The 136,510-nt window shown below is 36.2% G+C and overlaps 4 protein-coding genes across 6 annotated transcripts; 3 read left to right on the top strand and 1 right to left on the bottom strand.

The window, feature by feature from the left end:
• Positions 1 to 14,946: 14,946 nt before the first annotated feature.
• LOC125242560 (transcription factor SPT20 homolog) lies at positions 14,947 to 57,924 on the top strand. The gene is made up of 2 exons (XM_048151326.1): positions 14,947 to 15,069; positions 55,006 to 57,924. The coding sequence occupies exons 1-2, from the start codon at positions 15,061 to 15,063 to the stop codon at positions 56,737 to 56,739; spliced, it is 1,743 nt and encodes a 580-aa protein (XP_048007283.1). The 5' UTR covers positions 14,947 to 15,060; the 3' UTR covers positions 56,740 to 57,924.
• Positions 57,925 to 61,227: 3,303 nt separating this feature from the next.
• On the top strand, positions 61,228 to 64,182 carry LOC125242563 (coiled-coil domain-containing protein 12). Its single transcript, XM_048151331.1, has 3 exons — positions 61,228 to 61,545; positions 61,807 to 61,927; positions 62,607 to 64,182. Exons 1-3 carry the CDS (start codon positions 61,397 to 61,399, stop codon positions 62,814 to 62,816), a joined length of 480 nt encoding a protein of 159 aa, XP_048007288.1. The 5' UTR covers positions 61,228 to 61,396; the 3' UTR covers positions 62,817 to 64,182.
• Positions 64,183 to 65,526: 1,344 nt separating this feature from the next.
• Positions 65,527 to 135,462, bottom strand: LOC125242562 (putative carbonic anhydrase 3). Its single transcript, XM_048151330.1, has 7 exons — positions 135,293 to 135,462; positions 80,760 to 80,807; positions 79,026 to 79,190; positions 73,597 to 73,735; positions 70,893 to 70,998; positions 66,745 to 66,972; positions 65,527 to 65,922 (listed from the first exon to the last, which is right to left on the bottom strand). Exons 1-7 carry the CDS (start codon positions 135,336 to 135,338, stop codon positions 65,668 to 65,670), a joined length of 987 nt encoding a protein of 328 aa, XP_048007287.1. The 5' UTR covers positions 135,339 to 135,462; the 3' UTR covers positions 65,527 to 65,667.
• On the top strand, positions 118,346 to 123,234 carry LOC125242561. Of its 3 annotated transcripts, none has more exons than XM_048151327.1 (2): positions 118,346 to 118,593; positions 122,198 to 123,234. In XM_048151327.1, exons 1-2 carry the CDS (start codon positions 118,522 to 118,524, stop codon positions 123,206 to 123,208), a joined length of 1,083 nt encoding a protein of 360 aa, XP_048007284.1. In that variant the 5' UTR covers positions 118,346 to 118,521; the 3' UTR covers positions 123,209 to 123,234. The 3 variants fall into 3 exon arrangements, with proteins under 3 accessions (XP_048007284.1, XP_048007286.1, XP_048007285.1); XM_048151329.1 differs by lacking the exon at positions 118,346 to 118,593 and adding an exon at positions 120,149 to 120,406; XM_048151328.1 differs by lacking the exon at positions 118,346 to 118,593 and adding an exon at positions 120,149 to 120,416.
• Positions 135,463 to 136,510: the final 1,048 nt, after the last annotated feature.

Raw genomic sequence — 136,510 nt, 5'->3', positions numbered from 1 at the left:
CCTACAGTGTAAATTCAGTGTTCAATTCCGGACGAGAAATAAAGTTCGTAGACTTCGTTAAGAGGTGATGTTAACAAAACTTTTTTGATGATGAGTACGAACTTATCATACGAATGTGAACGTAAGTGATATAAACTGGCTCGATTTAAACACAGTGAAATAAGGGATAAAAGGATGGTATGCAGCAGGGGGTTGTTGGTGTCGTGATGTCGCTGGACGCAGATGCTGGCACAGCCAGTATATTCCGGCATTGCCAGCACAGGATGGATTGCTCATGGCCTTATCTCAGGTCCTGGGCAGGCGAGTAGCGAGGGCAATACAACGTTAATGTGGAAAAGTGTGTAATAAAAGTAAAATAGTGAACAATTTGTGTCTTATATGTAAAGGACATCGAATTATGTCTAATATTTTGTGTTTGTTTTAAGTACTAAGGTTTTGTTAGGTAAGTGATATAATCAAGAATAGTTACAAAAAATGTACGAATTAGGCAACGGATTCAGATTTTTTTTTTAAGTGACCCCTATAAAATTCCGTTTTATAACGAAATTAATGTAATGTGTGTGTTAAAAAAAAAAACTTTTTCAATTTGTTGATTTGATATACAAGAACAATTATAGAGACATACTTTCATTCTTTATGCATTTATGGCGCATGACGGCGGCGCGTGTACTCCTTTTATGGATCGGTAGGCGCCGTCTGTTATTTCAGCTCACATTACATAGTTGTCAGGTCATAGATTGGTTAAAGTATATTAGTAATACAATTAAATGTTAAAGTAATCGATAGGTACATTTCAGATTTAAACATATTGAAGTAGGTCAAAATAATAAAGTTACTTAAAATAAATAAGTTAATGTTATTTTTACGTGTTTTTTACGAATGAGCAATTTGTTTTTGTATCGGACTAGACTTTTTTTTTACACGGTTCTGACAAAATATAAAAAAAAAAATATATGAATAAATATTGAGCTTATTGACATGACTTGACAACACTTTTATATAACAGCGAGATATTGTAAAGGTCGGAATTTTTTGTGAGAAGTACAGGTAAGTGCTAAAGAGTTAACGTTGGTTTTAAATGAATGATTTTGAAAGGTTTGTAAAGTGAAATAATGATTCGTTTGGTCTTAAAATGGAATGGAAAACAAAAACATTTAAGTTTTTCTAAGGACCCTGGCCTGATCAACTAGGAGTTGCGGAAAATCTTATATGTTGATGTTTTCGCGGTGTGTAATTGCGTGATTGGGGTTTGAACGTTTTGATTTTGTAAGAATGAAATGTGAAAGAAATTGCGTAAAATAAAATATACCTATCGCAACAACAATGACCCGAGAGGCGGTGTTGTGCGACTAGGTTAACAAGGGTACGCCAGGGTACAAGGCAGGCTAGGAATCCTTGGAGATCTGATCATGATTCGGTCGAGTACCAATCGTGAAGACTCCTTGGACACATGGAAGGTTATTATGTAAGGAAGTGTTAAAAGAACTGCCTGTATGAGAAATATATTGTATGTGTGCGCGCTTAAAAAAATATCCTTGTACCCTGAGCAAATAAATATGTTGTTATTGATAGGTCGGCCGACCACGAATGCAAGCGTTGCGTACCCTTGACCCTTGATTTAAGTGAAGCATTGAAGATGCCACTTTATGACGATATTTAATGTTGAATAAAATTAATATAATACATGTACTCTTAACTATAGACGCGTCATACTAAAATACAAATGTAAAACAATGAATACAAGTTACAAATAAACTTAAATAATATCAAATGTAATAAATGGTACCAAGGACAAAAACATGTATTGTAATACATACTTGACATGCGACTCGTAGTGTATTGACGAATGCACTACGGCATTTAAAAATGTGATTATTACTAATTAGAGAGTATTATACATTTAGTTATGTAGTAAATAAATTTGTCTTATCGTGTTAACTTGTAAGTTGCAATTGTTTGTTTTTCTAATTACGGTTGTGTAAATTACATATATTATTTTTACGAATAGCTATAAAAAAAAATCCGTTGTTTCAACTTTATAACTGTAGCTATATTATTATTGTTTTGTTTTATTTCGTCAAAAAAAAAAAACACAGTGCTTTATAAAATCGAAAAAAATCTATAAACTGGATCTGAATTTAAATGCAATTTTTTTTTTCTCTGAAAAAAAAAACGGGTTTTTCTTTTTGTGTTGGTATATTTTTGGTTAATATTAAACAGATTCTTTATATTATAGACTATTTTACTATACTTTGTTAAACACCATTTTTATATCGTAGTTATCTTTGGATCCAATTATACTCTTATAACAAATGTATCAAAGTATAATTATTTTACAAAAAAAAAAAAATGATTAACTTTTGAAAACTTATTTTAATCATTTTTTTTTTCATCAAGAAGGGAGGTGTAGTGTGTGTACTACACCTCACCCACACACGTGTATTCGTCTACTATATAAGCTGTCACTTAGGTTATTTGAGAGAATATAACTCTATACTCCGAGATAGTTGTTTGATTCAACGTCCCACATCACTATAAATAAATATATAGTAAGGTCGGCCGGCCAGGTAAGTAAATGCGTTGTGTACCCTTGCCATAAAAAAAGAGAAGCACGCTTTAGATGCACAAGTAAATACAGTGTTATTATTATGATAAAAATAAAGTTAAGACGTCTATGAATGAAAGTAAGACTTGCAAGTAAATAATGAGATAAATATGATGTTCACCCAAGGTACCCTAGATTGGGAGTTCATACTCGTACTGTACGAACTATCTATTTGGATTTGAATTGTATCGACGGATACTTATTTCACTGTGGATTTTTTTTTATTTACTTAGTGTAGTTTTAAGTTTTGTGTTAAGTCTTTGATGTTGTTTACATTTTGTATTCTGGTTATTTTTATACAAATATGTATAATTGTTTATTAAACGATTCGTCATCAAAGCAAGCATAGATAACTAAGTGTATAAGTTGTATAACCTTTATAAAAATACATGGGTACCCACCCATGGTAATAACTATTGTATGGTGCCCTTAGCGTATAATGGAAATTTGTGTTTATTTTAGACAAATTTTATAAGTAAAACTTATAATTTTCATTTACCTATTGTATAAGTATCTCTTTAAAATTATTTTTTTTTTTATTCGTCAAATATTCTTTCTTTGAACTTCAAAGTATTTTTACTGTATGCCTAATACCTATATGTGTAAAAAAAAAAAGATTTAATTTTGTATAAGATATACATTTCCTGAGAGCTTTTGCTTACAAAAGATACCTTTCCTTACTTTTTTTTAATTTGTGTAATTCTTTTTTTTGATATTTAAAAAAAATATTCCTCACAGTATAGGACAATATTTTTTTTTTTCTCTGAGGGGGAAGGTGTAGTGTGTGTACCACACCTTACCCACACATGTGCATAGCTTAGTATATATTGGCATGTACTTGTTATTTAAGACACATTAAACGTATACTCCATACGAAGTAGTTATCATTTACGCTCCACATCACAGTATTAAGAACGGTCGTACAAAGTTTTACTTTTTAAGAATTTTCTATGAGACCAGAAATGGTTACAGCCCGATTTCCGATGGGTCAATTTGTATAAGAATGCCCTAATATTAAGTACCTTTATTTTTTTTAATAATGTACTATCAGCTGCAAAAGTGCATGGCGAATTTATCAATGAATTTCTCCATGCACTTTTGCAGCTGATAGAACTTAGAAGAATTAGGTAGATAAATGCGTTGTATTATTTTTCGTATAAAAAAGCACCCGCCCTTTAACATAAATAGCCATAAATGCCACTTTTATCTCCGGTTTGTGGTAAACCTTGCGCTATGCTACAGTAACCGCACCGCGCATTCCAAGCACGCACAGAAGCTTTTCTGCTTGCGCAAGAGTTCAAGGGACACATTTTAAATATTTTACATAATTTACAATACACATTTTTTGTTGTACGTGAAATCATCCTCACAGATATCACTAGTACAGTTTAAAAATATCGTAGTAGATAACTACTCATTCAAATAAAATGTTTTGATACAAAATGAGTCATTTCATTACGAGTAAACACTTACAAAAATACGAGTAATATTGGTTACTCAGGTAGACTACTACTTTTGTCAGCTATGTGGCAAAATACGTCGCTCTCGCATAGGTCTCTTTAGTCATCAAAAGCGATGTCTCTCGGAGATTGCACCAGAAATCGTCTGAAATAGACGCTGAGGCCAGTAGTAGGTAGACTATCTAATTTAAGTAAGTACCCTATCTAATACCTACTTATAGCTAAAATTATTGATCACTCTTGACAAAAAACTTTCTTACGCTTCGCTTCGCTTGTTTCTTTAAAATACAAGTTGAACAAATTAAAACTGTGCCTACCTCCTCAAAAATAAGTTATTTATATGTAAAATTTCGATCATTATGTTTTGCTAAATACCTATTTAAGTAAGTAGTTTACCAACCTACCTACTTACGCACGGAATAAGTTGCGTATGAAAGTAGACGATGATTACCTTCGCTTAATTTGTATAATTACCATTCTCACTTATGCATTTACCGGCTTTTAATCTTAATTTATCTGTCCATCAGTGCATAGCGTTTTTTTACGAGTAAACCTAGTAAGAGACACATTCGATATAAATAAAGCATAATATCAGCCCGTTCCATCTTGTTTTTGCGTGTCACCCTTAAAATATTACCAACTGTTTCATATCAGAAACTATAAAAAATACACTGCCAAATTTATATAATCAAATTTATATATCAAAAAAAGTCATTGCCGTTCATGAGAATAGACCCAATTTATTTAGAAAACTTGCTCAATGTATGTCACATACTATCACAAAAAAGCCTGCTCCTAATGAGAAACCATATTTAAAAACAAAGAACTGTGAGAAAAGAAGCTTATGATTGCACAAAAATCTAACACAGTTATTCACACGTTATTAAATTAACTAATTTAGGCTTTTTAAATAAATGACTGAGAAATAATGAGCCTACACTTAAAGTATTTCTCGGGGATGTTGTAAGGTTCGTCGCTGCACAGTCAACGAATTTGATTCCTAAGCCACTATAGAACCTTTTCAAAGTAAACGTCAAAGTGACTTCTATGGCAATTAAAACACGGTGTCAATAAGACAGGGTTCTAGAGTGGTCTAGGACTGAAATTGATTGAACGTACGTACAATCGTGGTTCGTGAGGAAAACCGCTTGTACCTGCTTCGGGTAATTTAAATAATTGAAATTTATAGGCCGTCGCTGCCAGAAGCAAGCATCTTACCTTCCTAAACGTAAGTCTTTCAGTAATAACTCGATCATCTGTGGAAAATGGTGAAATCCTATTTTTGAAAAATTAACGTATGATGGAAATTGAGAATATATTTTACGATTCTATTTGTAGAATTATCCCAAGTAAGCAAGTGGCACTGTACGAAAAATACGAAACGAAAAGAATTCATAAATCGGCTCCCTAGTTCGAAAAATGCCTTAAAGAACCCCGCAGCAAACATAGGGAAAAAGTGGTTTCAGTCAAATCGCATGAAATTTTAGTATGATGTAGATTTAAGTCTCCTGATTATTTTTTATAAGGGTACAACTCCCTCAGACTTATACTTTCAGAAATAATCAAGTATATATTTTTCTATTTGCGCGACGTGTTTTTAGAAATCTATATATCTAAATGATACCCACTGACAGTTACTGACGTTATAAAGTCAAATTCAGATGATTGCCAGCCACCAGCTGTCAGTTATATTCGCCTGTTTATGCTCGTGTATTTTTTATGTAATTGGGGGCAAACGAGCAGACGTATCGCCCATATTATTGATTCGTCGTAATGGTGACACTATTACCGGATGAATTATAGCAGTTAGCCGTGGTGGATATGGTTAATTAAAATGTGCTTATAATTAAGTACGTAATTATCGAAAATAATAAATCATCTTTATAATGTAGCTGTCTGTCATATTGACTTTCATTTTATCAGTTATCTATGTTACGAACTCTATGCAAAACAGAGCAAAGAGGAGGAATTACGTAAAATAGGTAATTTACATATATTTTGTATAAAACAATTAAATTAATTATTTTCGAAAGTGAAAATTAAATTAATTATTTAGTGGTAGGTGTTTTTTATTTTGAACTGTGATTTATTTATTTTAATTGTACTGTTATTTTAATTGGACCATATGTTGTCTGCATTAAACGGATTTATTATTATTATTATAAGTCTGAGAGAGTTAATTGTGCCCTTATAAAAAAATAATCAGCAGACTTAATTCTACATCATACTAAAATTTCATGCGATTTGACTGAAACCACTTTTTCCCTATGTTTGCTGCGGGGTTCAAATTCTTCAAATCTCACAGAAACTATGGTGCTCATTACTGTCATTTATTTCAAGAGAACCGAGGTCATAGGGTCAACTTGGGTCGCGTTCTTGTACAAAATATTTGTTAGATGATATTATGCGAGTATGTTTACTTTATGCAATAATTGTGAAAGGCAGAAACTTGGTACTTCAGAATTAAGGTTTTTTTTTGTTTGTACAGGTACTTAGAACATAAATGAGTCAGTTGCTTCGAACCCAACTTATACATTATAAAGTACCTAATTGTAATTTTTACGATATACAAATACATACACTTACCTACGCTTATATTCTCAAAATAAAAGGGGTTGGTAGAGAGAGTACAGGAATATGTTCACTCAAGTTGTCACTTTCAGCATTTGAGGGGTTGAAAGAAAACAAAATTGTGATATTAATGTTACAAAGTCCAATTGGTATTGCCAGTAACTATCGATGGATGTCCTAATGCTCGAACATTTATCACCGAAGAGTAAAGTAAACAAAAGTGGTGTAAGAGAGATTAATTACGAGCTGTCATGTTTACTTTTTACACAATCATTAGCAGTCAGTAGTTGGATGGACTAACCACGCGCATACCTACGGGGGTACTTAAGACAATGCAAACAGATGTCAAGTGCACTTGGATCTGCTGAAGTAGCAGTAAACCCATATGATGATACTCCAGTCAATGAAAACCATTACGTGTGGTAGGTATTTCAACAACAATTCATTTAATTTAAAAAATCTACCTACCTATAATAATAAGGTGCTATAATATGGTGTTTGCATTCATTTAGCTCGCAATTTGTTTACTGGCAAAAGGTCCAAGAGACCTTAAATACACACAATCTTTTCTGATGACAAGTGCCGTTGAGTCCAGGATGAAGAGAGCTTACCTTACTTAAAAGATGTCTTCACCCTTGATTAAAGAGATCCAAGACATAGACTTTTTGGATGGCAAAAAAAATACATTTTAAAATATAGGTATTTTTGGTTAAATACGAAAATAAGTTTCAGCAAAATATTTTCTGTAGTCTTTTTTTTAATAGGTAGTAGTAAGTTCCGTCATAATCTGGTGTATTAGTTTTTTAATTAAACTTCCTTGGCCAGCCGTGCGCGTGGGCACCTCGCGGAGAAATTCGTAGAGCAAACAAAGATGTGCGTATGTAAATTACGCGGCGGAGAAAGCCTGCGTTGTGACGAAATGGCGACGAAGCCGTAAAACTGACTTTTTGCGGAGGTGCGGTTCTTAAATAATTTCTTAGGTCATGGGAATAGCGACATCCGTTGTCTGCTCAAATACTGTACCTAAATATTTTTTTTTTCAGAAATCTAAATAGTAATTTATGGTTGCCCCTAATTTATAAGTTTTTCCCAAAAATTTGGACAAGTATACAAGTTTTAGTAATGATTTTAATGTCAGGAAACAGCGCCCTGATTAAAAATGGCTGCATCTTCGTAATCTTTATCTATAAGCGACAGTTTTGATACATAAAACTTGCGTTTCTCAAAATGAATATGGAATCTGGAGATACCAAAAGAGCAAGCTTCTAATATCCTTCTATTTATTAGGTTTAATTGTTCCAAACTCATTGTAATGTTTAATACACATTTACAAGAAACTAAAAAATATGTATATAACGAAGTTTAAAAGTTGCAAACAGATTTATTTCGTCAAAAGCCCTTATCGCCCTTTATCTATGATTCTTTCGAGATATCTTTGAATTCAATAAGAGGCAGTTTAATCTAAAAGTACATTCAATATTGGTATATTTCGATTCGTTACTTGTCATTAGGTATTGTGTCACTGGGAAGGCGTATACGCATATAAGTACATTGCGTCTGACATTCAAATTTGCAACGGCTCATCTTTTGAATATTGCAAAATTACTCTTTCTTGTACCTATTTGTATTGTAATTGTTGAGATTAACAAACTTTCATTGAATGCTATTAGTTTCGTTATGTCACGTTTTTGAAAATATTTGGAAGCATTCATGCGGACAGACTTTTGATTACCTTTCCTTTAGAATTATAATAGCTATACCTACTATTTTAATTGGTATCTATATTGCGCCACAGTATAATAAAGAGTACTATCGTACAGTATGGCCACTCCCGCTCCCCGCTGAAAGTGCCGCCCACCCCCTCTCGGTTACCTCATAGTTACCGCCTGTCAAAAACACGAACAGTCGACCTGTCATATTTCACTCATACAGGCATAGTACGCGTTCACCTACACGAGCTAAGACTGTGTGCTAGGAATGGGCCTCTTTCAATATATTTGATCGCCAGTGTCCGAGGTGTGATTGCGCTAAGGTCGAAGAGTTCGAGAATGGTTTAACCTGCTGAATGCTATCATGATTTTACAATACCTTAATAGATTGCTATCTAGTGCCTATTCTATTGGATAACCCAGTGGTTTCTTACCTGTGGCCAGCGGCCTGTAATCGACCCGATGAAAAATAAAGCAGACCCACTGACTAACAAATTAGGCCTGCAGAAACGGATTGTTTTAAAAATTTGGGATCCTTGGTATATAGACAGTAAATATAATAAGTAATTTGTTTAGACATGTTTTTCTGGTAATTTACTTACTAATTTTATATTTCCCGTAGGCAATCCGCGAATCCTGAATTTTCATAAGTAAGACCCTAATGAGAGTAATGAGTGACGATTAATTGAAGTTGTACGGTACAACTTATTCTTAGAATAATTATTCATGTCAACAGGGTTCTCGATAGGGATCAGCTACTTAAAAAATGCAGCCCAAAATTAATGACAGCATCTGATTAACGGTCCGCCTGACCCTAGTTAACCTCCCAGTAGACTCCGTCTCCGTAACTGAGCACTTAAACCACGGTTAACATACTGTGCAGTAAATTAAACTCACAAACGTCGATCTGGTAGAAAAAAATAGTTTCCGGAACCGTAACAAAGTTTAAAACAGTTAGGGGGGAATGTTTTCATGTGGTGTTAAAACTTGGAAGTGTTGAATACCTGGGAAGGCCCAGATTTATAGGTACTATTTTTTTTTGCTATACTGTGATCAATTAATTACACGGTATTTTGAAGGACAGTAATTTTATGAAGTATTTATCCTTTCGTTTTTTCTACTTATTTTGCTTACTACCAATTTCACAGGTACCTATGAAAATAGTTTAAACTGGTGTTGAAAAAATACACAAACTTTCAAATTTTACAATGAATTCACAACAAGTGAATTGAAATAAGTCACTCTTATGGTAGTGAGTGCTGCTATCTTACTTTAGTTATTAGAAGTTAAATAACTGGTCGAGAGTGTTACACTGTGTTCTTATATCTGTGCGATAGTTATTAATGAACCCAAGGATACTAACGATAGTAAGTACCGATTAGATCAAAAGTGACCTTTTCGCGTAGTAAAGAAAGATGGAGAGATTTAAACGTAATTTATGTCGCATTAAAATTAATCACGAGTACTCATATCAGCATAGGTTGCTTCAATCAACATTTAAAAAAAATATACCTACTACGCCGGTGGCAAACAAGCATACGGTCCGCCTAGAGATGGGTAGGGGTGAGTAAATACTGAGTATTTACCCGTAATTTACTCAAAGCACCGAGTAAATACTCGTATTTACTCATTTGGGTGAGTATAAACTGTTACCTAAAAATAATTTAAAAAATGAGATTTAAGTACTTAGTCGTGTTTATTTTAACTGTGTGGACATGTTTAAATGAGATTTATATTATTAGAAGCTTATGGGAGTCTTAGTTTGTCGAAAAAAAGGTAATCTTTGTGAGAAAAAAATAGTGATAATGTTTAGTTAGCAGTTTTGTTTTAAGAAAGCAGGTATTTACAGTAAAAGTATGAGACTTCAATGAAATTGATGTTCTAGATAACGGCATGACGTTCGGAAGTGATTGTTAATGTGGCACTTACGACCTTTTATTAAGGGTTTTCTAAAGAAAACTCAAAAATGGCTCAGCTGGTGACGTTTAAAGTACTAGTTTTGTGTTTTGTATTATATGGCCAATAATTTGACGGTTTCTGGATATTTTTCCAACAACGAATTCGAAAGTTATAAAGGTATAAACATTATTTCGGCCTTAATTATCGTTTTATTCCAAAACTGTTCATATTATTAAAAAACTTTTTTAGAAACATTCAATTAATTTTTAAAGACCTATCAGATGATGTATAACACACTGGTAATTTCTGAATTTTATTTTTGTGAAAAATAGTTACATGTATGGAGAGCACGTCTTTAAAATAAAATTAATATAAATTTGATTACTTAACTTAGTAGCCGATAACAAAATACACCAATATTTCTAATTTGTATTTCCATTTCAGCACGCGAAATAGTTTATACCCATCAATTTGAGTAAAAACGAGTAAATACGGGTATTTTGAGTAAATACTCATAATACCCGTAATACTTTACTCATAATACTTTACTCATAATACTTTACTCGGTATTTACTCTTGAGTATTTACTCACTACCCATCTCTAGGTCCGCCTGATGGAAAGCGGTCACCGTAACCTATGGGCGCCTGCAACTCGAGGGGTGTCACCACAGGGTTGTCACTTGTACATTCCTTTTTGCTGTGTACTTATTTTTAAGAAAGGTTCGGGTTGCCAACGAGTCAAAGAACTAGACGGAACAAATCGTCACTTCGTCAGCTAACCGCACCCTCGTTGAGCTCTGGCAGCCTTACTCATCGGCATGAACACAACACTATGGATACATATAAAAAAAAGATTTATATTTTATTAAAAAATTCTGGCTTACTTAAAAATATAATTCCAAAAATACCCTCTGGAAATTAAGGGGTGAAAATATAAAACGTAATAGAGATATAGCAGTGACAAGTCAGCAGCCCACTGCCCACACATTTTTGCAGGATCATAAGACTAGCATAAGTTCACGAACTGTCATTTTTACGTAAAAAAAATCATAAAACACAATGGAAAAAGTTGAATGAAATCGTAAGCTAATAGTATTCGGGCGGGGTCAAAGCGCCGCGATGCAGGCGACTTTCTTTTCCAACGATGCCTAGGCGCGAGCTAAACCATCTAAGTCCAAGTAAACCATCTACGATTATGGCAACAACTACATAACCTACCAAAATAACTCGATAAGAGATATAAATATACATTTCCTAAATATATATATACAAAACGCTTAAACGCATTATATGTATATGTTGCAGGGAAATGGCCAAAACAGATATTTGATCAAATCTCTAAGGGATATGATCAAATCACGCAAGATGTCAAAATGACAAATCCATTTCATCATTTCTCTAGAAAATTTCAGTCATTTGACTAAATCCCTGACTCTGTTTAGTGAAATCACAAAATCGGCCAATAGACACGCCACGTTTTGTCATTTCACTAGATTTGTTTAAGGATATAATACATGTCTATCCCATCATGGAAACCATAGGGTATTCCGGACCTTTGGGAGGCGTGCGCGGAACTAAAGCCAACATGTAGAGGCCCTTTTGGCACTTTAATGAAATGTAAGGTGTACAAAAAGCAGATGCTGCCCTTGTACGTGTCATGGGACGAACGCAGAGGCAGCACCCGCCAGGGTGTAAGGACTATATAAGAGTTAATGGAATCTAAATCTAACAGAACACCCCAGGAGCACGTGGGTACGTGAGGTCGCTGTTCCCCAACAGCTCGCCACAAGTTGCCCCGCATTGACTGACTGCACTGGTAAAATTAGTGGGAGATTTCTTTACAGCACTCATTTTATCCTGCTACCTGATCCATAAAGACAATTGAAGTAATTGAATCCATTTAAAGAGTTTTTTTTCTATAAATACGAAAAAATATCATTTTTATCAGAATATAGTTAAAAGGGGTTTTTTCATCTACTTAGATGAAAAAACCCCTTTTAACCCTTAAATGCATGGTGATGTATATATGCATCATATATTTGATGGCCTGTGGCTCAATATGTAGCTATCCAAAATCACAATTATAGCTTAATTATTATTCAGTATTTATTATTATTTAATAAATAATTAAATAAATTAAATAATATTATGATTTACTATTTATTATTTAAAGATAAAGATGAAATGGCGGAAAAGTGCGAAAAAACAGAACGATGGCGATTTTTAGTATGTGATTTAGGCAGATTTTTTCGGAGTTAGTAATTAGTTTATGTTTAAACATTTTATCATGGGGGTTTCACAAATAGTGTACCTTTCTAATAGTAGTCAAACTTTACAAATAAAACTTACCAATAATTATATATTTATATAAATAAGTTTTGGCCTATTTAACTTCTAACACTGATTTAGTATTAAAATCGGAATTAAATATTTTTTTTATTATTTTTCCCAGAGTCAGAAAACCATTGTCTATCACATATATTAATATCTCGCTAAAAGGAAAATTCATGCATTTAAGGGTTAACTCCCTCTTTAACCCACTCCTTGACTAGGATAAAAGTAACACAACTTAGGTTAGGTCGCACAACCGTCTGTCAGCAATGCAAAGTCAGCATTAAAGCGTCCGCTAAATTTTATTGTATGGGAAGTGTTGTGTTACTGTGTTGATGAATTTTCTGGGAGTACTGCATTTCGTTTAAAACGCTCTAAGTAATATATACGTGTGATACCTAGATCTCCATCTAATTCTATTAACAGAGAAAACACTTGTCATTTTGGCTACAACACTTTCTGATGAGACTTATTCTACGAATTCACTGATGCTGGATACGATCTGTGGCTAAAAATTAATAAAACGTACACGGAAACATCTGACGAGAACAAACTGTTACAACTATTTAATACATTTCGTTTTGGCAAATCAGCTTTAGTCATACAAATTAGTGAAGCTTCGGTCCATTAATTTGCGCTCAAGGTTCCATGGGAACCGTCGCAATTCGTTACAAATGCGTTGCAAACATTACCGGTGTTCACGTAATATGATTATAATATCCGCGAAAAAAGCATAGATTCAAATTTCGACGTTCGCTCCACGTATGAAGGTTTGAACTTTGAAGTCTACCAATATGAAGCCAATATGGAATTAGGTATACTAGTAGGGGTCCGAAACCATATTGCTTATGACTTTGCAAAGTCGGTCATATGATTAAATCAACTTTCTATCTTCATATTAGGAATAGATACACAATACTTACAAAAATACTAGTAATTGCAATCTACCCTAAATACGACAGAACATGCAAATATTTTGTAATTAATAATAATTACAAAGGTATGACATCAACTTTTAGGAAAAGCGCTTTACTTCCTTGCTGGGCAAGATCATGGTTGCAATTCTCTGTTATAGAACACATTGTGATTCAGCGAGGAAATGCTGCCAGCATCTTGGGCACTGTGCCTCAGGGGCCCTCTTTAGACTTAGATTTTTAGTTTTCTTTTTTTTCTTCTCTGACTGGCGATACAAAGAAGAAACACCGCCAGCATCATGGGGTCCATGCCGCAGGCCGACCTATTGGAAGGGGTTTTCTCGTTATAACTGGGGTATTTTTGTAGGTAAGTTTTAGTTTGTTATTTAGTTTAATTTTATTCATAGGTTTAACTTTAGATTTCATATTATTGTTTAAGTTCTTACTAGTTTATATGATTTTGTGTTAAATAAATAAAGTTATTTTTTTTTAATTGCTTAGTTTATTGTATGGAATTGCATATTTATTGTATGGAATTTTTATTTAATATACTATAAAAAGCTAAAAATATTGCAACATATAAAAAACATTAAGAAATTAATTTCATCCCTTTGTCGTTTATTTTGAATTTGCATATAAGATAATAATGTAAAACTCTTTGCCTCCGCCATCAAGAATTATGTAAACCTTGCCTATCTATTACTCGTAATTACAAAGGAGATCACCACCACACCGCCACATTGTGATAAACTCAATTTAACAAGTTTTCCTCCATATTAACAGAATATCAGTTATCTGTAAAATATCACTTGGTTATAGTTCTGTTATGGGTGCTAACTCACGCCCCATAACAATTGGCACGTAGTTAAACTGACAGTAACGGGTGAAATCTTCGGCTAACATTGCATAAAGATAATCTTTGTACCGCTGATGCCGCCGTCACGAAATCGGTCAATATTATGCAGTCAAGTATTGAAGAATTTGTTTTGGTATTTAGGGTATCCCGCTAAGTTCATATCGTTGCTGAGATAAAAATATTTAAGTTAAATGTGTCGTATCTTTTAACGTGTACTATTTTTTTTTTATTGAAAACTTTGTAAGCTAAGCCAAGGAATAAAATGTGTGAGTATCAAACAGTGAATCATATATCATTTAGTTAATCAATAAATAATAACTAAGTACGAAGTTCTAAAGTATAACCATGTAAAATAAATCAAGAAGAATTTCGATATTTAAAGTCTACAGTTTAAGACAGCCGCACCGTGATATGCGTAAACATTTTATGGCCATACGCTTTTTTCCGGGTGGTCTCTCCCCCTGATATTTTCATACAGTGTTGAGCTTTCATAACACTATTATACCTATCATACACAGTAAATCACAGCTTATTGATGTCCGGATCACAGTTGACATATGATTCAACGTTTACACAACGTTGTTTTGGGCGGGCGCGCGCGGCAACTCCCGCGCAGTACAGGTTGACGCGCGGACGCGAGCACCAGTGAGCGTAGTACCGAGATTCTTGCGCATACGCATATATCGTAGTGTTTCCAGTGAAGTGACCCGACACCATGAGATTAGTGAGTATCAGTGTGTGTTATTTTGAAGAATAGGTATAAATAATTCATTGTGACATGTAAGATGGAGTCATGAAATTCGGGAAGCTTTTAAACTGAGTTACAATTATTGCGGAAGGATCGGGAAACTTTGGTGAAAATAGCATGGCTGCCGAAAATGCCATCAGTTGAAAGAATTATAACAGGGGTCAAATTTTGACTTAGTCTGTGTTTGTGTCACGAAACAGTTTCGGCTGTCAGCGGTCCTAAGCAACGCTACCGCAAAACGCATGCGGCTTGCGGCTGTGGTTTGCCGACCTTTTATGCGGCACATGCGATAAATATGTCACTTCATTATTTTTTGACATTAGATACTTAGTTTCAAAGTGGAACTGAATTTCATGATTTTTTTTAACTTTTTCAGGTAACCTTTTGGTTGTGTTAAAGTGATTTCAAGTTTTTATCGATAAAATTTAAAAGTAGGTACGCTTACTTAAACTTTTAAGTGAAGTTAGGGATGCTAGATGAATATATCAGTGGTTTGTAGATAATTTTTAGGGTTCCGTAGTCAACTAGGAACCCTTATAGTTTCGCCATGTCTGTCTGTCTGTCCGTCCGTCCGTTTGTCCGTCCGTCCGTCCGCGGATAATCTCAGTAACCGTAAGCACTGGAAAGCTGAAATTTGGTACCAATATGTATATCAATCACGCCAACAAAGTGCAAAAATAAAAAATGGAAAAAAATGTTTTATTAGGGTACCCCCCCTACATGTAAAGTGGGGGCTGATATTTTTTTTCATTCCAACCCCAAGGTGTGATATATTGTTGGATAGGTATTAAAAAATGAATAAGGGTTTACTAAGATCGTTTTTTGATAATATTAATATTTTCGGAAATAATTGCTCCTAAAGGAAAAAAAGTGCGTCCCCCTCCCCTCTAACTTTTGAACCATATGTTTAAAAAATATGAAAAAAATCACAAAAGTAGACCTTTATAAAGACTTTCTAGGAAAATTATTTCGAACTTGATAGGTTCAGTAGTTTTTGAGAAAAATACGAAAAACTACGGAACCCTACACTGAGCGTGGCCCGACACGCTCTTGGCCGGTTTTTTTGCATCACACTGTGTTTTTGTCACCTGTATGTCGTCTTGAAAAAAAATCTTGAAAAAGTTATAAATACTAAAATACTGCCAGTGACCTAAATTCGGCAATATGTATCTTATAGTTTATGAAAATAGTCTAAGTCAAGGACATAAATCGTTGTTAGTCCCTACTTCAATACTATAATTTCATCAATTAAGACGCCGATATCATTATCAATGTCCCATTTTCACTAAAATGGCTGAATGTGATAGCATCTACATTTTACATACCTACCCATTAGTTCAATTATTTGTCTATTAATCTACACTTCACTTTCCGGACCTTTCTTCCTGGACATTTAGTGTGCATGTTATTACCGTATAACGATGTTACGCTATACCAATTATAATTATATGAAGTATAACCACAACCATTGATCGCGATTCAGGATACGTCATTAGAACAGTGTTAAAACCGCTAAACCGTGTCAAGATTTATAACTTCATTGTGTAAGTTTTCATTTCGTGCTATTAATTTACTCTTCACTAAAAGCTACTGTCTATAATTATCTTTGGGCATTACGGCATAGTGTGATCGAGTTATAAATTTAATTGTAATAATTACAAAACGGTTAGATTAATCATTCCATGTTATCTTGTGAGAGGTTTAAGAATCAATCATCAATGTATGCTTTACATTCGATATTACACAAAAATAGAGCTTTGAGAGTTTGTTAAGCAATGTTTTTTGTACATTGTATAGCGGTCGAGGAAATCATTTATCAGTGATTGACGAAATACATTAAACTCAATATCTCACTTATCAAAACTAGGGTTGCAAAAAAACGGTTTTTTTTTCTGGCTTGAAAAAAAACATGAAAAAAAAACAGTTTTTTTTCTGGAGTATGTTTTTTTTCTAAAGTACGAAATCTCAAAATTTGAAAGTCGTTAATACTTTTATACGGTTTTTTAGACTTAATGTTAACTATTAAACGAATTTAATCAAATAACTTTAATTTCTGGTCTTATAAAAGTAACATTTACGAAATCTGTAGTTGGTAGTTATCACTTTTTACTGTTGGCAACACCACCGCCTCTCCACGCTACATGCAGCATCGGAGATTCCCCAATAAACGTTTGTATACTGAATGTTAATTGAATTAAAATTTGCGTTATTGTTATTGAAACATTTGAAACACGTTACAACTCACGAAAAACCGTTATTGTCGTATTATTTGTTCATCTGAAAAAAAACCATATTTAGAAAAAAAACCAAGGTGCTCGGTTTTTTTTCATGTTTTTTTTCACAATTCTGAAAAAAAACATTTGGTTTTTTTTCTATTTACAACCCTAATCAAAACCTTAATAAGGTTTCACGAAACATAATCCGTTCAAAACTATTCGAGTAACGAGTTCTCCCACGCATTTCTTTCCTTACCAATTCATAGTAATTGCTAAAGATTATCATTCTTACCTTTCTAGGGAATTGCCTATTGTAATTAACTTTTTAACCAGTCACTTGGAAGCTAATCCATAATAGACTGCCTCCCATAGACTGTGCATTCTTAAGAGTTACAAAAGACTCGCGGTGGCAATGGCATATCCATTATATCCAATCAAAATTAAAGTGCTAGGTAGTAAGTACTAGTAGCACATTCAACACAATTTCTATCAACTTCGGACATCCTCGCACAACGTACACTATATCGGCACTCCAATACAGTGAGCACATGCCGCATGCATCCTTCTTTCAAATTGAAATGTATATTTTAGATTTTACCCAACTATTAAGTTGTATGCTTAATCTTAGTTTCAATAGTATGTAATATGACTATTTTGTAATTTAATATGAAGCAATAAAATACGTGGGCTTAAATATTCGTCCAGCCTCAGTAATCCTCAATCTTTATGATAATTATAAATACTCGTAGATATGTAATAAATTAACGAGGACGGACATAAAATAATCAGTTAAGCTTTCGTGCAAAACTCATGCTGCATCTATTAATAGAGGTCTCTCTATGTAGGTTATTATATTTATGTAAGTATCTTCGTGTTAACATGGAGGAAGGATCTATGAACATTATCTTTACGACATCGTACGTTTATCGCTTAAGTATATAATTTAGCTATTACAACGATTATTTTATCTCAGTTATTTTATTACTCATCATTAAATTTAGTAACTAATATTTTTCATGTAAAAATATGTATTTGCAACAAAATAATGGTCAAGTCGGAGCTGACTTATTCATTACAATCCTTAAGCTTCATTACAATTGAACATTTTTGTATTCGTACATATTTATTCTAGTTTTTTTTTTTACCTAACAAGAAAAGAGTTCAAATGTATACCTACTTAAACTTGTGCATCCTGTCCTGTTTGACATTTTGGTATGTGTAAAAATCGTGAAAATTGAAATCAGTGTTTAGTTAAACTGTATTACTTATTAAAAAAACAATGTTATGTAGACTTTATTCAAGTGCAACGTTTTGCGCCCAATGAATAACGGTAAGCTAGCATCATACAAAATCACTTAGGGCCACTTGCACCACCCGCTTAACTCAAGGTTAGTGGGCTGTCAACTGTCAAATTCCATATAAAATGGTGGGTTTACCTCTGGTTAACCCTTCATTTTCGGTGGTGTAAGTGACCCTTAATCTTTATGTTATAATTAAATCAAATCAGTTGTTAAATTAAATCAGTTGTCAACTGTTACAAAATTAAATAAATAAATAAATAAATAAATATTATAGGACATTCTTACACAGATTGACTAAGGCTCACGGTAAGCTCAAGAAGGCTTGTGTTGTGGGTACTCAGACAACGATATTTATAATATATAAATACTTGTATACATAGAAAACATCCATGACTATCTGTGCTCATCACACAAATAAATGCCCTTACCGGGATTCGAACCCGGGACCGCGGCGTAGCAGGCAGGGTCACTACCGACTGCGCCAGACCGGTCGTCAACCCCGGTCGTTACCTAGTAATTATACGATAAAAATCACTACCTCAAATTTTCAAAAACTCGCATTACGTAATCGATCAAGGGTGGAATCCGTGTTAATGTGTTGTCTTCAGACACAATAAAATAATCAATGCACTTTCCCCCGGTGACGCAACCTGCGCTGCGCCTGCGCCGGTCTGCACGAGCCGAGATGCTTAAGGATTCCCCCAGAATACTGATGTTATGACTCCAAAGGCTTTAAAAACCGGCTTATAAATATTTACTTCCCTTTTTCACCTGACTGTGGTAATGCCAAAAATGATTTTCCTCTATTATGTATGCTGAGAGTGATGTTTGTTTGATTTCTATTTGTGAATAGATACTTAGACTACTTGTAGGTACTTAGCCTTATAGGAAAATGCAGAAGGGTCTGTGTCATATAACTTTGCACAAAATTGAAATAAAACAAAGTGAAGTAGTATCACGGTCAATGTCATATACAAAATTGAAGTTTAGAACTAGAAATCTGTCTCAGTAGTAGTAGATAGTTACTGTCATTAGGTAGCGAGTATGCGCCTAATGTTGGGCATATGTGTAAGTGTGTCTATATGTGGGTGTGTGTGTCTGTGTAAGTGTTTTGCTTTGCAAATCTACTACAAGAATTTCGATTTTCTTCAGAGTCAAGTGATTCAGCGCAGTATTTTTTTTTAACCTGAACGTGTATCGACAAAGAACACTTGTATTGCAAACTATGAAGTGCTTAATTATTATGTTACTCAAATTCGGATGACAACAGTAAAGTCAAGAACAGAAAACAACCAAATAAACTAGATTTATGAATAGAATCTGCAGCCGATAAAAGCTTATAACTCCATAAGTTCCGCGAGGCACGCCATCGCACGGGTCACGGGTTTACCTTATAAATATTACGAGTACGAGCTCCGGCGTGCCTCGCGGCGTAACATAAATCGATAAGATTGACTAGACCGCAAACTGTCGTTAATCTTGCAAGTGTATCGATATCGATTCTATTAATTTTTAGAAAAAAAAATGGCAAATAACTACCTAAATTAACCTTTTACAGAACATCCATAAACAAAAAAAAATAGTAGGTACTTAAGTAATGGATAAATTTTACTTCAAATGTAATGTAACGATACCTATATCATCAAGATTTTTACAGTCTGTTAAAATACTTGGTTTAAATGTACTTTGTCACAGATATTTGTTCCTGAGTCATGGATGTTTTCTATGTCTATAAGTATTTATATATTATATATATCGTTGTCTGAGTAACTACAACACAAGCCTTCATGAGCTTACCGTGGGACTCCGTCAATCTGTGTCAGAATGTCCTATAATATTTATTAATTTAATAATATCAATATACTTTCCGCATTGATCTTTTGTGAGAACAAGCAATATGTTTTCCAAATCAGCTTGAATACCAAATAAGTAGTTTATTTTAATCTTGTATTTCAGTTAGGCGTGGTTACATCTACTTATTTTTCAACACTTCTTGGTTAGGTACTTCTTACAATTTTAACATACTCCTAAAAACATACAAACAAACTCCTAAAAATTATGTAAAAAGCACACAGTGTCATCAAATTACGAAACTAATGCAAAACATGCGCAAGCAGGGACATATAGCACAGCATTATGTAATGTAACTCTCTATCTAATGATTACTCTGTGACCTATGATCTGAACTAGGCGTCCGAGTTGTTGAAAAACTACTTCTTGTTTCTATTCTCGTTGTACTGTTTTCCGTACATTTTCATTAGTTGGCGCCTGTTGGATAACAAGGAGAGAATAATATGTTATGATGGTATTGGTAAAGTTTAGATAACTTGTGATTACAGGGCTTTTATAGTGTGGATACTGGATATTAATTTGAGGCATATCTAAGTAATTTTTTTTTTTTGTTTAATTAGATTAATAACTCAAATCGAGATGGATAAGACGAGAAGGTTCGACTTTTAAATAAGATGTTTTCTGACTGCTGCGTGCTTACTGTGATAAAAAAAAATTAAAATGAAATATTTATTTTTCAAGTACGTAGGCATATTGCAATGCGCATATGAACGTCAAGTAAAGCCACGCTGCGCGGCGGTTTTAACCCTACGCCTTAGCCAGCCTCGATAATTATAATAAGAGAGAAATTTATAAGACAAAAAAAAAAGTCTTAACTTTGTTAGTTAAATTTAATAACCCACGCAATTTTCTCCGTCTCCGCCATAATCTTCCTTCGATATTTGAACATGTTTAATAGCCGTAAATACTGATATAACACGTTACCGGAACCAAAAAATTGTCATCATTCACAAAACGACCAACTTAAAAGTCACCAATTATCGTAAAAAATACAAACACTCGAACACCATAAACGTCGAGTGAAGGACGCCATGACATAATAAATTCGTCGATCCGAGTAAGTAGGATGAAAGTAAAAGCGAATCGCACGTCCATCAAGATGACACATTTTTTGTCTTTTATCTTGAGTTTGCCGATTGTATGAGCATTGCTCAATCGATACACCTGTGTACTTTAACCTATGATAGACAATAGCCAAATATAATAGACAGGATTTTACCTATTAGTTCTGTCTACACACATAAATATCTGATTAATGTTTGTACTTTGTAGGCAGAATTGCTACACTGCTAAAAGGTTGAAGGCTTGTGCTTTGTGCTATAAGCGATTGTGCTAGAGACGGCCCATGCAATTCAAACTTATACCAATATCTGTCAAAATTTGGCACAAAATACGATATGGAATGGATATGTCAGTGTCCGATTTAACGTCTTTTCTATCGGATCTAGAGTCAATTTGGGCGTTGTTTGAATCAAGCTGTTAGGTGCGTATTTGGGGATATTACAAACTATTGCCAGGCTTTCCAAACAACGTTTTGCACTAAATAATATGAGTCAGCTAATGCACTAGCGTTTTTTACATTAGGTATCCATCTAGATCCTAGACCAAAACAGATACCTAAAACGGGTGTCGTTAGGTAACCTAGCAAATGAGCCTTGACGCGAACTAATGCGCTTAATGTGTTCTCACACTAACAATAATAGATAAAATTCTTAACGTTCTTCTGTTCGGATTACATATCTGTTTTGTTTTGTTTCTGTTGCAAATGTGTTCACAAGTGCCTACGTACAAATACTTATATTTGCATCACATACAAACTGGGAAGATTATTAACCTAACACAGGTAATATTTGATTTAAAAAAGAGATATCTATTTTTACTGTAGGTACTGGTACACTAATATGAAACATGAATTAATCATTTTTACTAGCATAATATTTTTTCTCTATGATACCTACCAAAATCTTCAATATTTGTGCAAGTATTTATATATTAGCCCCTATTTTCCAATGAACCAAAAAATATTAGAGTATCAGTAACTGTAATCTCCTACTGGAGATGGATTTATATTGACATAATACGACTCCTAATGCACACATTAATGTCTTATCAATATCAACAAAATACAGATTTTTAAAATCTATATGCCACAACAAGAATATTATATACCATGGATATTGCGTGCCGAACATTACGTTGAAGCCAGAAAATTTGACCTTGAATTACGTCACGCCGGTCTTGCATCTCTTTCTTTAGGGTGTCCATGATTAAGCATACATTAGGGATATCCCGCGGAATTTGACGTATTACGTTTATACGACTGATTAATTTTGTAACTTATTAAATTCAAATCCGATCAATCGTTTTATCACGAAAGTGAACATCCATCCTCACAAACTCAAAAAGTAAGGTACATTAGGGCAATTCCGAAAGTCGTCTAATTAGGAAAGTCGCATAGAAATCACCATTATTTCCGTCATATCAAGATTCCCCTTTCGGAATTATCTGAACATTTCTGTCATTCGGAATTACTCTAATGCACCTTACTAATTTGTCAACCGCCAATAAGGTCCATTTCTATACCACTCTGCAGTTACTTTGCCTTACGCCACAAAATACGGTACAGTTTTTACCAGTGGTAAACTACTGGGATTTTTTTTTCAGAACCGTTCCAGAATAAGAGCGTGGTGAGTGTTGCAACACGAGGCTTAAAATATAACTTTTCTTTTACTGACACCTGTATTTATTAAAAAATGTTTCAGTCACTTTAAACTATCACAATAATATTTTGGTAGTAACTACTGGGAAAACTAATCCCAGTAGCTATCAACCCCCGGTGTGGTAATTAACAATGTGGGGAAAATCCCAGTAGTTAGGACAGGTAAAAACTTGGTGGTAACTAGTGGGAATAGCCACAAAAATATAAGGGAAGTATTTGTCAATGGGGAAATAATGAAATACTAGGACGTTTTAAAACAGTATCTTTATTTTTAAGCGCCGCCCCAAATCTCAAGGAAGGTGGTTCTCAATTCGTACGTATTTCAATTCTCTTCGCATGTATATATATGTATCTCAATTTAATGTTTATGCCACGATATCTCCGTCGTTACTGGACCGATTTTTAAAATTTCTTTCTGTGTCATAATCTTCAGGCTTAAAGTGCAAATCTGCAAATTGTCGAACGCTCTGAAACATTTCCTTTTATCGGTACAATCGACAGCCAACGCTGCCTCCTTCCTTCATCTTTTGGAACACTGAAAAGTTTAATATTATTCATGTTAATTGTAAAGACATAAACAATAAAGTTGGTATTATTATACTGTGATATGAACTATGAACATAGAAACCGTACCAAGTTGATAGATTTAGCTCCATTCAATAAGAGTAAATACCATGCAAGAAAAAAGATTGGTCACCCTAGTCGTAAAACCACACATAGCATTATTTTTCTTTAAAGGTCATATTTATCGTTCTAAACCTATTCGTGGGAATTTTGATATAATTTGAGACAATGAAAACAATATAATGATAAGAACTAACCAAGATTACAAGCAAAATAGCAGAAAATTTATTGCCAGCGAGGTTTATGAACATTTTGGTAAAATAAGTACTTACTTGTGAAATTTTACGTCGGATTTCGGTTTCCATTTACTTCCACAATGGTTCACTATGCAATACATAGCGCAGAACTTAAGTAAATCGTCGAAAAACGTTTATTTCGCAAAATAAATATCTGAATCGGTGAATGACTTTTGACAATTCTGACATATCGGGCATATTTTTTTATTATTAGTGTTCCCATAGTACGCAGGAGGTAAATACCGGAGAAATAAGGTTTTTGATTGAGTTTTTTTTCGTATAATACAAAGAAAAGTAAGTCAATTTGATTGAAGAATGTTTTATACGTTTTTTTTAGTAACTAATCTGGCAATACATCACAGTGTCGGAAAGAGATAGAACATAGGAGTAAAGGTGAATGAACCTGGCTTCAACTCATTGGTCGGCACGCAAAATCCATGGTATATAATATTCTTGTGCCACAACAACTGACAGCTCTGCACCTCATTGATTGATGGACACCTGTAGGTATCGGAACGTATGCGCACACGTTTTTATGTCATAATCACTGTACCTGTGAATGATGTGTCATAATTATCTTTCACTGCCTGGTATGAATGAATCGATTCATGATTCCGAAATATTATATTATAAAAAGAAAATTGCAATGAAAGTGCATTAAGTCAATACTATAATTGCAGCCGCTCTATCTAGCAATCCGAATAATATTAGTCCTTTTTTGTGTATTTTATTTTATTTTGAAACTTCATGGTTCCCCCACAGCCAGTGTTATAAATGTTATATAACATTAAGATTTAACATTATTAAATAAGGAGAAGCATATTATGTTATACCTTCGTTATGTAAAGAATGACATTTGCCATTTTTAAAAGCTTTTATTGAACTTGCCCTGTTACTTTGTTTGGGGTTTTTAGAAACGTGTCGATGAAAAGTACAGTCAGCGACAAAATGAATCAACCATTTCTACCTAACCAATTTCGAAAAAAGAGCTAATGAGCTAAGTTTGACCAACTTCCTGAATTCTAATTAAGCTGAAGCTTATTACTTATACATGTTATTAACTACCATCATTACTAACAACCTAAATACTGATACTTTGCAAATAAATAGAGTTATCTAAATTGGACGTTTGACACATAAATTTGCTTCACTTGGAATATTTTAAGTTGTATAAAAAGTAAACCAAATAGATTAACAGAATTGATTCTTTAATGTGGTATAGAAACTTAAGTAAAGTTCTAACAAATAAAAAAATCTTATAGAGGTAGAATAGGCTAGTTTCCTACTAGTCAAATCAGCTTCTTTTTATGACCTGTCAAAACGATTTACTAGTATGGAATTAGTATGAAATACTGAGGAGTGACGTCACGGTCAATTAATTTACTTTAAATCTTTCTTTTTGACTTATTAAATAGAAATTATGTTTAAAAATAACTACTGTCCATATTTTTCTTCCAATTATGTGGTGCTTTATTTCGTGCACTGCATAAAATATTTTAATTTAAGTATAGGAAACTAGCCTATATTTTATTTGCCAAAGATATTCATATCTCAGTATCATTTATGAGTGTCTCGCCGTGAGACAGGTGAAAGCCCACCATTTTCGGATAGTACTTTCCCACGATGCTAGACGAAGATTATGGGACATTTCTTTTGTTCGCCGCGTTTAGCGATAATCTGGACAGATGTTTTTAATGAAATGAAAATTATACGCTTTTTGGTTAATTGTTACCTTGTGTAAACTTATCTTATAGTATCTTTTAATGATGTAAGTAATGTTATCACACGCAATGACGTGTGAAAAGTACTGAAACAGTTGGATCAACCACAGTTAAGTAACACACACATTAACGTCACGCAAATGAAGTATATGGAAATTTACATACCTAAGTACTTACAAAATAAACGAACGCTAAATTCGGCAAACTACGGTTTGGTGCAACCGACCATTATTGCTATCAGACTTCGGTCTTTGACACTATTTTTCTAACATGTAAATAAATGCTGTAAGCAGTGTGAGACGCCTATGCTAAATAGACCAAACTTTTAGCTTTGACTCACAAACAATTGTTAAAATATTACTCACATAAACAATCATTAGATTATTTAAAAAATGTCTTCTCATTGTAAACCCTTATTTTTCTTGTCTTAACCCATTATGTCTTAATACAGCCCACTTGAGACCAATAAATTCGTGTTTTTTTTTAAATAAGGTAAGTATAGGTATGTATATAATATTGTCTTCGGTTACCGCGATAGTCACTCATGAAATGAAACTATGGAAACGGATTATATCGCGTATAATGAATTTACAATTCATCCCGACGTTTCGAACACTTTACAGCATTCGTGGTCATAATAAATTCATTATACGCGATATAATCCGTTTCCATAGTTTTATTTTATATGTATGCGCTTAGTAATTTTAGACTAGCTCACCTAAAACTAAAATCTCCGTCGTTGCTCAATACGGTTTGCTCATACACGCGTAGGTAGAATATCGAACTCTGAAATCTCATAATTAATATCCTTGTCATAATTCTTCAATGATTCAATATTACAAATTGCCGATACACACAACACGGAGCGTGTAACGAATTCCCCAAGCGACCTATCTCTTCACTTGTGTCCTACTCAAGTAAAAGGTTTCACGATGTCGCTTAACTTAAGATTTAAGTACGAAATTTGCTGGTGTCGTTATGAATGACGTGTTAAAACGACGATAATATGATACCTTTTTTTCGAGAACGTCACATTTGCCTGCAGCATTAGGCCAAAGATTTATAGAGGGCAAATAAGGTTATGCCTTACGCAAGCCCATCCATCTTGCCAGACAATGGGCAGAATACCGTAATGACAGCCACTCCAAACGATTATATTTTTCAATCAATTTGTACAACGTTGTGTTAAATACACAATGTTGTTCTCAATTTGGGTCGAAGTATGATTTACATTTAGATATATTTAACACACTATGGAAAGATCAATCACGAAAAAGTATTGAAAGGGTTTAAATGTTCTGTGCAAATATCAGAGATTTTGTAATACATAATAGAAAGGAAATATAATAAGATTCATGGCGTTGATTAGAGGGTGTCAAAAAATAAGCGTGGATTTAACTAATCATCTAAATAACCAAAAATCTAAAGGCATAGTCAGATAAAATAAGATAGTCGAAATAAATAAACGTGGACTATACATTTTATTTTTATTTTATTTATTTGGATATGAAACAAAATTTTAATCTAGACCTATAGTTTCAATTTTTATTTAACAAGTCTTTATCTTTATAAAATGTCAATCTCCTTTTATGTCGTAGACTAAAACTGGCACAGGCTTCTAAATAGAACATGCGAACATCGCATCCGTCTTTAATACATGTGCAAAACTAACAATACTTGGACAAGCATGATTAATGTAGAGCATTAGGTACCGCTCGTGATGGTATCTGCCATATGACAGAGACCAACGTGGACAGCTATTTCTTCATTGCCCGTAAGAGCGTTTTCACAATATCATTATACGATCCGATAACGGATATAGGAAGGATGTAAAAGGTAGATGTAAAAGTCGTTGGTCGTTGTAAAAGATGGCATCTTGAATATCGGTCCTACATCAGATATCGGTTAATATCGCAATTCGCTAGCTATCGATTAAGATATTTGCCTTTTGAAGTGTGCGTCATCAAAAATGCGTGAGAAAAAGAAAAGAGCGGCTTGTAACATCATTAGTAACGCCTACACATCGTTGTAGAGATCAATATTGTGATTACGAGTATCATTCTCTACCCACCCATTTAGTTTGTTTTGCGAAAACCTTTATAACCTATAGGGCAGAAGTATGTTATGATAAGTACATAATATATCTATACATAGAGAAAATCGAAAATCGAAATCGATTGTTTTTAGAAACTGTATTCGTAGATTACATTACATAGCTACACACGTAATTGTTAGCCGAGGCAGAACAGATTAACGAATATTTGATTGAAGCTTTACTTATTTACTGACCAAGCGTACCTACACTATTTTTCTGTTTGACGGAGCCGGGAAGCAGTAACTTCGTTTAGCGCACCAGCCTGAAATTTGATACTCTCCGGCTGGAGGACATAAAAATTAGTAAGGGAGTAAGGGAACATACCCCCCCTGGATGACCTAGCGTAGTATATGCCAAGATCTCCCCTCACCCTGTGGTTTTCACGTAGTATTTATAAATTCAGTTTTAAATCATTTTTTGCAAAAAGTTTGTAATGGCGCGTGATTGTAATCTTTTTTTCCGACCTTTAAACAATTATTTTCATCCCATAACCTTCGTCATCATCGCCAGCCTATATATACGTCCACTGCTGGCCAAGGCTTGGCCAATATTCCACAGGTTACGTGACAAGAAATTTCAGGGCGGAGTAGACGCCCGTTCCTGCCTTTCAACCTGCATTGATATCATAATGTTTGAATTCATAATGAGCCTCTGTCAGATTGATTAAGTGATGTGGCACAAGAATTAGTACTTGTATCTAAAGACAATAAGCAATTAACACATCACATCGTCTAACGATTGTACTTGTACACCTATTATTATGAATTAGACAATACTTCCTTAGACAAGCTTTCAAAATGTACAGCTATACAGGTTGATTGCATCAAATTAATATGTTGGATTGAATTAATTGAACATTGTTACAATATAACCATAATTAAACGTTGCTTACATTGGGTATTACATCGTTTATTGTATCATATTGCATGACAACAGATATGACCAACTTGTACTTGTAAGATCATTAATCATTTGTACGTCCTATTTATTTTTAAGCGTACAAATAAACACGCTACCATTAATGATTAACCAATCTTAGCCCTAAGCCATTGCTAACATTTGATCGTGCTAGAAAACCTCAGTAAATCCCCGAAAGTGAAATATAACCGGATTATTGACTGAAGCGACAGGTCTACTTACGTTTTAACTCACGAAATTTCCTTTGTGACCGCAGCGACAACGTAGGTCTACGTTTTAACTCGATTTGCTTTAGTATGTCCGGAGGACGCTCTCCTTTACAAGTCGCAATTCTCAACCAATCCTCATGAAATATTGTAACCAGATTCTACCAACCAACTACTTAACCAAAATGTTTTTATCGATTCAGAATCAGGAAATTTTGTAAAATGCAGAAATTGTCATAAATGTCTTAAGTGTTAATAGCGTGTATGGCGCTTGAGGCTACCGTAACTAAGTATTTTTCATTTTTCTATGCATGTCGCAAAGATCTGCAGCTCCCAGCCACTACCTATATTAATAACTAAATTGGCCTACTATCAATATCGGTAAAGGAAGTTTAGAAAAAGGTCTTGAATAAAAAATAAAAAGACACGTCAAAATTATTAAATTTACCTTTTTTCCCATGATCTTTTTGGAAACATAAGAACCGTGGGATGTATGGTTTCGTATACATTCTCAGAAACTTCTGTTTCCGTACAAAATCGAAGTATACTACTCGTACATATAATTACAGTAATAATTACTGGCCATATACAAAATGTGACCTATCTACATTAAAAAGTCATAGCAGATGACACGCGGAAGCAAGATCCGGGGTATTATATTAATAAAACATTATCTCCGGCCAATTCTCGTTACGTATGCTCATCCATAACACACTCGCGCATAAGCCTTAATGATCCACTCATTAAATATGATTACGCACAAATAAAGTTCATAAGGTGTCTGTATTGTGCTCGACGTCTTTCAATCACGAGTAATTAGGTCGCAAGGTACTTAAAAGATGAAACAGCGGATGAAACTAGAAGAATTTGTTAGTACAATGTCATAAACATTGTTTTTTTTTTTTTTTTATATAAACTGGCCAGTGATTGACCTTAGTCGCACCTGATGGAAAGTGACGACAAGGCCGAGGTTGTAGCTCACTGGTTCAGTAACAGCCTATTCACTCTTGACTTGAATTCACCCAGATTGTATTCGCCCGGGAATACAGATGAGGGGAGCATGTTCCATTCCTTAGCAGTTCGCATTAGGAAAGAAGAGGCAAACCTCTTCGTGCGAATGAAAGGTAGGTCGACAACGTAAGGGTGAAACCGCTCCCCGCGCCTGGTTGTCCGGTGATGGAACGGGGAAGGAGGAACCAGGTCATGCAGTTCCTGTGCACACTCTCCAGAATATATCCGGTAGAAGACGGACAAGGACGCAACTCGACGGCGATGCTCGAGGCTTTGTAATCCTGCCTTGCCTGCCGGAACGTCGCCAATGAGTCTTCGAGCTCGACGTTCTATTGAGTCCAAGGCTGCCAACTGGTACTAGACATATAGAAGAAGACTGAATTCAAATACAAGGAATGGTAATGTACTGTGAATGCATAATTAAGTGTCAATTGGTACTATTATAGTACTTTGTTATAAGGAGCAACGGGATCAATAGCGGTCGATAAAGAGTCTATTATAACCATGAAGATAAATATGTATTGTTGTATTCGGAGTTTCTTCTTTCTTTTATAAAATTATGCTACTTAACTAGGAATAATAGTACACTTGGTAGATGATATTTTATTTGAATTTGTTTTGTAATCAGGTGCTCCCATACAAAGCATTCTTTAGTACGAATGAAGTGAGCGCTCTAAAACTTATTTAGTTATATAAACATAAACATTAGATAGTTTTCGTGAGGCTCATGGAAATATTATAAAGAGTAAAATCATTCGGGCCCGAAGAGGTTGTACAAAATATATGCAGCCTGTATATGGCTGTGCCTTGCCAATAGGCAATAATATTGTGTCATATCATCTGCAATGACAAAGAACTTTGTCAGTCTCTATTACTTTTCCGTCTCAGTATTCAGAATGCAAGAGCATTGAGGCTAATCTAGGACAAGCAACAATGCCCGCTCAACTAGATCACCTGTCGCAAGCCATGGGATATCTGTCGCTTAAACTGACATTAGTTAATTACAATTCTGAGAATTAGGGCCCATTTACACGGTGCAAGAACTCGCATGCTAGTTTCAATACATTGCAGTTTTTGATTGCAGACAGTCCGCAATGTAACTAAAATGGCTTGAGAGTTCGCACGCCGTGTAAGTCAGCCTTTAAGCGCAATAGAATCTCACGCACGACAAAAATGCATTAAATAAAATGGTCGCCGCCGGCTGTGTAATTGTAACCACTAAACGCTAGTTTAAGTGAATTATGGTTTATTATTCACGCTTGTTTACAAATAAAATAACGTAAATATTTCATAATGTCAATCTTTTAAAGATTTTGACAGAAAAGTTATTCTAAAGATAGAACTACTGTTGTTTATTTGTTATTTTTGAATTAAAACTAATTATATGGTGTCATCAATCGTATATTTTGTGAATTTTTCAATGTCTTGATATTATTGTCTGACAATGCCGGCCCCGAAACGTTGGAGGCTAGTTTCAAGAAGTAATATTTATGTCTGTCCTTATATTATTAAATATTTGTGATTATTATTAATATAATATGTTTATTGGCACGAGGAAAACGCACCTATTAGATGCAAGGTGTTTCGTCATACGGTATAACTATAAACCACGCTTACTCTTCCTATAGCTTTCAAGCAATCATCATATTATTTTAAGTGGAGATGGAAATTGAAGAGTAGACCTACCGAGATCGGAGACCCCTTATTATAGACCACTAGAGCCTTGCTAGTTATAATTTTTAGGTCAAATGTCTATGGAATTTATAAAACAGATTTTCAATCTTTGTCTGTTACAGATATTAAGTTTACATAATATAATACGGTGTTATCGATATATTAGTGACCTGCAATATTTCGAAGAACATTCTTTGACGAGATGTTCCATAATCAACGCTTCTTTTATATAAAAACACGCAAAGTATTAGCCATTTCATTATGAGTCTAAAATCGGCTTCGGTTGTACTGCAGGTCGACAAAATAATCGGCTAGAAAATAATGCCATCTTTATGAACAAAATTTCACAAGATATTTGAATCTTTATAATACTTAAGTACTAAGATAATTAAGAGCTTGAACCGCTTTTTTGTTCTACACGCGTTGATGTCTAATTTACCAACGAACAGACACCAGTCATTATTTCCCCAAGTTTGCTGTGTATGTACCTATTGTACCTATTTATAAATTATGAAGGCATAATTATCACATTTATCACTATACAAACCATACTCTATACAAACATTATAGACAGGCTTTTAAGTAAAGCAACAACAATAGCTCGCATGGCTTGTCGATTTATCACGCCATCGCCACACAATTTGTCTTTTGTTTCAAAGATTATATCATCGCGAGGCTGGTTTACATGTGTTAATCGATTCGCAATCAAGGAAGATACTAATTATGAAATAATGAGAACTATTGTAGAAAAAACTGTAACAATGTTTGTAATGACTTTGTTATAAGGATATTTGAGTAAATCCTACACTGATTGAAGTCCGGTTTTTTAGATTAATGAGTGACATTTTCGATGTCTATATTATAAGTATTGTACTTATTCCTATCACTGTAAAGGCCACTACTGATTGTAAGTTTGCCCATTGGAAAAAGCCTAGCTGCCCGTTCTTCCGCTCTTTTTTGTTATACCTGGGGCCCGTTTCTCGAAAGGTACAAGCCTTGTATTACAAGTGCGCGAACTGTCAAATTATATGGGTTGTCATGGAAACACACTTGTAATACAAGTCTTGTACAAGACCTTTCGAGAAACGGGCCTCTGATCGGCCGTTGTCGTCCGGAAACTGATAGTTACGATTACGGCGCCTTTAGTTTTTTAGAGTGACAGCGCGCTGCAAACAGTATACATACCATAAACCGTATATAGAATATTTACATTTGACTGGTAGGTACATAATTCAACCATATTTAATATGTGGAATTAACAACAACACCTAAATAATAAGTAATTACACACGAGTATGGAGAAAAGCATGGTCTACGTCAACAAATCAACAAAATGACGATGTCCACACAAATCGTAGAGTTAATTCGCTTCCACTGCACGAGTCCCGACAATGGAAAGAAAAGTCAATTTGCGCAGATGGTACCTAGCCAACGTCACAAGCGCTTACGCTTCGTAAGCGTGTCGTAGCTATCCTATCACTCTTCAGCCGGCCTAGCCGAAATGACAATCGTTGACGTCAGACACCGATCTGCAGTCTGGGTATGTACCCCAAACACAAACGCTCACAATAATATCTGGCCCCGTAGCCGAATGGCATTTCTGCGAAACGAAACCCATCCAAACGCCGTAGAAATGTAGTCTGGCTCTGTCGCGCCAATACGCAAGAGCGATGGAGATAGATGCTACGAAAGAGATATCATCGTGTGCGTTTCGTGAGTGTTTGTGTATTCGGCTATTCACACTGTTTCGTAGCTATCTATCTCTATGGCTCTTATGTATTTCTGCGACAAAGCCAGACGCATTTCTGTGATCTGTCGGCGTCTGGCGTCAACAATTGCCATTCAGCTACGCCGGCTGGCTCAGTCCTGTCGCGCCAATACGGAAGAGCGATTAGAGGTAACTGTGTACCCTTGGCTACAGTGTACACATTTGGCTACGTACCCTCAATGGCACTTCAGGGTGGCTAGCCGAATGGCACAATCGCTCACGAAACGCTCACGAAACGAAGCGCTAGTAGATATCTATCTCTATCGCGCTTGCGTATTGGCGCGACAGAGCCAGCGGCGTATCGCTTTCGTTTGGCGTCGGAGAAATGCCATTCGGCTACGGGGCCAGAGCATTTCGAACACCACGTAGCGTCAACGATTGTCACTTTGGCTAGGCTACTCCGTGTTGTGATGACGTACTTTCTCCTACGTGAGTCTGACTGTGACAAGAGTACTTTTCTATATTAGAGTTTAACGCATTTATTATGGCCCCGAGCGTCGATAATGATACAAATCAACTGATATTACAAGTTAAGGCTCGTTCTGCTTTCGTATTGCCAGTATTACAAAAAAATTTTGGCAGTGATTTTGACACCCACGCCGAAGAAAATTTTATTTTAAATGTCAAACTTCAAAGAAGTTATGCAATTTTCTTAGGGTTAGCCCTTGTACAGGTATGGGAGGGCTTTTACACGCAAGCGCTATCAAACTCTGAATCTAAGTTTATTTCTACATAAACTACTGGGTACTAATACTACTAGGTAATACTTAAGCTTTATTTTAATTGAAATTTAACGTTTATGGTATCCCTTCACTGCTTAATATGGCATTAAGGTCAAATTACGAAATAAACTCTAGTCATGTAAAGTGTAGAATTGACAGAAAAAATTGACAAAATGTGTATATTCTCTGTCTTAAGACTATCTACATGTTATAATGGTGATTTATCAGTTTTCTCATTATACAACCAGCAAGAAAACGGCATTCAACACGGCATTCAAAACACGGAAACGAAATTCGAAGTCAGTATGCACGGCGCCTAACAATCGCATCGTATAGATACAGATCGTGACAGATTTTAGCGCTCACTAGGTGTATTGTACTGCGCTATTAGTAATTTAGATAATGTTTCTCACTCGGATTAGTATACTTATAAGCTGAAAAGGGTAATACATTCATTTTCTCTTTGATGATAGGTGAGAGAGTTTAATAACTAAAACATGTATTTTAAGCGCTTGTATTGTGTAAGCCTTATGTACAGCAAAGAGTAAAAAGATGTCCCGTAGCTTTTATGTCCGCGAATGAAGATATTGACATATTTTTGAGTAATTTGTGTCCGTCCATAGTTACCCATATTTAAAGAAAATTTAGAGTGAAAAATTATTTCGCAAATAATATAATTATTTGTAACTCGTTATATCACAAGTTACAGAAGATAATTAATTAATTCATTACAATAAAAAATTAGGCACACATAATACAAATACACACAAATCAGTCTTACCATCAATTTACCTCATAACACTGTCAAATTAAAATCTCCCAAATCCAAATCGCAAATTAGATATTTCATAGTTGTGGTTAGGTCTCGAATGCAAGAGAACCCTTAGGCACATAAATATGGATGCATTATTATTTCTTTAACGGCTGAGCTGTGGTTAGCCAGACAAACCAAAAAAGAAATATAGGACGCGACCAACATTGTTAGTAAGTATAATGCAAGATAAATGGTGACTAATTATGTCATGACCATTTATAACTGTTTCGAATTTAGCATCACCATAATGAGATCCCCTCGCGGCAAATAATAAATGTCGTAGGTCAATTTAAATTCCACAGTTTGATTAAAACTTAGTTGCATAATCTTCTTTATAAGTAGTCATCTCATACTATAATTCAGAATCAATATTTAAAAGCCAATGTGAACCCATTCAATAACAGTAGGAGCTTGGCTTGCTCGCTCGCACGAGGCTACATTCTAGAATCTACGAATACCACAGAACTAACGAATACCTTTTTTAACGTAATGCCGTTACGCATATCCCCATTGGCCCACAGAGGAGCCGGGGATTATGTGGGACTCCCATCTCCCGTGCCTTAGTAAGAACTACCCATCAAATCCATATCGGATAACTCGCATTTGTCGTGAGGGATCAGGTCAGGAGCATTCTACTTCTATTCATTGCACGATTACCTACGGTCTATTACGCGTATCAATACAATATCAATATAATTCTGATGAGTCCAATGCGCATCCAAGAATGAGGCCCCAGTCTCTGTTATTTAACCGAAGGAAAGTAGCCATCAATAATTCATAGTTCACACGAGCACACTGCACCGACGAATTAACAATATTTACATTAATATACAAATGCTGACCTCGACAGATCGAATGACCAGATATCAAAACTAATGGACGACTTTTTGGGTCGAATTATATGAATAGTGTATTAATCACGACGCAACATCTGTGTTTGCAAAATGTTCGCGGGCAGCAATAAAACGTCAGAATAATTAATCAAACTAACACTAATTTAACAGTTTTTCAAACTAATAATAAGGTATAAATACATAAACTCTCGCCAGTTTTCCCGAAAGGGGCAGGCAGAGCTCATGAAACTGCTCAAGTTTCTGTACCACTGTTAGCAATTTATGGGTTGAAAGAAAACGCAATAATGATATTGCAGTGACAGATTACCAGCCCATTGTTCACATCACAATTGAACCCATATCCCTCAGTCGACATCTACGACACCTACAGTAGGAAATGGTGTTGAAATTCATAACCCATCACAATTTTCACAATTTTTATTCCAATTATTGAACTTTAGTTTTGTCTGTGGATTTCAAATTACGGAATATAACTTTTGTTTTTATGTAAATAATCACTGGTGCATCAGTTGCACGTACACGTGGTGAATGCATTTTACCAGTAAGCATATCGGGACGGCGCATCGTGGGCAAATAAACTAAGGGAGAGCGGCAAGTGCCCTCACGAACTGTGAACCGAACAGAGCTACAGGGCGATTCCAGCTCTGATTCCGTGCTTTATTTGTAGCTGCTGGCATTTCGTTTATCTCGTGTATTTTTAGCTGTATTTGCTTGGATCGTATTTGAGGCACTGATCGCCTGGTTCGAAATTAAATAAAAGTCTCGTTTCTTCGTTTAGGATATCTTTCATTCTGCCTGGTTTATTAAAAATTTAAAGTCCAGCAAAGTTTTTAGAGGAACATATAGAATTAAACTATAACTAAAGAGTACTTAGTTCTTGGCATAACCTACTTATGCTTCATGTTTTTATTAAACCCGGTAATGGATGGTGTATTCCTAGGTGTAAAGACATCATATATTAGATATAAATACGATATATTGTAGATCGGTTGTGTATATGTATAGCTGTCTATATTGCTGCCGTTTTCCGTTATACCTGCAGACACATTATTGAGAAAGTAATTAATAGGAGGCGACCATCAATTATTTATGAGTCATAAGACAATACCGAATTTAATAGCTTTCATTTGTCACCGCGCAACCTTTGACTTTTAAACGATGACGAAGCCCATTGGCCACGGTGAAAATTCAAATACGTATTTTGGTAATTAGGCAATTTTAATCGACAGATTTTGATGAACTTTCACTAGTTTATTAAAGTTAACTTGTAAAGTGATGTATCTACCTTTGGTAATGGGTGACATGATTACAATATTTACATTTCCGTAGCTCTCTGAATAAATTCTACTTGTTAAACTAAAGCTAATCATAATTATGGAAACTTTTTTTAAAAGTCGGCCTGTCGTAAGTCCAAGTTTAGTATACAATACACATAAAGGCAAAATATGCCAATGAGATACCTAAATAATTTTCGCAATAATTTTAAATCTAGCGTGTTTTGGCTAAGTCAAAACGTAAAAATACGTATCACATATTATCCCGCGGCTTGTACTAAACATATTCTGTGCCGAGGCGTCAAAGCGAGAGGAGTAGCAAGGCAAGTAGAACACGGCACGTGCCCCTACTAAACACATGCTTGGGCGTTTGGTCTACGAAGATTATTGTTTAAATAATGGAGAAACTACCTAAACCACCCAAAACATATTATTACACCCAAATAGGTACCTATTACATGCTATTATTATGTTTTACGCACTAAATTTACACTTTCGGTTAAATGGGGTGTAACTTATGAAATGCTTGAGTTGTTTCGAAAGGGCTCAGTATGGAATCTTTTCACTTTTACTTACTTTGATACAGGCGACCGTTATACACTGAAATATTTCTCAAAAATCACTGTACATACATATTGATAAGCAAAAATCTGCAAGAACACCCTTCTAGTAATTTATGAGCTTGTCTTTAACTTATGCACATCCAGATGCGGCGGGGGCTCTATTTATATATACCGGGTGCCCGCGGTAATTAATGGACAACCTTTTAACCACCAAGAAGGCACCTTATACTGGTCCAGAAAATCGACATTAAAGTTTAGTAAAAGTCGCCTGGTTTTCGAGATTTTCACACTTTTTTAAAGTTTTAGGTAGTATTTAAATTTTAAAAAGTGTGAAAATCTTGAAAACCAGCGTGCGTAGCCGAATGGCATTTCTCCGACGCCAAACGAAAACGAAACGCCGCGCCAGTTAGTCCGGCTCTGTCGCGCCAATACGCACGAGCGATAGAGATAGATATCTACTAGCGTTTCGTTTCGTGAGCGTTAGTGCCATTCGGCTTGTAACTAAATCTCCGCTCACCTTACTTATTTACTTACTTACTTGACTAATCAACAGTATAGTTAACCCCCTTTAAATATACCCCTTAAATTTGGCCTTGTGATCGTCTAGCGTGAATAAGTAGAACCCTTCGATGTGAACCGCGATAACTTAGATCCTTTAATGAGTATCAGCTGTATTTTTGACTAATATTTAAAATTTTATTTATTTATATTTTAAAGAAGAATAAAGGTTATTGTAGCATAATAATATAGTGATATAGAAGAGTATTTTATCATATTTAGACCTAGAAAGTTATATGTGAGAAAATTAATGACGTAATGAAGAAAATTTTTAGAATAGAAGTTAGTGAGTGAAACATACATGAAATAAATATTAAAAAATATTTTAGAAAACATCGGCTACGCTCTATTTTCGATTCCGGTTTGGGGTGAGAACTTGCGATACCGTCTGGAATCCTTAGGCCCAATCAAACCACATTATCGGGCATCCTAAGCAAGTAAGCCTGAAGGGCTATCTATCTACAAACTAACCCCTTTTTTATTTCGTTTCTTTTCACTAGCTAAACCCCCCTTTTCCCCAATACTGCTAATAGACCATAACTTCTCGATCCTTCTAATGTATCATCAAGGCTCCGAGTAGTTGCTACCACTGAGAACGAAGTAAGTAAGTCTAGTAACTCCTTGAAGCTTTTGACTTGTCATCAGTGGACGGCGCTCGCATGCCACTGGGCCCTATAACAAACCTATGCTTTTTATTCCAAAGTATAGTTTGTTTCCCTAACCAACTTGATAGAATTTACCTTGAAAAACTAGTTAGCAACACTCACTGGCTCGATGCTACACGAAGAATCAGAAATTGCTACCACAATTATTAATTTCACTCAGATAAATTAAGTAATAAGAGGTTTTATAAATTACCAGTTTTATCACATATTTTAAGATAATAAACACCACATTTAAAATCCATTTAAACCATATAAGTAGTAGTAGTTAAATTATTTCTCCACAATACACGTTGACCAATTATAATTTAAGACCAATCATAAAAGAACTCTACATTCATAGAAATAGTGTGTGACTTTACCCTAGTCCTATCGTTTTCCCTACTCTAACATATCTGAAACACAGACCCTCACTTACCATAGATCTTGTGTTCAGAATATGTACAAGTGTATCCCTACTAGAACTGTACAGTTCAGCCAGCGAAGCTGAGATAGGCAACCTATAGGCTTGAGTTCTGATTCCCCCCTCTGCTCTTGCCCGCGGGCTAGGGTAGCAGAGAGTAGATCGCCCTATCCGTGTATATATCCAGCATTCCAGGACACACCAGTACCAGCCACATGGGAGACCCAGCTGCGACCAAATTTTACTTAGATATGGATCGATCACAACCGAAATCCCCAGCGACCAACGCCAGCATGGACCAGAGCACCGAGTAAATAAATATATATAAATATAGGACCCCAGCCTCAAATACTGCCGACTTCAGTGAGCAAGAATTACTCCTAATGTCTTTCGTCAATCGTGAAAGTCCTCACTTCCATCTAACAGTTGGACTCTTTGAGACCGGTGAGAAAATACGCTTTTGTAAGTATAAAAAAGCGTCCAAGCCCCCACTTGGAACAAAAAGACCCCTAAACGCCTTATGTTTAACACCGCGAGGTATAAAGCGTTTAGCCGGACAACAGTCTGTCACAAACAATGATCTGGCTTATAACTTTCACTAAATAACCCCTTAGAAAATTACTAAGTTCAATTTTACTGACCAACTAAACAAACGAATGAAGTTTCCTTTACGTGCTATAATCTAAGCTTAGTTTTGCAAGAATTACTCCCTACAAAACCAAACACAGACTTATCTCCAAGCACCAGCCATACATCGACCCAGTCTTTGTATTGCTTGACGGCACTCATGAAACAAAGCACAGAAAACTTCACTATACACTTCAATTTAAATGTAACACTACACTATAAATAGAACACTAAAATAACCCCACAACTGACAGTAAAGCAATTCCACCATAGGTCTAAGTTCAACTGTACGACGATATTGTCCCCGCACAATCAAACAGAGACACAATTTCAAAGTTTACAATCACCCAGAATAACTTCCAAGTAAAAACAAACAAAGAAATAATAGCAGAACAACTTCACTCACCAGTATAACACACGAAAGCCAGAGACACTGTTAGTCTTGTGGATATTGTAAGAATGACCCGCGTCGGCTCGCTTCGACCTTTTTATAGCCTTTAATCCAGACATAATATGGACTGCAGACGTTTTGCAAACAAACCGCAGACTGCAGACGTTTTGCAGACATAATGCAGACGTTTTACAGACATAGTGCGGACTGCAGACATACCGCAGACACAATGCAGATGTTTTACAGACTTAATGCGGACTGCAGACGTTTTGCAGACACAATGCAGATGTTTTACAGACATAATGCGGACTGCAGACGTTTTGCAGACACAATGCAGATGTTTTACAGACATAATGCGGACTGCAGACATACCGCAGACACAATATCGACAGAAAGCCATTAACTTGCGCACATAAGAAAAAGATCATAACTGTTTTGTTTACTAAGCCGTATGCCTTAGGCATTATTGTCCAAGACAGCTCAGCACGTACGTTTTTGCTTCTCAATAGTAACATCTGCATGACTGCACGTGTTCCAAAGTGATATAGGAATAATTTTATTGATACCTAGTTAAGCGACGAAGAGTTATGTATTGCGGTTAGTATAGGTATGCAGATATTTTTTTGTTAAAGAGTTTTAATTAGATTTGTAGATCAAATACGCAGTAAAATATCATTTTTGTTTCTAAATGCTACATTAAACACATCCAGAAAGTATACTACTAATCATTATGAACTTTTATGACCTGTGATTGAAATCAAGACATAATATCGGAACGTTACGCAGCTGAAAACTGTCAGTGTCAGTATTCCGTCCATGTGAACGTAGTTTGTTGATAAATACGTTTTTCCAACCTGTTTTGCATCAAATAATAGTGAATTTTATGAGTGAAGACGTGACTATACATGTGATTAAACATCACAGATATTATTTGTTAAAATATCCAATGAAATCCCAAAGAAAATATGCACCAAATAGTTGGTCAAGGAAAAGTTGATTCGCCGTAAGTTTTATATGTAATAACGAGTCCATTTCCTCGTCGCAGACGCTTGTTCTGTTACAGGCTACGCACCCAGGCGACTTTTACTAAACCTTAATGTCGATTTTCTGGACCAGTATAAGGTGCCCTCTTGGTGGTTAAAAGGTAGTCCATTAATTACCGGGCACGGGTGTATATGTGCCGATAAAAATTGTGTCGCTTAACTTCAAACCTGGATAAATCCATTCTGCTTTAAGGTTAAATATATAAAAAATATAATATGATCTGAAAGATTATCAACCTTATAGCAGAATGGATTTACCCAGTTAGGCGATACAATTGTACATCTGAATGTACATTGGGCGGCAAGAAGTATTTGAACTATGAAACTGATGTTTCTGCCGCGGCAAACGTGGCAACATTAATTTTATTTGTCCTGACAACCTTATAATGTTCATGTCGAAGTCAATAGATAAGTTAGTGGTTTAATTTCATAGTATGTGTAACAATTTGACCATTTAAAAACTAGCTGTGATATAAATACGCAATAGTTATGAGTGGTCGTTATCTACACGCAAACATATTATTAGTGCATGCCATGGCTATGAAAACTAGACTGTTGAGAGATGTGACCAGTCGTCTATCACTGTCAGAACCTGAACAGTAGCTTTAAGAATTGTATCGAGTAATGATTGCAAGCCAGTCAAGCCACTGACCTCACAGAAAATGACGGAAATCGTCATTTCGTCACGCAATGTCTCCGGTCTAATAGAGCTTTTAAATGACTAGCTTATGCTCGCAATTTTATCTATTTCAGTTTTTAGACTGTCCTAGCCTCCCAGCTCCTGTCCACAACTTCTTCCTGTAGGTATTAATAGCCACATAATTCATATTATGACCATCATAAAGGATGTTATTGAGAAGAAGGCATCCTACCTGAATTCTACATGTTTTGGCGAGTCTACGCGTCGGATTCCTTGATGCTGTATTTTCAATAGAATAGAGATGTTTGAGGATGATGTGGAAAGTTTCTAAACTACAGCTTCGCTGAGCGAGTAACGTGAATGAAATGTATCTTCTGGTATTGGTTGATATCAAAAACATCCCTTGGGCCTTGCTACGTATCTGGTGGAAACGAATATTCGTCAACTACTTAATAATACATCTTAATGTTAACAAATGACTGAATTAATTTCTAATATATATCGTTCTAACTATTTACATATAAAAGTTCAACATCAATAATAAAAATGTTGCAATAGTCACCCGCACTTAGCGCCCCATCGTAAAACGTCGCGGAGGTCATCAATGTTTACACGGTAATAAATGGTAAATATATGCATTTCGACATTATTACGCATTCTCATTTCTCCGTGTCAAAGTTACACATCGAATTTTCGTGTGTTATTAAATCTAGATCTTACGAAACTTTCGTCTGACCTAGATTTTATCTATTAGGCGCAGTACACAATTGTGTACGGGAAATTCTGTGGGGCACCGCAAAGTGCGTAGGTGCTTAAAGGAGATTATTACGCACGGTGCTTGAGATGAATGGTATTATGTGTGGCTTCAAAATAATGCTTATGAAGGAAATTACGTCACTGAGTCATATTTTCATTCTTTTCCTACTTACTCAGGTCAGCGGCCGCTCGTAAGATTCAGCAGATCGTGCAATATTTTGACGCTAATCATATTAATCCAATACATATTCAGGGTAGGTTTAAAGGGCAAACTATCCAGAAATAATATGAGCTACGCGAAACATGGATCCGTAGACTCAGGAAATTAGAAAACGATCTCACATTTCACGATATATTTACTTTTAATAATTTCAATAGGTTTTATCAATGAATTCATTCATAATTTCTCCATGCACTTTTGCAGCTGATAGTACCTGTCCCTGTCGGACCTTAAGATACATTGTACCTACGTTTACCTAGTTAATAAAACGGTCATCGATGTTTTACTCAAAGATAAGTGCAAGATAATGTAAACGCTGGGAGTAGTTGAGACTAACTTATAGGAAGCAGCCTGTAGGCGACGCCGTCATTCTTGAACATTTAAGTTGATATTTACAATAGCTGTGAAGACACAACCGTGACTACCGCAAGCAATGCTGTAGGAGATGTACTGAATTCTGCAAAAAGCTATGTAGAGATTACAAAACTTAGAGCATAGAAATGTCCGTGTTTTTATTACGAACTGTGGACATACATTCGGAAGTACCTACTTTACAAAGAAAAGAAGGGCTGACTAATCAATAACATTTTTTTTTTAACAATTAATTATCAAAAAACAGAAATATTGAAAAACTCTAAATGCAAAATGTACCTAAACCATAACCAGGTGCCGTAGCCGAATGGCATTTCTGCGACGCGAAACGAAAACGAAATGCCGCGAAAGGTAGTCTGGCTCTGGCGCGCCAATACGCAAGAGCGATAGAGATAGATATCTACGAGCGTTTCGTTTCGTGAGCGTTCGTGCCATTCGGCTACGGGACTTGGGAAGGTAGGGAGGGAGTTACATTAATATAAAAAAAACATATTTGAGTAACACAATTCATACTTCACAATAAAATACAAAACAACATTACAACACAGATAAGAATACTGCGTAAAGCAGCTGATTTAGAATTTGAGTTTTAGACTTTTAATTTTTTTTTATAGATACCTACAAAAAAAAATCATTTGGAATTGGATACTATGGGGGCATCTAAATATAGATAACACAATAAGTTAATTAGCTACAGACATCTGACATCTACGTCGTTTAAAATACTTACAATACTTACATATCATTATGAAATACTAGCGTAAATAATAGTAATTTAAATAGAGTGCCTTGCATGTCTGCCTAATAGTCTATGTTATCCGCGGAGTGCATAGAAAGCAACATTTCAACCAAATGTTTACCGAGCTTGCCCACTTTATGACTCATAAAGTTTCTTGAGCATGTGTGGAAAATGCTTCCTCTTGCGTTTTCCAACTTTGCGGTGGTTTGATCATAAAACGAAACACTTGGGATTACGTATTTTGTTATTTCGCTGGCATAGAAGATATAAGTAGGAACCAATTGTATTCATATGCATATTCATTCCTTAAGATGGTTTAGTCTCTATGGAATTGTAGAAATATTCTGTTTAAATATCGAATTCTCCTATTAAATATCACGTGGAATAACTACATGAATCGACACCTATTTATGAACTATACTTAGCGCATCATACCAATGATGATCACTTGATCAGTATTATTTATGTGTCTTTTAGTGTTTAATACTAGCACATGCAGGTTTAAATTAGTCCCTTTATACCTAGATTAATACTAGATTTTTCTGTGTAATGTTGATTTGTATAACTGCCAATGTGGCCTATTTTTTGTTGTAGCCTATCATTAAAAAAAACCGCCTTCAAAAAATAAGTGCCTTAGAAAACACGGAGAAACTAAAAAGCAAAAAATAATAAGTTTGAAATCAGATTTCTTATCAGATCGCAATGTAAACATCCAAATTATAAACAAATCAATTATTTTTCCAAAAAAAGGATTTTTTAAGGTAAACAAGGAAACAATAAAAAAATATTACATGCAAGTTTACTAAAACACAAACATAGATTAGACACAGATTATCACAATCCTATTAATCCAGTTAATAGGACCAAGGTCAATGTGGCAACATGTCATAAAAGTAAATTAATGTCTTCTACTATGAAATTAATAAGTATTTCGTTACAATATGGGCTTGCGTGCTTGCACAAACACAGGAACGTGCCTTGTTAGATACCGTAATAATTGTAATAAAAAATTGGAGCCTGATTCGAAAGACTTTGAGACGAAAGAAGACAAGACCCGAAACCGGCTTCCCATACAAATATATTTCCCATTTCCCTCTGGATATTAATATTTTTGAAAATGTATGCAGGTAAAACTTATATTTTTTACAATTTAATTTCCTTCGCTCTAGATTATGCCTGACTGGCTGATTTTTATATTATTTTTCTAAATAATTACTCTCATTTAAAAAGTTGTATGAACCCGGTTTTTGACATATCTGTCCGTCCTTTTTCTTTTCAACAAACTTTTTTTTTCAAACTGAAACCTCTTTTTCGACGCCGTCCAAATTAAAACAACACTTTTGAAATATCCGATCCACATCGTACCTAGAGCTTACATTTGATGTATTTAGCAGTCTGAATCGGGCTATATTTCAGTGATAGATGATGGCCCAGAGCGCGTCAGCTCGGGGCACGGGGCGTTGCTCTGATAATTGGACCCACTCGAGCTTTGACCGTGTTACGTTGCACAATGCGCGGCGCCTCGCGTAATGTGCCGTCATCCCGTCGATGTGTGTAACCTTTTACCGCTGATGCACTTATTATTCGTAATGATTATTATTGTGAGCCTATCGTGACCAAATTCTGGGCAAAGAATTACTCTACCATTAGTATTGGTTTGAGACTTTTGAGCTACGTCTAGGGAGTCTGTTAAAAAGGCCCAGTTATCCCGCCATCGCCAACGAGATTCATTTATTTATTTAAGTATTTATTTAAACTTTATTGCACAATTGGAAAAAAAAGTACAAATGGCGGACTTAATGCCTTAAGGCATTCTCTACCAGTCAAAGAGCCAAACAGAAATTCGCGAATGTAAGTGTAGTAAAAAAAATAAATTTAGAAAGCATGACAACTATTGACAAGTATAGCAATATTATTTACAATCAATATAATACGTTCATATCATTACACATATAATTATATTCATTGTATTATTAATGAAAATCCAAAAAAAATCCCAGATTTCTTTAGTTCAGATAAGGCATAAAATAACTACCTTGCCTTTACAAACCTACAACTAACACAACACAAGTCATGCATACGAGCTACATCTACATATGAATTATTAACAAAACAGAACAGACTACCTATCGAAAATAATATAAACGCCGAAAGCGACAGCTTCTCCATCGCTATAACACAATAATTAGAACCACGATGTTTGGAATGTTGTATTTTTATAACTGGTAGGCGTTCTACCGTTAACCAATAAATTATAAGTCAAACTGCATCTTAAAGTACATATCAAAACCGTGGAAATTTTATAAAAAAGACCAGTTTCATTTCAACGCAATTGCTGATACAATACGAAGACGATTTTACAACTCTGTTCCACAATCCTGCATAATATTTAATTGTTACCGACAGCAAAGTATACTTAGCAACTTAAAGCTTCATTATTCATTAAACACGTTGGTTACATACTAATTATTGCGTGCAAAATCATTGCTCACAACATAAGTGACTATGATTACTGATTAGTGTCAGTTTACAAACAGGCAGTCAAAGGCTGAACAAATTAACTATTCATACGGGTATCTCCGTCAATATAGCCCGATTGTTCAGATAAATCGAATCGTGCGCACCGCACGCAAAATCCCTTTGATCTTATGAAGTGTTTGTTCACCATTGAAAGCAATTTGCCTTCTTTTATGACAAGTTACGCAATTTGGTTGTGTGTTGAAAAACTTCGATTATATTTGAATAACTATTGGTTGAAGACGTTGAAGTTGCGTTGAAGTCGTTATTGAAGTAGTGATAGGTGATTATGAACAACTTTTAACAAGTAGCTGTCAAAAACTTTATTTTATAACAGACAGACGTTTATTTGTGGTATTTTCCTTAGATCATAAAAAAAAACGATTTCTAAATATTGTTACGTATATAGGTATAAACAGTTCCCATTTTGTTTATCGGTGAACTGGTAAATAATTAAGCAATTTTGTTTTATTTTTCTGACAAATGAGACGTACCTAGTTAAGTAAATTAATTTCCATAAATTAAATTGAATTCCCAACATGCCACCTGACTCACTGCAATTTCTCGTTACCTATATGTAAAATTTCATTTCAGTGAAAATTGATACAAGCTGACAAGTATTCGAGATATAAATTCCTAAATAAATAAATAACAATAAATAAAATAATTAATTCTTACACGGATTGACTGAGTCCCACGGTAAGCTCAAGAAGGCTTGTGTTGTAGGTACTCAGACAGCAATATACGATATAATATATAAAATACTTATTAATATAGAAAACACCCATGACACAGGAACAAATATCTGTGCTCAATTGCTCATCATACAAAAAAGGCCAGACCAGTGTCGTCTGTAGTAGGTACAAAATTAATCATGACTCGAGCAGCCATGTCAAAGACAAAAGACCACAGACAAAGTTAAAGATGTGAGTGTTGCCTCGGTTACATGAGAGCGGTCGTGGGTCAGCCGCACGATTTCAAACGGGTACCTATCCCTTCGTTAGTAGGCATTAGGGATTGCAATCCGATCTGGCGGATCCGGTAAATAAAATCACCGGATCCAGTCAAAATAAAACAGTATGGCGAATGGATAGTATGATGAAACAGTTCCATATTAGAGATTTTTTTACTGTGACAAGATATATCAGATTTCAAATTTCGTTTTTTACGGTGTATTTGACGTTGCATTGTCATGTTCCAAATTTTCTGTTAAGTCCTATTTTATTGTTAATACATACATACATACATACAATCACGCCTGTTTCCCATATAGGGGTAGGCAGAGCACATGAAACTGCTAAAGTTACAGTGCCACTCTTGGCAAATAAGTGGTTGAAAGTAAACGAAACTGTGACATTGCAGTGACAGGTTGCCAGCCTCTCGCCTACGCCACAATTTACCCCATATCCCACCCCACAGTCGCCTTCTACGACACCCACGGGAAGAAAGGGGGTGGTGAAATTCTTAACCCGTCACCACACGGGGGGGTATTGTTAATAATGTCAAAAATACCTCGACCTCTATTTTTTTTTCATTTAGGTAATTATATTTGCTATCCCTATACAAAACCGGATTCAGCCTTTGAAACCCAATCCGGATTGCAATCCCTAGTAGGCATACTACTTACTTATAATAAGGAATAGCTGCGGAGCCATTTCTATTACGTTGATGCTTGCACTTTGACTTTATAGACGAGTACGTGGAGAAAATATCATGGTGTGTGCGTCTATATTGTGACCACTAATTGCCCAGTCATACCAAGATAAGTTTTCGATAACCCTGCCGTTGCATTTGTAAAGTTTTATGTCATTTACCTTCCTTGTCCTTGCGGGGCTGTCAAAATCGCCGTCAAAGTTAGCTCGATACGTCTCTTTTACAAGGTATTGGATTTTGAATACCTATTTACTTAGGGGTTGTTTTAATCATAATTGTTACCATCACAATTTGACCCAAATTGTTGAAAGTGTGAAAGATCATCTTTTTATTGAAGTGGTATTGACGAATTACGTTGTGCAAAAAACGGTCATAGGCCGCGCGATTTGATTGTACCCACGTCCATAATTTCGTTATGCAACTAATTTACGCATGATGACGTAAAGAAGTAGGTATTGTAGGCAATTAATTATTTTTTTAAAGTATTTTTTTGTGTCATCTACCTATTGACTGATTAATAATCTTTTCCCCTCACTAGCTCGGAAACACGTGTTTTGTCCTTTAATACCAGCGGGTAAAAACGCATTTTATCCACTAGTGGGTAAAGTAATTTGACCTTGAATAAAATCAAATTAACTGCTTTAAAATTTATAAAAGTAGGTGAATCTAGTAATAAAGATGATTTACCACCTGTGGAACTACTGGAAGCAGTGATAAACGCATTTTTTGCGTAGTAGTTTCCTCGCTATAGTGAGGGGAAAAGTTTTGTGTTACACTCGGGTGCAAATGTACCTATTTTACTTCTTGGGTGTTAAAAAACTCGCAAGTTCCGGATTCTATTCTCGAACTACTCGCTTCGCTCGTGGTTCAACTATAGAATCCTTTCACTTGCTCGTTTTTCAATTACACACTCGGCGTTAAAATACAACTTTGCCCCCTTGTATAACAAATAACTATTAAAATTGACTTGATGTTAGCTAAACTAATAGGTATGGACTTTGGTATTTGAATCTGCTTTAGAGTACTTTTTAGCAAAAGAATGTTAATAAAATAAAGTCCAGTCGTCCGATATGATCTTCCCTGACTTGATACCTAACATTTTTATTTACATACACCGTGTTTTTTTTTTGTTTTCCATTAAATTCGACACATTGTTAGGTTCATTATAAGGAACCACCCTGTATGTCAGTTTTAGTAAAATACGTTAAAATTTTTTTTTCATAATTTTCATACATAATAAATGAATTAATTAGTGTTAGAGACCCTTAAGAATAACATTCAAGTTAGTGTCAAGTGATTGACGGCACATGTCAAAACAAATAACATTAGGAATTGGTAAAGGCTGCGACACACGTGTTCAGCAATTATCTTTATTTTTTTAATAACTCGATAACCGCAAGAGTTAAGACGCTAGTTTCTTAGAGAAATTAATTGTATTTAATGTAATGAATCTTCCCATAAAGTTAACGGAATTCAATAAAAACAGGGTGTATAACGGTACCACAATGAGGACATTGAAGAGTACGAGTTACGTTAAGTAGTAACTTATTATTAATCTGTGGTACGAGTAAGTACCAACATATGACGACGAAATCCTAGTAATTAAATCTCAACTCACCAAATTTAATACCTAATACCCAATCATCATCCTCCTTGCGTTATCCCGGCACTGGCCATGGCTCATGGGAGCCTGGGGTCCGATTTGACATCTAATCCCGTTTTGGCGTAGGCACTAGTTTTACGAAAGCGACTGCCATCTGACCTTCCAACCCGAAGAGTAACTAGGCCTTATTGGGATACCTAATACCCAATAAAAACCCATAATAGAGCCCCGAACTCCTCTGACATTACTATTAAAGCTGCGATTATAACGGTACTAAATAGACCAAATTCCATAAAGGTTAATGTTATTTACAATAATTGTCGTTCCGCGCCGACAACAATGCATTGCAGGTAATTCACCCGTTAAATAATATGCTTTTGGCTACCGAGAATGCTAATTGGCCTATTAGAAGGGAATCCCACGTCATTCGGAGAGACGAAGCGGGTGCACGCACTTGTACCTAGGTGTTTTTTTGTGGTGGCGCTGTGCACTGGTCTCGAAGGCAAGGACCCCACAAATGATACAGGCGACCCTTACCACAGAGTCTATTACAGAGTATAGTACAAGTACAGAAGGCTCACTCCTTTGATGTTTACAAAATACCGCCATTCAAAATTCTTACCTATATTAACAAAGGGACCGCACGCGAGCAGCCGGTATTGAATTCTATTGCGCCGCCCCTGGCCTTAGAAATCTGCATATGTGCCGACATCAGTTTCCTCTTAATCGCCTTATACGATACCCACGGGACGAGGTGGGGTTATTCTTTTTTAATGCCGTCATCACACGGCACAGCACGTGTAGGTTACAATGTTGCGAAGATATGTAGTTCATAATACCATAAGCTTAGGTAAGACAGTTTAGTAATAGTATCCTTTTTGGCTATCTAGGATCTCAGTTAGCCATCTTCATACTCGTTATAAATATACTGTATTTCCTTATGTCATAATGAGGTAACTCGCCTGGAAAGCGTGGACTGTCGTAATGTTTATTTTCATCTGCAGAATTTGTTGCGCTTGCGTAAAGGATCGCTCCGGTCATTTCTCGAATGTGCTAATGAAGTGTTGGATTTAGACCAAAAGCGTTTTGATTATTGATTAGAAAGACTAAGATTTGGCAGAGGCGTGATGTTTGTTGAAATCATTTGCAACATTATTGAGCAAGCAAGCGCAAAGCATCTCCGAAGATGTCAGCGCGGATTATGGTACCTCCTCTTGTACAGGTCGAATTACTCAACTAATTCTCAGTGAAATTTTGTCAGCAGGATACCTACTCGTAGTCAACGTCGCAATTCAGTAGCGTGCTCTTATCGTAGCCAGCTCTCTCTAACGCTAGCATCGTTCTTCCGTATTAACACGACAGAGTCAGTTGCATTTCGATCGACACATAGCGTCAACGATTGTCACCTCGGCTAACCCCGTGTCTTGCGTGGGCGACGGTCGCGCGACCGTCGCGCGACCGTCGCCGTCGCGTCTCATACTTCCATATCGATAAGGTTTGATTTCGTATGCGTCGCATCGCCGTCGCGCGACCATCGCGCGACCGTCGCCCACGCAAGCCACGGCGTAAGACGGCAGGTTAGATATACAAACTTAGATCTCACAAGGACACCGTTAGGTTTTATTACTTCGTAGTATTAAACCTGTATTTTATCGTCTAATGTTATTCAGCTGCAACAAGTATGTCAAGAGTCTACTGCATCCACATACTCACATACGTAAATAACTAAATTATTGGTGTACGCCTTAGGGCATAAGTTACATGACACCGTCATCTTATACACGCCTCCAGACAATGCCCTCCGCCCTCGTCATTATGTAAACATTTTAATTGCGCCGAAGGTCGAATGTAACGATGTCACCGGGTCATTGGTTGGTTTCTAATTAAATATGTAAAATTAAATCTTGTCAACCAAATTACCTTCAAAAGCTATGAATTTAAACTTAATTAAAGTTAGTACATATTGTGATGGCAATGATCGTGTTTTTTTTTTTTCCGAAATATCTATCTGCTTGTTTTTTTTAGACAATCATATTTCATAACTTAGATCAAGATAATCGTGAATCATAGGTGCAATTGCTACTGCGCATACTGTTACATAAGGAGTAGGGTAGTACTATCGGTGTCGGTTATGTGCATATGAATCCCAAGAGTACAGTACAGTAATTACTTGTACAGTTCTGGGATGAATATAGTACTTATTTCAAAGTTGACATCTATTAACTATTAATTAGTCGTAGCTCTTGTCAGTTTCCCCTATTGAAGGTCTGTTTATGTCGCTAATTGAGACTGAAAGATTTGCGCTCTAGGTCGAAGAAAGTATTTGCAAACTGCGAAGAATGAAAGTTTATATTCATGAACCTTCTTCCTACTCTTCCAAGGGTGAGGAGCAAATGGGGATATTCTACATTTTTTTGAAAGGTTATGAAATTTATGACATATTTTTTGCAGGAAATGGCTAATGTAATGTCATTATTAATCTTCTGCAGCTTAAAAAGCTGCGAGAGAGTATGGAGATGGAGACATGACCCCAAGTGTTTCGTTTTAAAGAGAAGTCATACTGTCGCCTAAATGAACTGAAAATACAATAGTGGATGACGAACTAAAGGTCCGACCATTTAGAAGTAAAAAAGTGTATCCTAATTCGTTGGGCGGAGCGATTGTGACACTGGTGTATGTTAAATAATACGGCCCGCCGTGGGTGCGTCCACACATTATATCGATATTGACATTTACCGACGTATCGCGGTGAAAGCGTCGCCATCGCTTTTGCAATGGACACTTCTTCTGTGTGTTATTTGGTTACCAATTTATTTGTAAAACAAAACATAGGATTTGATATTTTAGTAAAAATGAGATACGATTGGGAAGCTTCGCACCTATCGAAATTCATGTTTAGATCTATTAAAAGGATCTTCGACAGAAGTATATGTGTCACTTGTATTGCGGCGGCCTAAAATTACCTAAGTCTGTAAATACTTATAAATAGTATGTCTGCTCGTTTGCCTCCTATCCCATAAGTAAAAAAAAGTTATATTAATGCCGATTTTCTAGCCTTGTCCACTCTGACGTAAAGCATTTTTATCAACATTATTATCAGTACATTTCACTCATTAAATGAAAGTAATTAAAAGATTAATTAACCTTAAAGAGATTCTCAATAACTACACCGATACCATAGAAGGTCCGTGATAAGTTGATAACCCCGAGATGCTTAACGCATTGTAAAAGTCCGAGCTACCAATACCATATTCCTTAGTCATTCTGACTTAGCTAAGTATCAGCTTAAGCTTCCAGTATATATATTATAAACATTGTTGGGTATTAATTCATGTTTCTCGGTAAAACTCGCAAGTTCAATTGTGATCACATGTACAGTCGACGTCAAAAGTAAGTGCTCGAGGCCTTGCTTAAAATAAGCGATCCAAGACATTTCAGTTAGCTATCGGAATAGCGACCTCAAGCAGTCAAACAATAGCCCGCTCATAAAGCACCGCAAATAACTTTCCTAACCCTTTCGCTGACGGGAAAGTATTGGCGATGCCTGACATTTCATCTCACTGATCACTATACCATTAACAGTAGACGCTTCAACACTGAATGTGCTGACTCATTTGATTTTGAGTAAAAGATCGATGAATGACCAATTAATTGTTTGACTTTTTTGTTGCTCATCGTTCAATTGATCATTATTTAACATACTGGCTCTGGATTTGCAGTTACGATAACATATTCGTGTTTTGGACATAGTAAACTGTATTTAAAAACAAGATTATTTTCTTATTGAAAATATTACTCCAAATCTTGTTTTTGGTGATATTTTGACCATCAGTCTTTTTTAGCTAGACAACTACATTTCGATTAGTTATGCAACTTATGTAATGTAAGAATCTAAGAATAAGTAAAACTAACACTTCTATACTAAATAAAACTTCACACTCGAAAAATATAAAAAAAGAAATTCCTTGCCATATCCGGAAGCCGGAGTAGGGTAATGAGGTGTAGATGCGCTCGCGTTTGCATAGACCCGCGGACCCCACGGTGAGTTTATGACAGTGACGATTCAAAAGGTCGTGGCTGTATTCCTCTAGTTTAGCGGCCACGGGGTAATGTCGACATTTTTACTACATATATAAAATTTAAAAAAAACATACAAGTATCCAAATCGAAATATATATTATAAAAGTATAACTACCATTACATGATATACCACTAAATAAATAAAGTGATTTGTCCTGTACATCAGTAAAGAAGCGTGGTATCAGATCTTTCTTAATAAGTTGTAACTTAAATAATTAAAAATATTACCTGTCTCACAAAATTGCAAGAATAGATAGGTAATAAGGCGTCTAAGGCTAAACAATTATTTTCAGTTTAAAGTAGGTTAGTCTATAAAAACTGTTCCGTTTAATACTTAATTAAGTTGTAGCTGCTGGTCACATTTAATTTAATAGGGTCATGAAATGGAGCTTAAGGACTTTAATTTGAGTTATCTGCCTCTATTATTATACTTATTCGATTTTCGCAATAGGCTGGTCCACTGAGTCAAACATTCGATTGAGTTTCACAAGCGAAAATAATACAGTCGGTAACTGCCCATGTGTGTCGCACGCGTGCCAACAATACCTCACAATTAAACCAACACCTGAAGTTGATTAATGACTCGCAACCAAAGGTAGAGAAATCTAGCATTATTAATGATGTTCAAGAGTGTCCTATAAAACCTTGAAGTTTATTAAATTAATTATTGTCCACGGATGACTTGACCCATTTACGAAATTATTACAATATCTAAAACACGACATCTGACACGGGTAACTAGTGAGATAATGGAAATTGTCATACGTTCGCATTAACGCGCAGGCAGTCTCATCAGTTGCGTAAGAGGCAAGAAAATGCCTATTGTTTCACATTACAAGAACAATGTAACCGAACACATCTAAAAACATTAAGATCGTGGAAACGTGGAAGTAGGTAGAACATAATCGCGACACGCCAACGCGAATAGATTGCCGACTTACCGACATAACTCTTTCCGATGACATACTGTCCCATAAAATATGACATTCGGTATTGTGTGTCTTATGCTCCGAAATCCCGAAATAGAAATCGAATTTAAAGTAGGTAGTTGTAACTAATTCATGTTTTTTTTTGTTTCCAGGTGCCGGCTTATTTGCTCGTTGCGCTATTTGCAATAGCCTCAGCGCAAGATCCTACAACAGACGCCATCAATGACAACATCATCGGGATAAAACCCTCGGTCCGCCTCGACCCCTACATCAGAAAAGCTTTGCTGAAAGCTCTCACCGAATTAGAAGAGAGCAATAATGTAACCACAGACGCCGATAACATTACCACGGACGAATCTACCGACGGTTCTTCTACCTCTGAATCGGAGCTGTTACAAACTGGAGATGTTACCGAGGATTCTCGAACTCAAAACCCAGAAGGAATACAAATTCATTCTTTTATAGTCAACGGACAGTCAGCATTCGCAAATAGCACGAATGTGACACCTACTTTTATAGACAACAACTTTTCAATTTTAAGCACTACAGCAGGAAACGTCGAGAATCAAGTGACCGCTACACTTCCAACCCAATCCCCACAAAATGAAATATTCCAAACAAGAGAATCAGGCTTAGGCGTGCAGCACATTAGAAGTGTACAAGAAACGTCAACCTCGCAAAATACAGTTACTAGTACCAGTACGTTATACTCTAGACCCACGACCCCGACGACAACAACGACAACGACAACTACGACAACCACAACCACCACGCCCAAGCCCACGCACAACCAGGACGGAGAAAACATTGAAGACGTCGACAAACGGGACGTCCAAGTCTTCCAAGCACCTTTAGTTGCGGCCTTTACAGTCCATCAAGATGCTCAAGGATTACCCAAGAAAGTTGTACCTATTTTCCAACAACAAAATATTGGTAACAACGTAGCGCCCCTAGCGAGCACAACACTCACTACGGGCATCCCGGCACCGCAAATTGTTCCGCAACCGACCACGAACCAAGTGGATCCAAACTTTTTCATAAACCAACAATTAGCATTACAAAAGCAGCTTGAAGAAAAACAGCGAATCCTCGAAGAACAGTTGCGTCAGTTACAAATTCAACAAAGGCAACAGGAGGAAGCACTAAGAAAGCAGCAGTTCCTTTTCAAACAGAAGCAGCAATTGCAGCAGTCACAAAGTCAGCAGCAAATTGTACTTGAACAGCAACGCATTCAAGCTATCAACCCTAGCATTAACTTCCAAGGATTGCCAAAACCTAATCCACCCAACCAGTTCTTCAATGGAAACCAGGGTCTCCGACCGCAGAGTTCGCAAGTGTCGATCCAAGCCAGCGTGCCGTTAGAGCAGGCGAACACCGTTAACGTCCAGCAGCAGTTGCCGAGCCGAGAAGCCGTAGACTTTCTTATACATTTACGTAACAACCAACCTGAACAGTTTCCGCTGCAAGACAATCATGTCCCTATTGGAATATCCAACTTTTTACAGCCTAATTTCCAGCAAGGCCGCAATTTCAATCAAATCAGGCCCGATGACCAATTTAGGCAAAAAGGAAATCGAGTATTTCGTCAGGAAAGCGGTGTAGGAAACTTTGGCTTTAATAACTTCCAGCAGCAGCAACAGTTTAATAGATTCAACTCGTTTAACTTTGCCCCTAATAACCGCTTTGTGCCGCTTACGAGGCAAAATCAGTTTAACCCAGCAGATATTGAACTGAAACAACTATTAGTTCAAACTGGTCTGAATGCCAGAAGTCCTGAAGATTTAAATATCGTATCAAAAGTTTTATCCTTAAATCACGGCGTCCCAATAAACAACAATGTGTCAAACAGGTTGCCGTTTGACAGTAGAAGGCAAGTGAGAGCGTAACTTGAATTTATCATAATAAGACAGCGTTATTATTTCTCGTATGCGCTTAGCCTTGAACTGCGCATGAAATAGTTCATCTGGTCAATGACTTTGTGAGGTGCTAGTAATTTTGAAGATCTTTGTTTTGTTTGAGAGGCTGCTTCGAATATTGTTATTCGATTTACGTTATGTTAGTTCCATGACAACAAAGGTGTTATATTTAACAAAACTGTCCCTCTATATCCTACATAGCCAACGATTGGTTTATTGGATGAAGCATGCATTCTAAATATATTTGAATCCAAAGCACCTTGGTTGTTTATCAACCCGAAATGTATAACATAATTTTAATAGCTTTAAATAAAATGATAGTGCCCGTGCTTGACATACGTACCTATACTTACTTGCGACTACCAGAATCCGGACTTCCCTGCCTATTCTTTACATAGATTCACCAAAGAAGATCTGAACAAATGTCCACGCTGCAAACCTGATCTATAGGATCTTTACCATTTTAATAGTCCTAAATAGTCGACTAATAGTTTTTGTAACAACCATAAAAATTGCTACAGTCTTTGATTCATATACCTACTCAATTATGACGTAAATCTAGTTTGTAGAAACAACTATTTATTGTATTTTATAGTATTTGCGAACTGCCATAAGTAGTACTTATCTACAGTTGTTACATTTAGTATTAGCTTGAGAAAACTGTATAATTAGATAGGTATCTATTGTGTAGTCAATGTGGTAATCGAATAAATATACTTTTCACTTAGATATATATTAAAAATATACATATTTTATCCAGTTTAATCAAGCTAATTGTGAAAACAACTGTAAAACATTATCTTTTAACTGTTAATTAGAAATAAATAAATATATGGCCACTAAGTAATTCATGAGTAGGTAGGTATATAAGATTCTATGATATAATGAGTCTATGATATAAGATTCTATAGAATGTTAGTACATAGCATGAATTAACTACACTGTCCGAAGGTATCATGTAGGTACCTTTTCTTTTCTACATAATATGTACTTATGTCATAAAACATAATACTTATGCGGTTTATATTTGATTTTTTTTTTGTTATGCAATGAATAATAATAAACCTACCTACTCCTAGTGGTCATAAAAACAAATAAAATAATATACCTATCATTAATGTTCTGAATTGTTTATTGTATCTATAGATTTAAGATTGTAAATAAATATATAAGTAAAATTCTTACTTTTATTGCCTGCCTAAAAGTTTCTTACCGTACCTATACCAAATTTAACCAGCTTTATTGTCTGACAAGTATATTCGGTAAGGGATAGTCAAATGAAAGGGTTAGCAGTTTTTGGTATTCGTTTTAAAAACGATCTCAAAGAGAAACCCCTAGAAATGAGAGTCGAGTAAAGTGTTTTCTGATCTGTGGTCTGTGAGCGAGAAAGCGATATGCCAGACAGTCGCATCCTGTACGCGTATTTACTAGTAATATAAGACCCTCTTGCTCTGGTGACACTTGTAAGAATAGCGATTGTCTTCATCAATTTTACTCTCATACACGTTAAACTTTCGTGAGACATATTCAAATAATTAATTAAAATACGGTTGTACTCACGTTATCACGTCACTTTACGGCTCTGTGACCCGCAGTACGTGCAAGGCGAGCTGCAGCATGTACCTAAGGCAGGTGTTAGGGAAGAATGGGTACAATTGGAGACAGAGTCAGCGGGCGGCAAGTGCGAGCACGTTACGGCGAACACATACGGTCGAGAGAGCGCCTGCTTTCTTGCCTTTCATTAAAGGGGTTACGGATACCATTGGACGCCTATTACGCCGAAGGTTTAGCATTAGGACAATTTTCCGCCCCCACACAAAGGTTAGGCAGGTGCTGCGCTCTCCAAAAGATAAGGACCCACTGGGTAGCCCGGGGGTATACGAGATACGTATCCTTTCGCTTACTCGTTTTTCAATTCCACACTCGGCGTTAAAATACAACTTTGCCCCCTTGTATAACAAATAACTATTATTGACATGACGAAAGGACCAGTTGAGAACATCTTTAATTTTGACGATGGAAGTAAAAGTCTGTTTTTGTAACGCATAGAACGATTTTTAGTTACATCTTCCCATTTAGTATATAATTCGGGGTAGTTCCTAACGAATTTGCACATTTCTAGTATATAAATAGAAGGAAGATTTAGAATATTATGTTCTCTAAAGTAGGGTTTGCAGCTGTTCATTTCTTGATCATTAACTAAAATTCGGGTAAGTTTTTTTTTGAAGAATAAATAGGTTCGTAGCGTCCGTACTATTTCCCCTCCCTCTCCCTCCTAAGACTACTCCAGGATCGAGGTAATCCATGCTTCATTAAACATTCACAAAAATGTAAATAAACTGTTCTCCTGTATGAAAGACATGCCGTATTTCCAAAATACATATTCAGTTCAGTACTAGTAGATAGTCAATAATTGGGATAGATTTGGAAACGACGGATCGGCCTAGAGGTCATGCCTATAGCTCGGCCATTTGATGAAATTTGAAACCTTTTCTTGTCCAATACAACATTTTCAGAAATGAAGGCAAATAATGCTTGGCCTTATTTCATAATATATAGTATGCTAGAATTTAATTTAAAATTACTGTAATTAACTTATGGGCCCTTGGCCTGAAATAAACGTATATTCTATTCTATTCTATTTTAAACCTTTTTATCGCACTCATTCAACTACTTGTTGTCTAAATAATATAGATACCTAAATAATAATGACATATGTCATAGACGGTTAACCAAATCATGGCACTAAAAAAAGGCGTCAGAAAAATGTAGGGCTCACCCACCAGCCAATTTTATTGTCTTCATAAAATGCGTAACCTTCCCAAAATCTTCACTTAAAAATTGATAGAAAATGTAGAGACGAAGGATTGATTCCCATGGTAAATTTATTTCATAAAATTATTAGGTGCCAAAATTTGGTTGACCATCTACAGTTGAGTAGTTATTTAGGTAAGTAGACTGAAACTATAACAATGAATGATGACCCTTCATGAGGTACACTTACCTTAATATCTTGTCCAGATCTTCATCACCCGTTCAGTTTGTTGGCCTACGACACGGTTTTATTTTAGGTACTTAAAACAAAGAATAATTATAGTGCACCTGATTAATGAAATTCCTACATATAATATAACTATTTCAAATCTACACAACTGAAAATACTTCTCGACACTAGCGTTTTTTTTTTCATTCATCAAAGACAACAAAAAGGTTTGTTGGTAAAAGAAGGTTTGTACGTATTTTTGTAGGAAACTGACTCAAACTGACAGCCTTTCATTATGGTACCAAACCAATCCCGAAATAAAGTTAGCGTTTCTAGTTCTATGTATCTTGGCTTTCTGAGCTTAATAATACTTTCTATGCCATAATCACACGAAACACACCGATCAGATTATTTTACAATATTATAAATTATAAGTCGAACTGAAAAGTATGCAGTTGCAGTGGCAACGATTCATCTCTTCTCGAACTTCTCGTTCTCAACTTTTTTTTATTTCCCGCCTTTTCTACCAACAAGGATTCCATACATTCTGTTCATGATCACGACAACACATAGATTTATAATTATTAAACTAGATTGTTTAGTTAGGTCAAAAAGTGTGTCCACATGAGAGGTCATTGTTTGGGCTGGTGTCCCTCTCGCACTTACTGACAATGTCATCATTATTCAGTGACGTCATCACTGTCATACATTGGGGATACCAGTCAATTTTCAAAGTTACTACCAAATCTACTAATACCCATTTGAACATATTTTTTAATTATACAAATCTTTGATTTATTGGCATCAAAATAATTACATTATAATTATTTTCCAATTTTTTGAAATATATCGAAACCCTAGTTAGAATATAACACTAAAATAATATAAGAAGTTATAAAATCAGGTAATATACAGATAAAAATAATACCACTATGGGAACCTCATTAACACTGGCAACACGTGCGAGAGGGACACCAGCCCAAACAATGCCCTCTCATGTGGACCGTTTTCGCTAGTCTGATACGATCGACTTTCTGTTTCAGTAATAAGGTTCAATTTCGTATGGCAAAAAATGTGATTGAGCTGTCCCCTGTAAAGGTCTTTGCGACAACAGTACTGAGTACCGCCATCTATTATAATGAGAATGAACTAATCCATTCCCCACTTTTATTATCTCTGCTAGTCACTAGGTGTCACTATGTGTCTTTGCGGTAATGCAATTTTATTGTTTTTTTGTGGACAGTTATAAACTCTGCTTTTTATGTACTTAATACAAAATATTTACAGAGAGTGGTGCAACTCGGGTTCAACAGTGGCTTTTCTCCATGTAATAATAATACTCTTTGGTGGCTTTTGTGCAACGTTTGTACTAGTATCACCGCGTTTTAAACATTATCTTTAATGGTTTTGCTTCTGATGTTGGTAGCAGTGAAAAAAAAAAAACAATTGAATTGACAGTTTACGTCAAACGTCAATAGTATTTATTACGGTATTTATTTTATTTTGTGCTCGTATTCTAAAATTGTATTATTTTGTTCTTGATTTATGAACAAATCAAGTTTATTTAATAATTTAAAATTGACTATAATTACTGTAAAACTCTTTTGACTATTTCATTAGTATCTATTTAATAGTTAATTAAGTATGGTTATCATGGAATTGGGGGAAAGCGTCGGTAGCTTGGAAGAGCAAGCTCTCAAAAGAAAAGAGAGACTGAAGAACTTAAAAAGGAAAAACCAAACAACAGAAAATGAGACGTCGGACTCTCCAGCTGAAAAAGTTTCGTTACCAAAGTAAGTTTTCGTCATAAAGTTAGGTTATGTTTGTAAATAGTCGCTGTGGTTATACCTATTTCTTTTGTTAGACAACATGACCTAGGTTAAAACTATCACAACACCTACGTGAAAACAATTTATTAACGAAGCGAAATCAAACATGTTTCAAATTTATTAAATTTTTTTATTTTTATTAAAATACTTGTCAACTATGCAATGTTTGCACTGACTTGTCTTTCTAGCCATGGTTGCTGAAAATATGTTAATTCTCAATTTCAGACCAAAATTTCGGAGCTACAAGCCACAAGACGAGACCCTCCAAGAGGCGAAGCTGGAGGATGCTCTACCTACAGCTGTTGAGGATGAAGTGAAGGATTTGCTAGAAGCTGGCAAAGAGAAGGTAATTGACTTGTACACTATCAGTTTTTTGGTTGGCATAATTATATTGGGGACACCTGACACAGATCAACTTAGCCCCAAACTAAGCAAAGCTTGTACTATGGGTGCTAAGCAACGATATAGATACTTAAATAGATAAATACATTCTTATATACATAGAAAATATCCATGACAGGAACAAATATCTGTGCTCATCGCAGCAGGCAGAGTCACTACCGAGTCCAGACCGGTCGTGATTGCTTTTTTTATTGTTGAATAACATTAATTCATACAATAAATAATAATATTAACATACAGAAAAGACTTCCCACAAAGCCAAAGTTTGACAGCAGTTCAGGGTCTATATGTGTTGTCCTTGTCTAATGCATGACGCAAATCGCTTTTGACTCTTTAGGATCATTTAAAATCAAGGAATATTGTTATTTGTGGTAGCGCAAAGGGATGTAAAACTTGTACTAACCCTAATATTTACTATTTAACAATGCTAACAGAACGGAGCTGGAATTACCCGATCAAGACAAGGTCAAATCACTGACTAAAATGCCAGGGACTCAAAGTCCCTTTATTATCAACCATAAAACTGCATATGTCTCATTAAATAATAGGTTTCAACATTTAATTTATTTAATAAAGAGTTAATTTTATAACTCATTTAATACCCTGTATTATTCTATTTCCAGGTAGTCCTACAAGACTTAGACATATCAAGCTTAGCACCACGAAAACCTGATTGGGACCTAAAGCGAGATGTTTCAAAGAAACTAGAAAAGCTAGAAAGGAGAACACAGAAGGCCATAGCGGAACTTATATGGGAGCGTCTCAAACAAGGGAAAGAAGACAACCTGGGAGCCATGATCACAATGACAGATAAGCCTAGTACTGATGATTAATTTGGTTGCCGTATTTAGTATGTAAGTAATATAATGGTATTTTTTTATGATAGTTTAGTTTCAGTATTCTCACACTTTTGTCCCATTTACTTGTGTAACATTTTTGAGATGGCTTCAAGTGGAAAAAGTTAAGTGAAGCGACTTCCTTACATGGCTTTCCATTATTTTGTCCATGTTATGTGGACAGTTGACGGCCATGGATTGCAAAAGCCCGCTAGAAAACAAAAGATGGGAAGGACAGCCCCTATCATTGTATGAATGGTAAAAGAGTATGGCCAATTAATTGATTTTCTACAAATGGCCATGTGCCTATTTTACGTAAAATATCCAAAACAGCTTTAAAGTGCAATGACAGCTTATCCTGTACCAGCTGGGGACTCTTGAATATGTAAGTAAAAGTATATTTAAAAAGTGCTTGTGTAGCATAATTGACATTTCAGTAGAATTTAACCGAGTTTGTGTAGAGTCCCAAATAGATATCATTTATAATTTAGGGGTAAGTCTTCACGGCAAAACGGAGCAACGAATTGACGTGATTTTTTAAGTGGTGATAGTTGAAGGGATGGAGAGTGACAGGCTATTTTTTTGTCTCTTTCTAACGCGAGCGAAGCCGCGGGCAATAGCTAGTATTTTATACATGAACAGATTAAAAATCAAAGGAAAATCATAATGCTATCTGTAACTAAATAAGCCAAAGTAGGTTTTTAAAAATAAAATACCAATGTCATGTTTTTATCACAAAAATATAATTGTGTACATATCACAGTAAATTAAATCACACTTATACATTTAATATTATCTATCCACATCTGATATTCACACACTTTCAGTCATGTATTATAATTTGGCCTACTTACATTTTATATTACTGCTAAACATTTGTTACCTAGGTTCATTATCTGAGTAATTCCCGAAAAGTTTGTACATTTGGACATTTGGTACAGTTTCCGATCTTGATTAAAAATTTGTAGGCTGATAGAGTCCATGATGCTGAGCAAGATCCACTAGGTTTCCCAAAATGTCCCAGGTAGTTTGTATGAAACCTTTCTGTTTTGTTACCAGATTTCTATACATTTTCGGTAATAAAAAATTAAAGTTTCATAAAAACTACCTGGGACATTCTGGGAAACCTAGTGGATCTTGCTCAGCATCATGGACTCCATTAGCCTTCTTCGTCTTTGCATCCCTCTATATTTGTTACCCTCTGTCACATATTTCTCCATTTACTCCGGTCTTGGGCAGTTCGGGTAACCTCTTCCCACTCCATCAGCCTACCAATTTTTATCAAAATCTGAGACGTGATCCAAAGGTACATACTTTTCGGGAATTGCTGATCTCAGATGAAACATTAAGGAAACTAAACAAGTAAACACACCTAATTAATCTTGTCAGTTAATAAATGTCCTGTATCTACAAAAATATTCTAGTAAATTATGGATTTAAGTGGTTTTTCCTCTAATAGGTACTTAAACTTAACTTTCAAATCTTTGTATTGTAACTTACTTTTTAAAAACTCATAAAAAATTATTTTATAATTACCTATTTTACCTAATTGAATAATTTTATCTTTAACTACAAGTAGAGGCTGATATTTGCATAAAAAACAATGTCATGGTATTATTTATTATATGCCGTTACTGGTTTATGGCCATTTATAAGTTGTAATAAAACAGTCAATTCCAAAATGACGTTCATAATGATTTACAACCGTATTTCTTGAATATCTCGTAAGCAAGTTATTTGCTATATTTATGTTATTTTTAAAGTAGTTGTATTAATAAATATAAATATATATATTGTTTTTTTAGTCACTCAACTCTGCATTATTGCCAAATATTACAATAAGTTACAATAAACCACACATTTTACAACAAATGTACTTAATATATTGTTTATAAGTATGAGGTCGGCTATAATGGCTGAAAAGTGTTAAAAATGACTTGTATGGAAAATCTACACATGGCATATCATTGACGGTCTTACGACTGACCAAATAACTTTTTAAGTATTTGAATTTAATGATCACTACACCTAAATTAAATAAAATTATTTTTTAAATATGACGTGTAACAAAACAGTCCTGAAAATTATTAGGTATAACAATAATTATAGCGAAACCATGAATGTGTCAATAGGAGAAAGATATTGTTCGACAGTTGAAGTAGATTGTTACGCCTGACCAGAAATATATGAGTACGCGCCATGTTGCGGAATTTCATTAGAACTATTTTTAACCCCCGACGCAAAAACGACGGGGTGTTATAAGTTTGACGTGTCTGTCTGTCTGTCTGTTTGTCTGTCTGTCTGTGTGTGTGTCTGTATGTCTGTCTGTTTGTCTGTCTGTCTGTGTGTGTGTCTGTCTGTCTATCTGTTTGTCTGTCTGTCTGTGTGTGTGTCTGTCTGTCTGTTTGTCAGTCTTGTCTGTCCGTCTGTTTGTCTGTCTGTCTGTGTGTGTGTGTCTGTCTGTGGCATCGTAGCTCCCGAACGGATAAACCGATTTCGATTTAGTTTTTTTTGTTTGAAAGCTGAGTTAGTCGGGAGTGTTCTTAGCCATGTTTCATGAAAATCGGTCCACTATGTCACGGTCGGGGGTTTTTTCAAAATTTAAATTTTTAGACCGTAATCTTCATACTATACCGAACTGTTACTGTCACCCCATACATCAGAATAACAGCGCCCTCTTGACAATTATCATATATTTCTATTTTTCCTAGTGCTAGTTGACATTGACAAGAAACGCACAAGGCTTGCTGTACAGCGCCATCTACATTTTTGAGACATCAATATTTTCCCCTCAACTTCTGCGTTAGGTCTCCTACATGGTAAAAACAAATAATTTGATGGCTACATTTTACAACACAATGATTACAGTACTAGAAAGGAACATCAAACTCAAAAACAGTTTCGCACTCCCCGCCCCGTTCCCCTTTCCCCTCCTCCTAGGCCTCGTCGTAGTGGTTTCCTCGCTAGGGTCGTCCAACTCATTGTAGCTGAAGTAGTTGTTGTCAATGTTGTAGAACACGACTCGGTCTCCGATGGGCTGGATGGGTCGGAAGTTGTGGCGGATCTTGCCGTGTGCTGATTTTAGCTCGCGGAACAGCTCTATCTGAAAACGATAATAATGCAATTTTAAGTTAATATTTGATGCATATAAAAACGGAGATAGTATGCGTTTAGAGCAAGATGCTGTACGCGTAGGCGTGCGTAGGTATGTCAGCGATACCCTTTATAACTACGTGAAGGTACAGATCATCCCCCTTCCCTTATCTGCTCAAGTGCTAGATTACATAGGCTGCTCGAAGTCTATCTAAATGACAATTTCAGAACAAGACGTAGTCAGTGAGCCTCTATGCGTGAAGTACCGCCGAAGGTTGTAAGGAAGAATGTTCAAGAACGAGATGTGTGGTTGATAACTCCAGTGGTGTGTGGTTCCTTACCTGGTCGCTAGCCTTACAGGCTGTTCAAAGTCCAACCAAGTGGCAACTTCAGAGCAAGGCGGCGTAGTCAACGAGCCTCTATACGTGAAGTACCGCCGCAGGTCTTAGAGAAGAATGTTGAGGAACGAGAAGGGGTGGCTCATGAGTTTCTTATCTGCTCATGAGCTAGTCTCACAGGCTGTTCAAAGTCCAACCAAGTGACAACTTCAGAGCAAGGCGGCGTAGTCAGTGAGCCGCTATACGTGAAGTACCGCCGCAGGTCGTAGGGAAGAATGTTGAGTAACGAGAAGGGGTTGCTCATGACGACGGTGGCGCATTGTTTCTTACCTGCTCATGAGCTAGCCTTGCAGGCTGCTCAAAATCGAGCCCAGTGACGACCTCAGAGCAAGGCGGTGACTACAACGAGCCTGTATACGTGAAGTACCGTCGCAGGTCGTAGGGAATATTGAGGAACGAAAAGGGTTTGCGGACAGTAGAGTGGGGTCCGTTACCTGCTCATGAGCTAGCCTTACAGGCTGCTCGAAGTCCAGCCAAGTGACGACCTCAGAGCAAGGCGGCGTAGTCAACGATCCCCTATACGTGAAGTATCGCCTGAGGTCGTAGGGTAGAATGTTGAGGAACGAGAAGGGGTTGCTCATGACGACGGTAGCGTGGGGTTCCGTGACGTTCGCCAGCGCAGATGTTATGTCGTCGTAGGCCGGGTGCTGGTGGCGGTCGAGCTGGAATTATTCGAGAGGTGAGTTTTTGTGAAATTTTGAAATTATGTCAAAGTAGCTACCTCGTGTGTTCATATGTTTTGAGACGAGAAAAAAACTGAAACAATTTATTGTAATATGTCAAACATAGGACTATCGATATACAATAGGTAAATAATTAATAAATAAAAAAATTTACTCGAAATGACCGCCTCGTTTTTGTGTGCATCAGAATGACTGACCAAAGTGGCAGATCGATGTTGGAGTACCATCAGCATTTACTACATATTTGCTACTATTTACTACCTATATTGACCATATTTGCTACCTAAGTTAAAAAAAAGATTTTCCAAAAATAATGTGGGCAGTCATTCTGACGTCAGGATGACTGCCCAAACTGAGTATGTCGGGGTTGGACCCCCTAATTTGCAACAATGTATATACTATGATTTACTACCTATTTGCTACCTACACATATATTTTTTTCAAATTTTTTAGGTAAAAAATAACGACTTTATGAGCAAAGTATTATTTTTAGAGATTTCTTCCATAAAGTGGGCAGTCATTCTGACGTCAGGATGACTGCCCAAACTGAGTATGTCGAGGTTGGACCCCCTAATTTGCAACAATGAATGTACTATGATTTACTACCTATTTGCTACCTGCACATATATTTTTTTCGGATTTTTTAGGCCAAGATTAACGGTTTTATAAGCAAAATAGTTTTTTTGTAGAAATGTGTTTCATAAAGTGGGCAGTCATTCATACTTCAAGTTGGACCCCTAATTTGCAACATTCTATATCCTATGATTTACTACCCATTTGCCTACTTACATAATATATGTATGTTTTCAGATTTTTTTAAATATGAAAAATTTAATAAAATGAAATAAATATAGGCCCGAAGGCCCCATTTGCCTACCTACATAATATTATATGTATGTTTTAAATCGTTTTTTTATACAGGCCTTTAAGCGGGCTGTCAATAGCGGCACGCACCTTTTCTATGGGGATTCGTTTCGATTCTCTAACTAGCGTGCGTTTTAGGGACTGAAGGTTCGGATGTATTTTTCAGCATGCTCTTAGCTCCAACTCTGTCCACAAAGCATAATCCAACGGGTTTAAATCGGGGCTTGACGAAGGCCATTCGTCAGTCCTAATAAAGCTGGGTAAATTGTCTTTTAGCCACTTCTGGGTAGATTTCGCTTTATGAAACGGGGCAGAATCTTGTTGGAAAATCCAGTCTTTTCCAGTGAATAAGGTGCTAGGTAAGGATTTTACAACTTTTTCTAGTATGTCATTCTGATAATTTTGTGAGTAACACCTCCATACGAAACGGCCCACCATACCATGACGCTAGCAGGGTGATGGGTACGTTGGACGTTTCGCACGTTAGCCGGGATGTCCTTCGAGCTTTTTGCATAGATTTTGTTATTTTGTCTGTTAAATTTTTCTTCAACTGTAAATATTTTTTCATCAGTGAATAATTTTTTTTAGGATCGTGTGTCCTTAGTAGCATCCGACATCGAACACGCCGCATTTTTCGAAGGCGATCATTTAAATAATGAACTTTTCTCCGACTGTAGGCCTTTACTTTAACATCATATTTAATAATTCTGTTTACCGATATACGTGAAATATTAGTTTCAAGAGCCATTTTCTTCTGTGTGCGGCACGGATTACGACGGAGTCGTTCCCTGTTCAATTTAATATTTGCTGGAGTCCTTACCCATCGCGGACGGCCGGTTCTTGGTCGATCAGCAATTGATTGGGTGTCCCTGTACCTCTTCAAGGTATAATATACAAAATTGCGACTAGCTCCAATACTTTTAATCTGATTGAAAATCTCCATAGGTTTTGCACCGGCTTCATACAACGAAATCACCGTTGACCGTAACTGTTTCTTTCCCGCCATCTCGATAAAGAATGACAAATAATCAAATAAAAGCGTGCGAGCGAGGCCGGATATCCTTTTTAAAATTAAACATACAATGAAATAAAAAAAAATGTCTCAATATTTTATAAAAAAAAGTTACTTTGCAGGCCTAGGCCTGAAAAATAATATGAAATCCCTTTACAGTCCTCTCGAGTTGTTGCGCCCAAAAAGCGATACTTCCCAGCCCATTTTAAGGAACGTAAAGACAATATTTCATTGCATGTTTGAGAAAATATCCTTTTTAAAATTAAAAGCTCGTGGCATGTTCTTATTTCAAATTCAACTTTTTAAATTCGTCTCAAAACTTATGAACACACGAGGTATAAAAGGGTTACTTGCACCACCGAAAATGAAGGGTTAACCCGTGGTCCATTTAACTCAGGGTGAGTGGGCAGTCATCTGTCAAATTCCATATAAAATGGTGGGCTAAACCTCGGGTTAACCCTCCATTTTCGTTGGTGCAAGTGTCCCTGAGTAATTGCGTGATTGTAGGTACTGTGTAGTGAGCTAGATTTTAGACTTTAGTTGAGTGCGGGTATGACTGGTATAAGACGTAAACACTCGATACGTGCATAGTTGAAAATCCTTTTTTAACAAGCGAGGTTTGAGAAGACTGTACTTTTGATGAGAATTACCTACGTTTAATAAGTGTTACATTTTACAAAGTTTACCTATGGATAGCGCTTGTAGAGATCTTACTTATTTTTCTATGATACGGGCTTGCGAAACGTTTCCAAAAGGCTTAACTAGTTATAGCCTTTTTGTTCATGATATCGCCGCATGGTAAATCACCTACATGATGTAGGTAGTGCTAATCCATAATACCACGGCCCATGTATATTATCACATAACTACATGTACATAATTAAAATTGAACAACCTCTAAATTACAAACACTTTATTGTTTAGCGGAATAGGAAATAAGTTGTATCGATAGTAATTAATTTAATTAGGTAGGTACTTGAATAATAATAGGATAGCGTGAAGCACTTAACGCCTGATAAAATAAATTAATAAAATCATCTTTATAAATAAATACCATAATTTAAACTGCAATATTCAAAGTATTTCCTGCTACTAATCGCCTTCAATTAGCACAAAAGCATTTCTTTATCTTCTAATGTAGGCAGGGCGCGATTGCATAAATACCTTACATTCAAAACACGACTGTTTGTCCTTAGATTTAAGCACTTTCAATTATCATTCTAGGAAAACCTAATGAACTCAAATCAGTTGATTATTTGAGCTATATGTTTACGATCTTTATGTGTTTCATCGCCTTGAAAGGCTTAATCGTAAAGTGATTTAGGTACCTACAATGACTGAAAACCCAATTTCGACCATTACAAAAATGTTATTACATATTTAACTAACCACGCGAGCTTTTCTCCCCATAGATATTGGCTAGTTATAATTATGTAATCTTCTCGATTCGATTGATAGCTTCAATTGTTCTCAATGTGATCTTTATTTTCTTTTCTTGACAGCACACGATGTCTCCTTGACGGCACTGCTCATTGAATAATCGAATTTTAATGTTGTCATGTGTTATTAGACCACGAGCCAGGAACAGGCTTCTATGACCTCCCGGGCGAAAATTCCTGATATTTCATCCAGCAGGCAATGACTTACGTTATTTTCGTGGTCGATGTTACTCTTTAAAACTCCTCTGTCGCAAGCGCGGATCCAGCTTTGTGCCCAGGGGGGGGGGTCACGTGGTAAAGGCCCGAGGCCCCAGGGGAGGGTCACGTGGTCTATTTCTATGGCCAACTTAGGCATGAACCCCCCCCTGGATCCGCGCAAGCTCTGTCGCCGTCCCCTTGCTATGGTGAGGTGCCAGGCACGCCGAAGTACTCGTCCGCAACCTCGCCAGCAAACAAGACTTGGACCCGACTCTTTGGGAAATCACCCCACCGTGGGCACTGAGACGGTGGGGTGATTTCCCCACGTCTATGTTACCCTAGCTGGCCCTAACTGATTTGTTTTATACCCGACTTCATCATATTACCTCGTAGAAAAAAGCTAGCACAGCAAGCCCATCGCTGTGTTTGACTGCCTCCTTGGCGGTGCGGTACTCGTCTTTGTAGAACACCATGTGTAGCTCCATGGGGAAACTGAAAATTAACAATATTGCATTTATTATTTGTAACTTTTCGACATTTATCAGTTAAGGTATTAATAATGCCAACATCGACATTAACCTTTTCTAAACAATCCATACTTAATATTATAAATGGGAAAGTGGGTGTGTCTGTTTGTTTGTCCGTCTTTCATGGCAAAAAGGACCGACGAATTGACGTGATTTTTTACACGACTGCCCCAAAACAAGAGTGTATTGTTTTTAAGTGGAGATAGTTGAAGACTACTTTTTGTCTTTTTCTAATCCCTCACTTCCCTAAAATGGGGGGTGGAAGTTTGTATGGAGCATTCCGCAATTTTCGAGATTAACGCGAGCGAAGCTGCGAGCAAAAGCTAGTTCTTTGATAAAGGCAGATGTTATTTATTGCGGAAAATGATGCACAGGTGTTATTTCATAAATTCACACCAACCCACCATTAATGTGACTACATGACATAAATTGCCCGTATGTTTTATGTATTGTTTTAATCACACCAGAACAATATGGAGATTAACCTAAGGAATGGCGATTAGCATGAACCCACAGTAATTATTATAACAACGCGGCTAAGTATGGCTATTTATGCATGAACGTGGAACACGATATAACACTCACGATACTATGCGGTTCGCTATATCTTCCATACACAATACGTGGGTTGTTATTCTTAACTAATTCTTAACGATATAAAGTCAGGTGGGGTGTGAGAGACACTGCTGGATGAAGATAAACTCTTGTAGGGAGTCCTCACGAGTCAGACCACACTTTTTACACCACATCGGTGGCAAACAGGTATATGGTCCGCTATGTATTCAGTTCTAAGTGGAACATCAAGAATGGAGACAGGACAGCCGAGCTGTGTATGTAGGCATCCATACAATAATTTCTTCCTAGCTTTGTACAAGAAGGAACGCTATCTAAAAGGCATGTAACGAATATTGGAATTTTCCGAAACCAATAGGTAATCGACTTCTATTAGAACTACAGAGGGAGAAAGAGTCGCCCTGTAACGGACCTACTCACTGATATATCTCTTCTTCTATCTCTATTAGAACTGGTAAGAGAGACAGAGACGTCAGAAAACATACCTTCTGTGGTTGATCTTGACCTCAGAGCCGAAGGTGTCATTATCGCCCTGATGGAAGTGCATCTGTCTGAAGATGTATTCTCCTCTAGATCGCCGCGTACTCAAGAAAGGTAGCTTATGTTCTATCTCTATCACAACTGGCAAGAAAGACAGAGACATCAGTTACCTTCTGTGGTTGATCTTGTCCTCAGAGCCGAAGATGTCGTTATCGCCCAATGGAAGTGCATCTAGCTGAAGATGTAGTCTCCCTCTAGCGGACCGCCGCGTACTCAAGAAGGTAGCTTATGTTATATCTCTATCACAACTGGCAAGAAAGACAGAGACATCAGTTACCTTCTGTGGTTGATCTTGTCCTCAGAGCCGAAGGTGTCGTTATCGCCCACAGAGAACCTCCTATAGAGTGGCAGTCTTGTATATTTGGTTCGCGATACGAGTCACCAGTGTTTGGGGTGCGAGGAGCGGGCGGGGAATGTGTTAAGCGCGCTGTGATTGGCCGTTTCAAGGACGGCGGGCAGTCGCGCCAGATGAAAAGGGACAGAAGTATGACTGTCCCTCTACTGACGCGTAAGTGGCCAATGTAAGTTGACCTATGCCGGCTCTGAATAAATTATAAATATGACTTATTTGTGGAATGTAATGCCGTCTGTTTTTAAATTTGAGCTTCTTGTTACCTTTCCACACCATTTCACACTACAGGTGGACATCTTTAAGGCATCAAAATACCCTTTTCCAATTTTTTTGTGCGAAAAACACGCGCTGCTTTCGGGTCTGTTACTTGGTCGATACTGATCGGGCATGGCGAGCGCCCGCGCTTATATCAGTGCAAATACTAGGAAGGCTGGCCACCGCGAGTCGTCTTGTAATAGATGTCTATAGGGGTTGGTCTGTGTTATCGCCCAATGGAAGTGCATCTAGCTGAAGATGTAGTCTCCCTCTAGCGGACCGCCGCGTACTCAAGAAGGTAGCTTATGTTCTATCTCTATCACAACTGGCAAGAAAGACAGAGACATCAGTTACCTTCTGTGGTTGATCTTGTCCTCAGAGCCGAAGATGTCGTTATCGCCCAATGGAAGTGCATCTAGCTGAAGATGTAGTCTCCCTCTAGCGGACCGCCGCGTACTCAAGAAGGTAGCTTATGTTCTATCTCTATCACAACTGGCAAGAAAGACAGAGACATCAGTTACCTTCTGTGGTTGATCTTGTCCTCAGAGCCGAAGATGTCGTTATCGCCCAATGGAAGTGCATCTAGCTGAAGATGTAGTCTCCCTCTAGCGGATCGCCACGTACTTAAGAAGGTAGCTTATGTTCTATCTCTATCAGAACTGGTAAGAGAGACAGAGACAATTACCTTCTATGGTTGATCTTCTTGTTCTCGGAAACAAGGGTGTCGTTATCCCCCTAATGGAAGTGCATCTGGCTGAAGATGTAGTCGCCCTCTAGCGGATTGCCGCGTACTCACGGATAGTTCATGTTCTCTAAACTGACAAGAGAGACAAAGACAGTTACCTTCTATGGTTGATCTTGTCCTCAGAGCCGAAGGTGTCGTTATCGCCCCAATGGAAGTGCATCTGGCTGAAGATGTAGTCGCCCTCTAGCGGACCGCCGCGTACTCGGGGATGAGGTTCGTTGTCCACTTCTATCAGAACTGAAATAAAAAGTTAAAATATTTAATGATGATTTTAGACCATGTAAATAGAATAGATACCTCCTCCCCTAGATAAATAAATACTATGTCTATTACTGTTTCTACTGACTAATTATTTAACACGGGCTCTATTAACTCTCAAAAGATAACCATTTAACCTTTTTGACGCCGTATTATCGAATACAAGAACCGACAGACGAACTTTATCTACCTATGCACATAAGTCTAGGTAGGTAAGTTGTTCACTGTTCAGGTATTTAAGTCTGTAATTATATCCTCCTAATGCACACCCATATAAAATAAAAACCTGTATAAAACAGCCCTTAGATTTAGTCACATCAGAAAGCTAAAGTATTCAGTTTAGATTAGATATGTAGGTACTCGTAGGTATACTAGGTATGTAATAAAAAAATAAAAGGTATGTAATAAGCCTGTAATTTTCATTGGTCGCTTTTCTTAGTAATCTCCTCGTTTCACTGATATGATCATTGAATGAATTATACTTTACTATCACACTATCAATTACATGCAACTGATAAATATCGCTACTTCGCCTGCACTTGTAAGTGTGTGTAATTTTATATCGATACCGCAAATACTTTGTATCGTTTACGTGATAGTACCATCGTTATAGTGCTTCCTTCTTTACTGAAGGTTAACCTCCTTGCGTTATCCCGGCATCGCCCCGGTTTAAATTAAATTGTATCTTGTTATTTAATGCATGTTAATTATAAGTTGTAATGTTTTGAAAAGAAGTGGTCCGCCGAGTTTCTTGCCGGTCTCATAGTGGATACCCCCCTCCCAACCGAGGGGGGACTGAAATCTTCTCGAGGCTGAGGCGTAGGGTTAGAGCCGGCGTAGATAAGTTTTGACGGAGGAATTGGATTTGACATTCATATGCGCATTGTAATATGCCTACTTCAAAAATAAATATTTCATTTTCATTTAAGGGCGTCTGGGGTCGGCAAAACCCTAAATTTAAAAAAAATATAGGTTAAGGTACAGCGGGGCAAATCTCGACTGGGGGGCAATTGTACACTATAATGTTGAGTTCTACATGTATCGACTGAACACGCCTACCACATATAACCAGTGGACTCTGTTTAATAATGTTAACATTGTAAAACATGGAAAAAATGGACCAGTTACATTTGCCCCCCAGTCGAGATTGGCCTGCTGTACCTTACCTTAAATCTTCATAAAATGCATAAAAGTAGAGTGCAGAAAGGCATGTTTCGCTCGTGTAGAGCTGTAATTCCACTGGTTGCTAAAATTGCTAAATTACCTCGGTAATTAGCCTTTGGCGCTAAATTCTTGACTACACTGCAATTTACGTTTCACAAGTGCAACGGAAGTTAGCTCCAGTTTTTTAGTTAAATTAAATGGCGAAATAAATTAAAAAGAAAAACAAATGATATAGGTCAATAATTAACTTCAAAAGAGAACTTGTCTCTATCAATGGATCTAGCTTCGATAATCGGTAGACGATAACAATTTGGAAAATTGGAACACTAAATAAAAATAAGAACAAATGTAGATTTTGTTGACCTGTTCACATAGGTATGTTTTGATTATTTGTAGATGACCAATTTGACATTAAGTGATGATATGGTGACACAGTATGAATATTATGATGGTTTAACCTGATAACATTACCTATTTACCGTAAATGTAAACGAGTAACACCAAGACGAAATGTGTCTGGCCTTTACATTTGGCTTCTTTAAACAATGATCAGTGTTTGAGCAGTGTGTGCCTCTGTTAATGACGTGCCTTACCAGTGTGCCCATTATTGGTAACATAGACGTCGTCGATGGAATCATCGAAGCCGGCGAACTCGATATCGGGCAGAGTCACTTGCTTTACTCGCAGCACTTTGATATTGATCGGTCTCATGTGCGTTCTCTCTGTGAGGAAGTGCCTTACGGGCCCTAGCGTGTACCCTCTGTTAATGATGTGCCTTACCAGTGTGCCCATTATTAGTGACGTGGACGTCGTCGATGGAATCATCGAAGCCGACAAACTCGATGTCAGGCAGTGTGGCTTCACTCGCAGCACTTTGATGTTGATCGGTCTCATGTGTGTTCTCTCTGTGAGTAAGTGCCTTACGGGCCCTAGCGTGTACCCTCTGTTAATGATGTGCCTTACCAGTGAGCCCATTATTAGTGACGTGGATGTCGTCGATGGAATCATCGAAGCCGACAAACTCGATGTCAGGCAGTGTGACCTACTTCACTTGCAGCACTTTGATGTTGATCGGTCTCATGTGTGTTCTCTCTGTGAAGAAGTGCCTTACGGGCCCTAGCGTGTACCCTCTGTTAATGATGTGCCTTACCAGTAGAGTTTGCATTATCCGACGGATTTTTAATATTCGAATAATTCGGATAATACAATTTTTATTATTCGAATATTCGAATAATTCGGATAATTTCGGATAATTTATTAAATGGAACAAAATTAATGTTACAGGTGCGTATAAGCGTGGAATTGATAACGCCTGAGATAGATGAGCGCCATAGTGCAAAATTTACCTACATTTTTATTTATTTTTTGCGTAAATCAGCAAACTGTAGAAATTAAAACACACCTAGCTCTCTATCTTTAGTTCTATGACTAGAATCTTGCAATCAGATAGTGAGCTGTCGATATAAGACAGTCAGTAGTAGTGATTAGTTAGGTGTTAGGTATAACGAGAAGTTTTTCTGACAACACCTTTACCTTGGAAATGGATGGTAGAGAGGATGGCTTGTGTAGAGTGGAACGTGAGACGAGACAACATCATTGGATATGATGATGGTTATAGGCGATACAGCGTTGTCATATTATCCGTTCCGATATCGGATATAGGAAGGATGTCAAAGGCAAAAATCAAAGATGGCGCCTTGAATGATTTCGAGAATGTATAGGAGTCGGTCCTTCGCTCGATCGGATCGGATACTCATCTTATCTTAAATCTGCGGGGCCCTTCCGGATACACTTCGACCCATCGGGATCTTTTGTGCAATTACCCCTTAGATCTTAAGATCCTTCAGCTATTCAGGAGCTTCTCGACCATCTCCACGTATCGGATGATGAGGCTCATGGGTAGCTCTCTGATGTCCTTTGGTACTAGGTAGCCTGCTCCAAAGTTCTTCATTCTTTGTCTGGCGAGGGCGTGACATTCACACATTAGATGTCTGACGGTCTCTTCCTCTTCGCCGCACATGCGACAATCTGTGTAGTCAGCGTGTCCCATCTTGGCCAACATTCCTTTGATCCCGTAATGGCCTGTGAACACCCCCGTTATAATTTGGAGTTGTCTTTTGCCTAGCTTTCCTAGCTTTTTGCTCCATCCAGATTCTAATTTCTACCCTCCGCATAAAGAGCTTTGAATGCTTCAGACCTACCAGGACATCCCACTCTTTTTGGTGATTAGCCTTTGTATGGTCCTTCATAGCCGTTTTAATGGTTCCTTGTGACGTTGTCTTCAGACCAGGCCTTGGCAAGTTCATCAGCATTTTCATTGCCAATGAAGCCTTCGTGCCCCGGTATCCATACCAGTTGCATCTTGTTTTGCCTTCCAAGCTTTGTTAAGAGCTTGGATGCCGTTTAATACCAGTCAAGAGTCACCTCTGGGCGATGTGAAGGCTTTGAGTGCCGCCTGACTGTCGCTGAGTATATAGATATTCTTTCCTTGGGTTTGTCTAACTATATTCTTATGTACACAGGTAATTATTGCGTATGTCTCGGCTTAAAAGACAGTGGCATAATTGCCCATGCTGATACTACCACTGTAGTCACTAGTCATTTGCATAAATGCCTACGCCCATACCAGATGCCATCTTGGACCGGATCGGATACTTAATATAAAAAGTTGAAAACTCTTTTCGTAGGCTCTAAACAAAAGCGTCCTGGTTAGGGTCTTAGAACAGGAATAAGCAACTGAGCATAGGTATACTCCTTAAAAAACAAAATAACCAAAAAAAGAGAAGACCAATTAGTCGAAGACACTTCCTATCCAGGTGTGGATCATTTTAGACCTAAGTTGCACAGTGGCTGGTACCAAAGTACCAATGGAAGGGGAGAGGCGATAAATAAGTATTGTACCACCAACATAAAATATACAAGACATAAATTTAAAAAAAATGAAGAAGGAGGAGGTACAAAGGCGAACTTATTTAAATATTCAAATCCAAAACGCCTCAAATTGCTCGGCAGCAATTTGATGGGTTTTAGTTTCCAAGTTGATCAGTAGATCGACTAAGATTTCAAAGTATAAGTAGTAATTAGACCGATTTTTGTGTATGAATGTAACTAAGGACTTAAAAGGAAAATGCCTTATATTTCTTAGTGAAGTGGAGGGAATTCTGGCGTACTAAATTGCCATGGAACTGATAACAGCTAAATTCGGAGTGAGGCGCTAAATTTCAATTTCAAAAAAACAAGGGACCAGGAAATCTAGGTATAAATCTCCCTTATTAAGTAGGGTTTTACAGATAACTTCACGTTAGCTATTAGCAGTAATGAAAGTAGGTTGGGGTAACGTTTTCATATTAAAAAATAATACTTGAACGTTTTTCTGTTTTTTTAAATCATCCAATTAATCGAATATTTGATAAGAACTGAGTGCGTGGGGTGAGGCATTCTGCTTACTTCTTGTCCACGAATGCTTTCTTTGTTTTGTAAATATTAGTTTGATTTTGAAGATAAATAGGTGTTGACTTGTTAGCAATAACATTGTCCGTATTAAGAATTGATCGAAATTGGTTTCAGTGACGTCTATCTATTAAATATATTACTTATAAATAAAAAATAATGTTTATAGAAATTATCCGTTTATCCGGATAATTTCACTTGGATTATTCGAATATTTTCGGATAAAAATATTGGCGGATATTCGAATAATTCGGATATTCGAATATCCGGATTGCAAACCCTACTTACCAGTGAGCCCATTATTAGTGACGTGGACGTCGTCGATGGAATCATCGAAGCCGACAAACTCGATGTCAGGCAGTGTGACTTCACTCGCAGCACTTTGATGTTGATCGGTCTCATGTGTGTTCTCTCTGTGAGTAAGTGCCTTACGGGCCCTAGCGTGTACCCTGTTAATGATGTGCCTTACCAGTGAGCCCATTATTAGTGACGTGGATGTCGTCGATGGAATCATCGAAGCCGACAAACTCGATGTCAGGCAGTGTGACCTACTTCACTTGCAGCACTTTGATGTTGATCGGTCTCATGTGTGTTCTCTCTGTGAAGAAGTGCCTTACGGACCCTAGTGTGTCCCTCGGTTAATGACGAGCCTTACCAGTGTGCCCATTATTGGTAACATGGACGTCGTCGATGGAATCATCGAAGCCGACGAACTCGATATCGGGCAGTGTGACCTGCTTTACTCGAAGCACGTTGATGTTGATCGGGCTCTGGTGCTTGCCCGTGCACTCTCGGTAGCGCTCGCCCCAGTGGGTTGGACCTAGGTAATAAGATAATAATTTATAAGCCAAGTTTTAAATAAATGTCAGAAAATAACATTCGTGGATAGGGAAAGTAAAATGATGAACCACTTTCAGAACATTACATATTATTACCATGTCATATCCATTTTTAACAAACGGAAACGTTCGCTAACGATACTGTAAGTTTTATATTGAAAATTAAAACCTGAATTATTAAGTACCATAACTAACTTGAAAATTTACAAATCAGAATGTAGTCAGGATTACATTCGCAATTGTTTGCATCTGTCGTTCTAATAGATACATATCTTTTTGATTGACATGGACAATTGACAATTATCGCATTCGCTGCGCACCCAGACCAACAATAGTGAGTCAGTCGGTTGTCTAAAACCTTTTCAGGAAAGTATAAATCATAGAAACTAACTGTACAACCTTGTTGACTGCCTAAATTAAATTACTTACAAACATTTCAACCGTAAGGCTTTATTTATTATTTATTTATTTAATTTTTACTTATTGCACAGAAGAAAAATCTTGCAGTACCTAAAGGCAGAGTTAATGCTTTAAAGCATTCTCTACCAGTCAACCTCGACCTTTACCATACTTTAAGGCTCGCATTTAGAGACAGGGTCGTAGAGGCACTTGATTGGATTTCCAGCCTCCTCTTTCTTCATTGCCAGGTTGCCTGGGCCCAGGCCTTGTCGTTCTTTGTCATGTTTATACCTATGTATGTACTCATATTTAATACCTTAATGATGTTTTACATTACCTCATCTAAACTATTTAAAGAGTCGTATTTACTCAACTACTTTAAGTATTACGGAGTTCAGCCCTTCTATAAAAATTACTCAATAAATACAGTGATCTAGATGGTATTTAATAAGGGGTCCTATTATTTTTAAGTACTAATAATTGATCTAGTAACCTTTGTCACGCCATTTAGTCAAGGATCCATAATATGGATCACACTTCTAAACTATTTTCCTCCGAATGCCTGCGTTTTCTTTCATTGGTCTGAAGGTGTCATAACTGCCAAGTCTAAGCTAAGTACGTAATACTTATCTAATTACGGTACTGACGGCCCAATACTTATAAGATGTTGTTACAGCGATACAATACCTACTTAATTACGAGTAGGTATCTGACAGTGCCAAAAGTTGCATTTCCTCAAACAAATGCTGTTACATAGGTATATTGCAAGCACTTGATTTCCAGCACTTATCAAGCATTGTTCTAATTGGGCCGTGACTAGTTGGTACACAACCAGAGTGTGAGTGTTGTGGTGACCTCTCCAAACATCACTAATAATCGCTTGCGACTTGCATTACATTGCGGCATTTGATCGACCGATTAAATTATTTGATCCTACTTAGCTAACCATTACTGAAATCGCAAATAGTATTATTACATGCGATTGGATACAAATATATCTTATGTAACAGTCGAATCTCTTAACCGCTATTATTATTTTTAAGCTAAATACCACAAGAACCACCGAAAGTCATGAGAAAAAAATAATTTCTATTGATTTTGAGGTTAGAAAAATTTTTATCATAAAAAGTAGGTACCTACAATCAACTTACCGATGTTTCCATCGTATCCGAAGTCTTCTCCTTTAGTGAGTTCTGGTGCTGAAAAAGAAAAACAAGATTAATTCACCGATGCCACGCAATTCTCTAGTGCATATCCTGCATAGTTAACAAAAAGGAAGGGGAGTGACTTCAGCAGTTAGATGTGAAGTTCTAAAACAAACTTATCTCTACGATCAATGTTACTAATACAGAAAGTTTGGGACAGTTACTAACCGTAGCCGGGTAGCATAGTGGTTAAGTTGTTAGCTGCATAAGCAGAAAATGCGGGTTCCATTCACATCTATTTCAGTTTACGATATACTAAAATAAGACTAATTCGCCATTTTATCGTCAGGTACTTTAGTTTAACGATGGGCGACATGAAAAGCAATATTAAGAACATTTAACTTTTATATCCATAAAGCTTTCTATCAAATCAATAAAATGCCAATCGATAGTTGCCATCATCGCAATTTATTAAAGTTTCTCACGCAACGGTTTTATCATCGGATCCGCTGAAATGCATGTCGTGTACTGTTCGCTATACATGCTTTTGTGCTCTGCTCTGCTAATACTGTTTCAAACAGAACAGTCGCGTCGCATAAACCAGTTTACTTGTTAGGTAAAGCGGGGAAAATTTCGACTGGGGGTAAATGTAACAGGCCCATTTTTTGCATGTTTTACAATGTTTGCATTATTAAATAGAGTGTCCACCGGTTACATATGGCACGCGTATTTAATAGATACATGTGGAACTCGATTTTAGAGTGTAATAAATAAAAAAATATCAGTTACAATTACACCCCAGTGAGGGTTTGCCCCGCTGTACCTTAATCCTTGAGATCTAAGTTTAGCAACACTAGTAGATACTAGTTGCTCTGAACTACAAACCTTCACACGCCATGACGCCACCCCCATGGTTTTATGATTTTCAAGAAATATTAAATTATTGACACAAATAAATTTTAAATGAATACGCAGAAGGCTAACCGACAACTTTGAAACATTAAAAATATATTGTTCTAATCATTCTAATATTCTCATTTCTCTAAAAATTTACAGATTTTACGACATTCCAACAAAATTTTACTATCATTGGTTACGAGTAAGAATTGGACGTCTAGAGCAGCTGAACACGTGGAAATATTTTTGCCAACACTGAAAAGCTTTACTTTCTCATTCGTTTTGAACATAACCTACACTGGTCCCGTTGAGGCATAATAAACTCTCTAACTCTTCGGAATAGCCCTGATTGTGTGCCGGAAAATTGTTATTACTATCCAACGCTATTGTACTTAGTTACGTACAACAGGTACGGACAATGCTGGTATGGGTACTTAGACTATAATCTATTTTCGTAATCGGTCTTAATTTCTCGTGGGTTGGTAATCTTCGGTCGAGGTTATAGGTTTGGCCTTTAATTTTTGCTGGGACACATATTTTATATTTTTTATTTTATTTATTTACATATTGAGATATTACATTCAGATTATTTTAGAGATCTTTCGGTTAAGCGTAATGTAATACAAAATAATAATAAAAAAGTCATAACGAACTAAATCTATTCTGAATTTTGCAATTCGGGTTTCAACCAATAATAAGGTTTTACATAATCTGTAGATTTGCATATTACCCAACCCAGAGACGGCGTTTTCCAATATAAAATGTAAATAAAAAAATGTTTTTGACTTCAGTCTTTTCAAAAATTTGAATTACAAAACCGTTGCTCGCACAAAACAACAGCATGTCATCGAATTAGTTCACAAAGAATATTTTCCTGTCAATCTTTAAGCCACACGCATTCTGCAACAAAAAAAATTAACAATTTGTCTCCATCACTAATTTGTATGCAGCTGCATACGCTGATGTTCAGTTGTATTGAGTGGGTCAACGAATTTGAAGTCGGAACCACTTTGCAGTACACATCACAGAGACAATATGTATAGTGTGATCTTTCACTGCTTTCATATTTTGTCTCGTTGGTAAGTTTTAAACTTTGGCTTACTTTAGCACCTCCATTTAACTCCACAAAGCATTAAAATTAGAAATACCTTTTTGTTCGTGTTTCGTCTTCGTTAGGTTGCCATGTCACGAGATATTAAATCTAAATCTAAAGGATAGCACTTAAAAAACTGTACTACACAGTATAATAAAGAGTACTATCGTACAGTATGGCCACTCCCGCTCCCCGCTGAAAGTGCCGCCCACCCGCTCTCGGTTACCTCACAATTACCGCCTGTCAAAAACGGGAACAGTCGACCTATACATTTCACTCATACAAGCGTAGTACGCGTTCATGCACCTACACGAGCTTAGAATGTGTGCTAGGAATGCGCCTCTTTCATATATTTGATCGCCGGTGTCCGAAGTGTGCCGTAGGTCTGGTTTAATTCGATCGGCTTCTTGTATATCCGAGGTTTTTTTGTCGATCCAGTTAAGGAAACTTTGTAAAATGCAGAAAATGCCTTAAAGGACTAGTGCCAATAGCGTATATGGGGCTTAAGACTATCGTGACTTGCCTGTGATAATGGCTTTAATGTGTAAAGTTTTTTCAAATTTTGCGTTTCCCAAGCACCAAAGCCACTATTTTTAACTGACTAATAAAGTTGTATGTTGCAATTGTCCGTTTCATTAAAGTGACCACAAGTTTTATTGCGGTGTTTTCACTTTTCCCGCAAAAAGTGGTGAAGCGGTTGTGATGAAATCTGCCTCCACGGTCACTAGAAGTTGCTAGAAAACGGGTGGCTATATGGTAGCTAATGGTACTAAATTACTTTGGAGAAACCCTTTAATTTAATTTCCTGCGTGAGATATGCTACAGAGGTACAGATATCGCAAGAAACATGTTGAATGTGCGGTTATCGAAAAAGTGTCTAACTGTCTATTCATAGAGGAAAGTACCTTTAAGTGCATTTTCACATTATCCGATCCGATATCGCGCCATCTTGGATTTTTTGCATTGAAATCCTTCCGACATCCGATATCGGATCAGATAATGTGAAACACACTACGCTACAATTATTTGGTGAAGTATTTTTGATCTAATTTTACACAAATTATGCAAAGTATTCTCAAATTATGACTAATAAAGTAAACCTTCGCCAAAAGTATTAAAACATTAACAGGAAACAATCCGTGGATTCATACTCGCGCACAATAAATTTCAAGATCAGGGGCAATGTAAGGGGAAGTAAGCAGTGCTTGAGAAATATTGTTCTCATTGTCCGGAACAAAGCAGACCATCCTTTTATAGATATTAACATATTTTTGGATGGAGGCGTTTGCCTTGGAGAGAGCGATGCCTTAGCGCTCAAGGCGGCCGGACAGTTTTTTTAAACAGTTTTTACGAGTTTTTGTGACCAACGGGATGTTGCCGAATGGTAATGCCTATGACAACCGTCATGCCTATGACAAATCCGTAATCCGTATCCAAAAGGTATGGGCAGCGAAGATTGTGTCCTTGTGACTTATTGACCATTTAGTTAAAGTTAACCGTGAGTAAATCTAGTGCCAGTAGTGCCTGACAGGTACTCGTCAATGCCACTGTAACACTAAATAACAAAAATAAAAATAAGTAACAACTCGTCCCGTATCATATGTGGCTCAAAGGTCTCCATTACTCCCGCTGCGTTTCTCTGTGTTTATCTGCTAGAACTAGATACGATACGAGTGATACGATTAAGAGCGACGATTTCCTTAAATGGCCTAGGAATATCCTAACATCGATTATAATAATAATATTTTTATTCAATAGGGAACTTGACTGTAGTTAATATAAAATAAAAATACCATGCTCGAAATAAACCATCAGATAATTATAAGAAAAACATGTACAGAAGTTATTTTTAAAAACAATTTATATTTAATAAGTCAGGTAGAAATATATAAAGTAACTCAGTTGACCGTGACGTCATTCAATTCGATTTCATATAAATTCCATATTAGCAAGTCGTTAAAATTCGTTTTGACAGTTCTTAAAAAGAAGCTGATTTGACTAGGAGAAAAGTAGCCTATATGCAGTATCTTATCGGAGTGTATCATTATTCTTTAAATGGATTCTAATGTGTCTAAATAAAAGAATAAAGATTTATCATTGATGATTTAATATTTTTGTAGACCAGGTATATCGATCTTTCATCCAAATCGCTTACAATAATCAGTAACAAACAAACAACAAAAACAAACTTTTACTTTCTTGATATAAACAGAACAAATAATAAGGTGGAACGTACAAAGAACGCACCACAAGGCTAGCGCCCCTATCCTTTACACCAAGACAAAGGCAGTTGTTAAAAAAGTAATTAAAACCAATAGTAGCACAAAACAGCCGGGGTACTGGCGCGTGGCAATTTCATTGATAAAAATAAATTTATGCACTTAATAATAGGTGACCTTTTGTCATTGCCAATGCCTCGGCGCGCCTATTATGCAATGTTGAACTGCAGAAGAGTGGACAATTGGAGCACGGCTTAGTCGGACAATCAAACCTAGTTTTATCTGCAATTTAGTGCTTTATCGTTTCATTTGATGTCATGCAATCTTATAATTATATGAAAGTAGGTATTAAGCTTCTGCACACTACTGTATAATTGGGATGATGAAAATCTTTAATTAAAACTATATTCTATGTCATTTCACAGATCACTGATCTTACTTTCTTCATATCTAGACAATTTTAGTTCTTACCTAGGGTTCCAAAAAACGGTTTTTTTTTCTGGCTTGAAAAAAAAACATGAGAAAAACCGTGAAAGAAAACAGTTTTTTTCTGGAGTATGTTTTTTTTCTAAAGTACGAAATCTCAAAATTTGAAAAGTTAATACTTTTATACGGTTTTATAGTCTTAATGTTAACTATTAAACGAATTTAATCAAATAACTTTAATTTCTGGTCTTATAAAAGTAACATTTACGAAATCTGCAGTTGGTAGTTATCACTTTTTACTGTTGGCAACACCACCGCCTCTCCACGCAGCATCGGGGATTCCCCAATAAACGTTTGTATACTGAATGTTAATTGAATTAAAATTTACGTTATTGTTATTGAAACACGTTACAACTCACAAAAAACCGTTATTGTCGTATTATTTGTTCATCTGAAAAAAAAACATATTTAGAAAAAAAACCAAGGTGCTCGGTTTTTTCACAATTCTGAAAAAAAAAACATTTGGTTTTTTTCTATTTATAACCCTATTCTTACCTATCTAATTAATTTTATCATAGTAACATAACTGAGTATTAATTCCTAAAAAGTTTGTATATTTGGATCACATAAACACAACCGAGTCTATAACTTTTCAGAAAATGTAGGTTTCTTTGGGTGGTGGTCCTGTTAACACTACAATAAAATATGATTATGGACTAAATAGGTAGGTAAGTACATATGCAGTAAATTAGTGTTTGCTCGCATAGGGTCATCGTACTCTTTAGAATTAAGTAAACGTTATATTTTTATTTCTATATAGATACTCTAACGATAGTTAATCCTGATATTTTATTGTGCTTGTGGTAGAACCAGGCCGGCAAGTATGGTCGAGCGATAAATGATAAAACATCTGATCGTCCCTATCGCCAGAGATGTACAAAATGGTTTTAAAAAAGCATTTAAATACAAAATGCAAAATACTTTTCAGATTTACTATTTCAAATGCAAAATACCAAATAGTTTTGAGTTTTGTATTTCAAATGCTAAATACAAAATAGGTATTTTCAAAATACTTTTTTAAAATAAAATACCTTTTGACCAAATCTCAGATATTTTCATTTATTTTCGGTATTAATAATCATGAGAAATAGAGTCACAATGCCGAACAAAAACGTCTAATAACATGGCACCTAATGAAAGTAATGAATGACATTTTGGTCATATTTATCAGTAGGCAATCAATAAATTGTTATGTTAATTTATTTATTAATAACATAACAGAATTTATTGATCGCCTACTATTTTTAGGTATTATTTTTACCTGCTCACTTAAATAATGTAAAAAAACTAGACTAACGAAAAGAGAGCCCCCATGCCAAGAGAGCCATGGAGCCCCATTTTGTTGATTGTCATCTAGTTCTTATATTTCATACCTATATCACCTAAATGCTCTTTATTTATTTTCATTCTATAGCTTAGGATTTTTACAATAGGAATAATAACTCAACACTTAAAAGTAGGTAGGTAATTAAATCAAAATCAGTCATTAGTACTCAGCACCAGCAGTCCAGCAAACAATAAATCCGTTAAATCGTCGGCGACAGTGGCGTCGCTTTCCATAGATAATATTCGTTTTCGTTTGACATTGACAGTGTCAAATTGACACTAGTCAGTCAGGCGCGCATGGCTAGCAGGCGCCTCTATCGGTCAAATTCGGCAATACAAGCGTCATTTGTTCACATTTTGTTTGACTGGTAATGTTGGCTAAACTTAATCACTTCACTATCACTATCATCATCACTACATAGTATAAAACAAAGTCGCTTTCTCTGTCCCTATGTCCCTATGTATGCTTAAATCTTTAAAACTACGCAACGGATTTTGATGCGGTTTTTTTTTAATAGATAGAGTGATTCTAGAGGAAGGTTTACATGTAGGTATAGTAACCGTGCGAAGCCGGGGCGGGTCGCTAGTTTAATCATAAAGTATTTTGCATTTTGAAATGCATATTCAAAATGCAAAATACATTTCAAAAAGTATTTCAAATAAAATACAAAATGTTTTCTATTAAAAGGCATTTAAATGCAAAATACAAAATAGGTATTTTGCATTTTGTATTTGCATTTTAAATAGAATTATTTCAAATAAATCGCATCTCTGCCTATCGCACTTACAAATAGTGCGATAGGGACGGCCCGATGTTTTATCGTTTATCGCGCGACCATGATTGCCCTGCAGAAAGAATATCTATTCAATATACTCGTAGAAATAACTAGCAATTATATTGGCTGCATGGGTTTGGCCTGTGACACTGGTTACCTATAGACCAGGCAGTCCAATTTCCGCTTAATGCAAATTATTCTTGTACATGTAGGTACAGTCAAAGCCATAACATTATATATATCTCCATACAAATAATTTTATAGCTTTGGTGATATGACTGATAAGAGTGATAAGCAATAAATGAAATACAGACTTTTCTGGCGGAGGACGCATCATCAGAATTGAATGAAAAATTGGAACCTCAATATAAAAACGTACATGCGTATAACGTATTCGCCTATATCCCATAAAGAAGGCAGAGAAAATGAAAATACTCAAGTTTCAGTGGCACTCTTGGTAAATAAAGGTTTGAAAGAAATCGAAATTGTAACATAAAAACATGAGATGTATGGTGTGAAGCTTGGACATTGACACAGAAAGCGGAAGATTCTAGGGCCAATCAAAGAGGGAGATGGAACCTGGAGGCGTAGGAAAAATAGGGAGCTGGAAGAACTAATGGCGGTGCCTAATACAATTGGCGAGAACAAAGCCACACGACTCCGCTAGCTCGGCCATCTGGAAAGGATGGGAGAGGATCGTGGTGTGAGAAGAGCATATGTGGGACAATCGGTTGGAAAACGTCCGCGTGGGCGTCCCAGATATCGCTGGTGCGAGGAAGCCCTGAAAGACCAGTCCGCACTCGGTGTACCCAACCGGTGTGAAGTGGCGCAGGATAGGGCAGAGTGGCGATCTCTTGTGTTGGAGGCCAAGATCCTTTTTGGGGCGCCGAGCCAGTGAAGTAAGTAAGTGACATAAAAACGTATTTTGCAATAAAATTGTTGCTTAAGTTTGTTGGGGTGTCTAATGATCACAGTGGTTGTACTGTATTACAAATATAAAATTACTTGTCATTGGGATAACAATTCGTAGTTACGAGTACTAGGTGTGAATAAAATAATTCACACGTTTTTATAACGACAAATGTGAGCAATTGAGCATTTAAGTTTATTGTACCTCTGCTATATTGTGCGGTACCTATGTATTTAATGATATATAAAATAACAACATGAAAAAATATTTCCGTCGTCAAACATTATACATACATATATATACTCATACATAAACTCACGCTTGTATTCCTAAACGGAGTAAGCAGAACACATTAAACTGGTTTAACTGCTCAAGTTTCAGTGTCACTCTTGGCAATTAATTAACCCATTTGCTGACACTACGTCGACAGCCTAACTACTGCCGCTGCCGCAGAAAGGACATACAACCTATGTACCTACCCGTATATGTATTTTCAGTGACAGTACGTCGACAGGCGGAGCATTGTCAGCGAAAGGGTTAAGACGATACAGGAGGGGTCAATTCTCCATACAAACGCTCTCGACTATTTCCTCCCTGGTTTTTGAAGATAGAGCAATGATTTTTTCAACACAGATTATTATTATTTTTATCTGTGTCGGACCGTTTTAAAGACGCTAGAGCCCATCGAAAATTTCCAAAAACGGCCTTATGGAAAAAGGTGTGGTATTCAAAATTGGTAACAATTAGCAAAAAAACTAAATGATCCGACACAGATTATTTCATTGTTATTCAGATTCTGAAATTTCGTTACGATTGATTAAGTTTTCAAAGAGGAAACAGTCTAGAGCGGAACCTCGATTTTAAAGATTTTTTTGCTTAAACTTTTAACTGAGTTGTTCTAAATGGACATTCTTTTTCGATAAATCTAGTTAATAACACTAGTATATTCCTGTAGCGTCTTGACATCTAATTCTAAAGGGCAAATCCGTTCAATTGCTTTTACCTGGGAAGAGGTTGACCGGTCCCTGAAAAGTAAAACAGACTCATAGAGCTTCACCAAATACTCATTATTCCTGTCCTGTGATATCTCTTAGCCCATAAACAAAATATAAATTCTACGAAGAACCAAATAGCAACAATTCAAATATTGATGTTATTTTGACACCAACATAATACGCTAGACTAGAATTAACAGCTACTGTGAACAATAGCATCTAGTCAGTTGTTTTGGCGACCGTACTGTGACGAATTTTACAAGGATGAGCAAAGCTGGGAGCCCCGTCAATTGTCTCCGCCACAGAGTAAAAACTTAGACGGAGCTAAGATCAGATAAAGCAAATCATTTGCGATTGCCACCACCTTGTCATATAATTTAAAATTTAGACAGAGCCAATATCGCTTAGGACAAAAAAAATGTCGATTGTCTTCGGCGGCGGCGCAGAGTTGAAAGAGAAAATTATAGTGTGGTGGACAAAACTTTGACAATTATCGTCTCCACCATCATAAGATTGCTTAATACAGCATGTTGACGATTTGTCGATTGCCTCTATAGAAATTTAGGCTGCGTTGTCTCCACCACAAAGTTTGAAGATAGCAAAAGTAGAATCGCATAAGATAAAACTGTGACTTTACGCACGTAGGTACGCATTCACACTTTCTCATTTATCGAGATTGAGTCATGATGCTCATGCACCGCTCGCCATGTATTTTACAATGCGATTAACTTAACAGCTTAGTAAGTTATTTATCTCTCCTCTTTTAAATCTGTGTGAGTTAGGGCCCATTTAGACGGTATGAGAACTCGCATGCGAGTTTTATTACATTATGGTATTTGATGGCTGTGAAAAATTGTTTGTAACCTCAACAGCCCGCAATGTAAAATCGCATGCGAGTTCGCACGCCGTCTAAATCAGGCCTTACTCATCGTTCTACTTGTATGGTACCTACGATGTGCTTAAATACGACAAAATCACCCAATCAATATTATTATCTCTGCTCACCTTTTACATCTGTGGTCTCGACACCTCGGACTGCTTAGAGACTTTAGGCCTCCATTGTCCATTCGTGAAACAATTGTCACCGAATCGGAAACATTATTCAGTGAATTGACTACCTCTTATGTTAAGAGCTAGGTACAAGTACCTAAAGTGTTGTGATATTTACGTTTATTTACTTGAACATATTTACTTACATAATTATGTATATAAGAAATTAACACTAAACTTAAAAGCAGACTTTTATATAAATGGCCTATCTCTTGAGGCATTGTACCGAGGATGCTGGCGACATTTCCTCACAGTAGCAATGATACGTTGTGATTACGATAAGTGTTGTGAGAAATTAAGGTTTTGCCGGAATATCGATGTTGGTCGCACTTTAAAAAGTTAAGTAGGTATATTTTTTCCTTTAAAAATCATCAGTCTTGTGCATAATTAATGAGTGTGTGTAATTTAGAGTATCAAGGACCGCCTGACCTGTAATATTATTATAAGTAATATGGAGGACAAGAAGTCATTTATACAGGGTGTATTTTTATAACCGACAATATTTAAGAATAATTATCATCATATAGCTTATACAGATTCCAAAACAATTAAAAAAAGTGCACAATCTCTTTTGTAAATTACCTTACCACAAGTTCTGGACACTAAGCGTGAGCCGAGTCATCCTACGTAACGTCACCGTTGTGCAGGGGCGTGCGCGTACGCGATTTAAAAGATAGATAAATGTCAAGATTAAATTCAACGAAATATGTACAAAAAATGATTATTGATTAATACTATATATTTTACATATCCAGCAAATATTGCTAGTTATAAAAAGTGCATTCTGTAGTACAAAAGGACCTTGGTACTATTCGAACAGAAATCAGTACACGGTTCGCGAGTCGAAGACATAATGACCATCGTTATTAAATAACTCATTAAACACGTGCCGCGTTCCCGCTGACATTTCAGAACTAATTCGTTCGATTATAGATATGGTTTGCAATAATGCCCCACGAGCACGCCATAAGGCTGTAACGACCATTCGAAAAATCATTCAATTATTAACCGTATTTATTAGTAATAAGTTTCAATTTTTAACTAGACTTTCTGTGGTTGTTATCATAGTAGGACAGAATTGAGAAATTAGTTTAGGTATCGATTTAATTCATTAATATAGTAGTTAGAGCGGGGTTAACCTACGGGGTCGAATACATATTTAACTTATTTGTATATTCAATTATGATAGTGCAATCTTCAATCAATCAAATCGAAATTCAATTTATTTTATAATAGACTTATTTGTTTGGCCTCAGTTTGGTGCTTTTTATTTGTACGTAGTTTCAGTTATACTCCTAGTAGTCATCGTAGATACGGAATAACTATTTTCCTTTCATTTTAATTATTTAAAATTAATATAGGAAATTAAGTAACGGCTCCAGTTACTTAATTTCCTATATTAATTTTAAATAATTTCTTAGAAAATATAATTATTTCAAGGCGTATATGATTAAACCTAATACCAGTGTGCGTGATATTATGTGGGACATTAAAACAACAATTCCGATAAGTAACCAACCTAATACATAGTTTTCCGTGAAATGATTACCTTACCTTTTTTCTAACCTATTATTAACCTCGTAAATGCGGTACCTGTTGTACTAAGATAAATTAAATTTGAGTTTTGAACTAAGTATCATGGAAGTAAAAGAAAGTTCCAAATTTAAAATCTGAAAAATTAGTCTGGATCTTACGTGGTAAAATGAAGCATTAGCCTAGCGCCTACATCTCTTAGTGCTAGAAAATTCAGTAGTCTCAGAAGTGGCATTCCATACAATTACAGATCGTAGCGCAAGTAATATTATTTCGGAAAACCTATTTTATTAGTGATGTTTATTTATTATAAATTAACGGGTTAATATAAATAAGTATATGTATGTAGTTGTAGAGTAAGTTAAACAATCGGAAATCCCAGAAACTAAGGGACAAATGTCTGCATACACACACACTTTGGCTTCACACATTTTGACTGCCTGACTTTGAAGTTTTCTCTGGAGTTTCTAAGTTCGTTTTATATAAGTAGTAAAGGTTATAAATAAAGGTTGCTCCGTTACACATTCATATGTATGTATCTCTTTTCACTTCGTAAATTATTGCAGGTGATTAAATCAACACCCCGTATATTTATAAACCTCACTCTATGTTGTCTTGAGTTGTGAATAAAACGGGGATGGTAATAAGAACGTAGACATAAACACTTAAGAGACTTGCATTTAAAAAAAAATATTTTCGCGACTGCTAAGTCAGATAAAAATTGTCATAAGTATAGTAGTATTCAACTTGGTCGCCAATCGCTAGAACGGAAATGCAGCTTAGATGGCTATTTACTAGGTGATCTATGTGAGAACATCTGTTAACCCTATGAATGAAACAACATCCTGCGCTCATAAACAATTTGTGTGATGCCTTCTTGCATTTCCTGTACAATAGTAAGGTAATTACGAAAATAACTAAGTAGTGTGTGCTTAGAGAAACTGACCGAGTTTTATGGTAAATAAAACTCGATAGATTGACAGACATACTTAGAGGAAGATTACAATTGAATTCTTAGGTAGGTACTTATTATTTACATATAAGTACTTAGTACTTACGTTACTTGTCATGACTTAAATCTAACTTACGTTGCGTCTTGTGTGTAATAAAGTCAACTTAATAGTTTTTGCTCCCCCGGCTCCTCGCGGTATGTTATGCGATATATAATAGGATGTTTAATACTATAGGTACGAATATGTGTCTCCGTAGGCCATAGTGCAATAAAGTCATTATTACATATACTTAAAGCATATCTCTTTTGCGATAGAATGTTACATGTATTTTATATAAGCCTATCAACTCGTTGGAATGGCCAGAATTATACAAATTAAATCCTAAAAGGAAACATTTAAGGATATATTTTTGCATTAGGTAGGAAGGTAATATGTACCAGAAATGGATCATGTTGACGTTGTTTATAATAATAACAGGTCTTTCCATCTCTGTGCGATGATTTAGGTAGCATCCAAACGACACTTGCCTTGAGAAGATCCGGCGTTCACACACGCGGCAGGTGTATGCTTCCCCAGGTACCGTAGCTGAATGGCATTTCTGCGACGCGAAACGAAAACGAAACGCCGCGATAGGTAGTCTGGCTCTGACGCGCCAATAAGCAAGAGCGATAGAGATAGATATCTACGAGCGTTTCGTTTTGTGACGACTCATGCGTGTCTTTTAGAGAGGAAAACCAGGCATCGTCGTGCTTGGATTGAACATCATTGATAGGTAACTCGTCGCCATACTTACATATGGACTTCGGCCAGTTGCTGATAAGATGTCAAAGGCAACCATGTCACGCTTCACACAACCTTTAAGTAAAGCGCAGGGAATTCACCTGTACACGTTGTCTATATTGTTTAATGTTTATTTAAAACCTATATAATTTTTGTTAAATTATAATAATATGTATTGGCTACAAGACGTATTTTATGCATGACGAAGATAATTACGTATTTAATAATTATTTAAGTCATGGGAAATTACAATGTGTTTACCACATGTATATAGGTGCTGTACCAACATAGTATCAGTACCTACCAATGTGGATATGTTCGTACCTATTACCTATTTAAAATTCGCTCGGAGCGCTTGCACAGATTAGACGTGTCGCAAAAATTATTTAAAATTAAATAAACTATAAACAAGCTAAATAAAACTGTGTGTGAACTACGTTAAACTTATTTTAAACTATCCATAAAAGTGTGGTAACGACTATTCAACAGTGCGCGATAATCACTAATCACCTGGAGGAAAGAAGACGGTCGCTATTTTTCATCTCCCTCTAACGCCGACCGCTGCGCGTAAGTGCATACAATAATCAACCATATCATCAAACTACTAAAAATGGGAGACGAGAAGCAGGCCGCTGGACGTTCATACGGTTCACAACCGGACCTTTCGGATTTGCAAAGAGCAGACGCTGCAGATATGCAAGTCACACTACGAAAACGTAAACAGCCGCCAGGGCCGGACTGTACTTGCACAAGTGAACTATCGTCCTTTAAAAAAGAAATTACAGATTTGTTTAAGACCTTTACTGAAGGTCAAAACCAGTTCTTAAACACATTGCGTGAAGATATGTCCCAAATAAAAACAAAAATAGATAATTTACAACAAACTACAGATAATCTGGCTGCCGACAACAACGAAATTAAAAAAGAGATTTCACAACTTCAGCAGCGTTCTAATACAACAGATGACAAAGTCAAGAGCTTACAGAATGATATCAATACCTTGAAAAGCAGCACTTCTTGCGACATACAAAGAACAGGCACTTACGACAACGAAACATTAATCAGGGAGGTCAGCGAGCGAGGAAACAGAGCAAAAAATGTGATAATCTACGGAATAACAGAACTAGAAGAAGGCAGCGCCGAGGAAAAGCAGGAACATGACAAGAACGCAGTTCTAAGTTTAACCGGATCTGTAATAGATAACATGCCAGCCCCGCGAATGGTGATACGACTGGGAAAATTTAACCCTGCTAAAAATCGGCCTTTGAAAGTTTGCTACGATTGCACCCAGGTACCGAAACAATTGATTCGCAATAGGAACAAAATACAAAACAAAGACATTAAAATTTACACGGATCTAACACCTACCCAGCAGAATCACCTCAGACTACTTCGTCAAGAGCTTAGTAATAGGCAAGAAAACGGGGAAAACGACATTACCATCAAATACATTAAAGGTATCCCCAAAATAGTTTCAATTACGCCACCAAAAAACTCCAAGGCATAAAAGATCACAGTGGCAAAACTCAAACTCAAGACGATACCAATGTAACATATGAACTACCAAACTCATACGAAAACCTTAATATGGGTGAAAAATCGCTCAATATTTTTTACACTATATATACGGAGTGTAGTTAAGGCGGGAAAACTCGACGAACTGAAATGTATTATCCACTCCACGCCAAGTAAATTGCACTTAATAATATTAACAGAGACATGGATAAAGTCGGAAGAAGAGAAAGCGAATATACAAATCCCCAATTATTGTCACTACGCAAATTTTAGAACGGATGCCAGAGGCGGAGGCGTTTCCATCTTTGTTCATGATGATCTGAAACACAATATTTTGGAAGAATCCTATACAAACGGCAACAACTACCTATGGATACATATTGACAAACTTAACTTAGATATAGGTGCAATATATAAACCCGGAGATACAAGCAACAGCAGTTTTTTGGAAGACTTTGAACTGACCTTGCAGAGGGAAAGGCGAGCGGTAATACTCGGAGACTTCAATTTAAATTTATTATCACCAGATAAAAATACAGATAAATACAAGGATATGTTGCAGGGATGTGGATTTTCTATACTTAACAATATCGACATAAACTATTCAACTCGAAAATCCGCAACAACTAACAGCATACTCGACCACGTTCTGACTAATCTTACAAACAATAATTTTGATATCTCTCTTTTGGACTCTGCACTTTCGGATCACGTACAGATATTTATAAGTGTAAAAAAAATTAAATTAGAAAGAAAAGAAAGTATAAAATACGAAACGATTGACTATAAAACACTATGTAACTTAGCTGAAGCTCACAATTTCGACTCTCAAAATAACAGCTACAATGATTTACATTCATCAATAAAAAATTGCATTATTAAAAGTACTGTATCCAAAACTAAAATTCTCAATCTACCCCGTAACGATTGGATTAATAAAGAAATCATTAACAACATAAACTATAGAAATCAACTATGGAAATCATTAAAATCTAACCCAAACAATACTAATATCCGCGAAACGTTTATCAAACAAAGAAATAAGACTACAAAACTAATAGCATACTCAAAGAAAAAATACTACTCTGAAAAATTTTCTAATCTCAAGAATGATCCGAAAAAACCTGGGCCTTAGTAAATGAACTATCGTGTAATAGAATAAAACATGAACGCCATCCTCCTAAATTAATAAGTAATTCTGTAATTGTCACCAACGGCGATGCAGTATGTGAAATTTTCAACGATTTTTTTATAAATGTAGGTCTTGATTTGGCTCGCAAAATACCACAACAAAACCAGAACCAAATGTCTACTTTCGAACACTCACCATCAACATCAGATCAGCTATCAAATCTAATGCCATGCTCAGAAGACGAAATTTCTAAAATTATTGATTCTTTAGATAGCAACTCCAGTGTAGGCCTTGATGGCATTAGCACAAAGTGCATAAAAAGCATAAAAAATTACATTGCTCCACAGCTAACTAACTGTATAAATGAATGTTTAGCAAGTGGTATTTTTCCAGATGAGTTAAAACTTGCTAAAGTCAGCCCAATCTACAAAACGGGTTCCAAAACTGAACCGGGCAATTACCGTCCAATATCTATCTTACCGGTGATTTCCAAAGTGTTCGAAAAGGTTCTTTACAACCGCCTTGACAATTATCTAACAAATATAGGGTATCTTTTTGAACGCCAATACGGCTTCCGCTCTAAATCGAGCACATTATCAGCAACTATAGATTTGATAACCAAAATTAGATCGTCAATTGATGCAAAAAACTTAGTCTTAGGTATATTTATTGACCTAAAAAAGGCTTTCGATACTGTAAGTCACCCTATACTTCTTAATAAACTCACCAGCATCGGGATAGTGGGCAATGCCCATAAAATATTTTCGTCCTATCTTTCAAATCGTTATCAAGTCGTTAAGATTGGCAAATACCAAAGCACAGCTAAACTCACAACATGTGGCATCCCCCAAGGATCGTTATTAGGACCGCTTCTCTTTAATATCTATATTAATAGCATAAGTACACTTACTCTACATGGTGATATATCCCTATATGCGGATGACACGTGTATTTTCTATTACGGCTACTCAATAACTGACATCGTTAAATCAGCACAGGAAGATCTAGAATTATTACATACATGGTTTCAGCTCAACCTGCTGACAATAAACGCCTCTAAAACATCGTACATGATATTTAAATCTAAAAATAAAAAATATCCTACATTTAACCCATTAACTGTTAACAATACCTTAATTAAACAATCGGCACAAGAGAAGTACCTAGGTCTCATACTAGATGATGGCCTTACGTGGACTGCTCACATAAAACAAATTAAGTCAAAGTTGATTTCTATTCTGGCCTCCATTAGAAATATTGTTACTTTAATTCCTCACCAAGTACGCTGTAATATATATAATTCACTGATAAAATCCCGGTTGAACTATCTTATCGAAGTTTGGGGCAGTGCCTGTAAAACTAATCTTAAAGAAATTCAAATAATCCAAAACAAATTAATAAAAAAACTTTTTCATTTTGATCATTTAACACCTACAACAACAGTTTATTCCAAAACTAAGCTAATGAGCATAAATCAACTATATTGTTACAATACCAATTTACTAATAAGGAACATACTGCACAAAGAAATACACTGTCAAATCTCATTTAAAACCAACAAAGAAAGTGGCAAAAGAAATCTTCGAAGTGCAAACAATCTATGCTTACCCTTTGCGCGAACTAAAAACTTCGGTAATAAAAATTTTACATACCAAGGTGCACGAATATATAACGACCTTCCCAAAAATATAAAAGACTCACCAAGTTTACCAATCTTTAAAAATAAATTAAAATCACATATACTTTCTGAAATTCCGATTATCTAAATACGGCCCTGACAAACGCAATGTCTTATCACCAGGCTTAGCAACCGGCCGGTTCCGATCACCCGGTGCCGTGCCGCCGCGTAAAATATTAATGTAAATTCACCTACCTACCACACACATATCTTTTTTTTTTCCAAAAGAGAAAAAAAAACATGTTTATGTGATATATATATATGTTTTGAGAAATATTCTATTGTTTGGTAGAATAGTTAGTTTTATTTAAGTAATAACTTTGTTTAATTATTTATTTCAACATATTATACTGTACCTATGCATGTAGGCGCTCACTACATTTGTAAAATACCTTTACTCATTAAGTGAAATGTAATTATTTCTTTTGAGTTAATAAATGTCTTTAACCAGAAAATTCCATTAAATTATATTTTTTTAACTTAACTGTGATATAACAAAGATATTTTTTTGTCGTAAACTCTTTATAAACAACAAATCATAGCTAGCATTTTTCCTTTTTTTCATTAGGCCTTTGTCACTTCAGTTCGTCTCTGACGCCCCTCATTACTGATGAATTGAGGATCGTGATCTTGTTCATTTAATTTATAGGAAACTTCTTTGTCCCCGTCGGTTTCGTCTTAACAAAACAATAATTTACCCTATGGAGTATAATTATTTTTTTCCTCACGGATTATCGATTGTCGCAAGACAATTGCAATCGACGATTAATTATTAGGGTTCCGTACCAAAAAGGTACAACAGGAACTCTTATGGTGCGACTCTGTCCGTCTGTCTGTCCGTCTGTCACATTCCTAAATATCTCGAGAACTACTAATGCTATCAACTTGAAATTTGGAATAGTTGTGAACATTGTAAACCTCTACAAATAGAAAGTATAATTTTTTTAAATATATTAATTTTAATTGTAGAAAATGGCCAAAATGAAAGGGGGGCAAACTGTAAATTTCAAGTTACTAGGTCAAGTGGGGTATCGTTGGAAAGAGCTCAAATTGAACGTAAATAAGCTATTTTTATAATTTTTTTGTTGTGGAAAAAAAAAGAATTTTGAAGGAAAATGTAAAAAAAAATACCGTCCCCCCCTTATCTCCGAAGTTTACCAACGAAAAATTATGAAAATTTTAGTAAACATTGGTTTTATGCTATATATTACAGGAAAAATATAATCGTGTTTGTATTTTGAATACTTTTTTTTTAATTCACAAAAAACTTTTCAGATTTTTACTTTCAATTTACCCACCCTTGCGGATGTATATCGTACTTCAAATTAATACGAGATGTTACGTAAACCATCTTCTGTCCAATAAAGTAAAAACTGTTTAAATCGGTTAACATTATAAAGAATTATCCCTGAAAAACCAGGTCGCGCGAATTAATTCGCAAATTGACCGGGAGATGGCGCTATACACTATAATACTCATTAGTGCCTATACTTTTGTCTTCTAGTCAAGTCATTAGAGTTATATGAAAATATGAGATTATTTTTACTAGGTAGTTTGAAAGAAAGTTTGTACGGAACCCTCAGTGGGCGAGTCCGACTCGCACTTGGCCGGTTTTTAAAACGGTATTGCGTTGTAATACCGTACGTATAGTTTAACATAGTAGGCAGATCCTGATAGGTATATAATAACCATTTATTTATTGAACATATAGATACTCGTAGAGTGGCTTTTATTTAATACCTACCTACTGTTTTTAGGGTTCCGTAGTCAACTAGGAACCCTTATAGTTTCGCCATGTCTGTCTGTCTGTCCGTCCGTCCGTCCGTCCGCGGATAATCTCAGTAACCGTTAGCACTAGAAAGCTGAAATTTGGTACCAATATGTATATGAATCACGCCAACAAAGTGCAAAAATAAAAATAAAAATAAAAATGTTTTATTAGGGTACCCCCCCTACATGTAAAGTGGGGGCTGATATTTTTTTTCATTCCAACCCCAACGTGTGATATATATTGTCGGATAGGTATTTAAAAATGAATAAAGACTTTCTAGGAAAATTGTTTTGAACTTGATAGGTTCAGTAGTTTTTGAGAAAAATACGGAAAACTACGGAACCCTACACTGAGCGTGGACCGACACGCTCTTGGCCGGTTTTTTTGAATTTGGTATGTACCTGTATTTAAAAAACGTTTCGTTTCAGATTTTTAGTTTGGTTTTATATCTTGGTACGGACACTGTTATAATAAGAGGACACGAGATCATTTTAAGCTATTTAACATAAACATTTCAATTCTAATAGATCTACACTCTACAATATAATAAAAGTTGTAATTTAAAATACGAAATTAGGAAACAAATATCTTAATAATCTTAGTGGAACTGCTTTATTGGAAAATCCTGGTAACGCCAAAAAAGTGTGATTTACCAATGAATCTACGGTACTACGTGTGATAAAGACCGGAGGTCAGTAACTCCGCAACAAAAACTACGTACCCAGGTTACTCATGCGATATCCGCAACGTAGATCCGTAGGTTTGATGGCAAGAGCATTTACTTTTTAGTCCTGAACGACTTGCACAAAGTAGAAAAAATGTAAAATGATGTTAAAATTATTAATAAATTGTTTGAGACTAAACTTTTTGTTAAATAAAACATTTAATTTGTTAAATAAAAAAAAACTCATTATCATACGATTCATACGATTAACATATGCCTATTGCATCTTTCAAAGTTATAATGTCAAGATTTTAGCGACGAATAACAGTCATAGAAAAAAATATAGACCGAAGGTTTTAAGCAGAATCTAAATACCTGTACCTACTCTTATGCAACATATCATATACCTACTGAAAGAGACAGACTAATATACCTAGCTACTCTACTCGTTCTTTAATCAGTACTCTTTCTCTCCAGAAACTACTCAATAATTATTATGAAAATTATATGAATGTTTGTTAACTAGCTGACTAAGTAATATACTTAATATCTCAGTCGTTTTCATATTGTGGTCAAAGAGAATATATCCAGTAGCTGCTATGAAAACGTTCATAATGTGAACTTTTACGAGCAAAATAAGCGCTCAAGAACTGTTGCGTTATTGCTTGATCTGTATTTTTTCCTCTCCAAAAAGTTTCCCGCTGTAGCCTTTATAAAACGGCCCTGGCACTGGCAGTTGGCATTATTCTCACGCTGCACTATTTACAACGTCGAAGTAGGCCGCTGACCGGCGCGAGCGCAGGCGTTGGGCTATTCACAACGCTGGTCGCATTGCCTCAGCGTGCGGGTGTTAGGCTTCTGTCATGCGTGTTGTGAAATTGGATAAAAATCGAGAAAGTTTTACAAATAATAATTATTAGTTTTTTTTTTAATGTTTCAATATTTTCATTTTAATTCAAAAATGGAAAAGCTCACTGTTTTGGGTGGGACTAGATCCAAAGACTACTGGGTCGCTAGCCCATTTTTTTCACTTTTGATTTATTATGTTTTAGCGTAGCTTAATAAATAGCATATACAGCAGACGCTTCTGCTTGATACTAAATTAATTTAATAATTATTAGTCAATATTTTCCGGTTATCCATTCGGTATATGATTAATTTTATAAACAAACTTATAAAAAATTTTACTTAATACTTCAATGCGCCTGGCAACTTGTGAGTGTCCAAATGACACATACTCTTAATTCTTGCCCAAAACGTATTTGACTACAATATAGAGTGAAATGGAATCACAATGAGTATTTGATAAATAAAACACACTACTTCACAATACAATATAATGACACTCAGCATGCGTCACGTATGACACACTCAATTAAATCTACACGTACACAATTCCGATTCAAATTATAGTTATCTATGTAAATACTGTAAATAGAGTAAGGTAAGCTTTGTTGACAGCGATTTTGAAAAACTCGCCAGTGCAAATGTTATTAATGTTATTTTTTGACTTGATCTCATCGACCGATCAGCGCTGGATGTCACCAGCAACACTCTAAGGTGAGGCCATTTCGTAGCACTTCATTCGTTTCTGTTTTTGTTACGATGTGTTATTTGTCTTGCCTGTGTTCACAAATAAATATTAGTGTATTCTAACTTCTTCTATGTAATTATGACATTTACCGTTAGGTTAGGCTAGCCATGCACAGCCGGGCTACCAAAACCGATGTCAACTTACTTAGTAAGACTATTTACAGTTTATATTTACATCGAGATCAAGTTAAACTAGGCACCTGTTTTAAATTACAATAAGCTTACTGAATGAAAGGAACTCCGCTCTGCATACCAAAGAAGACGCAACGGCCATTGAAGCCCATTCAAACCAAAACTGTGACGAAAGAAAGTAGATAGAATACTCGTGACCGACGCGTGATGTAGACTACCTGTCGGAATACTACCTAAATATTTACATAGGAAAGAAAGGTATTCCCGAAATAATTTGTTGAAGGCTTGCATATCAGTCAGATCATAATCAATTTAATGCATAGTTTGCAGTATGTACTCGTGACTATATTATTTTTATGTTGCAAAATTTTGCCGACCTCACCCTGGTATCTATAATGCATATACAGTTAAGTACTTACCTACCTACGTCGTACGTAACGGCGTCTTGTGCACTGACACATGTTTAGAAGTATACTTTATGACATCTGCCATAACAGACGAGTGATAAATCAATGTTGTCATCTCGTGTCAGCTACTTTGGCTATAAATTGAAAGCAATGGACCATTATTGCCACCTGTCTTAAACTCAACTGCCAACATTCATAATTTTATAAACTACCTATACAGTTACTATTATGTGTTCCATATAAAAATATAGGTAAGTAGGTACACAGATATAATGTTTAATAAGAGACGTCATCCTTTTTATTAGGTACTTATTTTTAAAATACACGAAATTTGTATTACCAATTAGATATTGGGTTGGCACAAAAGTAATGAGACGGTCGGTCGTCCATTTTGTTTCAATCTAACTAAACCAATCACGGGGGCGGCTTTATATACCCTCACATTAGAAGTACCTAGAATGTTCTACAACATACTAGAATATTATCAAAAACAATTAACTTAAGATAGGAAATTTAGAGATAGGAGTTTTGTAGAGTGTCATTACTTTTGTGCCAACCCAATACAATGCCATGCGATCGAAAGTTATGTTCTCATTATTATAATATTACCTATATCATTATTTGGCATGTCAAATGTTACCATGGCATGGTATGAACAATTATCGAACGGTCATCCAGATCATAGTGTAGTGTAAATTATTGATAGTAAAACATACCCTTACCCCTCATTTAGGTTCTCTTCGTTTCTAATACACTGTGTTGTGTAATTAAAGCAAATTACTTTTAGGAAGTATGTTGCAGATATTTGTTAAAATAGTTGTTATAGTTATCGCACAGACAGGTTTTAAAGCACTTTCTATCTATAATAGGCATAGAACTTGTCTTCCTAGCAATTTATTATTTACTTTCATTCCCAGTTATATGTATATTTACATAATGATTATCTGTTTCCTAAAGTAATTTATACACAGGACATACCTGATTTAAAACCTGATAATTTTCGCTTTTTAAAGCGTAAATTAAAAGATACGATGTCTGTCGTATTAAATTATTTTTTGTGGCGGATCCCACAAACTAAGTTTTAATAATAAAACTACCGTGAGACACTGACATATTAAACATGTAAAATCGGGTAACTCACGTAAAATTGTCGAAGATCGCTCGACATGTTTCGCTCTGTAAATGCTCGTCGTTACGGAGCGAAACATGTCGAGCGATCTTCGACAATTTTACGTGAGTTACCCGATTTTACATGTTTGATAAGTTTTAATAATTTAATGGCCTCTTTAGTATTGTTGAAAACATATCACAGAAATATATTATGTTTGCATGGCATATCCTCACAAAAACTTGACAGAGAGAACTCCCGAAAACATCTAAACCGCCAGGAAACTTTTAATATAAGTCAAATATCTTTTAAACCATAGTTTTACAATATTGCCTGGCATCACGCGCTGTCTAAACCAATCAAAGGACTTCCTTCCTACCTACTTAGGTGGATGCATAGTTGCATACCTAATTCTTTAAATTACTTAACTAAGCTTTATCTCCGTGACAAAGTTTTCCAACATTACTAAATCACGAAAAGTATAGAAGCTTTAAAAAGCAAGTGACTCTATCCTATCCAAACTTTTTGTAATAATCTTTATTTAATATAAAATAATGCTTGTTTGTGAATATTTAAGACATTTTATGAGTATTTCGCCTGTACCCGAAACTGGGTCGAATTGCCTATTTAAATATCCAAATGTCCACCAAACTCGAAACTCGTGCAAAACAGGTACTAAAATACATTTTCGCTACTTCAAATTAAGATGCAGTTACAAAATAACACAGTTATTTATTGGGCAATAAATCCTCAAGATGCACATTCCGTAAAATTTAATATAATGCTACCTACATTACGAGTTGGTTGTATTTTTAGAGTAAACTGTGTCCGGCGCATTAAAGACCACATTAGTGTAAATCCCACTTGGCAAGGAACTTCAAAGTTTTCTTGTACACTAAACTTGCCTGGATGTGGTGATTAGGTAAACTATCGGCTGTATTAGGGGTGGGATGCCATCATGCCATACCTATATGCCAATGGCAAACACTTCTGATTGTAGCAAATGTCTATACCAAAATAGGTAGGTGCTTATTGATTTTAACAGTGCTCCCTTGAACATGTGGCAAAACATACAATATCTATCTGACAATCCCAGCTCACCCCAGAATGAAATTAAGTACAAAACGTTTTTTTATAGCCGGTTCGTTTGAAGTATACGCTAAAAAGTATACGAGCTCCTAAAGAACATATCAGAATAAGTTTTAAAAAATCCAGTAAGTTTCTTTTTTTTTTTCATTTATCTCTTACGCCAATCGCAGTAAAAAACTTGCTGGCTATTTAGACACGAATCCAGTTCGTTTAATGCGATTATGTAAATCCTTATCTCACATTAATGTAGTTTCTTGATTTATGGCCGAAATTGCTTGCAAATGTTCAGTCAGTTCGATAATAAATTAATAACATATCAAGTGCGCTACTTTTACTTTATTTGCGAGAGATTGCTATGACATCCAATTAAACGCGCATCCTTAAGAATTAATCATAATAGCAGACAGAGGAAAAAACGATTACTTACTAATTAAATACATAATACTAAGTAATAATTGTAAAGGCTATTTTTAAAACAGTTCGCTATAGTTAATTGCAAAATAAAGCGTTTCTTACAAAAGTTAGATGGTTATCGCGTAAAGAAACTGTTTATTATTTTTACAAGCTTGTAAAGTAAATTGTAAAAACCGTTATACTATGCTTAAGAGTCAAACTTTGCTAGTACTATTTGGATAGTATGGAGCTGATTTGACGACGGAGGCAGCAGGTACTATGCAGGAACTATGTAATAAGGCAGCAACGTAAACAATATAATTTTGAGTTTTTTCTTATAGTGTGAAATAACTACAGTCTTGATTTAGTTCTGTGCTACAGTCTATAAACGCGTGCACAAAAAAAATATTTCTTTGCCAATGACCTAATTTCTTAATCAAAATGCATATTATAATCTAAGAATGTGTTACTTTGACATAATTCGACTTTCGTGATTTTTCACACCATGCCCAAACATTTGCGATGTCACAATCCTATCAAAAAGAAAGTCGTTTTTAACGCTATGGAAAAATTGTGCGTACTTTCAGAAACGTTTCCGTTGTATTCAGAGCCGGTCCGGATATTCACAGTAACCACGGTAATTACTTTTATTTATTCAATTCGGTGATAAAGACAGGAAGGGAACAAGTACATTTGGTTCTAGTCCAAATGCCATAAATTCTTTTTATGGTCAGTGCATCTACGCGCTGCGCCAAGATTTAAATTAATTATAAAGACTAATATACGATTTAATCAAGCACTTCTATACTCGTTTATCTGCTTAAGACTGACAGTAAGCAAATATATTACGGAAATTAAATAACTTCAGACAATTTTTAATTAAACAATTTATCAGACAATAACAACGTTGAATTACTCACTAGCTACTAACACCATTTTATCCAATGTTTGACAACGACTTTAAAATTGATAAATATTAGTCCACCTGATCGGCAGTGATAAACGCGCGTCATTTATAACAACGTGAGGTTAAATTCATTTATTTTATTATTCCGAAAACGTCTAACAAATAATGCCCATTTCATCGATCTCTGGATACCTATCATGGACTGTAATGATTATAATATAACTTGATTAATTATATGTATTTGAGTACGTATAACATAGGTACAAGTACACATTAGATAGATACAATAAAAGTAAATCGACGGTAGCTGTGTGTGTCGGCATTTATAGAGTTTTCATTTGCTCTTGAACTCCTAAAATAATGTTCTATTTAGGTGCCTAAAGCGAATTTACATATACATATTGTGGGAACACCTTACACAGATTGGCATTACATAAAAAATGACTTTGTTTATATAATACGAACTCAAAGATAGCGTTAGGAAACCACATTTAACTGTAAACAATGAGCTTATTGTTATGTTTGTGCGAATTTTTTTCAACAATAATTTTGTAAGAATTAACCAATTGCCTAAACTCGAGTCGGCCATGCTAACCTTCCCCATCTCGCCTTGGCCAGCCGAGTGTAGCGAATCTCGCGATTTCGAATATTGTTGGAAGTGACAATCAAAGGTTGGTCGCCGAAGGACATCTATGTTGGTGGGCGTGAGATGTTGGCCAGAATAACCTCGTAGACACATTTATATTAATTGTCAATGCAAATAATACATTGCGGGGCGTTGCCTCGGTTGTACCTAATTAACAGTCCAAATAGTCAAAACGGTGTGTTATATTCTCATGTCCATGCTTACTTAGGAGTAGGAGGTCCCTACTACGTGCCATTAGTCCGATTTTCTCACGATAACTTGTTACCGCACTAATTGTTAAATCAAAATGGTAAAGCTCATCTCGATCTCTACTTTCAAAGTCGCACGTCTCAAATCTCGGATGCGATCAGAAGGAAGAAAAACAAATCATTTGACATATTCGATATCAGATCGCAGATTGTGAAAATGGCACTTATTATAACAACTTTCGTGCAGTTGGATTGGCAATATTAAAAATGGTGGAACTCTCAACTCTCACTGGAAAAGAGTAAAAGTTTCTTGGTAATATTCGGTAATGCCTCTGTGGCAAGAGAGTGAAGAGTAGAAAATATTGGTTCTCTTACATTCCACTCTTTATGTTTCGCAAAGATTTTAAGTACCTACATGTGACGTCAGACTGTTTTTGATATTTACTTATTTATTTTCATGACGAACCAACAGCTTTAACTATGATAACTACTTACCTAAAAGCCTATTTCTATAATTCCAACCTAAATTCGATAATTTAATAGTTTCAATAATCAATCTCGATTTGTTCGATTTAGTACCGTACTGCACCGTCAGGTGTAAACCGGACCCTTTTTTCCAACTTCGCCCGTATTCTGCCCATAAATATTTGATCCAAGTTTGTGTAGCTCTGCATAAATATACAAGTAAGAACTGTCATTTAAAATGCTGTTAGCGGTTAGCATTTTCTTATGAATAAATAACGTTCCCTTGCGTTAAACAGTGCTGTTAGCGGTTAGCATTTTCTTATGAATAAATAACGTTCCCTTGCGTTAAACAGTAGGTAAGTTAGTGCTAACAATTCTCAATACGATTTATGGGATTCTTATTTGATTTTCTATCGAGAAATGTTTGTGATTGGGATTGGGATTTTGTGTAAGTGTTCAAATTCTTCAACAACACAACAACAACAAACAACGACAAGAAACGGTATTATAATTTTAGTTAAGGTTACGTTCATCATTTTTCTAGATTTTTCTTGTTCTGCTCATTATGTGCAGTCATAAGAATTTGATTGCAGTCGACGAGGAAATAACTGTAATCATTTCCTAGGTTATTCAGGTAGAGGTCGCAAATTGTCTCTCGTGATCGATAGAATTGCTCTCTTTTCTTGTAAAGTGTGTTTTGATAGAGTCAGTCCAAGCTAAGATGGCAATGAGTGTTATATAACTTTCAAGTTTAAACTAACACTTGCTACGACGGGGCTGCCAAAATATTACTCTGGTTTCAAATTTATAAAATTAACTGGTAATTCCGAGAATTGTACAAAAATTATGATGGAACTATAGATGATTTTCATCTAGATGTAGATGTAGTGTAGGGACGCCTGGCCGGATACAGGCGGGCTGTCGATCGCTGGTGCGTTCATTCAGCCCAATTCCCTGGAGTTGGAGCTGCAGGTTACTGTCCCGGCTGCCCTCCCACACTTCTCTCCTCAAATCTTTTTGTTTTCCTGCAGAACAGAAGGACATCTTTAAGTTTGACATCCTTGAGTTCATCTTCTCCCAGATTGTCTCTACCGAATGTGTCATGTCGCGGTGCCGCATACATGATACATTCTGCTAGTAGGTGCAAGCTAGTCTCCTCCTTACCACAATGTGGACAGGATTCGTCACTACTGATCTTCATATGTCTGTTAAGAGTGTTGTGTCCCGTTATGATACCGGTCAACATTCTTAGACTGTTCTTACCTAGTTTCAGAAGATACTTAGTTCTCATTTGGTCTCTACCTTCTATCATCATCTTCGTTTGTCTACAACTGGTCTCTCTTTCCCAGTCTCTTTGTGCTTCCATCTCTTTTATCCTCTCAATGACTCCTTTCGTGACGTCAGCTGACATAGGCAGAGCCGGTTCCGGACCCAAGAATTCCGTCTCCGCCCCCGCCCTTGCCAACTCGTCCGCTTTCTCATTACCTGTGACTCCCTGGTGTCCCGGTACCCACGCAACCGTTACACTTCTATGCTTGCCTATCGAGTTTAGCTCTTCCCTGCATTCTCTCACCAGGGACGAGGTCACCGATATTCTCTTCAGAGCCTTTAGCGCCGCTTGACTGTCGGTGTATATTACCACGGCTCCATCTTGTTTGTCGCTTTCTTTTAATATACGTGCACAGCGCGCTATGGCACATACCTCTGCTTGGAACACGCTAGTGTATCTCCCTAGTGGTATCGACACCTTTTCTCCTAGTTTCGGGATTACTATTCCCGCCCCTGCTAGCTTTGTAGAGCTTCTCCTAGAGCCATCTGTGAAACATATAGTCGTTGGGTGCACGACCTCTACCTTCCAGTTGTCTCTTTCTCCTATATGTACCCTATACTTCTTATCGAAAATCTCCTCCCTCTTTATGAGGTCATTATTGACCATCAGCATTTCTAGTTTTGATAGTGCCTCTCTTTGTATCAGTGCGTGTCTCTTGTCCACACAACTTCCTCTCCATTCCTTGCATGCTTTCATTCTGTACCACTGTTCCATGGCTATCTTCTCTGCCTCAATCCAGAGGGGCTTTAAGCCTATCAGCACCTCCATAGCATGTGTCGGGGTGGTTCTCATAGCCCCCGTCATCATGAGGCAAGCTAATCTTTGTACTTTTGTCAGATTCTTCCGATATTCTCCAATATGGGTCCTGTGCCACCAGATCACCGCCCCATATAGCACCCTGGGTAGGATAATGGCTTTGTAAATCCAGTGGATCATACTCGGCTTCAGTCCCCAGTTCTTCCCTACTGCCCTTTTACATTGGTACAGCGTTCTTATGGCCCTAGCCGTCTGCTCTCTGATATGAGTCCTGTATCTGAGCGAACTGTCAAGAGTAATGCCCAGATATTTGAACTCGTCTACCATTTCTAGTTCTACACCCTCTATTTTTATGGGTTCCAGCTCTTTTTTCCTCTTGTTAGTGAATAACACCAGCTTAGTTTTTGACGGATTGAGATCCAGTCCTCTCCCTCTGCACCATCCCAGTACCTGTCTGAGACCTCTTACCATTATGTTCCTCATGACACTGAGGACCATACCTCTCACCAGTAGTACTCCGTCATCAGAGTAGGCCTGCATGTACAGGCCTCCCCTGTTGAGTTCTCTTACCATAGAGTCCAGAAGTAGACACCACATCAAGGGTGACAAGCAGCCTCCCTGCGGGAACCCCCTCCTGGGACTAATCGTCTTTGTTATACCTCCCAACTCCGCCGTTATAGACCTGCACCTAAGCATACTGCCTATCCACTGCGCTAATGTCGGTCGGATGCCTTCTCTCACCAGACTCTCCTCAACGGCTGGGAAGGTAGTTAGTAGTATTTTCATCTAATATCAGATAATACCTATCTTATCTACTTAGAAGATTGTTTATTTAATAGACACTTTCAACGAAACACTTTCAACATCCATTTACGGTACCAAATGGGACAGTACTACCTAATACCAAAGCAACCATCGACTCAAGTGCAATAAAACAAAAACATCAATTTCACTAGCAACAAAAAAGAGAGTTAAAGCGCTGAACTCACTAGATAAACACAAGAAATACGCTGACAATTATTTATTTGATGTAAGCACATATAGCGTGTGTATTCCATACGGGCGAATATCTTAATAACGATTAGTATCGGACCTAAGGAGCCTAACTACATGTTTTTTTTAATAGACGGGATTTTTTTTTTCATACAAAATTTAATTCAGCACGCAATGTATTACGGCGTCCACATCGTTTAGCGTACCTACCTAAATCGTCATTACGACATGCCGTTTATGTCATGTCAAATTAAGTTGGATGGCGTACATTGTCGCTTGGTCAGATTAAAAAAAAATTATACTCTTAATTAAAAACACTTTTTTAACAAAATGATTATCCTTACGATTAGTATGATCAGATACTAAAACTGAATACATAGTTCACCCGTGTGGAATCCACACGCGGTATAGTGCCAAACTTTTCATCAACAAAAAGGTATTATTAGTATTAGTAAAGAAAGCGCCTATTAAATAACTTATTCATGTAAAACCTCGAAAGTAGTTTTCACAGTGTTTGCCCACTTTCGTAAACTACTTAATACGTTTATGCATACACGAAACGGATTGACAACTCATTATACTAATAGATTGGTAAACAGTTCATAATTTAAAACAACATTCTTGATGGCTTGTAAATAATTGTTATGAATAATGACATAATCAAATAAATCATGACAACAGACTATTAATTATACTGTTGGTATTTACTTAATTAAACATGTGCACGATGTATAAAATAAAGTAGCTTCCCGCTGTCAGTCTCTCCGTAGGTATGTATGCAGTAGTAGTTTCAAAGATAGATCTAAACTACTACGCAGCGGTTTTTTCATCACACTAGTAAAACTCTCTCTCTCGATTCTTCGAAAACGGATGATGTTTCATTTTATCCATAAGAGTGCAAACTTGCAAAGTAATTTCATACAATTTTTTACTTGATGTAGTAAAAATACTAGTACTAAAGTTATTAAATTAATGATTTAGATTTACATTTCTTTATTTCATGACATTAGTTAATTTATTTGTCAAAAAAAGGCACCATTAAAAAGCACAAGCATAATTTAAAAAAAAACCGGCCAAGAGCGTGTCGGGCCACGCTCAGTGTAGGGTTCCGTAGTTTTCCGTATTTTGCTCAAAAACTACTAAACTTATCAAGTTCAAAACAATTTTTCTAGAAAGTCTTTATAAACTTCTACTTTTGTGATTTTTTTCATATTTTTTAAACATATGGTCCCAAAGTTAGAGGGGGGACGGACGCACTTTTTTTTCCTTTAGGAGCGATTATTTCCGAAAATATTTATATTATCAAGAAACGATCTTAGTAAACCCTTATTAATTTTTAAATATCTATCCAACAATATATCACACGTTGGGGTTGGAATGAAAAAATATATCAGCCCCCACTTTACATGTTGGGGGGGTACCCTAATAAAACATTTTTTTCCATTTTTTATTTTTGCACTTTGTTGGCGTGATTGATATACATATTGGTACCAAATTTCAGCTTTCTAGTGCTAACCTAACGGTTACTGAGATTATCCGCGGATGGACGGACGGACGGACGGACGGACGGACGGACGGACGGACGGACGGACGGACGGACGGACAGACAGACATGGCGAAACTATAAGGGTTCCTAGTTGACTACGGAACCCTAAAAAACAGTCAATACCGCACCGCTTCCGATGCAAAAGTGCCCATAACGCTCGCGGCATTACCCCGTTGAATCGCTATGGCCAGCCTTTGCACCAGAAACGATTCGGAGCGCGGGTCTTAAATAAGTACGTCTAAAAATCGTGAAAGTTACGAAAAAATGTACTCAATTATAAAAATCGTTTACTGGTGCTATTCGCTAAATACCTATTGCTTCTTTATAGTACGACTTTAAACTACTTTATAAATACCTTTTAAGTAAATATCCAGTAGGATTACTTTTTATGAGTTCACGAACAAAATGATTATACGTAGGACCGTAGGTAATTATAGTAAATCAAACTCAAATAATATGTTGACGCCACAGAATTTAATTTAAATAGAAGAAACAAATTCATATATTTGTATAGGGGCCGAGCGTGTCAAATTTTGTACTGAAGTTGATTCTTGCCTGTAATTTTAAATATGTCTCAGGCTCTTGATTGTTCATAATTTTTGTGTTGTTGCAATTGAATATCACGTTACATTTTTTATGTTTTGGTTGACTTCAACTTACAAAAATTGACGCCCGAAAGCTGCAAGCTGCGAGTAAAGACGGACAACTCAGTGGATTTCACTGAGTTCATTTGACACGCTAAGTAGATACGTTTGCTTGATCTATGGTATATATTGGTATATATGACATCTGTGGTTGACGCGCAACAACAGAAACTGACGCATCGGAGCTTGATTCGGATTAAGAGGATACGGTAGCGAAAATGCTAAAATGGAAAGGAGCCCCCCTTTCAACTTCGGAATTTTAGTTAAATATACAAGTGTTATTAACTAGAATATCGAAAAAAATTGTCCATTAAGAACAACTCAGTCAAAAGATATTTCAAAAAAATCTTTAAAATCGATGTTCCGCTCTCGACTCTTTCCTCCTTCAAAACTTAATCAATCGGAACGAAATTTGAGAATCCGAACGTCGGACCGTTTAGCTTTTTTGGTTAATTGTTACCAATCTTGAGTATCACACCTTTTTTGCGCCACAATGAAAAAGGTTGTTTTTGGAAATTTTTGATTGGCTCTAGAGTCTTTAAAAAGCAGAATATCAAAAAAATCAAAACGGTCCGACACAGATAAAAATAATAACAATCTGTGTTGAAAAAAATCATTGCTCTATTATCAAAAACCAGAGAGGAAATAGTCGAAAGCGTTTGTATGGAGAATTGACCCTACCGTATCGTCTTAACAACTCGTCACCCATTTTTAACATAATACAACAGATATTTTTAAATTCAAGGCAAAAAAGATAAATTCACACCTCCAGCAGGACTCGAACCTGCGAGCTGCGACCTGCGACCTACTGGATCACTGGTCCAGCCGCTCTGACCAACTGAGCAACGGATGTGTGCGTAAGGCGTTTAAAGAATTGTGGAAAAACATGGAAAGATTCGCACCTGGACGAAATAAAAGTGAAATTCGTGCGTGTAATGTGCGCCTATCACCACATCTCATTCATTTACATTTTTATGTAGGTATAAGAAATCGCTCGTTAGTTATGAAGACGCTGACGTACCTATCGGAAAGCTGAAATCATGCGCGTACGCATGTTCATATTAACGAGCGATTTCTCGAACACTAAATGCGGCTCAATGCTGATAGATGTCACTTCACCCTATGTGCGTTTTCACATTATCCGACACGAAATCGGATGTAGGTCCGATATCCAATACATTTAAGCCACCATCTTTGTTTTTTGCCTTTGAAATCCTGCCGACATCCGATATCGGATCGGATAATGTGAAAACGCACTATCAGCTCAAAACCAGTTGACAACAGTTACAAATTGTTAAATATGAATCGGCCTCCAAGAAGTGGTTTATTGATTGATCGAGCAATTAGCGGAGGCACCCGTATAAGAACACTTTTTGCGAGTATTTTTCTGCAAATTTTTTAAGTAATTTGCGAACTTGACGGATATGAAAAAGTATTAAATATTTTGTGGGAATCAAGCTATTTCATTGGATTAGTTATGACGATTCAACATTATTGTACAGTTTAGGAAGTACTAATCATCAACTAGTGTCAGCGTATTAAAAGTTTATAAGTGGACTGACTCTGACATTTTCTTACATTTTTGTGGAACTAACTGGTATCATGAAGAATGATAGCAATATTAGCAATAATACAATATTTGTAAAAAGACAGCCTAGAATTATATTTTCCAACAAAATAAACAATAAGAGCTTTAATTTAATGATTTAAAGAAACGCTAGCTTGACTGACTACGTAAAAATATTATTAAATCCGATTAGACCGTTTAGCATGTTTTATCCATTAGCCCAATCATGCAAACGGCCAATTCAATCTGATTATTTAAACTTATTTTTTCAATTTAATTAATTATAGTGCACTACGCTATCACTGCACGTGCCGTAACAATAAAATAGTTGAAATATGGAACTTATTGCTTAAAAATAAGGTTTTCATTACGTTTTCCAACTGCTGCGGTGCGGCTCATGTAGTGACAATATTCGTATGTTATCCGCAATATAAAGCACGTACGATACAAAACAACAATTTAAGACTCGTGCTTGGACTGCTAAAGGTTTTTACCGGCCATTAAATGATGTTGCCCGGCCTGGGTTAATTCATTACAAGTGTAAAAGCAACTAAGTAGCATGTAGGTACCCAAATAATACCTTATTTCCTAATTAAATACCTATACTCTGAGTTTCTGAATACAAGTGCTTCTCTTAATTCAAATAAAAACTTATAATATTAATATTATAATTTTATATACATACGTATGCATAAAGTTTTCTAAGGCTTAAAATTAATGGCAGCAAAAAATGAAACCACATACAGGACACGAAAATGCCGTCAATGTCCTACACAAGGATGTAAAATATATGTATAAGTAAATATTTTACATACTTGATCTACATGTACCAAAAGCAAGTAGGTAAGCCACTAAATGAGAATCTTTAACCTTATTAACACAGAGATAAGATTCAAGAATAGGTGTATTGATCCATAAATTAAATGTTTTAAGTTAAAACTTGTTCGTAGGTGTTTTGTACATGTACAAATAATTAATAATAAAAAAACTATGTTTCTTGGTATTCAATAAATCATTCCTCTGGTGTGTTTTCATTTAAACTATGAATATTTTAATTAAATTTAACTACGAAGAAGCGTATCAACGCAAGGGCAAAGCTACGCATTCGGATACCAATGTGCCTATAATAGGTCACATTATTGTACTTAAACAATTTTACAAACACAAAAAAAAATAGTACCTACCAATTTAGTGCGAAAATACAACAACTTTGTTGGTTCACCGTTTTTTCCAAGATTTATGGTCCATAGATCTAGTATGACACAAAGTAAGTACGTTAGGTGGAACTTAGAGGGACTGAACCAGGCCCCGTAGCCGAATGGCATTTCTGCGACGCCAAATGCCACAGAAATGCAGTCTGGTTCTGTCGCGCCAATACGCAAGAGCGATAGAGATAGATATCTACGAACGTTTAGTTTCGTGAGCGTTTGTGCCATTTGGCTACGCACCCAGGCCTGCTAGACGAATGGTATTTCTGCGACGCCAGACGCCGACAGAAATGCAGTCTAGCTCTATCGCGCCAATACACAAGAGCGATACAGATAATTACGAAATGGATATTATCGTAAGCGTTTGTGCATTCGGCTACGCACACGGTGCTTTGTAACAGTTTTAGGTAGGTACCTATGTATCTATAACGAACAAAGCAAGGCAAAGTTGAAGGCACGAGACCTCAGGCACCTCCCCCTACTAGATGGTGTGCTCAAATTACTGCACCCATGCGATTAAAACTGCACGAGGCCATGCGCTTGGCGAGGAATAGGCGCCTATGGAGGGACCTAGTCTTCAACAGAATGACATGATGTCACGACCCTCAGCATTGAGGGAACGACTAAAGAAGAGAAGATAACGAACAAAGAGGTTCTACATAAAGTTCAATAACCATCAAGCACTGCAACATTGTACGTAATTCATAATTATAAGATAAGTTAAATTTATTGAGTGTCGCGAACATTTCCTTATTGTGTAAGTACTAAGTAATAAATGGGATATCGGCAGGCGATAGCGCCCTGCCGACATGTCTGACACTGTCCCATTCCACTATCTTACAACACTGTCTTTGTTACCCTGTTAGAAAGTGGGGCTATAATACCTAACACGAAGTTTAATGTGAGGTGCGTTGGGGTTATTTCGAAAATGGGAACATCGAGTATTAAAACCAAAAGCGACGCTTAAGCCAAAAAAATACTAATTTTAGACTAGTAAATTCATTGCTTTGCTTGAAGCAAAGGAAGCTCTACTTTAGCCTTGCACCAGTTGTAAGCTAAGCACAAATTGTAAATAAGTAAAAAGAGAGCGAAGAAAGGTGTCAACTGTCCCATAAACTAGTCCATGAAGAGTACCTACAGTCATTATCTGTGAACACAATGCGGCTTTCGCGGCCTACGCTTGTTGTTCCTGCAGCTAACCGAAAACACGCGAAAGTTCGTCTCAAAAGAACCACTTTTTAAAATAAATAGGCCTAGAAAACTAAGCGATTATCGCAAGGTCGCGCGATTTTACTCGTGCGATTGACAGGCTCATTTACACGGTGCGAGTTTTCGCATGCGATTCTAGTTACATTGCGGACTGTTGAGGTTACATGCAATCAACACACCAATCAAATAAGGTACAACGGGGCAAATCTCGACTGGGGGGCAAATGTAACTGCTCCATTTTTCCCATGTTACATATGTGGTAGGCGTGTTCAGTGGATACATTTAGAACTCAACATCATAGTGTAATAATGGAAAAAATGGATTAGTTACAATTGTCCCCCAGTCGAGATTTGCCCCGCTGTACCTCAGCACAATGTTATGAAGCTCGCGTACAAGTTCTCGCACCGTGTAAATGGGTCCTCAGGGTTTTCCCAAATTTATTGACGCGGAATCGGCTATAGCCGAAAGCCGACTAAAAATCGCTCCTTAGTATGAACATGCTTATGCGTCGCGTCATCGTCGCTTAACGCATGTTAATGGTCTCCCCGTATTCGATCATTATCATGGTTCTAGACTCTAGTAAAATCGCGTAATCGTGTCATATTATGACGCCCAATTATGGTTCTGCAGTGCAGTCAAGTTTATTCTGGTTGTCGTCTAAAATCAGTGTGGCTAGAGAATAGTGCCCGGTATTAAGTTTCACTGAATGGATAACGCGACACCGGCTGACTGCAGTGACGAGACGCATTGCTGTTACTGCCGCTTATTTCTTATTAGATAATGCAGTACAGAGTGCAGGGTTAAAGAATCAAGCCAAATTTCTTTATGAACAAAGTGAATTATTTTCTATAAACGTTATAATTTCTATTTTTAAGTAGACACTCTAGTATTTAATTTAAACTATATTCTGAAAGAAAAAAATACCCACCAAGGTTTCCAGAGTTCAGAGCTGGAATGGAATCAATGTCTAAGTCAAATTTGGCTTGAAGAAAAGAAAAATAGGAGAATAGGACTTGTCCTATATAAAGTACCTATGAGTTCGAGCCTCACCTAGCTGGTGGCGAAGGGTCACATGTATTAAATTTCACAGTCAGACATAATTTAATCCTCCTTGCGTTATTCCGGCATTTGCCATGGCTCATGAGAGCCTGGGGTCCGCTTTGACAACTAATCCCAAGATTTGGCGTAGGCACTAGTTTTACGAAAGCGACTGCCATCTGACCTTCCAACCCAAAGGGTAACTAATCCTTATTGGAATTAGTCCGGTTTCCTCACGATGTTTTCCTTCACCGAAAAGCGACTGGCAAATAATTTAATATACTTACCTGATTATGTAAGTACTGACTTAGTCCTTAGTCCAAGTTTTTTAATGATGATGTCAGAGGTCACATAGTTGTGGTCACTATGTTCGCAAACTAACGGAAATTAAAAAAAAGTTATCAAAATAAAAAAGGTGCTTAAGTGACTCTGGGGTTACACTTATGTAGTGATACATAATTATTAGATTAAACGAACCTACCTTAAGTGAAGTTCTATCTTAATAACATGATTCTCTCTCCCTGTTAACTTAACCATTGTAGTTGTCTAGTCTATGGCATCCGGTACGACAAGTTATTTTAACTTTTTTGTGCACCAACATTGTCACGTTACTCTCAGAAAATCATCAGAAAATATTGTTTTATTAAATTGTTTAAATAAATATGCAGTGAATAACTATGTCAAAGTTATGTAGACAAGTGATTACAGTGAAAATGAGTGTGATTGACAGGCAAAATCATGTTCTTAGCGGTGATCCGCCTAATGTAAACAATGCGCCGGCGGCGGTCCGGCGCTCACTCCACAGCGACTCGTATTCAGTTTTGGGACTTATGTTTTAAACAAGTAAGGTAACAAGAACCTCAGGTATGTTGCGTTTATTGTTATATAATAACCAAACAAGATTATTTAGACAAATCCTCAGTGTCATACATTCATATATCGAAATGGCGGAAGAGTACAACTTCCGTTTTGTTTTACGGTCAAACTCTATTGTTTGGATCAACACCGTCTCATGGACAGAGTATCATACCGTCTCTTTCTTTCGCTGTTATTAACCATACTTTAGAAAGAGTGGGTTATACTTTACCGTACTAGTAATACTGACTGACGCTTTATGTGTGCCAGACTTTATGACCAAAACGTTTGAATTGTTTATATATATATTTTTTTTTTTCTATGCTGGCACTTTCCGGTTGCCCATAAACTATGTTCGTTTTTTCTCTCGTTTGAATACTGGTCTCGAAGTAAAACTATCGTTAACAAGTGCGTCGAAATTACTCTTATTTTTTCGCGAGTGCTGTTAAAATGGGAAAAAGGAAGAGAGATAAAGAAAAAGATGAAGTTTATATTAAGAAAAAGATAAAAAAACTTCAAGAAAAGCTGCAAAGACATTCCGTCGAACCAGATCGCAGTTCTACTCCTCCTGTACAACCGCAGTCGAAGACTCCGCAGCAGCCGCCGACAGAAGACTCTTCACCATCACCGGCGTCTTCACCGTTGCATACTAGGCCACACGATGACCCTGATATAAATGCAGGTGCGTTTATGGTTAAATATACATAGTTCAGATTTATACTGAGGCTTCTTCTTGTCAACATCTCATACATATTAAACCGACCAATATAAGATGTAGCAAATACTGGCTAGGCAGAGTGGATATAAGACATGCCATTGACTATTATATCTTGTTTTATAGCAGGCGCTATCACAATGCGGATAGACAATGCTAATACAATATACAACTTTGCGCTATCACTTGCGGATAGACAGTTTAATACAAAATACACATTTTGCGCTATCACTTGAGGATAGACGAGCCTACATTCATGTACAACTTTGTCATAATATTACCTATTATTACAGAAATTGTGGACGATGAACTCCCTGAGGAGTTCCTACTTGCTCTGGGGACTGAAGGTCAGGAACAGGCAGAAGTTGGAAACCCTATCAGACCTGAATTGGCCTCCCGCTGGACAAAAATTATGAATGACGGCTTGGGTAAAGAGGCTAGAGAAGCAATTGTGAAAAAATACCCTCCACCAGCCAATTTTTCTGCTGCAATAGCACCGATAATTAATCCAGAGATTGCGTCTACACTCTCAGATCCCTCGGTCAAAAGAGATAAAAGGATTATGATAAGACAGGGCTTAACAGGCACATTATTGTCTTGCCTAGGAAAATGCTTAACTGACGTTTTACTAGGAAATATTAACTCTAAAAAGTTAATTGAAGAAATCAATGACGCTGCGAAGTTGGCTGGGGAAATCCACCACCATGATTCAAATTCGAGAAAATTCTTTTGTTTGGCTGGAGCGAATAAAACCATCCAAGATGCTATTCGTCATCAAAAGACCGATAAGTTTTTATTTGGTACAGATTGTGCTGACAAGATCAGAACTGCACAAACAATCCAGAAAACTTCAAATACTATTAAGAACCATCCAGAGAAAGAAAAGAAGCAGCAGAAACAAGCAGCAAATAACAAACAGTTCAAGCAGTTAAACTGGAAGAGCCCACCACAATACAGTCAGCAGTATCATCGGATGCGTGGTGGGCAACAATACCATCAACCCCGGAAGCACTACAACCAGCCTCACCGGAAAGAGAGACACAGCTCCCACAAGCAGAGGTCCAGATATCACCGATAGAACCTGAGGTACATGCAGGTAGACTTAAACATTTTATTGACAATTGGCTTGAGATTACTGATGATCCAATAATTTTGAAATGGCTGGAAGGGTACGAAATTCCATTTCATACTATTCCTCCGCCTCATGAGGCAATACAAAAAGTGTGGCATGGAAAGGAAAAAGAAAGTATGACCTGTGAAATCCAGAAATTATTTAAACTTGGTGCAATTTCACAGTGTTCTCCAGACCCCAATCAGTTTACATCTCCAATTTTTTTAGTACCAAAACCCAATGGTTCATTTAGATTTATATTAAATCTAAAAAAGTTGAATGAATATGTAATAACACATCATTTTAAACTAGAGGATATTAGAACTGCTTGCAAATTGATATCAGAAAACTGTTTTATGGGTTCCATTGATTTGTCAGAGGCATATCTTTCCGTGCCAATTGCGGAGACACACAGGAAGTTTCTAAGGTTCCAATTTGATGGACAATTATTTCAGTTTAACGCTTTACCGTATGGCCTATGCTCAGCTCCCTATGTTTTCACTAAATTAGTTAAACCAGTTAGTACCTACCTCAGAGAACAAAATATAATTTTGACATGCTACCTAGACGACAGTATTTATTTTAACCAATCATATAATGGATGTTTAAATGATATCAAAGTAGCATGTAAACTATTTCAGGACCTAGGGTTTGTAATTAATTTTGAAAAAAGTTCTTTGACCCCTAGCAAAACATGCAAGTATCTGGGATTTAATCTTGATTCTACTAACCTCTCCTTATCAGTTCCACAGAAGAAACAACTTAGTATTCTGGAAATTATTCAGCAGTTCAAATGTAAAAGATCCTGTTCAATAAGGGAATTCTCCCAATTACTGGGAAAACTTAACTCTGTTTGTCCAGCTGTTCCATATGGCTGGGTTTATACTAAACTACTAGAAAGAGAAAATATCTTGCATTATTAAAATCCAAGGAGAACTATGAAGCCAACATGATTCTTCCTAATATTATTTTTTCTGAACTTCATTGGTGGAGTCAAAATTTACACAAATTCAACATAATTAAAAATCACGATTTTTGCATTGAAATTAACACCGATTCGTCGAAAACGGGCTGGGGGCAGTATGTGCATCAAATAGAACATCTGGATCATGGTCAAAACTTGAACAAGAAAGTCATATAAACTATCTAGAGATAAAAGCAGCTTTTTTAGGTCTACAATGTTTTGCTAATAATTTACATGACTGTGAGATTCTTTTAAGAGTTGATAATACAACTGCAGTAGCTTATATAAACAAGATGGGTGGCATTCAGTTTCCTCATCTCAATCAAATTACAAGGGAAATGTGGAAGTGGTGTGAGGAAAGAAATATTTGGATATTTGCTTCCTATATAAACACTAACGATAATTTTGAAGCAGATGAACAATCCAGAAAAATTAATATTGAATGGGAAATTTCCCAGAAATATTTTGATAAAATCATACAAACATTTGGCCACCCTGATATAGACTTATTTGCGTCAAGGATTAATAATAAATGCCTGAAGTTCATTTCCTGGAAACCTGATCCATATGCCTTCACCGTAGATGCCTTCACTGTCAATTGGAGTGATATTTTCTTTTACGCCTTTCCTCCTTTTTCCTTATTGTTAAAATGTCTAAACAAAATTAAAAGGGAAAAAGCGGAAGGTATACTAGTGTTCCCATATTGGCCCTCTCAGTCATGGTTCCCTCTTCTAAAATCATTGTTAATTACAGACCCTTTAATATTCAAGCCTAATAAAAATTTACTGTCGTCTCCTTTCAGAGATGTCCATCCCCTACATCGTCATCTTACCCTGGCTGCCGGGCTGCTATCGGCGAGGCGTACAGTAGGCGCGGAACGCCAAAATCAGCAATTCAGATAATGTTAAATTCTCTTTCAAATAACACGCTGAAACAGTATGATACTTCTTTCAAACAATGGTGGCTATTCTGTAAGCAAAATAAGATTGATGTTTATCAGGCGTCTATACCATTCGTACTTAAGTTTTTAACAGAGCGTTTTGAAAATGGAGCCTCTTATGGCACAATTAATAGTACTAGATCCGCTCTATCTCTTCTTATTGGACCTAGAATAGGAAATGATGATAGGATAAAACGGTTTGTTAAAGGAGTATTTCGATTAAAACCTCCTACTCCAAAATATAATATAACATGGGACCCTAGCATTGTCCTCAATTATTTAAAAGGCTTGTACCCTAACGAAGTTATAAGCTTGGAACAGCTTACCCATAAAGTGGTGATGTTACTTGCCTTAACGACAGGACACAGAGTCCAAACATTATCCTTAATTAAGATTAATAATATTCAATTTACTCATGAGGGAGTTCAAATTTTTATACCAGATTTAATTAAAACTTCAGGAAAAAACAGTAAACAACCATTATTAAATTTAAAAATATTCAGTAATAAGATTGAAGTCTGCCCAGTCACTACTTTAAATTCTTATATCAAAAGAACACAGTCTATTAGAGATACTAACAGTCTTTTAATTACGCATAAAAAACCTCACCATGCTGTTTCTACCCAGACTATAAGTCGCTGGATAAAAATTGTACTTAAGGAGGCAGGCATAGACGTTAACATCTTTACAGCCCATAGCACTAGACACGCCAGCACATCAGCTGCAAGCAGATCTGGTATATCCATAGATATTATCCAAAAAACAGCTGGTTGGTCAGAAAACTCTATTTGCTTTGCTAAGCATTATAACAGACCAATTTCTTCAGAACCTGACCAGTTTTGTAGTACGATATGTAACTTGATATCAGACTGAATGTCATGTTGATTATAATTACATTGTTATCTTAATAGACGGAGAGCTGGCAGGATTTTGGAGTAGGTCCTTGAGGCAACCTGGAAAGGTGCTCAGATGCTTCTCTGATCATAGCCAACATCAGGTCTGCAAGTCTGGCAGCTGGGGAGCGGGGCTTTATCGAGCTATGAATTTTTAAAGATTTAATTTTTTGAGGCCCAAAAAAGGTGTTTGAGGCAACCTGGAATTATTAAAAAGTGAAAATAGAGTTCCTCAGAAGTCGCATAGTATTTATGCCAGATCATTTGGCCGGGTCCTTCACCGTGCCAGAACGGTACAAAGTGGTAAAAAAAAAATTCCAAAAAAGGTTCTTGAGGCAGTCTGTCATTTTTACCAGTGAAAGATGAGGGTCTAAATAGCCATGGAAAAATAATGCCATGACATGAGGTGGGGTCCGTACCCTGCCATTCGATCTTGAAAGTCAATTTTTTAGTTTTTCGTAAATAACTCGTAAACGGTGGCCCACAGCAAAAAAATATGTTAAACAGAAAATATCTACATAAAATTTCCTACAAGAAAGGTTATGTATGTTTTTTCGATAGGATCAATATATAAATGGATAATTTAGTAAGAAAGTTTTTTTTAATCGATTACATGCTCCGTTTTTCGTCAATACCTCGTAAACGGTGGCCCACAGCAAAAAATTATGTTAAACAGAAAATATCTACATAAAATTTCCTATAAGAAAGGTTATATAAGTTTTTTCGCTAGGATCAATTTTTTAGTTGGAAAGTATTTTTAAATAGATATTTGGGCCGTTTTTTGTTGATAACTCAAAAACGGTGGCTCACAGCCAAAAATAATGTTAGACAGAATTAATCTACATAATATTTCCTACAAGAAAGGTTCTATAAGATTTTTCGCTAGGATCAATATTTTAGTTGGAAAGTATTTTTAAATAGATTTCATGGGCAGTTTTTTGTTAATAACTCGAAATCGGTGGCTCACTGCCAAAAATAATGGTATACAGAATTAATCTACATAATATTTCCTACAAAAAAGGTTCTATAATATTTTTCGCTAGAATCAATATTTTAGTTGGAAAGTATTTTTGAATAGATTTCATGGGCCGTTTTTTGTTTATAACTCGAAATCGGTGGCTCACAGCCAAAACTAATGTTTCACAGAATTAATCTTCTTAATATTTCCTACAAGAAAGGTTCTATAATATTTTTCGCTAGGATCAATATTTTAGTTGGAAAGTATTTTTAAATAGATTTCATGGGCCGTTTTTTGTAAATACCTCGTAAACGGTGGCCCACAGCTAAATAAAATGTTCGGGAGAAAAAATCTACATAAAATTTCCTACAAGAAAGGTTCAATACGTTTTTTCGCTAGAATCAATATTTTAGTTGGAAAGTATTTTTAAATAGATTACATGGGCCGCTTTTTGTTGATAACTCAAAAACGGTGGCTCACGGCCAAAAGTAATGTGATACAGAAGTAATCTACATAATATTTCCTACAAGAATGGTTCTATAAGATTTTTCGCTAGGAGCAATATTTTAGTTAGAAAGTATTTTTAAATAGATTTCATGGGCCGTTTTTGTAAATAAAATGTCCACGAGGAAAAATTTACACAAAATTTCCTATAAGAAAGGTTACTGCAGTTATAGGTTACTACAGTTTAAATCCACATCCACGTCACTTTTGTCTGAACTCATTTTGAAATTTGAAAAGTATAGGTATTTGATAAATCCGAGCAAACATAGGTATATTTTTTTAAATTTCCGCGCTTAAACTTTATTTGAAATCTTTTTGAGGCAAAGTTTTAACCGGTGACATTTACCGCATTAATAGTCTGGCAAAAAAGAGTAGAAATTAATAGGGGCGCCACAGTCTATGTAAACCGTTTTGCGAGGGGCGACCGTCGCGCGGCCGTCGCCGTCGCGTCTCATCGCATCGTCTACTTCCATATCGATAAGGTTTGATTTCGTATGCGTCGCATCTCCGTCGCCCCCGCAAGCCATAGCGTGAGCATTTCTTTTTTTGCTACTTTTATGAAGTGTGATATTTTTGAAAAAAAAAATGCTATATCTACTCAGAATTACTAGCTTTTTAAAATAAATAAAATAAAAATAAAATAAAAATAGTTTATTTGCCAAAAAGTGTTACAAAAGATTTTACCTTTGACCACCACACTAGGCTAGGCCTGTCTCGTGGAGTCAGTCCAAACATTACCATTTACATATTACATTTACTTTTCCTACGCTGAAGAAACAATTCTAATGACTAAAAAATATTTAAGACTAAAGCTAACCAGACTTAACAAGGGTAACACGGTTAATCACAGTATAGTTCAGTAACGAATTTTCGATTTTACTAGTGTTAACACATTTAATTAATAACATTTATTGTATATTAGTAGTTTTCAATCCTAGTAGTTAAAAAAATTGTCCCATACAATTTTTTCTTATTTTGTTACCATTTTCCGTACATGTTGTATGGGGTAACAAAAGAAAGTAACAAAAATGTATGGAAATTCTGGGACACTTTTTGTCTCCCAGTGAGATTGAAAGTACTCGTGTTTCTGAGTACAATTGACCTAAAATTTCCTAAAACAATCAAATTTTTTTTGTTGTCAATAAAAAAAGAAATGCTCGCGTAAGGTCTGCAATGTACAGTCAACTACAAAGAGATGTGTCCATGTTAGTCTTACAAAATGAAGCAAATTTTCATTTGCATTAATGAATTACCCTTGGTTCGTGACATTTCTAGTAGCCATCAAACCTTACACTATCATCGACTCGAAAAAATTTTAAAATGGAAATGTCCCCCTTTCAAATAGGGGATATTTGTTAAATATACTCTTGTTATTTATTAACTAGGTTTATAGAAAACAATCGAGGTGCCACTCTCGACTATTTCGTCCTCTAAAACTTAATCAATCGGAACGAAATTTGAAAATCTGAATTTTTTTTATGCTTCCCGTGCTGGATGTAACAAATAGGATTGTGATCATTTATTACTCCAAATAACATATTTAACAGCACAATCACGATTCTAAACGAGTTATCCCACTACGAAAGTTAAAAACGTCTTCCGAAGAAACTGATTTGTTTTAAGTATAAAAAGACATATTTTAAAATATTATCTTATGATTAACTAGCTTAAGATATGTTCTTTTAGGAACATTATCAGTTTTTTAATAATCACTTAAGTATCTTTATAGTTTTGAATGAAAAATGTTACATTTTGCAAAAAACGCTCTTCTTTAGGAATAAGGCTTCTTAACCTTGGTTGATTCCGTTTCGCGCTACTTAGATAGAGGGATGCAGGTGGACGTGCTGTACTTTGATTTCAAAAAAGCCTTTGATCGCGTAGATAACGACGTACTCTTAAGCAAATTATGCAGCATTGGTTTCTCGCCTGAACTGCTTTGCTTTTTTGCTAGTTATCTACGTGATAGACGGCAATATGTGCAGCACGGATGCTTTGGTGTTATGGTCAATGATCTGGCCTTGGTGCCTAAGCATGCGCAATGCCTACTCTATGCTGACGACCTGAAACTAATTTACAGGGTCCAGGAAGATTCTGACTTACAATCTTTACAAAGTGATATTGATCGGGTTTATGAATTGAGTCTTGTAAACAAACTTCTGAAACTTCAGTTCAATGTTGACAACTGTGCGGTTATTACTTTTTGTAAAGCGCGTAGTCCCCTGTGTAGGCAGTATCTCCTGGGGTGGAAACCCATCGCCCGTGTCACATCGATACAGGACTTGGGGGTTGTTTTAGATTCCCACCTTAACTTTCATGAGCACATGACAATGCTTGCTGCAGACTGTTACCGCAGGCTTGGGTTTGTTGACATAAAGCTTCTTTATACTGCCCTCGTGAGAAGTAAGCTTGAGACAGCCTCAGCCGTTTGCAATCCCCATGAAGCGCCCTACATCCTGCTGCTCGAAAAGGTAAAAAAAACATTTTTGCGTTTCTTTTATAAAAAAACCGGCCAAGAGCGTGTCGGGCCACGCTCAGTGTAGGGTTCCGTAGTTTTGCGTATTTTTCTCAAAAACTACTGAATGTATCAAGTTCAAAACAATTTTCCTAGAAAGTATTTATAAAGTTCTACTTTTGTGATTTTTTTCATATTTTTTAAACATACGGTTCAAAAGTTAGAGGGGGGGGGACGCACTTTTTTTCCCTTTAGGAGCGATTATTTCCGAAAATATTAATATTACCAAAAAACGATCTTAGTAAACCCTTATTCATTTTTAAATACCTATCCAACAATAAATCACACGTTGCACAGTGGATCGAAATGAATAAAAAATGGACATTCGCATTTTTTTTCAAAAATCCTATTTTAAAAAACGCTCTTCGGTTGAAAATGATATGAGAAATAAAAAATGTTACATAAAATTTTTCAAAATGAGGCTTATTTTAAGCAGAAAAAAATAAAATGTGTTTTTTTTGTATGAAACTGAAAAATAGGTATCTTATTGTAAGAAAACCGTAACCGATCCCGCTTTCAAACCTTTACAATGTCATTGTCCTACTTTAGAACAGTAGAAAATAGTAAAAACCTTATCTGAGTAGGTGCCCGTTTTTTTTTTGTAGCCCAATCAAAAGTCAGTAAATACAACATTTTTCTTAGTGCTTTATTTTTTTATTTATATTAAAAAAACGGTGTATTCATGACAATTTAGTATAAAAACAAAATATATATGACATTTTATTAAGGATAAATACAATTTTTTACAAGAAAATTGTATTGAAATAGAAACAATTATTGCGGTGTTTTTATTGATAGTAAACAAATAGCTAAAATATACTTGAAATCAACAATAACAATTTTTTGGTGTCATCTGATCCAAGATTGTCTTTTTTGAGGCCACCGCTAAGTAAAGCGACTAAAAAGACCATCTCTTCTAAAGCTTTGAAATTATTAATAATAGAAAACATAAGCACTGATGACACTGAAAATATAGAAATGTTTGAAAGTGTAGAAGAAGGTGGTGAATAAAATAGATCTATACAATGTATTTTTTTTATAACTTATATTGTTATTGTTGATTTCAAGTAAATTTTAACTTTTTGTTACTATCAGAGTTACTAAAAACATCGCAATAAATGTTTCGATTTCAATGTAATTTTTAACCATTTCCTTGTAAAAACTTGTATTTATCCGTATCAAAATGTCATATATATTTTATTTTTATACTAAATTGTCATGAATATACCGTTTTTTTTTTTATGAAAATAAAAAAATAAAGCACTAAGAAAAATGTTGTATTTACTGACTTTTGATTGGACTACAAAAAAATAACGGGCACCTACTCAGATAAGGTTTTTACTATTTTCTACTGTTATAAAGTAGGACAATGACACTGTAAAGGTTTGAAAGCGGGATCGGTTACGGTTTTCTTACAATAAGATACCTATTTTTCAGTTTCATACAAAAAAAAACACATTTTATTTTTTTCTGCTTAAAATAAGCCTCATTTTGAAAAATTTTATATAACATTTTTTATTTCTCATATCATTTTCAACCGAAGAGCATTTTTTAAAAAAGGATTTTTGGAAAAAAATGCGAATGTCCATTTTTTATTCATTTCGATCCACTGTGCGTTGGGGTTGAAATGAAAAAAAATATCAGCCCCCACTTTACATGTAGGGGGGGTACCCTAATAAAACATTTTTTTCCATTTTTTATTTTTGCACTTTGTCGGCGTGATTGATATACATATTGGTACCAAATTTCAGCTTTCTAGTGCTAACCGTTACTGAGATTATCCGCGGACGGACGGACGGACGGACGGACGGACGGACGGACGGACAGACAGACATGGCGAAACTATAAGGGTTCCTAGTTGACTACGGAACCCTAAAAATGTACGGGTATTACCGATTCTTGTACCTAACAAAATTCCTTTTGGGGACGTTGGGTTTCTTCTCGTTAGAAGTTAGGCGTAATGTCGTGCTGATGTCTGTTGCATGTGGTATTTTGAAGGGGGAGTCAGATTGCCCGGTTTTAGTATCCCAGCTGGTACGTCTATTTGTTCCCCCTGTGACGAAATATGCTTTTCGTGAATGTAGGCACCCCCTACTGGCGGTGCCGGCCGCTCGAACCGTGTTTTGCTGCAAGTCACCGCTAGTTTGTGCACTGCAAATAGTGAATGAGTTTTTAGACGTGGCACCTAATGTTGATATTCTTGCGAGCAGATGGGCGTTTATACGTGACGAATGCATGAGGTTTTGTGTGTGATTGGATGATAGGCCTTCATCTGTTATTTATTAGTTATGTTATGGTATGTAATGTTTTGATTTTGCTGTTTATTTAATATTTAATTTTGTGTTACTTGTTGTAATGTTTATTTAAAATTCACGGTGCTTTAGTTTTGTACACTGTCATACTGTGTAATTTTCTTTGTGTAAATAAATAAATAAATCTATTTAAATATTATTGATCCTAGCGAAAAAACGTACAAAACTTTTACTGTAGCAAATTTTATGTTTGAAGATTGATTTAGCTGTGGACCACCGTTTTCGAGTTATTTGCAAAAAACGGCTCGTGTAATCTATTTAAAATACTGTCCTACTAAAATATTGATCCTAACGAAAAATCTTACATAACGTTTCTTGTAGCAAATATTACATAGATTATTTCTGTTTAATATTATTTCCGGTAATGGGGCACCGTTTTTGATGTTATTAACAAAAAGCGGTCCATGTAATCTATTTCAAAATTTTTTCCAACAAAAATATTGATCCTAGCGAAAAAACGTATAGAACCTTGCTTACAGGAAATTTTATGTAGATTTTATTCTCGTGAACATTTTATTTAGCTGTGGGCCACCGTTTACGAGGTATTTACAAAAAACGGCCCATGAAATCTATTTAAAAATACTTTCCAACTAAAATATTGATCCTAGCGAAAAATATTATAGAACCTTTCTTGTAGGAAATATTAAGAAGATTAATTCTGTGAAACATTAGTTTTGGCTGTGAGCCACCGATTTCGAGTTATAAACAAAAAACGGCCCATGAAATCTATTCAAAAATACTTTCCAACTAAAATATTGATTCTAGCGAAAAATATTATAGAACCTTTTTTGTAGGAAATATTATGTAGATTAATTCTGTATACCATTATTTTTGGCAGTGAGCCACCGATTTCGAGTTATTAACAAAAAACTGCCCATGAAATCTATTTAAAAATACTTTCCAACTAAAATATTGATCCTAGCGAAAAATCTTATAGAACCTTTCTTGTAGGAAATATTATGTAGATTAATTCTGTCTAACATTATTTTTGGCTGTGAGCCACCGTTTTTGAGTTATCAACAAAAAACGGCCCAAATATCTATTTAAAAATACTTTCCAACTAAAAAATTGATCCTAGCGAAAAAACTTATATAACCTTTCTTATAGGAAATTTTATGTAGATATTTTCTGTTTAACATAATTTTTTGCTGTGGGCCACCGTTTACGAGGTATTGACGAAAAACGGAGCATGTAATCGATTAAAAAAAACTTTCTTACTAAATTATCCATTTATATATTGATCCTATCGAAAAAACATACATAACCTTTCTTGTAGGAAATTTTATGTAGATATTTTCTGTTTAACATATTTTTTTGCTGTGGGCCACCGTTTACGAGTTATTTACGAAAAACTAAAAAATTGACTTTCAAGATCGAATGGCAGGGTACGGACCCCACCTCATGTCATGGCATTATTTTTCCATGGCTATTTAGACCCTCATCTTTCACTGGTAAAAATGACAGACTGCCTCAAGAACCTTTTTTGGAATTTTTTTTTTTACCACTTTGTACCGTTCTGGCACGGTGAAGGACCCGGCCAAATGATCTGGCATAAATACTATGCGACTTCTGAGGAACTCTATTTTCACTTTTTAATAATTCCAGGTTGCCTCAAACACCTTTTTTGGGCCTCAAAAATTAAATCTTTAAAAATTCATAGCTCGATAAAGCCCCGCTCCCCAGCTGCCAGACTTGCAGACCTGATGTTGGCTATGATCAGAGAAGCATCTGAGCACCTTTCTAAGTTGCCTCAAGGACCTACTCCAAAATCCTGCCAGCTCAATTACTTAGAACTTAGATTTGTCTATCTTTAGATAGGCATAGAAAAGTTTCCTTGTTCAACTAGCTAAATTTAGAATAGTCGACTATAGGAATGGAAAGGTACCTTGCCTAGTCTCCATTATATGTTAGGTAAAAGCTTTCACTCTTGTTTTTTTTTTCCAAAAAAGGTGTGTTCGTACAACTTTTACATAACTCGGTAAACTTTAGTAGTTCACTAAGCTGCCTTCCGGATTACAATTACATTTTGAACTCGTATTATAACATTTTGATTTTTATCTGCTTAACAATGGTCATAGATGTTAAAATCGTGCCGTTGGACATGTAATCACTTTATGGACTGAACTGTTAGCTGCAGCCTTTATTTTTAGGCAATTTCATACTTTATTCTGAGCATAAAAAGGTAGATAAAATAAAATTTAGTTAGGTTGTAACGTACTTCACATATATATAGTCGTGATTATTTACGTCTACACATCAGGTCTTAATATTGGTCTTAACTAAACTAATTATTTTGGCTCAGTGATCCAAAGTGAATCTTGGCCTCCGAAACGAGAGATCGCCACCTGTCCCGATCCTGCGCAGCCTTTTACCAGTCACTGACTTGAAGCCGACGCAGATCCGCCACCACTCTGTCCTCCCAGCGATACCTGGGTCGACCCACCGGATGGCCACCAGCAGCCGGTCGACCCAAGAACGCTCTCTTGACAGCCCGATCGTTTCTCATTCTAAGTGACCGAACCAGCTAAGTATGTGGGCTTCCGTTTCGCCGATGATATTGGGTTCGGCCACTAACTCCTCGATCCTCCAGGTGCCATCGTCTCTCTGAATAAGTCCCAGGATCTTGCGAAAAATCTTTCTCTATGGTCTTATTCAGATATTTTTGCTCGCGCAAGTGTCGTACCTAAATGTAAACGAAGTCGACTACCTAAAATGTATGATATAGATACGTGTATTATTGTGGACAGGGATAATATTAATACCTAGTAATACCTACATACATTTATTTATTGATAATCAATTATATAGATCTCGAAAATAACTGAGACCACCCAATTTGGATTTTTGAAGACGACGTGATTTTGATAAAGAAACAAAATTACTAGAATTAAAAAGCTAATTCTAAACCATGCATCCAAAAGAATGCCGAGGCATGAGTCACCCTTACTAAAGGATATAGCCCGATAGACCCCATCACAAACATATGTCCGTTATACTGAGTCAACGTATCATTCTGAGTAAGAGCCCTCGAATGGAGTGCCAATGACTTCTAATTAGATACTTTCTGTATGTACCTACTAGCACTCAAGATTATTAGTGAGTAAATGGTCAGTCAAGTATGTCTGTCAGATCCTGTTTTTCAGTAACCGTTAGCACTAGAAAGCTGAAATTTGGTAACAATATGCAATCACGCCAACAAAGTAAATGTAACATTAATAATTTTTTTCATTCCAACCGAAAATAGGTATTTAAAAATGATTAATCGTTTTTTGATAATATTAATATTTTCCATTATTTTGACTATTTTGAGATAGCGTTTGAAGATTATAGGTACTGAGCGTGTGATTGTGACAATTTTGACTATTTTGAGATAGCTTGAAGATATTGTAGAACGTATCTATAGGCATGTTAATTTCCACTGATAAATGAATTAGTAAGTAGATATGTTTTATACTTAAAGTTTTATTTAACTGTAATGGTGTTCCCACACTGGCTGGACAGCGAGATGGCTTAGACATTACAGTGTGGGAGCACCATTATCTAAGGCTTTTCATGTCAAAACAACATTTTAGAGCCTTTAAATAGGTAAAGCACGATATAAAATTGAGTATCAACTGCAATTTTCAAGTTTTATGGCTCACGTTCACAGAGTTGGCTGATTCAGAAGCGTAAGTACAAGTTTTTACAGACATAGTACCTATAAAATGAACTTGTTAATTCTTTATTGTGTTTTTTATTAAGCCCTTCGTTTACCGTATTTTCTCAAACCAAGGTTAACTTATAATTGTGACAGATTTAGTAAAATTGCTTGCAGATTATGCACGCAAGCGTTTATCTATGATCAATCTTTTTTGTTGAGTCGTTAATATATTTTTGCGTTATTCGACGTAACCACAGAATATATAATAGTACAAGTACAGAAGGCCCACTGCTTTGATGTTTACTAAATGCCGCCTTTTTAAATACCTACAAAATTCTAACAAAGAAACGAGCCGCACGTGCGTAGCGTCGGACGATAGGGTTGTCTATGGATTAAAACGAATTTAATTAGAATGTTATAATTACTATTATATTCGTCTTGGGTACTTTGTAGGTATATTTACAGTATTTATATATTTTTGTTTAAGTCCCAACATCACAAGCCTTATTGAACTTTTCCGTGGGACTTAATCAATAGTACCTAGATCTGTGTAAGATTATCCTATTTAATTCATGATGTCTATTTAAGTAATCATTATTAGTCATTCCACACACGGACATCGCATATGAACCTTAAAAAAGCTCGCGACGTAAAGTAACAATAAAAGGTGCGAACGTGCGTTCCGTGAGAACGCGCGCCACCCCTGATTAGGCCGCGAACTCGCGGCCGCCAGCATGTACTTATAGCGCGGCGATAGAATCGCGGAGTGAGCCGCCCCTGACGTAACGTAAAAGAATAAGTATATCTTATTGTTAGTGACTGTAGGCGGCTGGTAAAAAATTTTGCTAGGCAACACCAAAGCAAAAAGAAACCTACTTTAACATTAGGTACTTTACTAGTAATCAATTTTAGGCAAGCCGGTGGGAATCGGCTTGTATATGGACCAGCCGCTGCTGCTGTAGGCCTAAGTAAAGCTGTAACCAGTCTCGACTTGGACTTAACCTGATGAGCTGGAATCGCAAATAAGTACGTGTGTCAAGTTTTTGGTAAATAAGTACCTGATGGTAAGTAAGTTTTTCATGTTTAGCTGTCGTAGTGTTATGAATTTTTAAAATACTATCGAGCAGATTGAGCTATAGTCAAAAGTCCGCACTCAATTCGATGAAGTCCCTAGATTAAGGTCTGAAACTTCAAATATTTTTTATCAATCCTGTTGTGATCCAACTAAGCCTTAAGCGACTGCACTGAGGTATTAAACATTCAATGTTTTACTTTTTACTCCACATAATAAATAGAGCGAATATCTGCATTGCCTGAACCTTGCGACTTAGAAAAGAACTATTCGCCAATTTAATTGGTCGGACTCTTCAATGAGCTTCAGCACGCACGTTATTGACATGATATCATGGATGGACAGCGTGGTCGTGACAGTATTTTAAGAGTACACTCGGTTGCAGAAAAAAGTGTTGAATAGCGGAAATACATAGAGTCCTAATGAGTTAAGGCTCAAACAGACGTCGCGCGATTTTAGTTACATTGCGGACTGTTGAGTTTACATACAATTCAGTACATAAATCAAATACCGCAATGTAATTAATCTCGCATGCGTTTTCTCGCGTAAATGGGGCCTTTAATGAGTTGGTAAGACAAGTACCTAATCTATTTTTTTTTTCACCACATGGTCACAGTATAATAAAGAGTAGTATCGTAGCATGACATGACATGGTAACAAACAAGCATACGGCCCGACAGACAGTAAGCAGTCACCATAGCCTATGAATGTCTGCTGTGAATTTAATCGCTGTAGCTCTACCAAGGTACCGAAACTTAAAGTAAGTATTACAATACATGATTGCTCTATATCAAGGAACATTAACTCATCTTTACGCTCAATACGTTCTTCTTTCTAGGTAATGTATGAACGACTTTTTCAAATTAAATATTTAGCTGCTGGTGACTCAGATTGACCTATAAGTATGTCAATAGAGAAGTTTTTTCAAATATCGTGCTGCCATATATAATTTCTTTTAATACGCTGGAATTAATCTAGAAGGTATAACTATGCTCCACCTGCAGGTAATTAATTTAAACACAGTTGTATTTCAAATCCGATCGATCCTGAAAATTAAAACACGTACCTTGCAAAAGAGCGAGCACGAAAAACGTTGAGATTATAATTTGCATAACTGTCACTGGTAACTGTCTCACAGAAAAAAAAATTAAATTTCACTTGTTTCGAACTTTTTAGTCATAATTTTGTTTCGTTGTGGCGGCACTTCGCGTTTGGCCGAGCGGTGCGGTGGCTTGTCGGACGATCGTCAACTGTCTGCGCACAGGTTTCCCTCGCATAATACCTTCCCCTAGTGGCGAGTTGTTGTGAACGCTTGCTCGAGCGTGGGAGTCGAACGCTCGAGGGAGCCACTTTGTATAGACTCGCTGGTTTGTGAGTTTTTAACCCCCGACGCATGCGCGCATCCAGGGGGGGGGGGTCATGGGGAGCCTGGGTTGGCCATACAAATAAACCACGTGACAAACTGGGGCCTGGGCCTTTACCACGTGACCCCTCCCTGGGCACGAAGTTGGATCCGCGCTTGCCCCGACGCAAAAACGACGGTGTTATAAGTTTGACGTGTATGTTTGTCTGTCTGTTTGTGTGTGTGTGTCTGTGGCATCGTAGCTTAGTACTTACTTATATTAAAGTGATGTAGCAAAATATTTTATCGAAAATCGAATATATCGATGTTACTGATGTAGGGACGTAGGGGGCACGCAGTTTTACACTATCGACACTTTTGGTACAGTATACTTATTGAAATTGGTCATTCAGCGCGAGCCTTAGCCGTAGGTACATAATACAGAGCGCACAATTATTTAGTAATTATACCGCGGCACAATTTGGTACTACACTATCCATATAGTGTAAATCTTATGGAAAATAAACTAACTAACTATTTTGGCTCAGTGATCCGAACTTTATCTTGGCCTCCGAAACGAGAGATCTCCACCGGTCCCGATCCTGGCCAACTTCTCTTGCCAGTCACTGACTAGAAGCTAATAAATATTATTTATTTTCTTTTCATTAAAAAATAAAACGAGATTTTTTTTTAATTAACCAGGGCACTAAGTTAGGTCAGATCAACACTTGATATTAGAAGTGTTTTCGAATACTTTAATTTTAGTACGTTGCTTCTGGAAAGTTATATATGTAAATGTTGACATAATTAATGCGCGCTTTTTACGCGTTTTTTCTGTATCTTCAACAGTTTTGTCAGAAATCGAGAAAAACCGTATTTTCGGCACTTTAGGGAGGGTAGAGGGGTGACGCAGAGGGCGAGGAGTGGGGAGGGTTGATGAAA

This window comes from Leguminivora glycinivorella, chromosome 3 (assembly GCF_023078275.1).
Source record: "Leguminivora glycinivorella isolate SPB_JAAS2020 chromosome 3, LegGlyc_1.1, whole genome shotgun sequence".
NCBI classification, from domain to species: Eukaryota; Metazoa; Arthropoda; class Insecta; order Lepidoptera; family Tortricidae; genus Leguminivora; species Leguminivora glycinivorella.
The sequence above is the reverse complement of the archived record's forward strand: the minus strand, read 5'-3'. Positions and strand labels throughout refer to the sequence as shown.

What these genes read in the sequence shown, in the direction of transcription:
- LOC125242563 (XM_048151331.1), top strand. Translation starts at nt 61,397, where the DNA reads ATGGTTATCATGGAATTGGGGGAAAGCGTCGGTAGCTTGGAAGAGCAA. An exon ending in GAAAAAGTTTCGTTACCAAA is followed by an intron (nt 61,546 to 61,806) that starts GTAAGTTTTCGT and finishes TCTCAATTTCAG; the next exon opens with ACCAAAATTTCGGAGCTACA. An exon ending in TAGAAGCTGGCAAAGAGAAG is followed by an intron (nt 61,928 to 62,606) that starts GTAATTGACTTG and finishes TTCTATTTCCAG; the next exon opens with GTAGTCCTACAAGACTTAGA.
- LOC125242562 (XM_048151330.1), bottom strand. Translation starts at nt 135,338, where the DNA reads ATGCAAATTATAATCTCAACGTTTTTCGTGCTCGCTCTTTTGCAAG. An exon ending in CGTGCTCGCTCTTTTGCAAG is followed by an intron (nt 80,808 to 135,292) that starts GTACGTGTTTTA and finishes TTTCTTTTTCAG; the next exon opens with CACCAGAACTCACTAAAGGA. An exon ending in TAAGGCTAGCTCATGAGCAG is followed by an intron (nt 65,923 to 66,744) that starts GTAACGGACCCC and finishes TATCGTTTTCAG; the next exon opens with ATAGAGCTGTTCCGCGAGCT.
- LOC125242561 (XM_048151327.1), top strand. Translation starts at nt 118,522, where the DNA reads ATGCGCCGGCGGCGGTCCGGCGCTCACTCCACAGCGACTCGTATTCAG. An exon ending in GGGACTTATGTTTTAAACAA is followed by an intron (nt 118,594 to 122,197) that starts GTAAGGTAACAA and finishes GTCTCCTTTCAG; the next exon opens with AGATGTCCATCCCCTACATC.